The sequence below is a fragment of the Pogonomyrmex barbatus genome, unplaced genomic scaffold, assembly GCF_055798465.1.
Source record: "Pogonomyrmex barbatus isolate J1 unplaced genomic scaffold, ASM5579846v1 scaffold8, whole genome shotgun sequence".
In the NCBI taxonomy this organism is placed as follows: domain Eukaryota; kingdom Metazoa; phylum Arthropoda; class Insecta; order Hymenoptera; family Formicidae; genus Pogonomyrmex; species Pogonomyrmex barbatus.
Window position 1 is genome coordinate 4,651,012 of NW_028297182.1, and position 144,179 is coordinate 4,795,190.

General features: G+C 31.3%; 11 protein-coding genes across 27 annotated transcripts; 7 read left to right on the forward strand and 4 right to left on the reverse strand.

Annotated features, from left to right (window-relative positions):
* Positions 1-1,458: 1,458 nt before the first annotated feature.
* Taf3 (TBP-associated factor 3) lies at positions 1,459-11,232 on the forward strand. Of its 3 annotated transcripts, none has more exons than XM_089083704.1 (11): positions 1,459-1,844; positions 2,969-3,140; positions 3,400-3,642; positions 3,750-4,948; positions 5,149-5,742; positions 5,973-6,170; positions 6,240-6,340; positions 6,507-6,754; positions 9,028-9,122; positions 9,807-9,907; positions 10,141-11,232. In XM_089083704.1, exons 2-11 carry the CDS (start codon positions 2,975-2,977, stop codon positions 10,274-10,276), a joined length of 3,081 nt encoding a protein of 1,026 aa, XP_088939830.1. In that variant the 5' UTR covers positions 1,459-1,844; positions 2,969-2,974; the 3' UTR covers positions 10,277-11,232. The 3 variants fall into 3 exon arrangements, with proteins under 3 accessions (XP_088939830.1, XP_011637929.2, XP_011637928.2); XM_011639627.3 differs by having other exon boundaries at positions 6,507-6,619; XM_011639626.3 differs by lacking the exon at positions 9,028-9,122 and having other exon boundaries at positions 6,507-6,840.
* Positions 11,233-13,397: 2,165 nt separating this feature from the next.
* On the reverse strand, positions 13,398-15,932 carry Not11 (CCR4-NOT transcription complex subunit 11). Of its 2 annotated transcripts, XM_011639625.2 has the most exons (2): positions 14,429-15,932; positions 13,398-14,327 (listed from the first exon to the last, which is right to left on the reverse strand). In XM_011639625.2, the coding sequence occupies exons 1-2, from the start codon at positions 15,584-15,586 to the stop codon at positions 14,280-14,282; spliced, it is 1,206 nt and encodes a 401-aa protein (XP_011637927.2). In that variant the 5' UTR covers positions 15,587-15,932; the 3' UTR covers positions 13,398-14,279. The 2 variants fall into 2 exon arrangements, with proteins under 2 accessions (XP_011637927.2, XP_011637926.2); XM_011639624.2 differs by having other exon boundaries at positions 13,398-15,932.
* Positions 15,933-17,518: 1,586 nt separating this feature from the next.
* Positions 17,519-22,335, forward strand: LOC105427738 (uncharacterized). Of its 2 annotated transcripts, none has more exons than XM_011639620.3 (4): positions 17,519-17,745; positions 17,858-18,377; positions 18,675-19,273; positions 19,355-22,335. In XM_011639620.3, the coding sequence occupies exons 2-4, from the start codon at positions 17,867-17,869 to the stop codon at positions 21,458-21,460; spliced, it is 3,216 nt and encodes a 1,071-aa protein (XP_011637922.2). In that variant the 5' UTR covers positions 17,519-17,745; positions 17,858-17,866; the 3' UTR covers positions 21,461-22,335. The 2 variants fall into 2 exon arrangements, with proteins under 2 accessions (XP_011637922.2, XP_011637923.2); XM_011639621.3 differs by lacking the exon at positions 17,519-17,745 and adding an exon at positions 18,557-18,596 and having other exon boundaries at positions 18,275-18,377.
* Positions 22,336-22,649: 314 nt separating this feature from the next.
* LOC105427739 (cilia- and flagella-associated protein 91) lies at positions 22,650-26,303 on the forward strand. Its single transcript, XM_089083741.1, is given in 9 exon segments — positions 22,650-22,689; positions 22,772-22,872; positions 23,001-23,275; positions 23,471-23,679; positions 23,833-24,184; positions 24,253-24,614; positions 24,765-25,130; positions 25,200-25,477; positions 25,556-26,303. Coding segments are annotated over 7 exon segments (2,256 nt in total). The 5' UTR covers positions 22,650-22,689; positions 22,772-22,872; positions 23,001-23,004; the 3' UTR covers positions 25,974-26,303.
* Positions 26,304-26,376: 73 nt separating this feature from the next.
* pall (F-box protein pallbearer) lies at positions 26,377-28,845 on the reverse strand. Its single transcript, XM_011639619.3, has 3 exons — positions 28,490-28,845; positions 28,131-28,379; positions 26,377-27,835 (listed from the first exon to the last, which is right to left on the reverse strand). Exons 1-3 carry the CDS (start codon positions 28,664-28,666, stop codon positions 27,053-27,055), a joined length of 1,209 nt encoding a protein of 402 aa, XP_011637921.1. The 5' UTR covers positions 28,667-28,845; the 3' UTR covers positions 26,377-27,052.
* Positions 28,846-30,332: 1,487 nt separating this feature from the next.
* LOC105427736 (thioredoxin-related transmembrane protein 1) lies at positions 30,333-33,896 on the forward strand. Its single transcript, XM_011639618.3, has 5 exons — positions 30,333-30,628; positions 30,937-31,098; positions 31,231-31,405; positions 31,496-31,597; positions 31,677-33,896. The coding sequence occupies exons 1-5, from the start codon at positions 30,474-30,476 to the stop codon at positions 32,043-32,045; spliced, it is 963 nt and encodes a 320-aa protein (XP_011637920.1). The 5' UTR covers positions 30,333-30,473; the 3' UTR covers positions 32,046-33,896.
* An 830-nt stretch (positions 33,897-34,726) lies between these two features.
* Positions 34,727-37,680, forward strand: LOC105427735 (phosducin-like protein 3). 3 transcript variants are annotated; one of them, XM_089083738.1, is made up of 5 exons: positions 34,727-34,928; positions 35,102-35,282; positions 35,417-35,618; positions 35,697-35,992; positions 36,817-37,680. In XM_089083738.1, exons 2-4 carry the CDS (start codon positions 35,106-35,108, stop codon positions 35,960-35,962), a joined length of 645 nt encoding a protein of 214 aa, XP_088939864.1. In that variant the 5' UTR covers positions 34,727-34,928; positions 35,102-35,105; the 3' UTR covers positions 35,963-35,992; positions 36,817-37,680. The 3 variants fall into 3 exon arrangements, with proteins under 3 accessions (XP_088939864.1, XP_088939866.1, XP_011637919.2); XM_089083740.1 differs by having other exon boundaries at positions 35,697-35,982; XM_011639617.3 differs by lacking the exon at positions 36,817-37,680 and having other exon boundaries at positions 35,697-36,377.
* Positions 37,291-42,554, reverse strand: Scm (Polycomb protein Scm). The gene is made up of 8 exons (XM_011639616.3): positions 42,177-42,554; positions 41,716-42,009; positions 41,400-41,641; positions 40,091-40,658; positions 39,794-39,985; positions 39,129-39,695; positions 38,746-38,900; positions 37,291-38,668 (listed from the first exon to the last, which is right to left on the reverse strand). Exons 1-8 carry the CDS (start codon positions 42,199-42,201, stop codon positions 38,534-38,536), a joined length of 2,178 nt encoding a protein of 725 aa, XP_011637918.1. The 5' UTR covers positions 42,202-42,554; the 3' UTR covers positions 37,291-38,533.
* A 750-nt stretch (positions 42,555-43,304) lies between these two features.
* Positions 43,305-112,813, forward strand: LOC105427733 (sex-regulated protein janus-A). Of its 3 annotated transcripts, none has more exons than XM_011639612.2 (4): positions 43,305-43,442; positions 43,661-43,822; positions 108,405-108,532; positions 112,490-112,813. In XM_011639612.2, the coding sequence occupies exons 1-4, from the start codon at positions 43,382-43,384 to the stop codon at positions 112,580-112,582; spliced, it is 444 nt and encodes a 147-aa protein (XP_011637914.2). In that variant the 5' UTR covers positions 43,305-43,381; the 3' UTR covers positions 112,583-112,813. The 3 variants fall into 3 exon arrangements, with proteins under 3 accessions (XP_011637914.2, XP_011637917.2, XP_011637916.2); XM_011639615.2 differs by having other exon boundaries at positions 43,400-43,540; XM_011639614.2 differs by having other exon boundaries at positions 43,423-43,563.
* LOC105427731 (phosrestin-2) lies at positions 44,837-96,377 on the reverse strand. 9 transcript variants are annotated; one of them, XM_089083651.1, is made up of 11 exons: positions 96,014-96,377; positions 86,681-86,808; positions 85,685-85,848; positions 69,371-69,424; positions 65,247-65,385; positions 64,404-64,556; positions 55,946-56,093; positions 55,065-55,265; positions 54,509-54,672; positions 47,465-47,746; positions 44,837-47,009 (listed from the first exon to the last, which is right to left on the reverse strand). In XM_089083651.1, exons 2-11 carry the CDS (start codon positions 86,768-86,770, stop codon positions 46,731-46,733), a joined length of 1,674 nt encoding a protein of 557 aa, XP_088939777.1. In that variant the 5' UTR covers positions 86,771-86,808; positions 96,014-96,377; the 3' UTR covers positions 44,837-46,730. The 9 variants fall into 9 exon arrangements, with proteins under 9 accessions (XP_088939777.1, XP_088939776.1, XP_011637912.2 ...); XM_089083650.1 differs by having other exon boundaries at positions 95,993-96,377; XM_011639610.2 differs by having other exon boundaries at positions 86,681-87,026; positions 96,014-96,376.
* Positions 112,814-112,894: 81 nt separating the features above from the next.
* LOC148934725 (uncharacterized) lies at positions 112,895-117,836 on the forward strand. The gene is given in 6 exon segments (XM_089083652.1): positions 112,895-113,858; positions 113,992-114,033; positions 114,035-114,175; positions 114,289-114,381; positions 114,638-114,736; positions 116,121-117,836. Coding segments are annotated over 6 exon segments (2,100 nt in total). The 5' UTR covers positions 112,895-113,780; the 3' UTR covers positions 117,768-117,836.
* Positions 117,837-144,179: the final 26,343 nt, after the last annotated feature.

A 144,179-nucleotide genomic window follows, 5' to 3' on the forward strand; every position in this document is an offset into this window, starting at 1 on the left:
ATTGTAAAAAATTGAACATAGTCGATTATTCTTCTATAATTCGATTGTGATTGGTCAATTTTTTACGGTTACGGCATAAGGGTTCCTTTATTCACTCCAAGTGCTCATGCTATGACGTAATGGAAGTGTACTGTGGCTATTGTTCCGTTTTAGTTTCGAGCGCTTTCTAACTGCTTCAAGATTATAAAACGGAACGCAGTTACAATATGTTTTCAAGCTCCAACTGAAAATGGCTGGCATATGTAATATTAAAAAAAATATAATTTTATTATATATATTAAATATTATATGTATATTAAATATAATATATATATATATAAATAATTAATAATAATAAAAAAATTAATAATATTAATATTAATAATAATATTATAATAATTAAATATAATAATTAAATATAATATATATATATATAAATAATTAATAATAATAAAAAAATTAATAATATTAATATTAATAATAATAATAATTAATAATAATAAATAATTTTATAATATTATATAATATCATAATAATTTCATAATTTAAGCCAGTAGCACGATGCTTTTTTTTCTGCTGGTTTGCTAGCTGATTCGCGTGCTTGCTGAGCTCTTGTCTTTGATTGGTATATTCTTTTAAATCTGAAAAAATTTATTATATTATTTCATATTATATTTTTTTAATTTTCTTCAGCATCAATCAAGGTTATTTCAGTCTCCATGGAAGCAGCCATCTTTGTGCTCTAACTGCTTTACCTCGCTGGTTGCAGTAGCCGCAACAGGAAATGCGTCAAAATCAATGACGTCATAGAATTCAAGGCAGTACTTTCGGAGTGCACTATTCTCTATATCGGAACGCTATTCGTAGTACTGACAGTACTCGGCGTGGAACACACTTTAAGTTAATAGATTACGGTCCCCATAAATCAACCTTTATGCTTCGATCTTAGCCTGGATCTTAGCCTTCTCAGACACCATCGCTTTGACACAGATGTTGATTGGTGAAAAACGAATAGTAAAACAGCGAATGAATCTTTACTATTTATCCCCATTATCCGTTTTTTAACAATCAACGTTCGGTGTCAAAACACCGGTGTTTGAGGATCTAGGCTTAAGCCAGTGGCACACGATGCTTTTTTTTCTTGCTAGTTTGCTAGCTGGATTCGCGTGCTTGTTGAACTCTTGTCTTCGATTGATATATTTTTTTAGATCCAAAAGAATATACCAATCAGAGACAAGAGCTCAACGAGCAAATCCAGCTAGCAAATCAGCAGGAAAAAAAGCATCGTGTGCCGCTGGCTTTAGTGGCATATGGATGCGATTCGCTTGCTACTATAAATACTTCGAAATATTTGATTAACCAATCAGAACAAAAAATTTTCTGAATTGGCCAATCGAAAGTGCTTCAAAGCATTTGTAGCACCAAGTGGATCGCACCCGCTGTTGCTGGCGTCCACGCTGGCAAATATGCGCGGAAGTTGCAATACTGTTCGCTAGTACTAAATCAGTACGCTGGCGACGCTGTTAGTCTCAGGAAGTTCAAGGAAGACACGGAAATGAGGGAATGGCGACTGCGAGTGGTGTGGTGTACGACACAATTTTGCGTTGTGAGAAAAATGAGCTGCCCTTCATGACTCCGGTTGTCAAATGAAGTTTATAGTTAAGCATGTCGACTATATGACGATCAGGATTAGGAAAATAGCCCAAGGGATATTTTCTCGCCGTCCTGTTTACGACCAAGTGTGGAAACGTCACTTGTCCTCTGTCGTGGCTACTTCCTTGAACCTGTCACGAATTAAAACTACCTCGAAAATACTTGGTTATTATTAGCCCTTGAATTTGCATGAGAACGCGTATCTGTCGACGGTAAGATTTTCATATTTATGATATATGAATCTCTATAATATTGCGACTGTTCCAACTAGCACACTGTTCGTGAGAGATAGCAATAACGGTTAACGATCGTGTAACGGTACAGTTTCTGATGCACAATCATTATACACAATCTTTTTTCCAAGTAGTCACATTTTTATTCTTAAATATCATATATATTGCATTCTGATTGTATTCTGTTTCTGTTATGTTAATTATTACACGTGATTGAGTTATGTCATGTTAATACGTACAGTTTACAGAATACATTAAGCCTTTTTTTTTAGCTGCATTTCTTGTATGATTCATCTTTTCTCTTTTTCTTTTTATTTTGTTAAAAAAAAGAGGGAAGGTGAATTGTGCAAGAAGTTCTAAAGAGAATAGATTTATTGTTTCTAACCTCATTGCCTGATCTCTTTCATAATTGTTGTAACACAGTTTGCTAAATTATCAAAATAAATTATCAGAAAATTTTCTATTAATACATTTACTTTGCTTTTGATGATTATATGTTGAATGTAATATATATGTATATATAAGATGCTGCATAGAAATCGGTACTAAACAGTTATATTTCAAGCAAATGATCCAGATTTGTTTCTCAACATTTTAAACATTAGGAGTTTTAAATGAAGGAATCTCCTATTATAATAAAAACAAAGCATTCAAAATATAAATTTAATTATTTAAGATACCTGGGAATAAGTCTATCTATTTCTTGGAAGTTAAAAATTTTCAATCTATAAATGAATTTTATCTTACATACAAATTCAAGATATCATAAGTTAATTACAGAGTCATATTAGCATCTTAAAATGTTCTTGATAGTCTTAAAATAAGAACAGGTTATGAATACCAACCTGAAATTAAATTAGAAAATATTTCGAGACTAAATATTTGTTCTGAATCACTATAGAATAAATATATAGTAATAAATTTATTTATTGATTATATATTCATGTATATATTGGATGTTGACTCATATCACAAGTATAACTTATGATTGTTATACTTAAATATCTGATTTGATATATTATTGTAATATAACAGATTAAAAAAATGCTGTATTAAAATGAAATTAATTATATTAATTAGAAATATTTTTATAATTTATGCAGGCAAAAATGTCAGCCGAATACAGTCGAAGTGTTTTAAAAATAGTTGTTGCTCAGATCTGCCAGACCATAGGATGGCATTCTATTAATTCTACACCATTAGAATTCCTAGTAGATCTTATGCAGGAATATCTGTTTCGTGTTTCAAAACTCACTCATCAGTATGCAGAAGTTTGTAAGTACTATATTAATTTTGGTAGACATTGTCTTGTATATTATCAGAATGTTTTGTTTCTGATATACATTTTTGAATATAATGAATAAGATTTGAATATATTTTGGAATTATTATATTTTGAAAATTTCTTGCAAATGTTAAGAACTAAATGAATTATTTATTTGTTATATTTGTAGTTATAGTTATATTGACAAATAATAGATAATTCAAATATGTTTCTAGATATTTTGGATTTATGATATTATTATATTTTACAGTGGGAAGAACAGAAGCTAATCTTGATGATTTAGGATTAGCATTTCAATATATGAACATTGATATACAGGAATTAGCAGAATATGTGAAAAATGTAGATTCTATACCATGTGTTGTACAAGTGCCACAATATCCAATTCGACGTGAAAATCATTTAAATTTTTTAAAACCGGGTAGTCGTGAAGTTGTTACAAGATCAGTGCATATACATGAACATTTACCAGCTATGTATCCAGATACGGAAGGTAATGAATTATACTTCCTATATGAAAAAAAACTATAATAACGTAAATATTAATTTATATAAAATATCAATTTGTATTTTTATTTTATTGAGAATATATAATTATAGAGGAGTATGTACCAGATAAGAATGAAAGTTTAATGAATGGCACGACAGACCTGACATCCAATAGTGGGACATCATCAGGCAATTCGAATAATGCATCACCTCATAGAACATCACCACAGGTGGTTTTTAAACGGCCGGGTGATCCAGTATCTTTTGAAAGTCCTATAGTGAAACGGGCGAAAGTTTTGGAGGAAGGCAGACCGTTACGTGAAATAAGCAGTGTTATGATGACTACATCTGGTTTTTTATCACCCGCACGAGAGGGAAAATTACCTGAGGCAAGGACACCACATCAAGTCCGATCAGATTCGCCGCAACCGAGTTCTTATCCAATGGTACCACCTGAATTGAAATATGACAAGAAACCAAAGAAAGTTATAAAGAAAGGCCCAGAAGATCGTAAGCTTGATAAAGAAAACAAGAAGAAGAAAGGCGCGAAGGAATTATTCAAGCCAGACAAAGTTGACGAAAGCAAAGTAAAAAAATTAGTCGGCATGAAGGAACTGGCCAAATTGAAGCCGTTGAAACCAGGAGGTGGTAAAGCGCAGTCTACTACGTTACAAGAACTAACGAGTAGCAGACCATCAACACCGAAGATTGTGTCACCGAAGTCAACCGCCGGTAGTCCGAAGCTATCAAAGACAACACAACCGAAAGTGAAAACCGAAAAGACGATAGATTTGATAGACACTCCTCCTGCCACCGAGAAGAAAGAAGAAACCGTTGACAAGTTGCCATCGGAACCAGATAAACAGAAACTGAATATTTTTAAGAAGATATCGAAACCACGCGAAGAAAAAGATAAAGATAAAGAAACTACGGAGCCGCATAAGTACAAGGATGTCCTTGATTCACGTGAGAATTCGCCAGAGTTGATCATAGATGTCGAGAATGCAGAGAAGCATGTGCACCGTAATGATGCGGATCCGAAAGGAGGACGCGAGGAGAAAAAGACACCTCACACTCCAGATGTGCATATACCACCAGATGGTGATTTAGCGGATGTACAAAGCTCATCTTCGGACGTTTACATATTCGACGATGCTGACATTTCACCGCCAGGTACACCTAGTACACCGAAAACTCCGGAATTGAGTGTTCCCACGGTTCCAGAGCAGAAGCGGAAGAAGAAAGAAAAGAGTGGCAAAAAGAAAGAACCTAAATTGAAGAGTCCAAAACAATGTGTCAGCCCAAAGAAAGTAAGATACGTTACATATTTCAGGATGTTACTCATACATATACATTGTATACAAAAAATGTATGCGACATTTATGGTTTCTTTAATCGATCGCAGAATCAATTTTGTCCCAAATGATAATTTGATTACATGTTACATTCTTTTAATATTTAATTTTCTAATTTTCAATTAATACCTTGTTGATGATTGATTATCTTTCAGATAAAGGTCTCGAATGATACAGCAGAATTAGATTTACCAGATCGGCCCAAAACGCCACAGGCACCTGAACCGCCATTACACAGAGAGCCTACTACTCTTCCACTTCAACTTCCATTCCCCTTTTTCCCTACATTTCCTTCAGCACCTGGTTTAATTCCTCCGATGTTTCCGCGATTTCCGTTGCCGCTTCGAAGTGGTCCAGGTCCTCATCCGGCAATGCCCAATTTACCATTACCGCCGCGTTTTCTCAATCCACCTATAAAGCCCGAAGACTTTCCACTGCCTAAGATTAAACCTGTAGAACGTGAGAAGCCACTGATCCTAACATCGGCTGATTTAGCATCTTCATGGATTCCAAGTGAAAATGAAAAGGCAGACAAAGAGAAGGTGGATAATAAGCTTACGAAAATATCTAAGCAAAACAAAGAATTGCCTTTCATGAAAGTACCTGAGAAGGTACTGCCTGTAGGCGTTGCACCGCCTATAGTGTCTGCACCTGTTGCACCAATCACGCTTCCTACACCACCAGTACCCGTTGTGCAAATGCCACCATCGAAAAATCCTAAAGCTGAAAAAACACAGAAGAATGATATGGTAAATTCAGTAAGAAACCATATCTCATTAAATATCTCGATCATATTTTATTATAATTTTATTTTTTAACAAATATTCTGAAAATCTATCTGTATACCCATGCACGATAATATATTCATTTATATCCATCAATGATGTTACATATAACTACTATATTTTTATCTTAGTTGATTAATCTTACATTTTTATATAAATGCTGTTTTTACATGTATGATATGTAACATTTTTAGAAATCTAAAGAACATAAGAAAGAAAAGAAGGATAAATTGAAAAAAAAGAAGGATAAGAAGGAGAAACACAAAGATAAAGGTGAAAAACTGAAGGAGAAGAAGGAAAAAACTGAGAAACGAGAGAAATTAGAAAAGCTTAAAGAGAAGAAGGAGAAAAAAGAAAAGAAAAAGGAAAAGGATCAAAATAAGAAGAACCTGGTATTTATATAATCTTTTGCTAAAATAATTACATTAAATAACAAGAATAATTATTATGTATCATTTTAGAAGGAAGATAAGAATCCGGAAGCTGTTCCTAAAATAACATTAAAATTAGGTACAGCTTCTCCTAGACCAGCAACTCCAGACAATGCCCCTATGAAGAAAATGTAAGCCAATGAATTTTTGTTATTATCAAATTTTTATTATCGATTAAAAATAATATAAATTTTTATTTAATTTAATTGATTTATTGAAAAAAGAAATTTTTATGTCATATATCAAATCGATACAGATAAGCATAGTACGATTATTTTTTATTTTTTTTTTCTATAGAACTATTAAGCCACTTGTGAAAAAGCCTGATGAAGAAGTCAAGCGGGATCCTAGTCCAGAATTGGCGAAAATATCAGCATTAGTAACACGACCGCCAAAGCAAAAGTCAGCAAGTAAGAAAACAGAGGAGGGAATATTAGATGGAAGCCCTGCTGTTCCTACAGACTCTTTTTCTGCCAATCTTACTAGTGTATCACTTGCATCAGTTCCTCGAGCAAAGAAATCTAACTTCCAAAATCTATCTCAAAGTGAACCAATACTTACACCTCAATTTGACAATCCTCCTAAACTCCCAACCCTCCTAGTGCCGCCACAACAACCACCGTATTATTTTGTAAGTACATTTTTCATATTTGATATTTACATATTGGGGATTATTTGATTTTAGATCAAGATTCAAATTTTTCATGAAAATATTGCAATCTTATAACAAAGAATATCTTTAGTAAATTGACTTTTTGTGATCATCAAATGAAATTATTTATATAGAAAATAATATAATGCTCGGAAATTATTAAGCATATTTTCAAAGCGTAGAAATATTAAGCTATTGTCTAATTATTTTTACGTCTATATAATTTTTCCGAGGTAACATGGAATTGTAAATAATTTTTTATAAGTATAAATAAGTTAATAATATAAATAAACTTTGCAAACAAGTTTTGAAAAATAGATTTATTAAATTTTTGTAGTAAAATGTTTTAACTGTATATAAGTTCGGGAGGATTTATTTTATCACGGTATATCTTTATTGATAACTTATTCTCTGATGATGAACCCAACCCATTCTCAATATTATTTCAAATATAAACCTATCCAAAAATTCCAATTTTCTATTCATGCTATTTATGCATTTACGTCTTGTGGTGACGGTATTATGTTCCCTTTTTTCCTTGAACTACGCTCTCTTTTTTAATATTGTTATGTTGTCCAAATAATGAATGTAGTATATATTCTCTCTTATAGCTATATTTAGACTTACTGTGTGTTTTATGTTGCAATTATTACTTTACTTACTTCCTTTATGTAATGCTCATATTTCTATTTTTTATATTGAGTTTCAAATACTTTTTTATTCTTTTCATAAATTAAATTTTCAATGCTTATTTCGCCATTCTATTTTTACCAATCTATCTTGCAAAACTTATTTTGTACAGAGCTTTTCAGAAAAGATATTTATATTTTTTATAATTAACGAAAGTAAGTAATATCATGCTATACGAAATACATTTAATACATATTGTACGAAAATACAGAAATAAATTTTAGAGAAAGGAAATAATATTTTCTTAAAAGAAAATATTAGTACAATTAATGAATTTAATAATTTGTTAAAACAATTTGTTATTTTTTGCAACATTTTAAATAATAGTAGCTTTCTGAGTAGCTGCAACTTGAGTTTGTCATTTATAGAATTATCATTTATGCAAATATGAATATAATTCTTTATAAAAAAATAAGTAATGTTAACTTAGAAAATTAATTTAATCATGCATTTTAAGAATACGAAAGCATTTATCGTCATCATTTTATCATCCATACATTCAACATAGATCAGCTATAATTCATATATATATATATATATATATATATATATATATATATATATATATATATATATATATATACGCATATAGGTGTACTTGTCTCTTCTTATTATTACAAATTTGAATGATTATATAATATAAATAATTCTAATAGATTTAATGAACAAATACCTGTTTATAATATAAACGCAATGTTGCAAATTCTATTGGCATTGGCAAATATATCATAATTGAAATTAATCGAAATGTTTTTAAAATACAGGATACTATTTTTTTGCTTTTAATATTAATATATGTTTAATGTTTAATTAAAATATTAGTATCAATCTGATGGTATTTACTTTAATTATCAAACTTATATACAAACTTAGAAGTTTGAGTAGTACCAATTACTAATACACAACTTATTTTTAATATTTCTGTACACGCTAAAGAAAGTAATTTCTTTTACAATATATCTATCTTATGTTAATTAATAATAGCTCATGCTTTTTATTAATTTCTCTTCTCTATTTAGCAAAGCAGTCACACTAGTGCATACTTGTATATTCTTTACGTACAAATAGTTACAAGTATAATTAAGACTTGTGCGTTACTTCTAAATTTGCCGCTTGATTGTTGACTAAGTAGCATTAGAGAGCATGCATTTTTTAAGTTAAGTTACTAATGTGTAACTATTGTCATATTTTCTATTTTTAAACTTTATGAGAATTTATCAGATTTAAGATTAACATTAAGATATAATGATAAAAGAATAGTTTTTCTTGTTCATTTCTTTTTATTTAAAACGATACATTTGCACGGCAATCATATATATAGTTTTATTAATAAAATATTAATCAGCAAAGAGAATATTAAAAAGATAATGTAACAGAATATAAAATCAAATCGTTGCATGAAATTTGCACGTTGCGTAAAAAGAAATTAGCATGAAAGACCCGTTAGGAATATAACCGACGGTTTTAACGGTACAGAGGTGAAAGCAGATCCAGTTCCTAAAAAGGACGATGCTAAAGAAGACAAAGAGAATGGCAGGAACATGTTGCCTACAACACCAACCACTACTGTGGTGAGTACGCTTTACACCTCTTTTAAAGAACATTGCAAAGCATTTTTCTGTGCGCCGGTGCTATGGATAAATTGATTTTTATATTTCATGACACACTAGTTATGACACGATGTGTTGTCACATTATAAAAATATAAATACAGAAATAATGCATTCGCAAACTACTATTTTACTAGGACCGATTTAGATAAAATGTTAGGATGTAATATTAATAATTTTAAAATATGTGTGTTAATTGGATAATAAAAAGAAGAGACAAGTTTAGAGTTCTCCGATCCATACTATCATAAATCATTGTTTCATTGAAATATATATATATATATATCATGCATTATTTAAAGTTTTTATAACTTTTACAGCAATTTATAAGAAAAAACACTATGATATGGTATTACATCTTGTTATTCTTAAAATATTTTTTTCTTAATAAGAGAGAATATATATGTTCATGGACAGCATGACAAAATATCTTGACACGCATTGAAAATATCTTCACTGGCTAATTCTTGCAGAGTTAGTACGTTGTTGAGAAACTTCAATATATTCTATCAAAATAAACAATTGAATGAATTCATTCTTGGTAAATAGTCGAATAATTTTCCAAAACTTCAGAGCGAATTCGTCAGAGATGGGTTGGGTTAGAAAAATTTCTAGAATTCTGTTTATCCTGAGATGAGTGTTACAGGATCGTGGAGGTCGTCAGGTTTGGATATGTCCTGCATGTGGCAATCAGGATGACGGTTCTCCAATGATCGGTTGCGATGATTGCGACGCGTGGTATCACTGGTAAATAACTTGTTATATTTAATAGTATAAGTGTTAGAATTAGATTAAATCAAAACTTGTACTTGAAAACTTTAGTCTCTTTAAGAAAAAGAAATGAAGAGAGAAATAGTTAAAAATAAAACTGCAATTGAGAGAGAAAGTGCATTTTAATAGGAAAATATAAGTGTACATTTACCTGCAAAAAGCTATAATAATTAAATAGCATTAAATTAATAATATTTCTTATATTTTAGGGTGTGTGTTGGTATGCAGGTTCCACCGGCTGAAGACGAAGATTGGTATTGTCGCTTCTGTATAGCGAAAAAGCAGGAATTACTCCATGATAAGAAGAAGAAAAAACGAAAAAAGAAAGTGAAAGTAACGGCCTAGTATAAGTCAACCGGGTCTAATTGTATGAGACCCGGTGTTATTATACCAAGTATTACCAAAGTCAAAGCGAAAGAAAACAAAAGTGGTGTTAAAAGCATGAAAATGAAAAAAGTGCCTAAAGGCGATGTTAAGATGCAAATGAAAGGAAAATCGATAATGGCTAAAGCAACAAAAGCTACAAAGAATGTAGTGAAAATGAAGACTGTAAAAAAGAAATAGAAAATTCTTATAACATACAATGTAATTTAGATAGCAGAAATTGTATTTTGTAAATTATGAGATAAATGTAAATAATTGTTCTATACCAGCCATCTGTTTTGGTATTCCATGCTTGGTATTAACAATGTTTATCGTTATATTTGGCGTTTAGTTATCAAAAAATGTATGTATATATGTGTATATGTGCGCATGATGCGTGCATATGTGTATATGTATATGTGCATGTATGCATGTATTTTTTATATATATAGAATAAGAGAAGGGAGAGAAAAAGAGAGAAAGGAAAAACATGCATACACATATTTTCTTAATAATTAAACGTTGATAAACATCGTTAATATATATATTAGTGATATTTATATGTACATATATAATATATATATTAGTGATATCAAATATTGTTAATGGAATATCTCTGCTGGTTCTGAACAAATCTTTGGTTTTCTACTTTATACATGTTTATATATTGTAGCATGTGCATTGTGTAGTTTTTTGCACAGTGTATAACAAATTTGTAGTATATTTTCTTAGCTCTATTCAAATCACATTTTTCTCTTATGCTATATTGGCAGATTTAATATAGAGGATTTCACAAAATATAAAATAATATCCGTTTTTTTATATATATTACATGAATTAATTATATATAAGATGATCCCAATGAGTCGAGTTCTAATTATCAATCAAATTTACAAAATTAAATGTTTTACAGATATACACTAATAAAATTATGGAAATTTTTTGCATTCTTTATTTTTTTTATAATTGTAATATAAAATTGCTTTCTTAATCATTGCTAATATTTAACAAAAAAAGCGAAATGTTACCTTTTTTAATAATTTCTTGAAATTATGAGTGCGGTCCACTTGGTGCTACAAATACTTCAAAGTGTTTGATTGACCAATCAGAATAAAGAATTTTATGAATTGTTCAATCAAAAAATGCTTCAAAACATTTGTAACGCCAAATGGATCGCACCTTATGATACTCTTTGTAAATTGTATTTAGTACATTATTATATTATATAAGGTAAAAATGTAATTAATATTAATATTAATATTAATATTAATAAACAATCAATGTAAAAACCGAGAATGTGTTCAACGAACACAATATAATAGATGGCATTAATCGACAAACAGGATTTTAGACGAGATCTAAGATTCCATCTGCCGAATATGCTAATTTTTATATTATTGATATAAAAGTAATTTTACATTAAAAAAATTTTATATTAGAGAAAATAAAAAATACATATTCAATAAAAACTATCATTTAAATAATTATTTTAAGTAAAAAATAATTATAATTAAGACAAAACTTAAACCTGCAACTTAATTGTGAATCACATAGTTCATAAATATTGGAATTGACAGAGTGACAAAAATATTATCTCAGTGAGCGTCTCTTTTCAAATATTTAGGAAAATTTTATAGATACGTAAATATCATTTTTCAATAATGTTTAAATAAAATTTTCAATATTGACATATAGATATTTTCATAAATATTTTAATAAAATCTAATAATTTTCTTTCGATTATTAACCTTAATTTTTTTTAATTTTTACGATTATATAATCAAGACAATTGCTAAATTGATTAAATATTTATATTTATTTATAAGTAAATATTAATATTTATTTATAAGTAAGTTTTTATAAGTAATAAATAATTTAAAAACTATTTCAAAATAAAAAGAAGTAAATATAATTCGGCTAATATAAAGAAATGCTTTGATAGTGTGTAAAGCATGTCGCGCTTACACGTACGCGCGCGCGCGCGCGCACACACACACACACACACACAGAGAGAGAGAGAGTCATAATTGAATAAAAAATCAGCAACGATTTCATATGTAGATGAAGAATAGAAACTTATAATGGTGAAATTTTATTTTTGAGTACTCGAAGATTTCTATTAATATGTTATATTAAATAGTACTCAAAAACTTGTAACAGATTTAAAAAAGATACACCTTTTACAAGTAATTGGTTCTTATTAAATAATGTATCTATATATATATATATGTGTGTGTGTGTGTGTGTGTGTGTGTGTGTGTGTGTGTGTGTGTATATATATTTATATATTTATATTTATATATATTTACAATATTAATTTTCTTTAAATATAATATTTATAAATATTTTTATTTTTATTTTTCAAAAATTTACAATCGATTAATAATATAATAATTTAATAATATAATAATTTTTCTTTAAACTTATAATATTTATTGCTTACATTGTTGACATTAATCTTTTTAAATAATTGATTATTTTCATACGTATTAATAAAAATCATTTTAACTTCAAATCATTTACATAATTGAGATCGTTACTTTAATAACGCGGTAATAATTATTACTAGCTATACTATATACTTGATTTTTTTATTGATGTGCATGTGTGTGTGTGTGTGTGTGTGTGTGTGTAAAAATAATTGTAACTGGACATACACATCAATTTGAAAATAAAATCAACAATCTACTTTGATAGCGATTTTAATGTTATGCTAGCAGTCACTTCATTATAATTTATGTATTAATAATTTATAATATTATAATTGTGTTGCATATAAAATGTAAAATATTATGTAATTTTGTAAGGTGTTTGTAGTATAAATCGTAAGCTTATAAGGATAATTTGAAAATAAAATTGTCTTTTGAATCAATAACAGCAATAAGGTACGCCAATTCTTAGTAAGAATTTTATCAATGATATACACTGATTGAAGTATTATAAATTATTTAATTTTATCTATAAAAATGATTAAAAAAACATTGTTCCAATGGATTTGGGGATCATTTGGGGATGGGATTATATATTGATTACCCCGTTTATGCAACATATTAGATCATAACAGATCACAATGGGCATTTCTCATGTCGATATTTGTAATAGATTGTGAAATTTATATATATTACTTTATTGTACCTATATTTGATTATACAATATAACAGATTTTCACATATTCTTCTTTTATAAACATAATTTTATGAATATTAAAGTTTATCGATTACAAATCAATCAATATTGCAAAATGTACATACATATTAATAAACAAGATATTTATGTAGAAAACGCGTGTGAAATTGCATACAACAGCTATATGTACTGTATAATTCAATTTCTTTGTACTTGAAGTCTGAAGTATGATAGGTATAAATGTATATAAAAATTTTACAATTAAAAATTTATTATTTATATAAGTAAGGCATTTATTTATTACAAGATAGATACTATTTTATATTGAACATGTTCAATATAGAAAACCATTAAAAATTTGAAATTAGAAATATTCTATGCGAATATATTATTCTGAATCCTTCATATATATATATATATATATATATATATATATATATATATATGTATATATAACAAATTTGAATAATTTATATTTACGTACAACATCATATAAATCAAAATCATTTAAATTTTCCTACGATTTTTTCCTTCAAACACATTTTTTGATGTGTCTTGTTGAGTAATTTTTTTTACATATAATTAATTTGCGAAATTATCATCTACTTATAATAAAACTTAACTTATAATCCTACAAAATATTGATTTCCAATACAGAGGATACGATATTTAAAACATGTATTCTTAAATAATCACATTTCATACCAAATTTAATTATCTAAACAATGATAATCTTTCAATTAATAAATATTTTTTCGATGTGAATGTCTTAAACATCTACAAGTCATATAGCATATTTTAACAAATATCTGTTTTATTTTTTGTGGGTGGAGCATTAAGTCCACCAGTATCACCAGACTCAAGTTGTTTTAGAAGCCGAAATAATGCAGCAGCTTCCCTGATACGACTGAATTCAACACAAAATGCTTGAATCTCGATAAATAATTCTTGCACATTTATGATCTTGTTTCTTATTAAGGATTGTAGAAACACACAAACAAGTCTTACCAATCGATTCTGCATGTAACGATCTTTGATAGTTTCGCAAGTGGATATACAATTGCTGATATATAAATGTACAAATTCCGTAGGTAAGTCCACTGTGGTAGTTAATCTATTCACAACCTCCATGGAGTGAAGGGACATTTCCATGTTTACTAAGACGCTAAAATATTCTGTAATCTGGCTAGATTGCATCAACTTCAGTAGAACTTCAATAGCGATTAGAGGATTATTCTCAACCAGATCTGGTAGTTTGGGAGGTGTGAGTCCAATATGATAAACAAGCTTAGGATCCTTGTCCAGCTCATTGATTAGATGTTGCTGTTGCGCCAGTGTTAGAACGTTCTTAAAAGCTTTGCCCATGAGTTTACGTGCTTCCGCACTAGCACAATTTGATACACACATACTGGTGTCATATTCAATGGTAAATTGAGCCGGTTCCGTGACGTGGAGCCAAGCTATTTCATTCATGGAATGATAAATCGGTGGTGCGAGTCTCAGAAATTCGGGACGGTAGCTTTGCCTGTATAAAGGCGGATCGCCAGTGGTGAGGGTTTCTAGCACGTTTCTCGCAGTAGTTTTGTCATGCTCCACCACTTTGGAATGATCCATATCGGGTAATATTATAGGATTCCCGCATCTGCTAACCGACGGCAGTTCGGACTGATGTTCTGCTAGCTGCAATTGCAGACTGGTCAGGTCGATAGATGGTACAGTGGCGAATGAGAATTCGTCCACGATCTGCCGCGGTGTCTTCTTCATAACATCTTTCTGATTGTATCCCAGCAAGTTGACAAGCAAATTCTTTTCGCAATTAGATAGGAACGGTATGTGACCTGTATGACTAGACGGTCTTGCATTTCCGTTATTGGTGTCTTCCTGTGGCTTCAATACCTGTACAAATACAGAGGCAAAAGGCGTGGAAGCTAATGATTCGCCACGGTACAGATCATACAACAATGTCAATGCTACGACTCGCTGAGTATGTTTGGGCAGCAGATCGACGTGCTGCAAGTGCAGCAATAGTGCCATGCCCACCTTGAAGCGATCCTCTTTAGAAAAGCTCTGATGCAATTGACTGCAAAGACTTTCCAAACTGATTTCCAGGTTCTCCTCGTCGAGGAGTTCCATCAGTTTTAAGAGATCTTTTGGAGCGAGTGCCATCTTCGCTATCTTAAGAATTAAATATCTGTGATCTACGCCCCTCCTCTGACGAGATCCTTTATTCTATCATCATGTTATCATATATTTTAACAAAACTGTCTTTCACGTAGATATGTCACATACATTTACGGCGAGAAAATCTGCAGACGGATGTTGAGGTTAACTCTTCTATCAGAGTTATGGTGAAACCAGGTGAAACAATCTACAGAAATCGTGGACCAGTTGGTCCAGCTGTAGGTTGTAAACAATATAGACTGAAGTTTTTCATCTATTCTCTCTCGTTATCGTGTACTCGTTTACTTGCACTTCTCAATACTTTTGTATCTCATGCAAGATGGATATACATATAAAGTCTGTTCCTTCATTGGACTGTATTAAAATTTTTTTCTCACTTTCACTAAATTTCAAACATAGGGCAGTATTTATAGACAGTTCTTATATTTAAGATCGTCTTAAGATTACATTTCAGCCAATAAAATATAACGATAATAAACGATAATAAAAAATAATACAATTTTGTATAAAAATTTTATTTAATTTTATTTATTTAATTTTATTTATTTATATCAATTAATTACATAGTGTAAGAATAATGAATTGAAATTATTTGGCTGACTATCAAATAATTAAACTTTTAAATTCGACAATTTTTAAATAAAATTCGACAATTTTTAAATAAATGATTTCAAAAAAGGAAATTACTTAAAAAATCGTAAATTATAACTTTATAAAGCCGTTCTCGCCATCTCTTAATTGGCCAATTATTCCATTGAAATTGATCAATCACATTAGTCAAATGGTTAATTTCGCAATGTGATTGGTCAATTCTAGAGACTCTATAATCAAAGACTGGCCACGAAAAGGCAACTTTTGATTGGTCCGTCATCTTTTGACTATTCCCACTTATTTTCAAATACATTAACTACATTAATCTTAAATTGTAATATTATAATTTAAAAACATAAGCATTTTAAAGGTAATAAAATGTGTATATTTATAAAACTTTATTTTACATAATTATATTACTAATTTATTAATATATATCCTTTAATTTTAACAATTTTAAATTTATTTATTTTTTTTTTCGCTATTTATCTTTTTCAATACAAGAACAAAAATTAATATAATACTATTATACTACTGTTACACTATAATATTTTTAACTTTTTGATACACAATTATCAAAACGATCCTTTGTGAAATCAGTACATTGATAGAGTATATTTATAAAGTTAGCGTAACGAAAGAATCCATCGCGGAAAAGTGTCAACAATAAACTTCGAATTTCGAAAGATGCAAGTATTGATATCATACCTTTTTTTAGAAAGGATTATTATACATATTTATTATTATTATAAACAAACTTTATTACAATATAAAATAAAATTTAAGTAAAAAAATGAATATCCATTCATTTTTTATATTGATTTATCACAATTAATTAATTTATGACTATATTTTGTAATTTTAGTATCTCTATTATTTAATAATATATTATCACGCTTTCCACGTGTTTAATACACATGCACAATACACTTAAATCAATGCACATGCAAAGTAAAAAATATTGCTATGGATTAGAGTGAGATTGTGTATATTTCTTTCACTCTAATCAAAACACATTATTAATTAGAGTGAGATGGTGTATTTTTCTTTCTTTCTCGTAGGATTTAGCCAAAACATGGCGGATCAGAGTCTCTGATTGGCGGATCAGAGTTGTGGCCAGTCTTTGATTATAATATCTCTATTCAATTCCAATGGAATAATCGGCCGATTAATTTATCTGAGATAATGAGATTGATCTATATGAATCTATTTTTTCTTGATATTTATTGCCGGAAAATATATAGTCTGTCGTATGTACAAATTATAGATTTTCTGAACCGACCTCCCTAGAAATATAGTGACCTAGTTATTTCGTGTCATTATATCTAGAAAATTACAGTGACACACTGGATAAACACTTGAGTAAATATTGTGTTAATACGCTTGGTATTTTATTTGTATACATTTTTTAATCGACAGAAACTGCAGTATGATATTTCCTTGAAAATCGGTAAGAATATATGCGTGAGAATTGAAGTCATATTTGAAAAAGCATATATCTGAGCGTATATTCTGCATATTCTGAGTGTATTTAAAAAGTTAGACATTTCCAGGTATACATATATGTTTTTAATTTTGCAAGATTTCTGCTAATACTTCAGCCCGGTTAACATTATTCGGTTTGTAGTCTGTGAATTGTTTTCTTTTGACTTTCAAATTCTGTAGGTGTAAAGAATGGCAGCGGTATATCCGACTCTGCCAAAACTGGCGGTCAGAGACAATTTGGATGACGATGATCTCACTGACATTGATGACGAAGTGTTCATAAGGGATGGCAGAAACGGTGGATTGAAATTAGACGACGATGGCGGAGTAAAACGGCCTCTGATGGCACCTCGCAGAAAATGCAAAAAATCCTGCAGCTTTCAGAACCACAAGGTTCCATATAAGGCATTTCTTGTGCCATTGTGCTATGGAATTACAGCGCTGATTATAGTATTAGGCTTAATTATACTCTGTATATTTACTGCGAATATATTTCCAATGCCGTTAACTATATTAAAAAATTGGCTATCGCATGAGTCAACAAAAACTACAAATGAATCCAAGATAATTTCCTGTACTTCTCTCTCATCCAAAGTTTTGTGGGCCAGATCATTGCCAAAGTTAACATCTGAGGCACCACTAAGAAGTAACGATGTTAACTCTGATGGAATTGAAGATATTATTGTGGGATTTAGCACAGGTAGAGAATGAATGTAGACTTGTACAAATGTTTTCTTTTTTTTGTGATTGGTTATTTCAATATTTTCCTGGTTTTTTTTGTATAATGTTTATAATTTGCAATTTGTTTTCTACATGCCATTATACTATGTTGCATTGTGATTTTCAAGTAACTATTTTTATTTTGTTTGCCTCTTACAGACTTTTGGTTTCACAGTTACATGTTTCTTAACAATCTAAGGTGAATAATAAATGTTATTTTATGATTAGATTGTTAATTTAATCAACCATTGTAACAGTTATTAATTTACAAATTTAGATGTGGATATAATGGATGATCCAGAATATGCCTGTGTTATATATTTCGGGAATCAAACACCATGTCTAGGTGGTGTACTAGCATTGAACGGAAAAACGGGTGATCTCATCTGGACACATTGGACTGCCCATAAAATATTTTCTGTTCACTGTGATGCAGATTTGACGAGCGACAACATCAAAGATTGTATCATATCTGGACGTGGTGGGATATTGCAAGCCATTCATGGTCACGATGGTTCTAAGATATGGGAGATACCAATTCAAGATCCAGCAATGTCTTCGGAGCAACAGAGAATTTTGGATGTTTATGATGCAAGATTTATACCTGATATGGATGGTGATAGTGTTGCTGACATAACAGCATCGCATGTTGTGCAATCAGACAATATCCAAACGAGCAACATACTTATGATATCGGGAAGAAGTGGAGATGTCATACGCAGTATTAATTTACCAGATACAGAACAGCTATTTATAGCACCGCAAATCATGGTACATCCCGATGGAGAAAACATATTTGTTCTGACTACAACCAGTCAGCAAGATGCTGGTGGACTGTACATAGTGTCTCAAGCTAATGTATTTTATGGTGATTTGGTATGTAATCGTGTAACGCAGAAAATTTATATTAAGTTTCAATATTATCATTAATTATTTCTTTGGATATTTTTATTACAGCAATTACGAAAGCTCAGTTACAATACCGATAAAGGTGCATTATTGCCACCGATCCTAATCGATATTACGTCAGATGGAATCGTAGATATTGTCGCCGCTATGTTCAATTCTACAATTATAGCGTACAATGGATCCTCATTTGAACCTATTTGGAATTATACAGTCCCCGACTCTGAAGTAATTAGCATCCCCATTCCCGGTTATTATAATGATGACGATATACCAGACTTTATGGTGAAGCATCAGATAGGCGCTGGTTTGTCCACGTACTATTATACTGTGGCTACAGTCGTAGACGGTCGTAATGGACAACCTTTGCTCGAAAAACCGATGGAGGACAGCTTGAGTGGACAAATGTCTGGATTGTCAATCACCGTCGATGGATTCGGTAACGATTGGTTTTTACATTGGTCCACTGACTGTTTAAACTATGAAGGTGTCAAGGAGAAATATCAATTTTTAAAAGGCCAGAGTCCTATATCACAAACGCGCATCGATCTCTGTCGTTTGAGGTTCAATTCGACGCTCACCATGAGATTGTTAGCCCTGAGTCAACACGTTGGTCCACCCGGACAATCATTATATTATTCAGAGGAATGGAAGTCAGTAGAATTCAATAATTCAAACGAGTTACGTAACATACCGCTTGTTTCCGAAAGGTCACCGAGAATCCATAAGAATCACCGGAAAAATAGTATTTTTAAGCACAAAAATAATTTACTCGAAGAGATTGGTAAATATGAACCGGCTGCGGTATACGAAAATTTTGATGAATTTAAGAGCCATAAGAAACACAATCCTGAAGATAATATCGAGGAGAATTTAGATGTAGATCGAGAGTGGAAGTCGGATAATAACAAATGGACAGAAGATGATATACAGTCGGATAAAGAGTACGATGGTCTATACGGAAGTGATAATGGTAATAACGAAGATGGACAAGAGAGCGATTATCCGCAAACTGAAATGCGAGAGCAGAGGAGTATCATCAGTGTAGATAAAGATTCGATGAATACTTCTCGTGAAGGACCCATTTCCAAAGAAATTAACAATTACTCGACACCTGTATCGATCCAACGTAATTTGCGATTGAACACTGAGAATATTAATCTAGGAAAAAAGAGAAAAATTAAAGAAATTAATGATAAAAAAAATGTCTCGGTGAACAAAGTTGATACAATGAATGTATCTATGACGTCAACTTCAAGTTTTGAAGATGAATTGTCATCAACTATGACGAACAATGATTCAAATATCGAAAGGACAACACAGAGTGCATTAAATACATCAGTTCTCACAAGCGAATTAGAAATCGAGAATATAAATACTGAATTGCCAGAAGACACACGTACTGAAACATTAAATGTTACAAAAATAATCATCAATCATCAAAATACAACTTCTGCTATTAAGAAAATCGATGTGGCAAAGCGAAGACAGATTTATAAACCTATTTTCTCCAACATTGTCCAAGACGCGGACGATGACGCTAGTATAGAAAAGGTGTTTAAACGAGAATCATTGAAAAATCAAAATAAAGGCAAGATTAGAAAAAAGCCATCGATAACCGACAAAGATTTTAAAATACGGCAAAGGCGAAGAACTAAACGAAACTCCGAAACTGATGATCGGTCAAGCGGTATTAATGGTATTCAGATGCAGCCGCCAACCGGTATTCTCTTACCATCTATCGCTGAATCCACAGAAAAAACTTCAGTGGACTTAGTATTCTCTACATTCTGGCTGCCGTCATCCGAGACGCCTGTGATCTTATCTCAAGCTGATCAGGAGTGCATTCGTAGAAAGAAAACATTATTAGGGAATAAATTACGGTATATGAAGGAAAGTGAAATCATAAGTGACTGCTTATCCGAACGAGATGTTGATTATAGATTGTATCAAGAATCAATGGATAGAGAAAATATCAAAATAAGATTTGCGTTTGGTCAAATGACAATATACAGAATGAAGCTGGAATGCGTATGCCCAGAAGATATGTTACCTAATCAAACATGCAAAAATATTTCGCTACATCAGAGCTGGCCTGAGCATCTAGGTTCTTTTGGAAATGGTTATTTTAAACCATTACGCAGATTAAATGTCTAAAGAAACTACGAGATCCTATTGAATGAATTATTAAGAAAACTTTTTTATTGCAATATTCTCTAATAGAATCGTTAATGATTAATGGAATTAAAAAATTCTCAAAAAGCGCACTGTTTGTAAAAGCATACAGTAATGATCGTAATTTTAATCAATTGTTATATAAAAGTAATTTATATTAACATATGCGATTTTTTTTATGAAAGGAAACATATACGTATTTGTATATATAAGAATTATTGTTGCAATTGCAATTAAAACTTTTATTGTCTACTTTAAAAAAAAATCACTATGTAACTATAATTTCTATTAATTATTTACTGATAATTAAACATTTTTATAGAATGTAGTTGCGAATTAAAAGATAATTGTACGTGCCAAAGCTAATTTCAGTTTTGTTTATAAATATATATTTTGAATTTTATCACAATTTACAATTGTATAGAAATTGTTATTCTAATTAATGTTGAAAATATATGTTATATTAATAATAATTTAAATATAATGTCTATGAGGTATCCATATGAATTAAAATATTAATCATATATATACATATATAATATGTTATTACATATTGATAATCAAAGTTTATGTAACTATATAGAGTCTAATACCAATGTATGTTAATTGTATCCGCGGATACAAATTATCTATATGAAGCTAAGATAAAAGATATGTTCCTGATGTTATTGATTTATATGAATTCTTATACGTATTTCCCATAGAAAATGAGAATAATTCATTACATAAAGTTTATGAATAATATTGCTATTTCTAAAGATTCATTATGTTTGCAGGATATAACATATGTAAACATTTGATCACTGTTAAGTGTAACACAAGTATCCGAAAAATATAAAATATACATTAATCAATTATTAATGTTGACATTTATTCTTCCCGTATATTTTTGCTGCTATGGAATACTGTTTGATCGATATTGGATTATCAAGACGGTTACTCGGACGTGACAGACATTTTATTCCTATGACTTTCGAAAGAATAAGATAAACCAGATATTTTAAATAAAATAATAAGTCGCAATTAAGTACATTGCAAATTATGGCGAAAGGAGGCGTGAAATGTCGTAAGATATATATGTCATATAAGTTTAACAGTTAACTGTTAAGTAACAATTTTTTGATGATGCGTTAGCAGACCACACTTACACTGTATGCAGTAGCAACAATCGTCCTTTCAGATCCTCCAATGCTCAAAAAACCAGTTTATTTGTAAGTATTTGTTAATATGATCTTGAATGAATATATTGCAGCTTCTCCTCAATTAATAAATTTGCCAACATTCATATTTCAGAAGACAAATAAGTGTTCTGAAGATCTAGATAGAAAGTTTCAAGATTACAGGAATGATTGCTCAAGACGATACAAGTTATGCAGTTATTCTTTAAATCTTGGGTAAGCCTTCATTTATCATTTTTATTTTAAAAATAGTTTTTTTCTGTTTCGACTCCTCGTTGAGTTTCATAAATTTTAGATATCATTCTTTTATATAGAGATTAATCGAAAAACTTCAATTCTTACAGAAGAATGGCTGTACGAGGTAAAACAATCGGAATCATTGGCGGAGATACATGTAAGCATTTTCGAAAACCTTTGGTTATATCGAAAATACAAACTGCGGACACTCCACGTTGTTTGAAACACAAGGCTCTAAGTGAAATTCTACAAACTGTACAGAGACGATATTACACCGCATCCCCTAAATCGGAGCCATACAAAAATGCAGAAACGCAAACGGATTACAGAGAGAGCGAGGCGCAAACCGAACCTTGGGAGCCACCATGCAAAATTATTTCAGGTAACAAAAATCACATTGTGAATTACATTAATATAACAACAATTGTAATTATATGTTATATTTTGATTGAATAAATCAATTAAAAAATTAAAATCTTGAAAGAAAATCACGAGGAAGAGATAAAGTTGATGAAGATGCCAATGTTCTTCAAATCAAGAGAGAACTTTAATAAAGATATTTTAATTTTTCATTCAGGTCACAATCCGGAAATATTGACGCTGGCTCATCTTACTTGGAAGCATGGATTACCCGCGGGTATCCATGAGGTGCATGTGATCAATAGAATGAGAATGAAAAGAGCTTGGGAGGCTGTTCTACCACCGATGGATACAGCGGCCAACATAAAAATGAGAAATTCGATAATAACGGCTTTAGAGATAGACGAATGGGCATTTCGGGAGTCGGTAAGTACTTCAAGACATAAAGAAGAATTTTCTGTAACGTAATAATTGTACTTTATCTTCCTTTAACTAATGTAGCTTACATAATCAAAATCTCCTACTTAATACATCCATGTTTTTTTTTTTTTTTTTTTTTTTAATTATATCTTACTTTAGGAGATTCAGTTCATAATGGATTTACGTCTGAATCTGATGAGGGATCTTCTACAAAGTCGTGAGTCGGAGTATAAAGAGAAAGTGCAGGGTCGTTTCAGTAGACTCGAGAAAAAGTTGAGGAAACGTCGGGACAACCAAGTTAGGACCATTAGACATAATCTTACGCGAGATCTGCGAAAATTACGCAAAAAGCATCACGATAGGCAGAAGCCTCATAAACCTGATATAATCGAACGACACATTGATCCCAGATCTGATTTGTATGCGTTGCAAATGCGTTTTGGTGAATATCCTCAGAGACGACATGAAATTCTTTCGCAAGAGCGATTCTTAAGCGAATGCCATATCGAGCGTGAGTACATTCGATTATAATTAATACTACTAATTGCTATTACTTATCTCCTTGCAATTTTTATTTAGAGAAAGAAAAGGAAGAAGATACAACGCTCAGTTGGTTGCCGGCCATTGAAGAATCGAAAGCGACTAAACGCGGGCCTAAACCGAGAGATATTTGCATACGAGAAACCAGGTGGACGGAGGAAAAATTGAAGCAGCTTCATTCTGATCTGAAAGCCATTCGGATGAATGTTAAATCCGTAGATGTAGGTCTAACATTAACGAAACGTAATCACAAACAGCCGGATTTACCTATTACACCACACAGGTCGGATGTATGGAATAATAAGCAGACACAACAGGAGAAGCCTGCTATATTTATTCAGAAATTGATTAAAGGCAGAGCGATACAACACATGGTAAAATATAAATCAAATTATTCATGTGTATTTCGAAGAAACATAATAAAAATCCTAATGAGCTACGTTTTTATCGTACAATAAACGATAGAAAGCACAATAAAACTGCATATTTTACCGATATATAAAGAACGCAATAGATACAAAGAATTGCAATTGTCTCAGGCGCTCGAACAGCAGGAAAACCATGATGATCAACTGGAAAACCATGATGATCAACTGGAAAACCATGATGATCAACTGGAAAACCATGATGAACATGCATATATGATCAATTTGCAGCGATTACAGGATGATCAATCAATACAAGAAAATCAATCAATACAGGAAGATCAAACTATACAGGAAGATCAAACGATACAGGAAGATCAAACGATACAGGAAGATCAAGCGATACAGGAAGATCAAGTGATACAGGAAGATCAAACAGAAGAAGGTCTATTAATACAGGAAGATCAATTAATACATGAAGACCGTTTACGTGAGATTCTTAATTCTTTAGAAGGGAAGATAGTCCGTGGGATGTTAGATTTCCTCAACAAAGTAAGTTTTGTAATTTTTATCGGAATAGTTCATTCGAATATAAATAATAAATATTTCTCTCATCCACAGGAGTTGGTGAAATTGGAGGACGAACGTAAAGCTCACGCTTTTGCCTTGCTTGCCGAAAGAGAAAGATATATGAAAGAAGCCGCTGAGGACAAACGTCAGCTGGAACATAATCGACAACAAGAATTTGATGAAATGTTCAAACAAATTGTAAAAATAAATCAGGACTCGGTAGAAGCTTATTTGGAGGATATTATAAGGGAAGGAATTGATTGGATATCCGAAAAAGCAACCAAAGAACACATCCCAGAACTTTGCAACAAAATGGATGCCATAGAAAAGTAAGATATGTATTAATAATTAATAAGTATAAAAATTATTTCATTGAAATGACATGTAAAATGGTAATATTTTTGTAGCGCCGATAATTTGGCAGACGAGGACTTGATAGCGGACATGATTTATAATCTTGTTTTACCTGTAGTGGAAAAATATAACACGAGAAGAAAAATTCGCGACCAACTACAAAGTTATATAAAAAATGCATATTTACCAATTTATAAGAAAATTTTGGATTTGCCATCTGTCGAACCATCACAAGTCACGGATCAAGAAGCTTGCGTAAAAAATGTAGATATGCAAATTATTGATAAAGATTGACGATCTATCAACCTATGTCATTCATTTTTCACACGCATTTAAAAAAAATGTTTATTTTTCCAGGAACAAGATATTGAGGCAGAAGAAATAGAACTCCCGATCCGCGAAACAGAAGATGAAACGAGAGTAGATTCAGAAATCGACTCACAAAGCGATTCTTCTACGAAAGCTCAGTAATTTGAAATATTACTTTGATTTTTTATAAAAATTTTTATATTTTTTTAATAATTAATTCGAATAATGAAAGTAAATTATTAATTGTAGTAATGTATTGCAAAAAATGACATAAAATTTGTCTATGAAACTTGGTGAACGTATTCATACCTAATTATGTGAATACAAATTCATAAATATATTAATCTTCTAATTTATTATAAAATGTTTCCATCATACATCTTGAAATTCTACATTAAATTATTATCCATTAATTAAATTATTATCCCATATTATCTTTCCAATAATAATTGATTATATCTATGCAAATAAATTCAGTCTATATATATACTGTATTTCGACAAGTATTTTTTTTTCTTTTAGATCTATAGAATTATGAAATGGTGATAAAATAATACAAGCTAAATTATTATATATTGATCAATATTTAATATGAATTACAGTCTTTCATATGTCAGGGATTATACATAATTTTATATTTAATTATAACAAAATTAGTTATATTCTTTACAGAATTTTTGTATAACATTATAAATAAGATCAATGTCTTTCAATGTTTCAAGTTATCATTTCATTAAAATGATATTAACATATTATTTTAATGAATACATCACATATTAATATACATTTTATTAAAATGTTTAAAAATAATGTTTATTAAAACATTTTAATAAAATATATTTTATTATGTTATTGCAACATAGTTTATTGTCTTTATTCTTCAGTTCACCAATAAATGCACAATAAAATATTTTGGATAAGATTTACATAGCATTTATCAAAGTCTATTTTGTTAATCTTTTTAAGTAAAGCGCTATAAACTCAACTCATTCGTTTATGTATGATGTTGTTCTTAGAATAAAAAGCAATTTAATTAAATAAAAATATTAATTTTCATTTGAATTTTTTTAATCAGTGCTTAAAAATAAAAATGTTTTTATAATACATTAAGATTTAGATATACAAGATGTACATTTTGGTTACTTCTATTTTGTTATAACAGTTGAAAAATGTATTATATAAAGAGTATAATAATTCTGCAAAAACCTTCATACTAGAAGTGTTGATGTAAAAAAGTCGAGTCAACGTGGACATGAGGGATCAACGAAGTAACCATCTAACATATTCTTTCCCAGTAATTCTGACATGAACTTTTTAAACTTCATATCTTGCGCATCACTTGATACTTTTCTTTCTACTATAAGTTTACGCTTCCTGGCCTGCAACTCGTTTGTTTGTTGAAGTGTCTCGGCATCAGTGTTGATAATGTCTATGTGTGCTTTCCGCTTGCGACTTTCTAACGAATCAGGATTCTGAGTTCCCTCTCGCGCTCGACTCACTTCAGTAGTTAAATCGACCATCTTTTGTTCCCATTCTTCAAGATGCTTTCGCAACTCAGCTAATTGCACATCTTGATCATGTATCTTTTTTGCCTGCTTATGTAACCTCAGATTTTGCTTCCGTATCTGATATTCTTGTCTTTGCATTCTAAATTTCATTTTACCCATTTGGTTTCTTACAGATAGGAAGAATATCTTATTCCTTTTTGTACGATCATTAATTTTCTTAAAAGTCTGATTAAGCTTCTCAAAGCAGTTCACATTATGATTGTTGCAATGTGGCAGTGCAGAATTATTTATGTTTCTACCATGAGAAATCATAACACCACCAGGTAGATCATATGAGTTCACAGTACCAACCATAGATGTGCAAATATTATGCTTCAGATCTGGCAAAATTTTTTCATCAAAATGCTCCATGGCCATGCTGCTTATATCCCGTAACTCCTGAAGTATTTCATGTGCCCTAGGTGGTGTTTTTGTCTCTCGAATTAATCGAAGAACACGGAAAATTTCATCAATTACCTAATACATAATTGTAACATATTTATTACTTAATTATACTATAATTTATAATAAGTTTCTTTAGAAGATATACAAGAAATGTATTTTGAATATATTGAATATAGGATATTTTGTAACAATTGAATATTCTATATTCAGTTCACTATGCTTATATAAACTTTTTCATTTACATTAATGAATTCTACATAGCTAAATCACCTTTTTAAAAACACCCTGTATATACTATATGTATTCAGAAGATACTTGTATATCATTTCAATGTTTACAGCTTTTTCAAGAGGCAAAAGTTCAATACCTTTCCAGGAATAAAGCAGCAAACATTCAGGTCAACATATTTGATGAAAGTCATTGATAGCATAGAGATTCTCGTTTCTATCGCTGTCAAAATATCGCAATGACGGGCAAGAGGATGACTCCGTCGTTCTGACTCTCTCCTCGGTAACTTGCTTTTGACAGTGCGGAGGCATTGCGCATGATATTTCTCCATGAGATTGAAACCACGATTGAGCAGTTTCTTGCAGATCCGGTCAAATTGTCTACAAACCTGTGCCGAGGGAGAGATAATATCAATGACATGTACAGAATACGGCCTAATAAAAGGACAGGCAAGGAAGAATATCCATCCCCCGCGAATGCTAAAGGGCGAGCTCTTACAATCCTATATTTAGAAATCTCATCGTAGGTGAGATTTGATAAAATTGCTTCCAAGCAAACATCAGGGAGATTTATCAGCTGCAGCTGCGAATCATCGTTCGTCTGTCGCACGATGGAATCGTACAAGCGTTTCCGTTGCTCGCCAACCATGTCAACTGGTGTTCTTTTCCATTCCATGTGTAACGCAAGATGTTCACTACCACTTAACACTGAATACCGTATTACAACTGACGCGAACCGATGATACTACAAGGTGCTCGTGCTCATGGACATAGGCTTCGATAAAGATGACCTATAATCAATGAATGCATTCAGTATTGCAACTTCTCACCATTAACTGGGAGGGAGCATGTTTTCATGTTCAATTGCACACGTCCCATCCACTCATATCGTTTACTGCTTAGGAATTTTCTAGTGGACTATCAGAAGGGGATCAATTATATATTTTGAAATAAGGTGAAATTATAAAAGTGGAAATTTACCAGAATATCTGCAACTTCATATATTAAAAGCGAGTAAATTTATTCACTTTTATGATTTTCACCTCGTTTCAAAATACATAATGACCCCTTCGCGAGAGGAAGGGGAGGCATTTATAAATCTGTTCCTTTTAGTTAAATTTTTTTCATGGTTTATTTTTTCTCTTTCTCTCTACATTAGAAAAAAAGAAACAAAATAAAGATCCATATTTCGAATCCTTTTTTATCACTAAAAGTAATTGGCTGCGTTCAGCAGAGAAAGCAGATCAGTGAGCACTCAGTGATTTTTCAATATGATTGGTCCTTACCTTTAGATCTTCGTTGAATGTAAGTATAGAAACCAATCATAATAAAGAATCACTGAACGTTCACTGATCAGCCTTCTCTGCTGAACGCAACCATTCTCAGTTAAGCAAAAGGCTTATAAATCATTTTTAGAGATATTCTTATAAAAGAGGATAAAAGAGGATTCCGAATACGAGCCTTTATGACAATGATTTGTAACATCATTGATTGCACTCTTCATTGTAGTATAATCAAATTATATATATATATATATATATATAATCAGATTTAGGTAAAAAAATTTATTTAATACAAAATGAAAAAAATTTCTAAAGCAGAATTTGAAGAATGGAAATATTTAATCTTTAATAAAAATGTCTATGCTTGTAATGCATCAGCCATATTACATTAGCGTGACCACGTGATCACGTTCACGTGACATCATTTGTCTCCCTTACGTCACATTATGTAATACATAAGTTTTGGGGTCAACTTTCAAATTCAGTAAATAGAGGAGTTAGCGGTCTAGTGTATAGTATAAATGTCTATGGTAAACAAAGAAGTTAGCGGTCTAGTGTATAGTATAAATGTTTATTGTAAGTATAGTCCTAGTCTACAATAGATGATTTAAGACCTAAGCCATAAGAAATGAACGAATCATAGTCGAAGAATAAAAAAATAGTCGACTATGATTGGTCAATTTTTTATGACTTAAGGTTTAAATCAAACTGGGACTTACAAAACATATTCCAAAACTCACTAAAAACATTGCTTATGCCTTGTGTCCACGATGGGTGACACCCGTTTGACCACGTCCCAATTGACCACTAGCCCCTCACAGGGGCCGGTGCCTAGAATTTTTCCACTGTTCAAGAGCTGTGAATGGCTAGTGGTCAAATAGGTGTCACTCGTTCACGATGCTAGAAATCGATCCGGATGGAAAGAGAATTGACCAATTGCGTTTGAATAATTCGGCCAATTAACCAATGCGATTGGTCAATTCTCTTTGCATCCGGAGATCTCGGGCCGATTTCTAGCATCGTGGACACAAGGCATTACTCGAGTGTATTCTATTCGTATTTTGTCATCCGCGGTGGTTGCCGGCTTGCCGGTCGGGATTACGTTCGTGTCCACTCGGAGGTTGGCATCGTGTACAAAGCGCATTTTGATGCCGGTGTGTGTTGGTTAAAGTCATCGAGAGTGAGACGTTGCACGCCAAGATGCGTCCCGTATTTTGTATCGTTTACATCACGTTATTATTCGCGTACGCGAACGCGAACACTGACGCACAACGGCAAACTAAAGGCAGTCAGGTGGAGCAGTTAAACGAGGATAACTGGGATCTTATGCTTACGGGAGAGTGGATGGTTGAGTTGTAAGTGTGACTGTGCATGCCGACATCGTGGTTGATGGCGTGTCAAAAACTGTCCAAATTTTACGTGTGTCACTGATGAATATTAGATTTTTCCAGAAACCGTGGAATACCGAGTCACGCAGTTAAATTCGCTTAACGAGATATTTATATTTCTTAAAGTCAATACTGAGAGCTTGTATACCTAAATCAAATTTATTATATTTTATACATTATTTTATGTTATTACATTTTTAACTATTAATATGTACTTATATTTAAATCTGTGACATGATATATATAATAATGTTTTGTAATGTATCATTTATTAGTTATGCACCATGGTGTCCTGCCTGTAAAGCACTTGAACCAATCTGGGAGAATCTTGCCTTGTCGAAGAAAGATCTGAATATCAACGTTGGTAAAATAGATGTAACAGATTCTCCAGGTCTTAGTGGAAGATTTATGGTTACAGCTTTACCTACGATATATCAGTAGGTTTACTATTCATATTATTTTGATGTTATGTATATAATTATTTTCTGATATTTTAGAAATTAAAGAAATTATACTTAACTTTAATTATAATTTTTATATATTTTAGAATTTATGTTTTTATTTTTTAGTGTACATAATGGTATATTCAGACAATATAAAAGTCCAAGGGAGAAATCTGCATTGATTGAATTTGTGTCCAAGAAGACATGGACAAAAGTAGATCCGATACCTAGCTGGAAAAGTCCAACTTCATACCACATGTCAATTTTAAGTCAATTTTTCAAATTATCTCAAATATTACGAGTAAGTATAAATGTATAGCATGTAAAAAGTATATTTTTTACACGCTATGAAGTTATCGCACAAATTTTAATGCAACATTGTTTTTATCAGAATATTCACAATAAGCTTTTGGAAGATGTTGGATTACCTTTATGGGGTAGTTATGCAATTTTTGCTCTTGCAACCATTGTTTTGGGCACAATATTAGGACTGGTAAACAATAGATTTCATACAATATATAAAATTCATATTATTGGTAAATAGGAGATATTAATTACATTTGTAATTATAGTTTATTGTGTGTTTGATCGACTTCATCTATCCACCAAAATCTATTCAGCAACATAGCAAAAAGAAACAAACTGGCACAACAGATGGCACTACTCAGGAGAAAAGTTCAGATGAAGATGAAATTGCAGAAAATATTGGAGATGATTTAGTGGATGAAGAAGAATCTGAAGTAGAGGAATCTGAGGCAAAGGAATCCGAGGCAAAGGAATCCGAGGCAAAGGAATCCGAGGCAAAGGAATCCGAGGCAAAGGAATCTGAGACAAAGGAATCTGAGGCAAAGGAAGTTGAAGCAAGTGAGAAAGATAAAGATACTAAAGCTGACACCAGTAGTCCTAATGTTCGCAAGCGTAAGCCACGCAAGGCTGATTAGAGGATATTAATTTGTTTGTAAATATTCCACAAATATGAAATTAATTGCGACTAACTCTTAGTGGTATACTCCCAAAGTCATTCCTGTGCCGATGCGATATGATATTATCTTGCATCTAAAAATATGAATAAGTAGTAAGGATCAACAGAGGAAGTGATCAAAAAGAAATGTCTGGTGTCTGTCGTCTCTTGTACATGTTTAAAAGTTTCAGTGAAAGAAAATTTTAGATTATCTGTAAACATTTTCTTATTCACAAATACATATTGAAAATCTGAGAATGGATACCTCAGGCATTATTTAATAAAAGCTTAGGATCTTGTGCGGGTGTTTCTGCTGTCGGATATTCTCAGGGCTTAATCCTCTCGTTGAAGCAATGAGAAAATATAAGCATGTTAGAAGGATTTTCTGTTTAAGATCATGAGTTACATTTAATAAATTAGCAAGTTTATTGGATGGTAGCTGCATGCATTCTGGAACAATTCTTAAAGGATTCTTTTGAATACAAAGCGTCTACTTTTTGCATGTGTTTATTTACCAAACATTTGAGACTGCAACAAAGGCTTATAAATCGAAGTATTTGTATGAATTTTTTTTATTAAAGGAAAAGTTAATAATATTTGATATTATATTTTAAATAATTTATGTTTCATATAATAAAAGAAGAAAATGTTAAAGTATTTAATTTTTAACAATTAGAAAAAAATAGCATTTATCTTCTTTAAGATTTTAAGACAATTTAACATTATAAGACTATTCATACATGTATTTATTATATATGAAAATATTACAGATTTTTATTTGCAATTTTTTTTTTATTATCTTTTCAAATGAAATATTTTTTAAATAATAGTGAATTGAGAACTACTTAAAAAATAACAATTGCTTTTATAAAACTTATATATGCACATATATTTTCAAGTTTAAATATATACAGTTATAATAATTCAGTTAAGTATAGTCATTCATATAAGATATATAATCACACATTTATTTATATAAAAAAAAAATCATGAAATCTTTATAAAAATTAATAACTTTTAACAAATATATATTATAGTATTAATATAATATATCAATAGCTGATGTATTTATTGTTATCAGTAATTAGAAAAGTTATCAGTGATTATTGCATATTTCTGGCAGCTTTTATAGGTTTTTTTTTTTTTACCACATAATTAACATAAATATGAAATATTTTATATGTTGATTTTTCTATGAATCTCCTGTTTTTCTCTTCTTTTCCCTGCTCTTTTAATAAAAATTTTTAATTCATGAAATTGATTAAAAGTAGAAAATGCTGCAGTGAACAATCGTGAATATTATCGTTTTATTATTATATTAATAGTAAAATTTAAATTTTTATCAAGGCCTACATTAATTGTGCTTTATTTAAATTTATTTTTGCTAATATTTTGATTTATAAATATATAAAAAGAATTTTTAGAAAAGATCATATTTTCGTTCTTTTTATATACATTTGAATTTGACTTTCAGTGAATTTTTATTTTTACTGTAATGTCTTTCGCATATTATTTTACAACATATTGGATTAAAATTTCTAAGATGATAATGATGTCTATGTAATACAAAATTTCTATTAATTAATATACTATCATAAATATTGATATAAATATGATATTTTAATTTCTTTGCCATTTTGTATTTAAAATTTTTATAGATGTTTTGTTTTTCTGATGCACAGCTTGTATTTTTTAATTCTATATTTTTTAATAAATGGAATGTTATCATTTGCGTAATATTGAGAAAGAATCAACGTGAACTTATAAAATAATGAAATCTCTGTAAAATTTACTGCCTGATGAAGTTTTAATAAACTATTTAAATCAATAATTTAATTTTTATTAATCTCTTAAATATTCATTGATCTTATTAATATTAAATCCTGATGATAATTATAATAATTTAAGTTAATATGTATTTTAATTATAAATTAATTACAATTATGTATTGTAATACATAAAGTTTTAAAAATGAAAAAACAGTCCAATGAAACAAATATTTCACAAATTTAGAACACAATGTGTTATTAAAAATTGAACATATTTCATAAAAATTTATAATTTATTTGAAAGAAATTGTTCAAAAAATTGAAATATTGAGTTTTCTTATTCATTCATATATTTATATATTTATCAATATCATATCCATGTATATATATTTTTCTTCACGAAATGAAAATCTAGAATTATTTTTTATAAATAATAAATTTATTCTAATAGTAAATATTAAATATTCACGGGTGTGTATATCAAGATGTTCCAAAAACAAATAGATATTATCGAAACAAAAGTTATTCTGCAAGTATATCTGGAAGGATTCAGTCATAGTTAGGAATTTTCCAATGGAGAATCAGAACTTACCAATCAGAACTACCAATCAGAAGATCTAATACTTAATTGACCAATTGATGGACAATCGGGGATGCTATCTTAAACCAGCGGCACACGATGCTTTTTTTCTGCTGGTTTGCTAGCTGAATTTGCGTGTTTGCTGAATTCTTATCTTTGATTGGTATATTTTTTTAGATCCAAAAGAATATACCAATCAGAGACAAGAACTCACGAGCACGCAAATCCAGCTAGCAAATCAGCAGGAAAGAAAGCATCGTTTGTCGCTGGCTTTATGCTGTAGGTTTTACTTACTTTGCGCATGCGCGATTCATTTTGATCGACAAACTTAAGAGAATTACACTATGAGTTGTGTCATGCTGTCATCCATTCTTTTAGCGAAGATATTTCTATATATGGTTAAAAAGTCCTTTTGAAGTGTGAATTAAAACAAGCTTAAAAATCAAGTTATCTGACCAAGTATTAAATTAAGAAGCAAAATTTTCATTTAAACTGAACTCACTGAGTTTTAAAAGTATGAATTATAATGTTAACAAATTTGTTGACATTCTGTTATATTTATTTTGTATTAATGTGTTAATATTTTTGCGAGAGGCTTATTTTATATTATATTTTGTTTATATTATACATTGAAAAAATAAATGATCTGTTTATAATATATTTACTAATATCTCTTTACTCTTTTAGCATAATGGAGACTGTACTTCAACAAAAAGTTATAGAGGTTGCTAATCATGTGGAGCAACAGTTAGATGCAGAATTAGAAAAACTAGATAATTTGGATATCAATGATTACGAAAAAATACGTGCACACAGATTGAATGAGCTCAAGCGGATGCAAAAACAAAAGCAGGATTGGCTGGTTTTGGTAATATCTTGCAGCATATTTATTTAATTATTCAATCACAAAATTCTAAATGTTGTGTTATAGAAATGTATATATAAATTTCTGTCTTAAAGTATAATATGTATATAACAATTATATATTGTTATCTATATTAGGGTCATGGAGAATATTCAGAGATATATGATGAGAAAGAGTTCTTTGAAATATCTAAAAAATCAGAAAATATAGTTTGCTTATTTTACAAAGATGATTCTCCACGATGTAAAATTGTGGATCATCATTTCAAGATTCTTGCAAAAAAACACATTGAGGCAAGATTCTGCAAATTAAATGTCGAAAGATGTCCCTTTTTAACTGGTATTACCAATATATACCTTTTTAAAATATATTATGGTAATGATATATGTGTTAATAATATGTATTTATATATTATAGAACGATTACGGATCAGAATTATACCTACAATTGCGCTAATTGTGAACAGCAAAACCAAGGATTATATTGTAGGCTTTACTGACTTAGGAAACTGTGATGATTTCTCCACAGAAACATTACAACGTCGTCTTGCGCAATCTGGCGTGATTAATTATGATGATGATGATTTACAGTCTTCAGAAATTGGCAAAAAGCCATTTATATTTAAACCTTCGAAACCAAAGACCATCAAAGGGCGCAACTCAGATGACTCTGATGATGATTGAGATTTTATCTGGATATAAAAGTGCATATTGGTATTTTTCTTGTTTATTAAATTGGAATACCATATTGTATATTCTCATTTGTTAGAATATTTTTTTAAAAATAAAGTTAGGTTTTATATTTTGATATTTTCATATAATTTTATATAATTATTATATTCTTTAAGCATAATATAGTCATCATCTATTATTGAAACATTCTAAATTATTTTAATATTAAAATATCTTATTAATAATATTGAACTAGAAGATCATAGGCAATTGGAGGACAATGTTCGTATGATATTTATGTAATTTGAAATAAAGTACATACTTTTAACAAAAAATTATATGTCTAATATTAAAATATATAAATTATTTTATTGAATAATACATGTATTAGTGTACTCTAAAAAGAAAAAGGGATTGTTACACAGAATGTCTACTTTGATTTTGAACAAACTCCTTGTAAAATTTTTCAATTTTTGTTCAAAATTCCAAAAATTAAGAAACTTTTAAAAGCAGCTTTGAGATATATTTTTTTTATTGTACGCATTTTTTAATATTTTTTTTAATCACCAAGAAAAATTGTTTAATGTTTAGATATTAATGTTCTAGTTTAATTTACATTAGTGTAGGTTAACTCAACATGAGAGTATACAATTTTCAGAAATTTTATAGAAAGCATATGTATAATAGTTTACATAAAAACAAAAAGCACAAATCAAAAATTTGTTGATAGATCAAATTTTTCTAAGAGAAGTAAAATTTAAATTAAAAAATTTTTTTTAATTTAAAAAAATTCTGATTTAAAATTTTATGAAATTCTTTGATTTTCAAGAAAAAAAGAAATTCTCTGAAAATTTCAAATTTTTCAGGTTTATCAAAGGAGTAGATACTTTGTTATACACATAGGATATAAAAAAGAAGAAAGAAAAATGATTTTACATTAAAATAAATTTGTATGTTTGGAACACTATAAAATAATCTAAATCATATAAATGTTTAATCTTGTTATATATTCACAAGAACAATTTTATACAAGTCAAAAACAATATGACACTTTGAATTTTATAATAGAAAGCAAAATAATAATAAATTTATAGAATTAATGAACAAAGTGAAAAGATAGAAATTCCATGTATTATGTACAAATTGTCATATTTATATATCTATATATTGCAAAATGAGAAATTGCTTTACAAGTTATTGAAAATATCACAGTAATGCAATAAGAATCAAAAACTAAATTAATTTTATATTTTCAAGATGTTCCGAAATATTTGTATTTTACATAACATTCTTACATAACAAAGAAAGAAAATTTTGGTATTATAATAAAAAAAGAACCATATATTACAAAAGCATTTAATATAAAACATATTGTAATTATCAACTTTTTTGAATGTAGATCATACAATTATATCTAAATAACATTAAATTCGTTTATAACAAAAATTTCTATAATTTATAATTATATTTTATGGAAAGGATTAATCTAATTCTATGAACTTTTCAAATTATTAAGTTGTTAGAACATCATATACAAAAAAATATATTTATAGTAATGTTATCAGATTAACGAAAATAGTATATTCCATAGAAATATTACAAAAAGATATTTTAATCTATGTGATATCATGAATAATTATTCGAAAATATCACAAAACAAATATCTCGTTTACAATATATGTATTTCATGATTTTGATACCGCAAAATAAAGTATACCATTACATATGTACAGATATGAAATGTCATTATTTTTTGTGAGCATATATATAAGAACTATATTAGATTTAATATACTTATTACTCCTTATTTAATATATTGAGTTAGGCTAATGTAATACTTATAGGGCAATGGTAAATTTATTAACAAAAATAATTGCGTTACAACTAATTAATGCAAATTTATACTTTTCTACAATAAAACAATGTCTTGATAAATTCAAAGAGCTTAACTTTGATTTTACTTTATCTAAGAAATATGCAAAATTGAGAAAACTTTGTAGTACAAAACAATCATCAGGAAATTTTGTAGTACAAAACAATCATCAGGAAATTTGACAGACATAATATGAGATAAAATATGAAGAAACCTAATCAAAATCGAATGGCTAAATGAGTGAAATTCTGATCAAAAATCAAAAAATAAGTCCGGTGGACCATGTGGCAATGCCCATTTGTCATTCATACAATCTCACTTTGGTAAAAGAACGTTGTTTGTGAGTGGCCCAAATGATTTTCTGGTTTTTGATCAAGATCTACTCATTTAACCATCCAATTTTGGCTAAATTTCTTTATATTTTACTTCATACTATTTGTCAAGTTCATGACGATTGATTTGTCATTGACTGATTGAATTTTCCCAATTTTATACACTCCTTTAAAATTATGAATATATGAATATAATTCAGAGAATAGAATCAATTGTAAATAGGTATTCACATTAGTTTATAACAACCTATATATATATTAATTTGTTTTGAATGTTCATTGAAAACAGAAATTTGAATTTTTCTTCCATCGGTCAAAATGCACAAAATGCATATGGTCAAATTACTATACAAGTTATGTTATCTATATCTGGGAAAATCACATAAGGAAATGTCTTCTACCTTTAATACGATTTACTAAATTGCAAATTTTAAGTGCTGGCCCGAGTTTTAATCCCATATACTTCATCATCATGTCACTATTGAGAAGAAGTAGAGCCTTGCCGTCAATTTCCTACAAAAATTATTAATTTTATGATAAAATATAATAAATACATATATATAATAAAATGCTTATTTTATTAAACTCACATGTTTCCTAAACAAGTCCGCATATCGTCCTAATGCTGGATCTGTAATGGCAATATAATGTATCACATCTTCAATGGTCCATTCTCCAGGCTCGGTGGAAGGGACCCGATTTGCAGAAGTTTCAGATTGAGTAGTAGATGTCGCTGCTTCTAATTCTATATGTAAATATGTTTTTAATTAGCTATATTATTTTTTTACGAGAATATTTAGTACAAATTAATTAGTATATATTCAAACTCTTGAAATAGCGCAAAATTCTTTTATATATTATTTTTAACAAAGTTTTCGAACAAAGAGATAATTATTTGTAATGATAAATATTTTTATAGTTCGCAATTTATTATCGCGTACAATAAAATTTTATAGAAAAACAAGATATTTACCAGGGACAGACTTGCGAGGTTGCTTTGAAGGTGTAACAGAAGATTCTGTTACAGAATTATTTGTACTTTGCACAGTAGTCTGCTGTACTTGTTGTTGTTGGGTAGATGTTAAATTTTGTTGATTTTCCGATGACCATCTTCGTTTATCTCCAATACTTGCATTATTCGTTTCTTCATTATTAGTGGATTGTGCTTGCTGCAGAGTTGGTGTATTAGGACATTTGTTGCAAGGTTCTTTTCTTCTAGTTAACATGTATTCACATGCACGGAGGTCTTCGAGTTGTTGTTTAATATATGTATAAAAGTCTTCCTCTTCTAGAAAAACGGGTAATCTAACGGCAGCAGGTTTTTTCAGAGTACCCATACTTAGATTTATAGTTTCTCCTTCGCCATTTCTCAATAAACTTAACATTTGTCTAGGATTCATGGCAGCCATTAGAAATGCTTGAAAGATATCTCTTGCAACATTTATCATAGGACCCATACCAAACTGTGCTGGCATAGCTTTCACTTTTCGAAGATCAAAATATGGCCCACAGTAACATTTGTGATTGACATAAAGTGTAACTGTAATATATATCCGAATTATAAAGTTTATTATGTCTTATAAAAAAGTATAGCATATCAAACATGATTGATATATTATAGATTTATAATTTACTAACCATTTTCAAGCGTATGCGGCTTTGTATTAGCTGTGCTAGTATCAGGTTCTGTAGCTGGTTGTGGTGGTGCATTAGAGCCCGCAGGACTCACTAATGCAACTGCTGGTTCTCTGCTAGTATTGCTTCCTGAGACTGCCATTACTAATAGAACATTACTAGTAGCTCTAGATTTAAACTTGTTAGGACCAGTCGCTACATGTAAACAAAAATTTCAAAAATTATTAAAATAAAAACTATACATACATAAATTTGTTTTTTTATATTATTTTAGAAATTTATAAAATATTATTCACGTACATTTTTGTCTTGGTGGCTGCAATGGATGTCCACTTTTAAAGCACCATCCAGCAGGGAAAATATCTCGAGAGTCATAACGACACCAATAGTCGAAAGCACCTCGCCAGCCATCAAATGTAATATGTATCATATCATCCTTAACTGCGCCAACGGTTGCAGTGCATATAAGTTGAGGATTCTTCTTATCAATTGCTTCTAACTTATGCCCGACTTCAAATAAATTAGAGCGTGGCGTCTTTGGTTCGCGCTTGAATACTTTTGCTGGTGCCATTTCGGCACCATTTAAAGTTTTTAGAAGGAACATTGGCCAACTGGATGCATTCATTCGGAAACCTAATGGCGGCTGAAGCATCCCACCGGATTTCTCACAATGGCCTATAGGATGTATCTCATTACTATCAACCAACCGCCAAAAATCATTTTTGTTATCAGAGCCGTCTAATCTTAATCTCAATCGTGGTCCAAGAACACCTACTACTGTAGCAATACAAGTTGACGTCAAGTTTCTTGGATCTAGTGCTTCTAATTTCATATTGATTTTAAATTCATTTATTGGTGGATTTTCATGCTGAAATGTAAATATGTAATGTACAATATAAGTTTGGCTTCTTGCTATAAGTATTGATATGCTAAAATAAAATTAAACGAGTAGATTAAAGTGATCAGTAAAAAATCACTTTTTAAAAATTTTATTTGTAAATTTAACTATTAAAGAATATATCTTTAGTATTTTTTGTTAAAAAAATATTTAAACTTAAAACTTTAAATGTTTTTATTGAAATTATTTCCTTTGATCTTAATTGACTTTTAGTTGACTTTTAGTTGATGATTTTTCACTATTGAATCAATTGTCTTCAAATTTTAACAACACATTTTAAAATATATTGATTATCATGACTTTTATCAATATTTTAAACCGTTTTTATATGATCAAAAAAAGGACAAAAATTTTTGTTAAAAAATCGTAATCTCAATTTTAGATATCTGCCATTTTGTTAAATATTATTATTTAAAAAAAGCCATAATGGAGCGAGTAAAATTATTATAGTAATATTATTTAAGATTGAAATAATGTCAAAATCATTTGTTTCAAATGTCTACAAATAAAGTGTTAATCATAAAATTAAGTTTTTATAATATTAATATTTTAATATTTTTATTATATATTAAAGATTAAAATTTTTTAAATTAAAATTAAAATGTATAATTTTTATTTCTTTATACTAATTCAAATTAAAGTAAATTATACTTAAAATTAATAATCATGCAACTATATACTAAAGCAATTTTATTTTTTGTCAAGCTATACCTGTTTAAAGCATTCGACTGGCGCTGCTGTACTATTTGTTTCCTTTAAATAAAGATCCCAGTCAAAAGTTTGATAAGTTTCATACTGAAATGGTCCAGTAGATGTTGATGGTGAATGAGATACAGTTGTATGGTTATTTGTATTTATATAAGATTGTGTTGTAGATGGGACATTATTATTGCTTGGTAATCCAGATGGAGCAGGAGACGGGGCAGGAGACGGTGACGACGGATCCCTGTTGTCTATAAATTTCATATATATTTAAATTGTTATGAAACTTATGTATATACAAACTTACACAATACACAATGATTACTTTTTTTTGTGTCTGATTGCGTCTCTTTTTTCTGATATGCATTCAGACAGAATGAAGAACAGAAATCCTTTGTTGGACCATCCTTTTGTTCCAACCTATAAGGTGTACCTCTGATAACATTTTCACATTGTATACAAGCACCTCGTACGTAAGTTTTGCGAGATTCAGATAGACACGTCTCTGAGCAGAATTCTTTCTTGCCGTTCTGTGTGGGAAGAACATACTTCAACGGTTGTTTTGTCTCTCCACACCACGTACAAGCAGTATTCTTTGATTTTGGCGGGCGCCCTGGACCTGCAACGATGAATATATTTGAAACATTCGTTCACTTAAAAACGATAGTATTTGTTGTGAATGAACGATAGCAACACAAGGCGACGATAAAAGCGCGTCGGAACACGAAATACGAACCGATCAACATTTAAATCTCTAAGATTATTTTCACAAACATTTTCGTATACCTCGCACTTTATTCGGTGTAGACATCTTCCGTTGCGAAATTAAAAGCAGCGATCGGCACTAGAATCGCCACGGAGGTCAATTAACGCGATCGGACGATTGGGATCATATTCGTAGCCTGTACAGGCATAAATTTCGGTGTCGCGGGCCGCCACCACAACCAAGGCCAAGCAGTCTAAACTTGACGGAACTAAAGTTATCACTGATCAACACTCGTGCCAGACAAGATATATGCCAGCGAGTTTCTCTGATGCTGGACGCTTAATACAATCTGTCATCTGAATAAATGTGCCTTGGCAATTAAAACAATCTACATATCGCGCATTAAAAATTGTTGTGTCAGTCCGCCATATTGCTTCAATTTGGCCGCGCAATCCGCGCACGACGTTGGCGAATGAGAAGCAAGATGAGCCTCATCGCTTGGCGGGAAACAGGTTTGTTCTTTTCAGCTGCGCAACGAGATGCAACATGTCCGCTCTCAGGCTTCTCTGCTTTTTTTATCATTTGTTATTTTAATATGGCATTTAGAATTGTGTCATCTCGTGCCAACTTGTGTCAATATTTGTTTTATAAAATATATATTATTATATAAAAATTTATATAAAAATTTTGCAACCTAATATAATATATCTTAAAATAAGATGAAAATTATAAAAGTAAGGAAATTAAGAAATTAAGGAAAGGACTGCAGATAACTCTCCTGATTAAATATCGCAATTATTTTGCAAATTTTTCAATATTTTAGTCGTTTATGAGTGAACAAGAATTCATCTAAGAGGTCTCTACGATCTCTTTTGCCAATCCTTAAGCCTGGATCCTCATGCAGACATTGGCTTTGACACCGAGCGCTGATTGATGAAAAACGGATAAATGGGGGTAAATAGTAAAGATTCATTCGCCGTTTTATCTCCACTACTCATTTTTCACCAATTAGCATCTGTGTAAAAGCGCTGGTGTCTGCATGCATGTCGGTCCACAATAAGTATTTAATCTTTAACCGTAAGAAATTGATCAATCATAGTCGATTATTCTTTTCAATCATATTCGATTATAATTGATCAATTTCTTACTTCTTAAAGCTTAAATCAGCTATTGTGGACCGACACTGAGGATCCAGGCTAAGGTTTATTCAAAAAAATTTATGAATGGCGCAACGTATGAACGGGAAGTTAACCAATCACGCGTTTGATAAACAGAATGCGTGCTCATGGCTGCAATTTTAAAGTTCGGTTTAGCGATAGTGAGCAGCCGGCAAGTTGCTCCGAAAGGTATTTAATAGTGATTATAACGAGCGACATGTGAAATCACGAAATTAAAGTAGAAGCAACTTGAGATACGTTGTTTCTCATTATTTTAATTAATAATGGCAAGAATGTTATTATCAATATGGTGTGGTATACAGATATAAATAGAGACGGTTCACAGACGGGTTACAGGTTATGTTGCATGCAATTTTGTTTATTATTGCTTTCATATCTTGTTACAGGTATACGTCGATTTGCCACAATGTCCCAGTTATTGGATAAAATACAGGATGTGGACATCGATGGTCACGGAAGATTCAAATACATCTTGATCAACGTGCAGGACGATGTCAGCAAAGCTAGCAAGAAAATTGTCAGAGGATATGCGAGAGCTCAATGGCATGGTGAGTTTGTAATATGTGCATTCGCATTATATTTATCTCTATCTTATATAAGATATTATATGTAATAAATAGATATTAAATGCCAGCAATATTGAAAAAGTAAATCGACATCCAAATAATTGATTTAAAAAGATATCTTGAAACTATGGATGATAATCGATTCATTTTTTCTTTTACAGATACTTAACAGCTATAGAATTTAGCTATAAATTTTTAAACTAACAAAGTTCAAGGGTGAAGTACAACTAAAAGTTAATTAACTTAAATAGCTAATTAATTAAATTAATTTGACTTGCAACATGTCTAATTATAATAATTTGGCATTTTTAATCTATTTTTTTATATATTAATCTCTAAAAAATTTATACTTTTATGTTAATAAAATATTATGGATATTTCTTTAATTATTAAACAAGTTTAATCAAAATTTTCCTAAAAGTTCAAAATAAATAAAAGTAAGGAATTAAATATGCAGAATTAGCAATATAGAATTAAGTTTGATATATAGGAATTGAAGTTGTTTTTCATAATAAAAGAATAAGTTTTTTTATAAGCTTGTTATATCTTTAATGAAATCCAATAATAAAATCTAATAACATAAAACAAAAATTTAGGGATATATGTTATTAATTAAATCTGAAAACGTCATGAAATTAATCGATTTTTTTTTAAATAAAGCAACGTTATATCTATTGAACATCTATCAATTGATTGATTTTTTCTTATTTCTATTGAATGTTATGTTGAAATTTTTAATATTTAATGCTGCATATTGATGATATCGCGTTTTAAAATTATTTAAGGATTGCCCGTGTATGTCTCTAATTTGTGTTAAAATAAAAAATATATTTATGAAAATCATAATATTATTTAAATTATAAAATATAGATTTTTACTTACGTTTTTATACTTTTAAAAATATTTTATCATAGATAAGATGTGGTAGATAAGTTTAAATACTATTAAAAAGAAAGGGAGAGAGAATATGTGTGTATGTTGATGTGTTTATATTCATTATATAAATCCATATATATATTTATTATTTACAATGCTAAAGATACAATCTGTACATCTTTACATATTTTGTGGATAGAGAAGCGATTGAAATATTATTTGACATAAATGTTGACCATTTTGGAAATGATTATGATGATTTACTTTTGTTGTTAATCACGTAGGCTTATAATTCTTTTTATATGATTGGTCATTTGATATGATGCTTAAACAAAAGAATATAATTGTGCAAAAAGTTTTACTATTATTATTAAATGAGATTATTAAATGTGATTTGAAGTTTGTATCAAAATTAAAATGTTTTTTGTAAAAATAAAGCTACAAATATATATATATATATATAGACAGTTAAGTCTTTCAGTTGAATATACTTTAAATATACTTTCATTTTGTCAATACGCGTATTATCCAGTATATATTTTCATTTTTATATTTTATTTGAGGCTTAATTGCTAAAATATTTAAAATATTTAACGTTGGTCACGATTATAAGATCGAAATTACAATTTCATTAAAATTCTTGCTTAAGGTTTTAGGGATCTTAAGAGATAATTCAATTCATAATTATTAAGAGATATATAATTCAAATTTTATCTAGTGATAGTGTGATAATTTGTTGATCGTGTTTTGTTACATAATAAAAAATAGATATTTATCTCTTTGAAAAAATATCTTTGATATTATTTTTAATTCGATATATTACTTTGCGTAATTGATATAAGATAAGTTCATATAGAGATAAATTCGTATAGAGATAAGTTCATATTTTGTATATAAGAATAAAAAAATGTATCTATTCTTTTGTCCGTTTCCGAAATTAATGAACGCAGAATCTGATTACAAGCGATTAAAATGGCAGTAGGAAATTTTTTTTATATATATAAATGAGTAGGAAGATGTAAACACAAATAATTTCAAGCGACTTACATTTACGAGGCTTCAGATAATAGGCAATATAATTTTCGTAGCTTATAAGAATATATTACATGTATATCATCTTACTATTATTCAACGGTATGTATGTAAATATACAGGAATATATATCTCTTAGGAGATTTTTCTCTTTTACACAATAAAAGTTTTAGATGGAAAATCTGCGATAATAAATCATAATTTTTCAATCGAACTTCTTTCACGCTGAGAAAATTCTATATAACTATAACTTATACATATGATACATACATTAATACTTGCATACATTAATAGCTTGCAACTTCACACACTTGATTACAACGATAACACTCATTTGATTCCTCCTCTATAACGATCAAAAATCTGCTATGAATTGTACGACAATACGATACAAATGCACAATTTTTGAACTTGCACGAAGATACAATCGCTTGAGAATTAAATCGCTCTTCTGTAAAATTTTCCCTGCGAAATATAAAGCGCAATAAGTTTTGCTCCTTCAAGATATCGCATATAATTTGATAACTTTCGAATTTTCTTCACTTTTTCCAAACTTTATTTCTTCCAAAAGAAAGAAAAAGAATACAGGATTCACATTTACACGTACATTCAACGATTCTAACAAGAATTGACAAGATTCACTATACATATTATTTATTCATTTATTCACTATACATTTTATTTTATCTGCTTTTCTTTTATTCATTACGGATACGAAACATCCATATTTCTGTCTTCCGAGAAAATAGGAAGAGTCACAACGACAGTGTAAATAAAACTGCTTTCAGTCGATCATTATCGATGCACCGAGCAAAATTTCCATTCGTTTGGACTACGAGGCTCTTCTGAAGCAGCACCAGGCTCGTTGGATGCTGACGCTGATTCTGCAGGTTTTGTGATTCGTATTTTTGATGGTCTTCGTACCGTCACTGTTCTTCCTGACAGGCGGTCGCGACATCGCGTCGCCTTGTTGCGCCCGGTCTCAGGTACTGTCACTCTCCTCGCAATGCTCTATCAGATCCACGTCGGTCACCTTTGATTCCCTCTGCTCCTTAATGGCCTCCAATTTATTCTCCTTATTTCGATGAGCACTGCTATCGGATTTCTCCGTGATTTCGTTCGTGCTCTTTCCAAATTCCTTCGGCGCCTCTCGAATGGGGGACGGAAATCCCACAAGATCCGTATCTACGTTACTGTGCATCAGTGTGAACGGCAGCTTCAAAGATACTTCGCCGCCCATGGCTGAGATCAGCAGCTTGACCTTGAAAGAAAATTACACTTGGAAATTCTCATAAAATATAAAATACTTTTTTATATTGTAGTCTCATATTATAATTGGATTACAGTACACGAGTCAGTTTTCTTAAATTAAATGCATAAATTAAATGAAAAAGATGTTTTATTTTTCCTTAAAATAGTATTATTTTATTGCGTTAAATATGAATATCTGCTATCAAGAATCAAGATATATAAATTATGTTTTATCTATCTTCTTTGTTTTTATCTGAAATTAAATATTCGATATATATATATATATATATATATATATATATATATATATATATCATGCTTCAACATTTTCTCTAAAACTTGTTTTAGAGAATATAAGATTTTTTTATCCCTTTTCTACATTTAGATAACAATTATTTTATTTTCTTCGATGAATACATTTAACGAGCTTTATTACGTTTTCTATTTTCTCATATTTAAAATTACCTTCACATAATAAGATACGTAAATTGTATAAACGTTCCTATCGTCAGGTCCATTCCTGGGATTAGCGACCGTTGATGCCAGGCTCGCTCCAGTTTTCGTATAACTGTCCTCTAAAGCGATCCAATTCTTAGTCGTGCCCTTAACAAGCTTGAGAGAATAAGTTTTCCTCAAATTCCCACCTGGACCCAAGGGACAGTCCTCTTGCGAGGACATAAGAGCCACAACGTTTTTGAATTTGCCATTGCTGAACATACAAACATCCACATGTTGTACGACAAATACCTGAAAGGACAACATTTTATTGCATACTCAAAAAACTAATTTTTGAGCTAATATAGTTGTAAATATAGTTTATTTGATTTAAAGAGTAATATTTAATATTTTATTTAGTTATCTTACTATATATAAATTCATAAATGCAAACGATTTATTAGCAAAATAAGATTTTATAAAAATATTTATTTTTTTTTCCATATCAAAGTAAAGTAGCGAAATATATATTTAAATATATATTTTAAACATATATTTAAAAAAGTATCTCTTGAAGAAATCCATTTTCCTCCGTACGTGATATCAAAAGTATCTTTAAAAAGCGCGATTAATTTTACTTAAAATCACGCTCATGTATACATGAGCTGGATTCGATGAGGGGCTCGATGAAGTCGGTGATCAGAATATTTTAAAGCGATATATCAGAAGGGTCATTCCTGTTTTAGCGATTCTCTTTCCGACAGTTTTCGTCGAATGAATTTATATGTATATACAATCTGAATTATCACTTCCATTAAAATTAATTGTTGTATAAAGTCTGTTGTATCTGTATATTATCCACAACAAGCTGAAATTTGATTACGAAATGTAACTCGCATAACTTATAGGCGGCCAAGGAGTGTCGGTTTGTTTGCTTAACTGTTGAAACAGAGTTAACATGAGATTGCGCCCATCCTTTCTGGACTGGCGGACAGAATATGGGCACGGTATACTACGTTCCTATTTTCAAACAACGTTTCTCCATTGCTATTAATGAAGTGGAGTGAAGTGAAGCTCAAAAGCTCCGATGCGAACGCAATTTCCTGTCATGACGTGTAACGCCCTTGGCATCTCCCTCGGCTCGCTACTTCTCGGGAAAGATTTCTATTCGTATCGCGTTTCTTTCGCAAGGAGAGAATATTAGACAGATCAACGTGGATTATCGCATGCAGATTCAATTCAATGTCGTCTCACTCTTTGTCTCCTGCTTCTCGCATGTGTGCGAAACAAATTGAATTATAGCTTCGTCACGGCGTGACGTTCCTCCTCGTGGTTTTGCAGATAGCTTTGAATAGAAATGGCTCCTGTCGATTTCTGTCCGCCGTTGAGAAAATCGTCGATATCGCGTGTACGTTATTGTCTTTTCTTCATAAGGAGACAAGATACATTAAAGGATCGATGGAATATTGTTACTTGTTTGTCGATACAACGATTCATTCTTAATGAATATTTCGACTCAATGAAATTTTTATGTGACTTTTATCTTACTTTTATTTTTTTTTTTGTCTCCTTAACGTTTTTTGAATGAAAGAAAATTTATCTACTTCTAAAATTTTTTCAAAAAGCTTAGCTTCTAATTTTGTCCTTTGTTTTCGTAAGTTATTTTATCTTACAATTAGTTGAATTACGACGACGCTTATTGGCTTACTCACTCATGTATAGAATATTTAATTAGACATAGGATACCATGAATTTCTGAGTGAGCAGCACAGAATGCGTGCGATTATCTTATTATGACGTGCTCCCAAATTTGTTTTTACGGTTGTAGCATTAGTCTTCGTATAAAGAACGATTAATCTTACGAGAGTCTAAATTGGAAATATGGAAGTTGGAGAAGCTTGACTGATATCGATGATTATCATAATTTTAAATTAATGTTTCAGAGCTTTAGCGTATAATTCAAAATGTCGGTTTTTAATGTTTTAGTTTGTCTATATGCTCGTCATATTATTTCTTGCTAAATTTCTTATTCTTGCACATATTACAATATACATTACAATATACGTTTTGTCTTTTGTTTTGTCTATTGTTGCGTCCGTTTAATATATATATATATATATATATATATATATATATATATATATATTATTGTAAGGTAGTAGTTCTCCTTGAATTTCTCCTTCGAAATTGACGATTTGAATTAATCAATATTCTGCAAACCAACGATCGCTACGTACTTGAGTTTCCGTTTTCATGACAGGCTTCTCTCTTAAACCTCGATTAGCGGTAAGCGGTTTGTCAACTGTGTATATAAAATCTATTCAAATAATTCGTTATATATATGTACTAGATCTATGAATTTTCATGATTGGCGATTTTCTTATTAGTAGTGAGATATAAAGGAAAAAAAATTTTTTTAAATAGAGTAAAATTGAACATTGAAAATGAACTAACCCATGTCAAAATTGGAATTATCTACTTTTTATGCTTTGTATATATAAATAATAATTGTCTTCTAGAGAATATAAATAAATTCAGCATCTTGCTATATTTATTGTAAATAGTAAAACCTAACAAATCTATATATAAGTAATAAAACAAGTATTTTTTTAAATATTGAAAAATTATTTTATTTCTTAGGATCAAATTATCTGAAACATCCAGGTCTTTCTAGAGATCCTACATTTTCTTTCTTCCGAACAGATTAATGTATCAAGATGATGGCGGAGCATAAAGTGGAAGCACTTCATTCTGTGCGTTTTTATTTCTCTCTAATATCTGTGCTTTTATTACGCAAGTTACATAGTCGTATTCGTACACTGAGAGAGTTGAATTAAGTTCGCTAATTTCGCTAAGCTGCGAATCACAGACACCTATTAGATCACAAGGGAATCATAAAAGTAGCATGAAAGTGAAATACTGAAATTGGAAATAGGAATTTATGGAATAATCAACATTCTCTTAAGATAGATCCCGCTTAAATCTTATTAAATACTTCTAAATTTAATACTTTTTTTTGTTAGTCTTAAGTAATCAAAATTCAAGTTCATATGTGCATTGTGTGTAAAAAGTTTATTAAACTTTATGGCAGAGAAATCTTTCTTTATTTTGAAATATGTTAGTGTAAAAAGTTAAAAGCAGGTTTTGCTTTCAGCAGCTGAAATTTTATGTGACTTTATGCGACAGTTTATTTTATTTTTTCGTCATTTTTTGATACTATAACATCCTTCAGAGCAAAATTTTTGGAATAAAAACAATGGAAAATTGATCGTTACATTGTTTATGGCTCACACAAACTCAAGTCTCATATTTTCAAAATATTGTTATTATTTTGAATCGAATGAAATTTATATAAAAACATAAACATGTTTATTTGTACAATTTTTAATACTTTCTCCTTGCGTAATTATCAACGATATATGTAAATGTTATGCTAAAACCCGACTGCTATGCAAATAGTTACTTCCCTCAGAAATTAGATCGGTTATAAAGTTTCGCTTTGCGGTACACCATCGCCAGTTAGTAGTTTACCGTAAGTGCAAATGCTACGGAACATAGAAGGCCAAGTAGCCAAGTAGTCATGACGTAAGAATATTAGATATAGCAATAAGACTTCTCATGTACTTGCAACAATACAGTTTATTTATATAATATGCTGGTATATTCGCAGGCATAGAAATAGTAGTGTGAAAATTTTTATTAATTTCGCTTCCTACTTAAATTTCTTATTAACTTCTTTACTCATTTGTTACGATAAAAATAAAAATATATTTATAAATACTGATTCTTTAATAAAAACTTTATATTTATAAATACTGATTCTTTAATAAAAACCTTTTTTAGAACATCTGAAAAATGAATAATGGATAAAAGCATTGAAAATAATATTGTAAGATTTTTTAAACAAAACTAAATGTTTATATCTGATACTTGAAACAAATTGTTATTTATCACTTTTTGAAATAAAATACCATTGAATTCGCTGTATATTTGCCTCTGTTGCTATTTTAATTTATTTGGTTTCTCTTTATTTTCATCGAGTGAGAAATTTGTTTTTGATTAAAAATATGTATGAAGTTTGAGATATCACGTTGTTTATAAAAACGATGCCTTATTTCTCCGGTCAATAATTCGTCCTCTTGCACTTTTTGCGTCGTGGCAAGGATATAACTGCACTATATTATCGTATAACATTTAACTCTTGACGTTTAACTCTCCGGAGACGATTATTCGCGCTATTGTAACAGCTACTACAGGAGGTACAGAAAATGAAAAGCCGAACAGAGAGGAAAAAAATATACGGGTTTAGTAATGTTTATTATTATTAAATTTAATCTTGTTTGGTGCATTTAAATTTCTTAATAAATTAGTATTGCTAAATTTTCTTAATAAATTAGTATTGCAGAATTAAATAGTTCAAAAGATCGCGCAATAATAAAATATTATTATATTTATTTATATTCTTCGATCTTTGATTTTACGTCTATATTAATATGTATAAAGAAAGAAAATTAATTTTTCCATATTTAACACGTGATTTGTTGCTCGTAAATAAAGACACTGAGAATTAATTTATTGCTTGTTGAGAAAGATTGCTCTTTTAGATGTCCATTTGAAAAGCATTAATAAAAAGGCGTTTATTAATATTAAATATATTTTAAGCAAATAACAAAGTTCTTGTTAAAGCACTAAAGCAGTTTTATTGAGATTAACCATATCTATGTGATGTGAATATTCTAAGCTTATTAAATTTACAGAAGTCCAACGAAACGATAGTTAAGTTGAAAGCTGGGAGTGGCACTATCATATATCTTGAATAATTAATAAATGAGACCGAATACAACAAAGCCAAAAATATCTATCTTATTAACTTTATTTAATTAATTAAAAGTATTTGTTTACGAATTAATGTTGTAATTGGCGCGGAAAGTTTGGAATTAAATGATATAGACTTATAACTTTTATGAGAAAAAAGAATGGTACAAAATCGAACAAAAAAATATTAATCAATTAGAGATTTTTGCAAAAGTGTTTATTTAAAATATTTTAAAATATTATTTATTACTTTTCAAGAAATATTTTAATCAAAAGTTGCGGCGCGATGTGTCACTTACACGCATAGATTAATTAACAAGTCTTTAATTTAAGATGTCTCGGCGGATTATTCTCGTTCTAATTTTCTTGGGACTTTATGTTTTAGAATAAATTTTAGATTAGATAAGGGGACGCTAGAACAATTTTCTAATTTCGTAAATTGCCGCTAAAAATAATTTCTTAGGAAATTCTATCGATTGATCCTTCTACGAATTTTAGTCTATTTTCCTATAGTTTCATCACGTGGAAGATCATGATAAGTTTTACGAGCGATCTTTTTTGCATTTTAGCATTAGACTTCGTATGCACGAGAAGTTGCGGGGAAAAAAAAAAACAAATGGGAAGAATGAATGGATGGGAAACGCGTGTGTCTGATAGGGGGAGAGACTGGCGAGATGCACCGAGTCATGAATAACCAAGTATTTGGATCAAGGAATGTCGGAAAAAGAACAATTGGTGTGGGATTTTCGTCTGTTGGCCTTTGAAATATCGATTGCCATGCGGTGGCTGATGAATCGCGAACGAATCGCTGAGTTTCCATCTATTTTTACAAAAGGTCGTGTAAGAGATTTAATTGTTACCGTTTTTCCGCGTTGCTGATTAATTTTCTCGTTTCGCTCACTTCTCGTATTGTGGAAATAGCTATCAACACGAAGATCGTACATTTTTATGTATGATCTTTAGACAGCTTGTAATCTCTTATATACATAATTGTCATGGATAAAAAGATTACAAGTTATATAAAAATATTTTATTTCGTACTTTCTTCAAATATAGAATATCTTGTTAATAATTAAATGTTGAAGATTATGATTGTAATTGGAGAAGATTATGAAGATTTAATTTTTTTCGTATCACACACGATAGTTGTTTATAGTACGAGATGTAGATGTAGACGTGTACGTACATAGTTGCGATACAAATTGATAAAATCGAGCTGAATTTTATATTTAATTAAAAAAATGTGTAATGCCAGAAAGCAAATAATGCGCGCGTAATATGCGTCTGTAGCGTCTCTAGTCATGAATAAAAAATACAATTTTCTACCTACTCGAGTACGCTCGCGATTGATCGCTTTGGGAAAAAAAAGAGAATAAAATACTGTACATTGATTGTACAGTGTTTTATTTTCTTTTTTTTCCCAATTTTGTACGGTTGTTGGGAAATGAGGTGAGATCGTCAGAGACTGCTAGCAAGTAGTCTCTCACATTGTGGAGTGGCAAACGCTTTTTAATTAAATCCTGACTGACTTAATTAAGAGTCGAAGATTGATATACAGTATTGTCTATCAGTTCACGATTATTTGCAAAAAATTAAATTTTCAATAAAAAAATATGTGAACCAATTCCTCGTGCAAATAATCTTTTTTTCAGGCACATCAATATTGTTTTGATTGAAAAAGTTGCTTTTTCTATTTTTTAGCTATACAATTAAAGTGTAAAGTGAAATAGTGCATGTTTTGAAAACAGTGAAAGACAAAATTTATTTTCTGTCTTTTTGTTTCCACTGCAAGAATAGAATACCAAATTTGTACACACATTGTTTAATTCGGAAGTGCATCATATATTTATTAAAATTGTTTTTATGACGCATAATCTCATGAAACGATAATGATACAAATTATTTTACAATAAAAAGCGAATAATAATGGAGTTTCCCTGTCCTGTTCCTTTTTGTTAATAAAGAATTTTCATTTATCATTTTATATGGTACGGTTATCAAATGAATATTTAATATACTGTGGTTGTGTCTATGTATGTGTTATATAAAAGAAACTTTTTTTACGTTTCTATATTTGATAACTGAAATATTTGTATGTATATTTTGTGTGATATATCCTATATTTAATTTTTGTTATTTAAAGTAATTTTAATTGAATTCTGAGACATAATAAACATGATTGATACAATGTTTAATAAATATTTAATAAATATGGATCTTTAATATATTTTAAATGATATATACGTGTGTGAATTATACCTTTATTCTTCTTACTGATTTGCTGCTATTGTTGCTAACATGGACGTGGACATTGATTGAATCCCCGTGTTCGTAGATCGCATGATCTAGCTTTGCTTCCAATCTGACACGACCGTCACTTAATAAAAATGGCTTTTCTACTGCGGCATGTGGTCCCACGTTTTCTGCGAAAATAAAATCGGAATGCTAGATATCATCTCTTCTAATTTGTGCTTCGCCTTGTGATAAACTAATACGACGAGATCGGTTTACTAAAATGAAATAGGAGTATCTCAGTGTATCTCGCATTAAACCCGAGATACATGCTGTTCGAGAACCTTCGAAGTCAAGTTCTATTTTGTTTGGAAAATTTCAATTTCCAGGCCACTATAATTGCACAAATTGTTACAAATTCACGCCGTAGTAAAAATTAGAAATAGAGACTTATGGCGAATCAAGATTATAAAGAAGCAGAAAATAATACATAGGTACAGGTAACAATGGCAATAACTAGAGCTTGAAATTTAATGCTAAATAAATCTACGTTATCATGCGCATCATGCTGATCGCGACCAACCATCGTCCTCCATGATCTCATTTTCCGCTAGCGCCATTCTTGTCCTGGATCCTTGAATTCTCGAGGTAGTCGATGGCACTTGAGAGGGAGGCACGCTGTACATAGTCATCGAGGGTAAGGGTGGTTTCGTGGCACGCTGGATCACCCGAATGCCCATCCTGACGGTGGTTTTACGATGCAATCGTTCGTCCGCCCGTTCCGCTAAAATCCGTCGAACGAAATGTTAACGATGCGATGAAAACTGATGCTAAAGTTTATTCACGAATTTATTGAGTAATTGAACACGTCTTTCGAGAAGATCTCCCTATCGAATTTATATTATAGATAGAAATCTGATCTTCTTAAATTTAATAATCATTTTCTTTTTTTTTTCTTTTTTTTGAAATGAATTATATTGGTGTGATTTATAATAAATCTGATATTGACAAAAATAACTTTCTTATCTATTTTAAAAAAGAAATTAGCAAATATAAATTTGAAGTATTTTGTGACAAGATAAGATAAAAACTATTTAAGTTAAATAACTTTGTATAATTTTTGGAACAAGAATAAAAATGTTTTAAATCTTATGAAAAATTTGTTCAAATATACTTACTTTTTTCACGTTTCAAATTTTACAATTGTAAAAGTAGAAAGTACTTTGTTATTCGATCCTTTGAATTCTTATTTCTATGCAATTGCGTGTTGGGAGATGGAAAATACATTTCCTTCGCTTTCGTAAATACGTTCATTCCTATTTCGTTCGCGAACGTTTGTAATTACACTTTCGTTCCAAATTGCAATGTGCTATTGTCTTTCTTATTTCGTTCGCCCGAAGTGCATACGCTTGTTGGTACAGAGAAAATGAAGCCCAAGAAAATAGGCAAGCTTTTTCCACTCACCAACGTAAACTCTGATGTCGTAGCTGTTACCTATAGGGGGACCGTTGTATTCCTTAGCTGGAACCAGTTGTACGGATGGTGGGGCGATTGAGGGAATTTCTATGGTGAATGCATGTGCATTGGGTCCTAATCTTTTGATAAGTGCTTCCTGTAAAAAGGATTTCAAATCTTTGTTTGCGTATATTACGTATTTATATTAAGCATAGTTAAAGAGGTTTATCGATAATCTGAAATTTCAAGTATTTAGAATATAGATTATTATATATATATTATTCCGTTGTATATATTCCATAATGTATGTTATATTATGTTCCATAATGTGCATTATATAGAGAAAACTTGAGAGAGAATGATATGTTATACGTTATAGTCGTTTAAAGATAAAAAAATTTTTACATAAAATAAAATGTTAAAAAGTTTTTAGCGAAATGTATATTTGAAGTAACACGCATATGAGAAAATAAATATTGATATTTGTGTACTGGATTGCCGCGCACTGATATTCATCGATATAAATTTCATTAAATTTATACGAAATATCACGTATACAATTTTCACAAAAGTATTGTCGCTCTCATCGGTTTTTGATGAATGAGAAACTGATTTTATATCCGAAATAAGCGCGAATAAACATTAATTTGTTATTTATTATTTTACAAAATTATTATTAGATTTAAATATTAATTAAGTATTCACGATGCAATCATATATTCAATAGAAATGCATGAATAATAATACTAAAAACTAAAACATTGCGGATACAAATGTATGACCGTAATGGGAAGCTATTTATATTTTAACATTTACGGAATTATAAAATGAAATATGGAAATTGAATTTTGAAAATTTTTGTGTTAAAAAATTTTTGTATACTTTAAATTTTTGCAAATCGTTATACAAAATGGTAAAAATTAAAACAATATTTGAAAAATTTTATTCTTTACTAGTGTATATGATATTTCGTATTTGCATTTGCATTTAATTTTATCTCAAATACGTAAACAATTTTTTTCTAGAGAAAATGTATAATACAAATAAAAAGAAAAATATAGTGTAAAATATGTAATGAAATATATATTTCGTTATTATACTTCTAAATAATCTAGATATTCTGTAAAATTGGATATATATATATATATATATATATATAAAATGATAAATTTTATCGTATAAAAATTGGATGCATTTGCTGGCAAATTGGATATGCCATAATTTTTGAAAATAAATTATTTTTATTTTAACGCTTTGTTGGAAGTATCATATGGTAATGTTGAATATACCTAAAAAAAAAATATTTGCTATATAATATTACCATTCTTTACTCTGACAATTTTGAAGTTATCAAATTGAATCGAGAGATTCGTACAATTTCATGAACATGTTTTTTTTTAGATTTAAATAACAAAGGAATCCTTGACAGTTTCAAACGCTACGCGACAATTCCATTTTCTTATCGCCCTGAGCGAGGAATCTTACCCTTTGTTCTTTTAATCCTTGAGGCACAATCATTAGCGCGAATAGTTACACAGTTCATAAATATAGCGATCATCAATGTAATTATCTTTTTTTTTTTTAAAGCGGTGTGTATCTTGTAGTTTTACCGCTTGGGATGCTTAAAAAGATTTAAAGGAGAGACGTTTTATCTCATGCTTAAATCGCATGCAATAGCGATATATATTTAAACAATTTTAAAATTGATTTTTTCTTAGCAGAAATCTCAAAGCTATATTATAACTCAAAACTATATTATAGTTATAGAGTTGTAGTTATAGAGCACAAATAAATATAAATACGACCAAAAATAAATACTTTTCATAAATAAATAAATAATAAGGTTTTAGTAGTAATTATTTTATCTCAGACTTTTTATCTCACTTTTATTTTAACGAAGTCACGTTAATCCAGTGGCCAGCCATATTAAAAAAATATCTCAAAGTGTTAATGACACTCGCCGGACTTAGGACGAATGATGATTTCCCTCGACCATTTTACAACGGCTCTAAATTTGTCGAGGAGTATCTCATTAACGCGATAATGATGAGCTACTATACATCTCGTTCTCGCGTGTAATTCCTCGAATTACACGGCTTGTGAAAATATATGTCGCGCACGTGTACATTTGTTTTCGCTTTAAACTCTTGGCTCTCTCTCTCTCTCTCTCTCTCTCTCTCTCTCTCTCTCTCTCTCTCTCTCTCTCTCTCCGTGTCCTTCGGCGTGGCGTGCGTTATGTCTCAGGAACACCTGTGTCCGCAAGGATAATTCCGAGTCGTCGACGAAAATAGGAGATGGTGCATGGTCGTCGGCGGTCACCTGTTCTGCCGGCTCAAGGATTCATAACGGCGGATTGGCCGTAGTATGTGCGCAAACGCATATACGAAAATAAACTGGAAAATACTGCTCTTCGCGAGGGGAGGATACGGGCCATGGTCAGTTCCTTTCGGCAAGGTCGAATCGAGTTACGTCATTTCCTCTGATTTCGCGTCGGATAGAGTTTAGCTTCTCTCTCGCCTCTTCGCAACGCTGCCATTTCAAGATGAGATGTAGAAGACTATGCTATCGCGAAGAAAGTGCAGAAATGGATGGTAAAAGTACGTGTATCTGTCGAGTGTTTAGAATCCTTGAACAGAAAAGTAGATACGAATATGAGATACGGATTTGATCGAGATGGATTTGAAGACCGAGATACGATTCTAACTTTCTTCGGAGGAATATAAAAGTTTTCAACATGTTTGTGTTCATATTATGAAAATAACACCCTTTTCTATGGACGTTTGATTGAATTATTTGTAAAACAATTTAGATGGAAAATAGAAAAGTATGATTTTGTAAATAATTATATCAGTAGTAGTGGATTATATGAAGAATCATTCATTGTTCATCGAAGTTAATGTTTTGTTATCAAATATATATAGAATTCTTTATAATTTAAAATAAGAATTACATTTTCTTAGAAAGTATATCCATTTTTAATTCCGGTTTTTTTAATTCCAGTTTTTATAAAATATAAAAATATACAATTTTTCTGCATACATTGTGACAAAATAATATGACTTCAGAAAATGTTCACATAATAAATAAACATGAAGTGCAATGGTACATATACAGTACGAATTATTCTAAAATTATTTTAAATTATTACTCAAGAAAATAACAAATATGTGGAGTGAAATGTCCAGAAATGTTGATGTTATTCATTCTGGCGTATGTTATGTATTCTATTAACACAATTATGTCGGACTTAGATAAATTATAGTATAGAACGATGTTGTTATACACGACGATACACGTATTATGCTTCTCGTAAATGCTGCTATTGAAATATTCGAGTCATGTACTAATGAGTATTGTACTTGGTCATGTATTTTACGTGATATTCGAAATTTGAGCGATCCTCTTACATCATGACCTATTTCAATCAAATTCCTCTCATAAAATATACATACATATATACGTACATATAAAATACGTACAACGCATATTGATTTGATGTATCTTTCTTTGACGAAGAGGTCTGATTTTATTACATAGAAATATCCACAAATTTCTTTCCTACAGATCTCGATCTTTTGTCATTAAAATCATAGTTTTATCAACACACTAATAAAATCATATATTAATATCAATAATTATTGATATTTCTGGACAGTGTAGCATCTTTATTGTTTTATTTATAATTTAAAACATAAATAAAAAATAATGATAATTACTTAACGTTTAAAAACCGAAAATGTTTTAACATAGGAAAAGATAGGCATTATTCGGTCATGGTTAAGTCTCAGTATTTAATTACTTTTTCTTTATGATAACGATATTTATGAAATATAAAGATAGAATATTATTCATATTTTATATGTCCATCATTTAACTGTTATTATATCTAGCTGCAAAAATATATTTATCAGTTTTTATCATTTTTCCGTGTTAAATTATACTTTCTTCTGTTGCGTTTCGCGGATTGTCCAACAACGAAGAGTATTCAATGATGAAAACAAAATTAAAAAAAGACCATTGCCATATGACCATATTTTTGGAAATATTTTTTCCTGTCGCAGAGTGCGGATAACTGCAATTTATTCCTTTGGCTGGTCGACTGTCTGTCGTGCAGAAGGGAATATAGCGACATTCAGTGAAACTTGTGGCACTTTGACGTTCAGCGTGATCCGAAATGTCTAGTTTTTTTTTTTTTTTTTTTTTCCCGTTAAAATTTCTATAACGGGAAATGCGATTTATATGTATATCAGCACAATTTTACGCGTTTTTCGATGCCGCGAAACATCTGGTCCTCGGCAATCCTAACGTTAATCTGAGTTCTTAAAATTCCATCACATTGATTATCTCATATAGGTATAACGTATATTCGCGCTTTTCATTAACTACTGAATACGCTCGTACGTATTCCCGATACATTGCTCGATACATTGCTCCGAAGCCGACGGCATTTTCCACGTGTGTCGCATTTATCTTTGAATCGGTCCCGGAATCAAGATCACGCTCATTGTCAAATGCTCACGTAGGAAAAGACGAGGACGCGATAAATAATTTCCGCGGAAGCTCACAAGATCTCTCGTTCTGTCGTTAGGTCGAGGTCAAGGCCGCGCTCTCGCGAGAGTGATTTTGTAGCGTACTCGAGGCTTTACTAAAGATTTCAGATTTTTCTTGGTCACAGCGACGAGCGCGTTTTCCACTCTGCTTTGAGAGCTCTTTAACGAAAATCCAATCGGAGCATTCTTTTGGCATTATCGATCGCCACCGATAATATGCAATTTTGTCACAAATTGCTTTTGATGAAATCTTTTTAAAGAATTATATCGCGGAATATAGTATATGTAATATACAGGCTAATTTAGAGTCGATATTTTCTCGATGGAAATATTGAGAGAGATCATCAATATCATCATTTATTGCACTTTTTCAATTTTTGGCATCGTTGTATCTTTGCAACTATATTTCTAAATAAATTCTTTTAAAATAAACTTCATTTGAAATGAATGATAAAATAGATATCGGTAAGAATGTAATATAATCAAATATATTATTATCATATATTCAAAAAAATTTGTTTAACTAAATGACATATATTATTGCATTGTAGAAATTGGAAATAAATTTGGATCATTATTTGTTCCGATTTCTACTTTTTACTAACCCCCAAAAATAAAACGTCGATTTTAATTGTGATAAGATGATCTTTTTGAAATGCATATGGTTGATATTACATACATATAAACAAATCTGATGATATTAATATTTTTTTCAAAGTAAAATGTAACTTGAAATTTTCTCTTTGCCATTTATGGAAATACTTTTTTCAATATTTTGCACAGTAATTTATGCAATTATATATATCTTGTTTCAGCTTTTTACACGTTTCTTCGTTTTTCATTTACCGGATAATGGTAGCTTTTAAATGAATTTATTTTGCATCAATGTACCTTCATATGTACATTTCAAATAATTTTATCGTGTAAATGTGCATCGTGTTATATCACGAACATCGTGATTATGATTAATGCGATCCGTTGAGCCAAACCTTTGTTAAATTTCACAATGTATCGAAAATTAATATGAAAATTAATATGGAAATTATACAAAAAAAAATATTTAGAAAAGAGATTTAACGGTTGACAATTTTATAATTTATAAATTGCAAGATTTTCTGATTGTATATTTATAAACACATATTTATAATATGTGTAAACTTTTTATGAGGAGTATTTTTATGAGGAGTATTTTTATGAGGAATATTTTATTTATGTGTACGAATCTTGCTTTGAAACTTTTGAACTTGTTAATTGCATGTTGTAATAAAGGAGCTTGCTAGTAATTATTTTAGGATGAAACAAGATCAGCTTAGATCTTTTAAGAGGCATTTTAATTATGTTGACGTAATATTAATATATATTACTGATAGAATATCACATTGTATTTATTAAAGTTATACTAACAGAAATTTATTTTGACATCAATATTAATATTTGTGTATATTAATTAATATTTCTAATAAATTATTGTTTATATTTAATACATACTCATTTCAGTTGATCGCATCGGCTTTTCTCCTTGATGTTTTTGAGTTAATATAATGATCGAAATGAATTAAATTTAATAAAAAATTTACTTTGCAAAAAAATGTTTCTTAACGACAGAATATGTGAAAAGATTTTCAGTTAGTCTTTTACAGTTTCGTTCGTATTTGAAAAGAATTTCTTACATGTCTGATATCGATTGTATTACAGTGATGGGTCTTACAGTTTCATAAAAGAATTTCGGTTTTCTTCAACATCTATTTTTGTCAAAATCCTTAAATATCTTTATCCCTATCGACACATTGCGATAAGATGTGATATGTTTTTATTGATAAAGGGCAATCGAACAATTTATTTTGTCATATATATTGTACTATTTTCATGTGCCTGTACTATTGAGAAAAAAAAGGCCTTATTGTTTCTGCCTTATTCATATTAATTATTTGCAGAAACAATGCACCGATTAGTTGTAATGGATTATTATAGTAGTTCGATTGAGAAATGTAGTTTATATGTAAAGCATCTAGCTATCTAATCATGAATTTCATAGTTTATTATATTTAAATGCTTGTTGATATTAGTGCGTTGCAATAAATCATATTATTGAAAATTAATTATGAAAATATTTCTATTAAAATCTCAATTATAATTTACTATAATTTATTATATAAAAACATGTATATATTTCAATCTTACAATATGCAAGTAGTTTAATATTAATAGTATTAATTTATTAATAGCACTAATTTCAACAGGTTCAATATGTTTCAAGTTTAATATTTTTTATTGTTTATTTGAAAATTACAACTATTAGAAGAATTATTAACATTAAAACAAAATAAGATAGAAGATAGTTAGATTATCTATTTCTATTTTTTTATGATTTTGAATTTTGATATTATTGATTTTGATATTTTTTTTTAATAAGAGTTATTTAATGAAATTTGAAATAAATTCTATTTCCACGAATAATGTTAGTGTCTTTTAAAAACTTTTAAAACAATTTTGTTTCACATAGTTGCACATTTCTTTCTGTTGAATTTTATAATATTTGTTAGTTCAGACGTGTACCGCGTTAGTTTAAGTAAGTATAAAAATATTTTCCTGTGCGTTTCACCGGAATATATTGTAGGATGACAATCAGCGATGTCTTTGTACTCGAATTCAAAGTTTTTATGATCGCTGAATCTCGCTCGGGGCCAGTTACGCATTACGATTTGTGTGCCATAAAAACCAGACGTGGCGAGGAAACAAGTGAGACAGCTTTTGAAGTTGCAGAGTTTAATTGAAGGTTTGCAAAAATAGTTTTGCATGCGCTCGACACGGAAATGTGATTTACATGGTGGAACGTTCCCAATATACCGTGATATATTCGATACTGCATGAGTGTTTTAAAATTGTTTGTAGTGATCGACATTTTTTAGATACTAACTGATGTGATTTTTGATGAATTCAATTTTTCACATGATACATGGATATGTACATTTTATGCAGTTATTTGTTGCCACGAATAGATATAAGAATCCTGCCAGGATTTCGAAGTTCGGACATATCAAAATTAAATCAGGTCGCTTTTAGGATATCGAGATAATTATAAAGTAGTTTTCATTCACACGATAAAATATGGTGTAGATATAATGGGATTTGTATAGTCGGAAATCCATTTATCATTTTACCGTCTTCATCTTTCTTGCGAGGTACTTAGGGATTATCAATATCTACTAATTCCGAGACACATCTCTTGATTACATCCAATGTCCGTTCGAAATGCATTGCTTTGAAATTGCATCGTGATACGTCTCGAAATGTGAGACACTTGAAATTCTGTAGTGGTTGAACATTTCTGTAGCGGGTTGAACATTCATTGCTTATTTCTCTATTAGGTACGCAGTTGACAGTATCATTATATAATTATCTTGATCATTATATCATTGGATAGAACGATCGAATTAATTACGGAGTTTCACAAATCACAACTTCTGTATGCCGCAATAGGTACAGTTTAATCAAGGAAAGCATAAATTCCACTTATACCACTGTAACCTAAATCCTTGAAGAATATTGGACTATATTTCACCTCGTGCAGTTAAGACACGCTATGAATACATCTGTGCTCTCGTAACGATGATGCGAATTTCAACATTTGTGTATATGAATAGCGTGCACTAATATCGCATCGAAAAGCGTCGCAATTCCCCACCCAACAGCGAATTTATCTTCTTTAATTGAAATCTCCTAGTTAAAATTTACTCGATCGGATCTTTAAGCGCAAGAATTGCAATATGATAAATTAAAAAGAAAAGAGAAATTTTGGAAATAATATTTAAGTAAAACGAAAAAGCCTTTCAAAGTCTTTCGGGAAATTTATAATTGTAATATTATAATTGTAATATTATAACTGTTGAAATTTATTCATTGTATCGACATTCTACCTGCAACGGACTCTTGGTTTCCAGATGATGAGCCCCCACGTAGGCTGGATACAGTTGGGCCAAACACATCATCGCCTCGTTGCAAAATTTCAAACCCATTACTTCTTCATCTTCTCTTCCGTAACGAAAAGTTAGAGTCACTTGACCATATACCTATAAAAACAATAATTTATCTTATTTTTAGAATAATATGTATATATTCATATACGAAAAAAAATCTACAAAGAATAAATAATTTGCTAGTAACTTAAAAATAAGTTTTCTATTCCTAGTGTAAAAATTCTTTTTTATATTATTGTTAAATATTTTTGTATAATATAAAATATTTGTATATGTTATACTAGATATATTCAAAATATTTCATCGAAAATGAATAAAGAAATCTGGCAAGATTTTGAAAACAAATACAATATAGTTAATATTTCATGTTTTTCTTTCTTTATATTTAGAAAAGAGATATTGAGATATTGGGAATTAGAACTATTTCTACCAACTTCAATTATCTCCGATCGAATGGTACGTCATGTGAAGAAGATTTCCAGTAGCTTTAATACTATTCCGAAGGGAACTAAGCAGGATTCTTTACAAGCTCGAAGAGCTTATTTCGACCATTAAACCTGACATTTCGATATTATGTTCGAGCAATGTGTTCGATATGTGTTTCGAGCAATGTCTTTTTATAGATATTGATTATATTCTTGTGAATGTTATACAGTTTTGAAACCAATTTGAAGAAGATATACATTCTATACTGTATCTCTCTGATAAACATCTTCATAAATACGCAAGAAAACTTGCTTTTTCCTAAAAATAAATATTGTGATTCGTCTTGCTTCGTTTTACCTTTTTTTCGCGCACATAGTCGGGATCGACCAAGAGGACTCCTAGGAGCTTGTTGTCGTTCTTAGCTTCACTGACAATAATATCTCTGCTGGCTAGGTAAAGCGTCAACTTGTTATTCGGCGAGGATTTCTTGTATACTCTGCAGAGCACAAAATATTTTTTGTTAAGAAAAGATAAATTTGAACGATAAATGTTGCATTTGGATGATATTTCGTAGAATATTATATAATTTTTGTTCTGTTTTATTTTTATAAAAAATTAGAGAAGGCTTAGCGTTGCCATGGCACGTAGCGTTAATAAATGCAAATTTATTCATTGGACGCTTGGACGTTTAAGAATAATAGTGAAGGCATCGTATCTTTTTTCGTATCTCAATATGTTTGATGAAAGTTAAACAATTTATACACGCTACATGTACATTCTTGTAAAGTACAAAGAAAGTTGATGTGTATTAGGAATGACGAAGACTAATCCTTCACAGAGGTATTACAATCGCATAATCTACTGAAGCTTTTGGCAAAGATTCATTATATCCTGTCTGTTGTCTCCGACGATCAAGTCTTTACACCTGTCCGGAACAATTTATCAGTTAATTTATCTTACGACAAAGTCGCTTCTGGCTCAGAGCAGTTACTAGTTACTAGCAATTACAATACAACAGATTGATGTAGATTCAATCCGGTTTATTCCATTTATCAATTATATTTAACAAATGAGCTATCAATTTCACTGGGATTTTGCGAGCCTGTCTATCACTCGATATCAACTGCATTCATTTGTTATAATGGCACATCGTCAAATATGCAATGCGTTCGCGCACACTTATAGCAAACATGTTATTTAAATATGATCGATTCTATTACTATAGCAAAATATATTTTATGTATATTTTAATATATGTAATTAAATAATGTATCTTTTTCATGAAATAATGTAATAAAAGCTACACATACGCGTTATTATTATTGCGTCTTTATTATTTAATGTGTGACAGCAAGTTGTGACATAGCTTTGTTGATAATCGCCAATTTATTCGAATAATCGTTCAAAAGCAACAAGTAATTAAAATAAATGATTCGTGTTCGAGAAATTATTCGCGTATATTTGCTCTGCTTAATTAGGGTCGCCCATTACAATATTTAATGACTTTTGCGCTAATTAACGACGATGAATTGAATAACGATTATTTAGCGTTTCGAGTTGGTAATAGTTAGCTAAAACCCTTATCTCAAACGCCCTGATGATTTCACATTCATGCCAATACACATTTGAGAGCGGCAACTCAGGCGTAATCTCTCTAAGCTTAATGAATTTCAATTGCATTGGTATTATCACACACACACACACACACACACACACACATATATATATATATATGATACCTTGTGTGTGTGTGTGTGTGTGTGTGTGTGTGTGTGTGTGTGTGTGTGTGTGTGTGTGTGTGTGTGTGTGTGTGCTGTGCTATGCTGTGCTGTGCTATGCTATGCTATGCTATGCTATGCTATGCTATGCTATGTTATGCTATGCTATGCTATGCTATGCTGTAATACATATGTAACTACTATGATACTAGTTGGTCAAAGTAACTAGGTTACTCATATAGTTACTCTATACAGTTTTTAGTTTTTATCAATTGTCAATTTTCTTTTATATACAGAAAAGAAGTGTTAAAAGTCATTAATTAAAAGTATCCGTTTTATTGCAACCTAGAATAAAAGTTTATGTTTTTTATTGAAAAAAGAAATTATATTGACAGGATTGGAAAAGTAAAACTGCGATTGATACGTAATAACGATTAAATATGCGATTAATATCTTGCGTCTATCGTTAAATGTTAATGATTTTTTCTTTTTAACGAAGCGGAGTGTTAATTACTGCAAGTACACTTTAGAATACATGCCATGGTATCGGTAACGCTTTTTAATTAAATTACAACGGAATCCACTATGTACTATGGTTGATTCCGTTACTTCGATAGAAACCTTGTTTTTAAATTAAATGCGAGGTCTAAAGCCACCATGCGTATTAATCAAACTTTACCCAGTATGATTGTATACATATTTATCGGAGAAGTGTTTGAATGATGTTTGCTGTTTTGACGCGTTAAAACAGCAAACAGATTTTATGATCAATTAACTGCATTTCATGGAAATTTAATTTGATATTTTCAGTCGGAATTTTCTTTTTGATCTCTTTCCTTTCGCATCAACGAATTCTTTGAACAAAATTGTTTTTGCTGGCATTATTTATTCTTAAAAAGACAGATAAGAAATTTAATTTCGTAGTCTTTTTTTCGCAATGCTGATTAGCTTTTTTTTATTGTTACATCTTTATCTTATGTATGAAAATAACTATACACTAAATAAATATATATAATATGAGTGTTATGGATGTGTTTTCAAACAGGTTAATAATTGTGTAAATAGAAGTATTTCAGTATAATGATGCACACATATATATATATATATGTGTATGTGTAAAATATTCAGAAATATTTTTAATTTTTGAATTATCTTAACATTTAATTTTTATTTTAAGATTTTTTTAAACAATTTTTTGTTAAAATTTCTTTATATATATTTAAAATTATATATAAAATTATATATAAAATTTGTATTTACATATATATTTAGTTTGTAGAATTGTTACAATTTTATCATTCGATAAGATCGAACATATATACATATCGGGTAACTCCGAATGAGAAAAAGATCATTTTTATTTATATTAAGCTCTGAGATTGTTTTTCTGTTTGTATTTTGATAATATTTTGATAATGATGTACAGCTTAAAAAAAAAAAAGCTTTAAAGCACAATAAAATTTGATCAAGCAAATTATATGACTGAATAATTAAATAACAGAAACAGCGTGATAAAATATAATATACGCTCAAAATATATTTAATAAAAAAATATTTAAACTATAAAGTTTAACGAGAAAAATAGTGGGTTTTTTACTTCAAATAGAAGCTTTCCACTATTACCGAAAATAAAATTTTTACTTGAAACAGAGCTGGAAGTTTATTTTAAATTAAACTAAATATTTTTCTTCTATTTTATTTAGAATGAAAACGTATTTGTTTTGTTCGGTTTACTTTTTGTATTATGAACGTTTTGTGCTAATTATATCTAACAATTTTTTTTAATCTGTGAAAGATTTTAAAGACGAATTAGATATAATATATCGTGATATTAGAATGCAACATATCGATATTTAATGCATTTTAATAAATATTCTTAGACATGTTATTTATTTATTATATTATTATTATTATTATTAATATTCATTTATGTTCTATCGATAAAATATTTATATTCGACGTGATCCCAATGGTAAATTACATCCCTGAAAATCCCTGATATAAATATGCATTTATCCATGTGACCTGATATGGATACTTTTTCGTATTTATGCTATCTTATGCTTTCGTTGGCAAAAGGTAACATTACTTCGAGAAAATTCCCCGCTTTTTCGTTGTATAAATTTGAGATATTATCCCTTCAGATTTTATTAAACGAATTATTTCGACCCTGAAGATCCAATAATATTTTTCCTTTTCTCATTGAGCATAGCTGCAAATACGCCCAGAATAATTGGGTCAAGGATTTCTCATTACTTTAATTATTTAATTTTCTATCTTCTACACGTCAAATAAACGCGATACATAAGTGGTTTACATTCTGATTTATATTAAATTTTTATTAGAATTGTATATTAATGATATTAAAATCATAAATTATAAACTGTCAACCATTGTTGACTATTATTATCATAATAAATGTTTTAATGAATATTATATAAATTTAGATAGTTTACATTTTTTGCTATTATATTTGAGGAATTTTTATTATTTGCTAAATTTAAATTATGTCAGTTAAAGACGAAAAAAAGTCATTTAGCTTTGTTTTTTTTATTGTATTTAAATATAAAGAAAAATTTATAGGAAGGGTAAATGTATTGCAAATTGCAAATATGATATAATATTTGTATAAATTTGATAATTCCGTTTTAGGGGCATAAAAATGAGATATAATGATAACAATAAAAAGAATTATAAACATATATTTACATACGATTGCAATTTATATTTCGATAATTGTTTATAATCGACATTCTAAATTACCTTTGACTGCTGAATGCAGAATCCGATATGTGGTCCGGACTTGTATCAATTTTTCTGAAACACAGAGGAAACGAGCGGTGTTACTTATCGGAAGACCGCTTTTATTTTCAGCGCGAAGAAATATATATGATTACGAGAATTATATGTGATTACAAAGATGTCTGGCAATTAGGTATTATGGAAAGGATTACGGATGTAAATATTTAATAGACGCGACGTGATTTATTTACCATTGCAAAATCATTGCCATTGGTATTGGGATTATGGAAAAGCAATCTCAATTGTTGACATTTCACTTGCCAATAGTACTCGTGTTGGTTTGTTTATTTCTCTCACGTTTCTCAGTTGTTGGAAAAGTGTGACACGTGCCATGGCAATCTACTACTACGTCATGCTTTTCATATGATGATATTTATATTTATATTTGGATTTGTATTCGCCATTATCATAAAGGGAAAACTATTTTAAATATTTTAAATTCATTATTCCTCTCCCCTTTTGCTTTTTGTATTTGGAAGAATTTTTTTGTTCGCTATCTTTCTTCAGTTTGACATTTATATCATTTCCTACATACTTTTTACTTCTGCAATACAACTTCTTATATTCTTACTATTTCTCTAAAAAGTTCTAAACGTATTTTATATAGTTTCGATTAAGTTGATTTCTTAATTGATTTTCACAAAAAGTCTGTATAAAACTCATCCTTCAACCATAAAATTGTTTGAAACGAGGTAATGTATGCATTTCATTAATAAGCATTCATTAACACGAACGGCTTATATCGTAAATAAATTATGCGGGTTAGCAACGTTCGTTTTAATTGCGAGTTGCCTTGACAGTTTTGCAAGGTAGCCAGTTTTTGCGTTGTTTTGCGGAAAACGGAATAAAATATGCACAATTTATGCGTCACATGGTGTCGAGGATTTTATTCTCAGCGAAGCTTTATTTCTAGTTTAATTCCTCACGTGACACTGCCAAAAAATATTTTCCAAGCATGGTAAAAACGTCCATCAATTTGAAATTATCTCAATAATATCAATTTCTTATTAAATTCTGATTAACTACAATTTGAAAAGATCTAATTATGCGAAAATATTTAGCGTTGGAAATCAAAGTATATTTAATATTATATAATTATTCAATTAATACTTAATAGTTTAAAATAAAATACATTGTTTGCAATTAATTATATTTTTGTATTAATTTGATTGTTGAAATATTTAAAATAAAAAATTATATTAAACATAAAAAAGGAATTTGCAATAGATTAGTAATAAAATGTTTTATTAAAATATTGTTCATTAATGACAAAACTGTTTTTTCTCAAAATGTTATAAGCAATTTATAAAAGATATAGTAGATATAGTATCATCTGTTAATAGCCTTAGACGTTTTTAGACGACTTTCGATCGCATCGCAATTAAGTAGATCGTGGGGCGTGACAGTGATACTTCTACTTCGTGATTGTAATTTATCGTACCGGTAATTGCATTACAGGAAATTGTGCACAATGCACTGTACACCGACCTTGAGAATGATAGATTGCTAGTCTGTTGTATTTGTAACGTTTTTCATTGCATCACTGCTTATACTAATTTGCATCGTGTACTATGTCTTGCTATCTTTAATAGGCATGTGCTAAAATTAGTGCCATAATAATTGGACCAGGATATTGCACGAATTTTCTTTTTTTAACATATATACGAAATTAAATAAGGTTTTTTTCCCTTTATTAGCAAATGCAATTTATGAAGATTAATTGTTAAAATCGAATAAATGCAATTATTTTAATATTATTTTTTTATTTTAGCTAATTAAAACATTATGCATATTTGGGTACATTTCGGGAAGACAGGTGGAAAAAGTTAATTATTAATATTAGAAATTATTTTTATGTCATCCCGTCATTTAATAAGTCTGACTGTGTATATATGACCCTGTGTATATATATATATATATATATATATGTTCACGTGTATAGTTTTCCATTAACCCAATTAGATTACCTGTGTTTAAAAATTTTTTTTCATCCGATAAAACATAAATCTCTTGCATTCATATTGCTAATATTAGCATATCAACTTATTCTCTCTGTAATCTCTCATGCTTCAAAATGTCAAAGTTAGAACAGTTCACGAAATCGCATTCGATTTTAATATTTCCGATCTTGTTAATATTATGCAAATATTCGATCGGCCCCAAATAGCATAGCAGCGTATAAAATAGTGCAGTGTGCAATGGGGAACACTGATTGAAATGCGCATATTGGGCATAATAAACAGAAAAGCCGTAATCTGACATTAAGATCGCATAAATCACTGGCATGTAAACATTTTAAATGACATACGTTGCAATTGGCATGACTGCTGCAAAAATGCCTTTTTAATTATGTTTCACGGCAAATGCTGTGGATTTATTGCACGTATAAAACTCAATAATACCCGATCTTTATTCGTAAAATGACAAATGTAAAGATTTTATTGGACGTTTTGGTTTCTTAAATCTGATTTAATAGATGTTCTTGCTATTGACATAAAACACATATAAACTATATGTACGTTTTCATCAGATTTAATAATTTTTAAAGAAAGAAAAAATAATTTCTTGATCTCTTGTTTATTTCAAGTTGGGCATAGGATTTTTATTATAATTCATATAATTATGTATAATTGATATAACTTATAGCTTTCATTAGACTTTTTTGTATTGCTACACGAAAAAAACAATTTTGCCTTTGGCAAAATCTAAAAATTCGATCAAATATAGATCTGAAAATAATTTTATCGGATCATTAAAATTATTATGTAGAACGTTTAAGCATAATAATAATGCAAACATTTTTGTATCTTCTAGTAATCAGTAATTTGAACGTCGTATATAATAATTTTAAAGGCTCAACAAAATTGTTTTCAGATTTGCATTTTAAATTTCTAGATTTGCCAGTGAGCGTTCTCACTGCATACGGATATTTGGTATTGTAGAGAATCACATATTTAAATATATTTATATCGTGGCGCACGTAATCATTAGAATGTGTACTATCGCCACGTCGATGCGCGAATGATGTTTCTTTTAGATTAATACATACCGGTTCGCGGTATTTAGTGAAATATATACAGCTGACCGTACGCTGAGCGCGCACCGCACATGCGTAATCAAGTTACCGCAGTTTCAACTTTATCAATCGTGGTTTCCGTATTGAATGCGACCGCGACAATCGCGGGTGATGCGATCGCTCGCCTTTCTCCACGCGCTCGAATTTCAGGGTGCATCGAGACATTAATGGGTCGATCGTTTCGCACCGACGCCTATTTATGAGCGCTGCGTACTCGGCTCGATGCAGCGATACAGTTCTCGCGGCCAGGTGCGGCCAACGGAAACGAATGTCGCGCCGTATGCTATTGCATATAGGTTTGAAAGCTCAAAGCGGAGCGGACGGAATAAAATTTTTTCATTGTCGACGAAAGTGTGCGCGACGTGCTTTTGAAAGCCCGGCGCAGCCATGCCAAGAGAGAACCGAAAATACGAATGACGTGAACACTTGATGAAGAGAACACGTCTTTATACGTATGTGTACGTGTACAAAATGAAACAGGACACTTATAATCGCATTTGGGTATTTAAGAAAATACAATACAAAATATTGTCAAATAGAATTAAAAGATTAATTAATAAATTTAAAGTGTTATTAATCAACTATTAATAATCTGGTCTGTCAAATTTATGAAAAATTTATCAGAATCTATCAGAATCTATCTATCTGCTACAAATTTTATCTGCAAGAGGACTATAGAGAAGAATTTGATATATATCATTGACAAAATGCTGGCAGAGAATAGCAAAGTTTATTAACAAGATATGATGGTCGATTGATGGGCAGACTTTGATATATGTACTCGCTATAGTTTCGACAGAGATTGGCAGCAGAAATCGAGCAGAATCTGTCGAATGCAAGCCCTGTGCGATTTCTGCCGACAATCTGCTGTCAGATCATGTTAGCAAATTCTGTCGGCAAAACACGAGCTTAATACGGTGATTAATTGATGATGCCACTTTGCTAGAAATTTCTGTCCGCATTTGCTGCTGGCATACTGCGGCTAGTTTGCTTATTGGAAATTTTCACGAAGCATTTTTGTAATGACAATAATTTTATCCGATATCTCACATTCTTATTCTCTCTTTTACATCGCACAAAATAGAATATACGTTCGATGCATTCAACGTCAAAGACAAACTTTAAAACTTTATCGATGCGATTATCTGTGTCAATGTCAATTTTATTGGATTATGCTTTGAAATTGTCACGTTTCGAGGAATCACTATTCTTCATGCATATCTGCGAATATATCAAGTATAAAATGGTAGTTTCGAAGGATCAGGAGTTCAATGTTTTTGCGGTGAAGTTACGATCTGATCCGCGGTTGGCATATGCCGGGAAAATGGGAAATAAATCCCATGAGCCAAAGCCACTCCTACGTCTCCCTGCTGATAAAATGCTCGATATTCTTATCGCGTTCACGTGACTGTTTCGATATTTTGTTGATGCTCGGTTAGTGCCTCGGTGGATTATGGTTTATTCAAGCGGGGACATGTAACGCGATGAGACTAGCTAAGCTACCATATGCAGCTCTGGCACCGACAAACTTCTCGGTTAAAGTGTTGGTTGTGATCGGTAGCGAGATCGTCGCGGATGCGAGGCCCCAGACGGTCGTCTATTTTGTTGCTATAATGAAACGGCTCTTGTTTATCGCACCGAGAAAATAATTTTCTTCAACCGAGGAAATAATTTTCCTCGACGCTTTGTCGCAAACTTTCATCTCGACTGACTTTTTTATTAAACGTGCTGTGAAATTTTGTAAATTACTTACGGATAGGAAGTGATTAGAAAATATCGTTGATGCGCGCGGTCAATACTTTTACTAAAATAATTATTTTTACAAAACATTTTGGTTTATTAACGATCGTTTTTCGAAGAATCTTGATGGAGAATTGATCCTATCTTTTCTCGAAAACAGTTCCGTAATACGTTTACGTACGGAAAAAGCTCTGATGAGCAATACGAAATAACAAAAAAGGAATAAAAAATTTTTCTAATTTTCTACATTACATTAATATCTCTTTTATAGATCTGATGTAAGTTCTCGACAGCGTTTCTGGAGTCGATAAGTGTATCATGACTTGATTCTATCTCGATTAAAACAAAAAGAAAGAAAAAGTTATTATCAACTTTTATCACTTCGTATCCTCTCCGGTACCTTTTCTTTTCTACATTTAATCAACAAAACTTTCTGGATCATATCAGGAATCCTAAAAAATCGTTTGTGGAAGTGCGATAATTCTCGCTATTCAGAACCCTGCTGATTGCATCAGAATTTTGAAAATTTTGGATTGATGACTTCATAGAGGCCAATGTTCATGTGCTGTCACTCGAAATTCACTGTTTCACGTTTAAATGACCTGCAATCGTCAATGCGAATCGATGAACGCATTACGTTGAACTGTGGCGCATGGGACAATCTTCCTAGTAAATGGATCGGGCAGCGATGCATGTTACGATTCAATATCATTGAGAGGCTCATCTTGATATGCATTACGTGCAAGCTTTATTGCGATATTATTTGCTCAGTTAGTATAATCGCAATCCTTGCGAATGCATTTTATGCAATCATGTATGACAATCTCGATATTGAATTTCTCTCAATGGCTTGATCATATTCAATAAAAAGTGTGATCTATTCTATTATCAATAAATTCGATGTAAATACCGACATTTAAATAAGTTATAGGGTAGCAGAGATGCAATAGAAAATGTTCGATAAATTTAAATATTATAATGTTTATGTTATAGGGAATATAATGGATAAAAAGCGCAATATATTTATATTATTGTTATATGAAGGCATTATTGTTATATTGCTTGTTAAGAATATTAATGGGATATATTAACTGAATACTAATCTGAATGAAATTGATATGGTCGCGTCGTGTGAATGCAAGTTGTGAATCATCCACTTTAATTTGCGTTTATCATTTTTCAATATATAGTTATAGTAAAATTAACCTATCGCGAAATCGCCTTAAACTAATTAATATGCAATCGTGATGTAAATCTTTGAGGCATTATACGCGTATGTGATTTTGATTGTAAGCCATGCGTCATCATTTTCAATCGGATTTGGTCCTAATTTAAATCTCCTCAACCCTATTAAAGCCCTTTTCTCCTTAATGTTAAGTTTCTTTTTAGAAATAATTAGGAGATATTAGTCTTTATTCTTTTTGAAATATGCGCGATCATTAAACCGCCTTTATATCATGTTCAAAGTAGCTTATCAAAGTAGCCTCGATAAGAATAATATTAAAAAAATTAATAATATTAAAAAATAATATTAAAAAATTCGATTATAAGATTTGATGATAACGCAACACTGAATTCTTTTATATAAATTAACATTTTTATTTTATTTTAATATTTTACAACAATTTCGCAGTTTAGCGAAGAATAAATCCTAATGATAAAAGAGAGACTGTGAATTTTTAGTCTACAAATTAGCTCCTTTGAATGTTGATGAAGTATCGATTATTGAAATATTACCAGTAGATGAAAAAAATTATAATAGCTAATGGAATTTCAGGATATTGCAAATGTGCCAATCATGGTAGCACTTTCTCTGTCCTTTAAAAGATAACGACGTAGCCTTTTAACGACTCCCCTTCCTATATTATGTTATTTAGGTTAATGAGTAGCAGACTACTGAAAATTAATTAGCTCGATAGCAGCTTTCAGCGTTTGAAAGCTACAAGTTTTGACAAGTTGTCAGATTTATATCATTCTTTGTACTTTGTTAAAAAAAAACGGTCTAAATTTTAAATGATAATGATAAATAAAGCTTTAAGCGCCATTTTATTATGTATAAATAATCGGATTTAAGAATATTTGTTATTTCTAGAATATTTAATTTCTTTTTAGCGTTAATTATTAATGCTGCTGATTTTATACGCGTATGAACCGTAATACTTTATAAAAAAATTCATTTTTTAAAATATTTTTTAAATATTATTAGTGTACACAATGTTATAAACATATTTATAAATGCGTAAATTAATAACCTATAAATATAAATATAATTATTCATGCGTTAGCACACACATATATAGTCGACGTTGACTGTACTTGAATATTATCAAAATTAATTTATTTTGAATCTAAGCGTTAATTGTAATTGAAGCGGACTTTTTGATACATAAAGTTTTTCAAAGGCATATAAATGTTCTAAATTGCAGATAATAAGCTGAAATCTGTTTTGAATGAATCTTTCACAGTGTGTTATCTGAAACACGTATCGATCTGATATGCGATGTATGTTATTTCATGTCTCTTCCCCTCTCTCTCTCTCTCTCTCTCTCTCTCTCTCTCTCTCTCTCTCTCTCTCTCTCCCCTCTCCCCCCTCTCTCTCTCCCTCCTCTCTCTTTGTTTCCCTGTCTTCTCTCTCTCCCTCCTCTCTCTTTGTTTCCCTGTCCTCTCTCTCTCTCTCTCTGTCTTTAATTATCTGTTTGTTTCTACTTATCAGTAGTATGATATCATTTATTGCCTATCAATGTTATTTATTTTTAATTTGTAATTAATTTGTAATTAATTTGTAGTAAAAAATAAAATTTGTAATAAAAATTGACATATGCTCACGGGTAAATATCAAAGAAAAGTAAAAAAACTAACCATGAAAGAATATCTGATAAAATTGAGTAAAAACGATGACACTGTCGAAGCAATTTTCTTTTGTGAACGCGATGGGAAGGCCGTCTTTTCTTCGTCGCAACGACTAAAGTGCTCGTAGCTCAGAAGTACTTTCGCCGAGCTTCGAATTTATTATGTATCTTTCTATAGTTCAGTCACTGATATAATTAAGATTTACAAGATTTTCGATTATATACTCGCTTTCTACAATACTTGAAGTACGTTTTGATGCTAGAAATACCTTCCTTTCCTTTATGAGTTCTCTTAAATAATAAATATTTTAAAAAATACAAATGAAATATAAAAGTGAAAAAAATGATATTTTTTTGTAAAAATATTAAAATAGTGATTTCTCTGTCGAAGTTTTATAAATCGTACATTTTTTATTTCTTTTTTATGTCTTTGACTTTTATAAAATCAATTAATATTAAATTTTACTATTACTTACTTGCTCAGGCTCCGCCTGAGTGCTGTTAAAAAATGCATTTCTCCCTCCATTTTGCATTGGATAAAAAAACACCCTGTTTTGTATTAGCTCTTGCGATCTTATAGAACGTGAAATGCATAATTCTGACTAGTTGTTCTTTTTTTTTAGAAAAAAAAAGAAAAGGTTTTATCTCATCTGCTGCATCTATTTTGCATACATATAGAGATATAGATGCGTTTATGTCTGTGTTCGTACTAAAAAAAGCCATAAAAAAGATTATATATATATATTAACACTTTGTTGGCGATATACCAAGACAACAAGCGTCTGTAGTCATCAACTTTTTTTATTTTAAAACACGTAAAACAATTTTATTCCTCGTCTTCTATTTAAAAGTAAAAGAAGATAACACTATTTGTTGAGACAATTTTAAACTTTATATGTTTCTGGAAATCTCCTAATTTATCATTCATACTGCATTTAAGTAAAATTCCAAGAATATATTAGATCATGTTAAACTTTTGAAAACAGTTGATCGCTCGACGATTACACGTGGGTGCGTATTTATCCATATTATTTACTTGTAAATTTATATAGAACCATAGAAAAAGAATATTGTTACGTTGAACACGCGATTTTGTTTAGATTTAGCTGTTCATTATGGAAACTTGTTTAGTGGTATAAGATGGTTTCATTAACTGGTATTAATAAAGTTTTGTGCTCCCTACATTTAATTATGTCTGGTATTAACAGTAAATTTCATTAAGAATATTGCATATATATATATATATATATATATATATATATATATATATATACATAGGTATATGATGTAAACAAAAACAGAAATGGAACTCGTCTTTATATTTAACACATGTTTTAAATAGATATCAGGAGATTGATTCTTATTCATCTCGAGAGATATTATTTAGTTAAATCCACTGTTATATATATAATATCATAAAAAAATATATTGATGTAAAAAGTTGCTTTATTTATTACACGGTTAATAATTTCGTTCCGACATTGAATGTATCAAAATCGTTTTTCTTTCTTACCTTACTATTTTTATCGATAACGACCATCAACCAGCTGTATCGATCAATGTCACTCACTGTCAATTCAGAATTTAAGCATAGAGAAAAAATATAACTTGCAATATTTTACACGTGGGTGATTATTTCCTTGAGAAATTGTACGGCAGAAATGTCCGAGATACACGCGCACTGTTTTACTCAATTTGTCATCTCTTGTCTCTTTTTTTTTTCTTCAAATTGATGACGAGTAAAATATTGCAAACAACAATATAAGATATATATGTTAAAATAGTTATAAAAATAAAATTAATTAATAATAGCCGCTGTCAGATATTGTTTTAAAACAGTTTATCTTTCTTTGTTGAATTTATATGTGAATTTATTTTATTAATTCTATTAATTTTAACCAATTGCGCGTCGAATTTCCATTATTGTATACTGTTATATTATTACATACTACGATTGTATGTAATAATATAATACAAAAAAATGTGCCATAGTAATGCGTTTGGATACATAGATATAACAGTCTATTTATTGTTAATTTGCCCAATTATTCGTTTGATTATAAAATAAATTTGTAATAAGTATATATGTGTATATATATATATATATATATATATATATATATATATATATATATATATACATATCGCAGAATGTTTATTCGTGATATACTTTAATACATGACTAATCAATTATATTTTTTGATCTATTATTTATGGAATAATATATCTTAGAAAAATAACAATTTATAAATTTAATTTATTAATTTAATTTTATTATTAATTATTTTTGTTTTTGTTGACATAACTTTTTCTATAGAAATAATTTAATACTCAAGCTAGCTATCAAATTATTTTCATCATTTTGAAACGCAATCTTCATGATAAAAAAAAAAGAGAAAGGAGAAATGAGGGTGAGAAGAAAACGTCGGAAAAGATTGCGATACAAACGATCGATGTAGACGCTTCTATTCACGAAGTGAGATTTTATGTTATATACTTCTCTGGATATTATCGAACGTAATGCGTTCTATCGCGAATATATCCATGATGAAGCGTATATAATGTTGAAAATACTACGACATTTGATAGCTTTTAAGTCTTGTGCGATTATTTTCACCTTTTAACATGTCCACTTTATCTCTTTTGTGCAACCGTGTGATTTGTTCTCTAAAAAAATTATATCGTACTTTTCATATTGTATGATGATATGATTATATACGATACGTTTAAAAAAAGTTTTTTTTCTCGATAAGTTTATAAAGGAAAGGTACTTGTTAAGGATGTTGTTATTATTAAAGAGTGTTTGAAAGGGATATTCTCGCGTAATTAACAAATAGTATCCAGTAACTGCGAATGGTAGAATATCTTATTTCAGACGCACGCTGATGAAATTTTTCGTGAAAATAAAACGGTCTTATTCTTGACCGCGTGCTATTTCTTTTGCAGCGCACACAATTCCGCGCTACTCAACATTTTCTATTGCCTGCGGCCTTTTTGCTGCCGAACCGTTGAAATTAAATATGCCAAATAATTGGTTTTATTATCATTTATTATCAAACGGAACTATGCCATTTAACGTCCATGAATGTATAAATTCTAAGAAAATAAGAATTCTCTGAAAATCTTAATGATTCTTATGGGAACGGCGGACATTTCTTTGTCTCAAGGCAAATATTTTGTAATTAAAATAGCGCGACGTTGAAATGTCAGGCAAACAATAACTTCGTATATTACGTAATTAATTAATTAATACATTAAAATTGAGAAAGTCCGTGTGAGTTATGATTTTATTATTACTGCGCGATTACGTAATTTCGTTACCAGTTACTTATTGTAACCAGTTGTAATGTGAGTGTTTCGATTTGGAAAGAGAATGGAAAACGGCAATCGAAGAGACGTGCAAAGACTTTTTAAAGATAAAGGGAACTTTGAAGTTATGATCCATCGGAAAATAAAAAATGGATCGAGCCCCTTGTGGATTGCTTTGCTCTAGTGTTACATGCGGGGGTGTGTCAAACTCAACATATTGTCATAGTATAAGTGTTCCAGATATTTTCCTATGGTACGCATGCATTGCGTGTATGTCACGCCACATCGTAAATATTGGCCTGGAGTCGAGCGATATAAATACGTAAAGGAGGAAGAGAAAAAAGGGGGAGAAAGTATACGGATAAAAGAACATCTCAAGGAGAATTTCGCTGTTCATATTTTACCAATGCAATAAGAAATTTGCATACATTATAATACTCTTACGATGTTTTTGCCTTCTCGGGCAGTGTTGATCTTGCAGATTTCAAATTTCACAAGCAAGCACAAATTTGATATTCTCCTTGGACCGTTAATTATACACAACCGCAAAGAGTAATTACTTTTACACACACACACACACACACACACACACACACACACACACACACACACACACACACACACACACACACACACACACGTATAGTGCTGTAATTACTCTTTGCTTTGTTATATTTTTATTTAGCAATTATATCTGTATATCACAATTTTTTTTACATTATATAATGATTGCATATGTCTTCAGTTACGAAGAAAAAAGTGGGATGCACATAAAACGTGTTTCGTAATGTCTCATATTTTTGCGTTTATGCAATATAACTGTTTATGCAATATAAAGATACATCTTGTCGAGAAAATACGTCCAGTGTATCGCTTGTATATTTAAATACAGAGAGAAATAAAAAATTTTTATCAATAATACATGCGAAACACATCAACATTACATGTTTCGTGAATTTTTGAAAAGAGCATATTAAATATTTATTAAATTTTTTTGTAACTCGAAATGCAACATTATAGTAATAATAAAATACAGGGAAAAACGGATGTATAAGGAATATGTAACGAAAGTATGAGATAATAATAGATATAAACAAACTATAAAATTATGAAGAATTTCCGTACTGTGAGTAATTGTTGTTTATATTTTTCACATAATCACATGTGTGTATTTCTCCTTTTGAAAACCTTGCCTTCTATTCGATTGCTCTTTCCACTATCAGATCTCCTGGCGGCAATACTCGAGGTTTCATGTGTACCACTTGTGTGGTTTCTCATTTCAACCGATCTTTTAGATACATGCACGCTCGAATTGTTGCAAGCATTCTAGATATTTTCCTTCCACTTCTATAATATATAAAAAGTGGTTTTCTTGTTATATATAAATTTATCTGAATCTGTTACATGACGATATAAAAGATAAAAAAATTATTAGTCTGATTCGAAAGCATTGAGTATCTTAATATTTATAATGACTACTAAAAAAATTTGTATCATGCAAATTTAGAAATAAAAAATGAGAAAGAGTTGTACAATATTTTTAATGGGAGGGAAGGGATTTAATTTTCGAATTATATTTTCGAAATAATCGTAATCAATTTGATTAAATACACTTTTTTCAGTGAAATCGCTTTCGGAGTTACAAGCGTTTAAGCACGATTTATTTATTTTGAAAGATGTGCTGTGTTATATTTTTCTTTTTCTAATTTTATTAAATACTCAAAAATAGAATGTTTGTTTTTATTATAGCGTAACGAGTTTACTGTTTCAGACCCAATGTTTTCCTCTCTATTAGCGGTACTGCTGTACTTGTTGTTGATATTGGACATGAATTACGCGTATTGTATAAATCTGCATACATTTTGACGTTTGTTGCTTTTGCTTTATTGCAAGCTTATAATGCGTAAGACTAATGAAACTGGTGGGACTTCATTAAATATGTATTGAAATTAACGAGGCGATAATGAACAAATATCGCATTATTAGCAATAACGATGTTGAGAATATTATGCAACTAACTTGCATATTTTGTTAATAATTATTTCGCGCTTATCAATGCTGGCATTAGCGATTGAATGTGAACTTTCTGTGTACTTTCAATAAAGGATGTGACTTTATACTATTCCAAATTTATAATTATTAACCAAGTGAGAATATGTCACATTTTAACAGGGTATAAATTATAGGCTTATTTCCAGCATCAAATTCGAAATCACAACGATATAGAGAAAATTTCGAGAGAAAAATTATTTCATATTCTCTTTTCCGCTGTTTCGCTTTCAATCGCATCTTATCGATGTTTTTTTTCTTAACATCTACACGATATACTTTAATCTTGAGATTTTCATTCGCGGCGGATTTATTAATATCCCACCAGACGTGATAAATTCCATTTGACGTGACATTATGGCGACGACGTCGCTGCATTTATCGCATACCAAGTTGAATTCCGTTTTATTGATTTGCGTAAGCAATATCCATCTCTTCGAATCCGGAAATTTTGCAAATCCATAAATCGTTCCGATTGCATCCAATTTATATGCATATTTTACTAGTTCCCGCATTTATTACACCGATTCTGCAGGATGCGCAGATATTGTTGGCCCTTTCGATGTGAACGCGAATGACCGACGAACGCGCGAAGTCAATGCTTGTTCAGTGGTACATTTAAATATTAATTTACGCTCAGTCGTCGTGGAGTTTCACAGCCGCACATAAATTAATTAATTTGTTATAATTAACTAACAGTTTATTTTATATTTCAGTGAAAACGCATTAGTAAATTCGCATTAGTAAAGGCATTATAACTTGCATATTAATATAACTTGTTCTGTTGGAAAAGTAATTTCGCTGGAGAAATATTTCTGTAGATGGTTTTACTAATACCAGAAAATTTCTATTTGTATTTCTACAAATTTGTAATCTGAATAATAATTAAAAAAATAACGCCTTTAATTTTCTTCCTCCTTAGTTGATGTAACAGAAGGTACTTGTAATTTTTCGAATTAGTATTTTGCAGAAAATATTGTTTTCAATTTAAACTCTTTTTGATTCATTTCAGTCATCTTGTAATGTCGAAAGCGAAAAAACACATAATAAAAATTATAGCAAAATACATTAAATGAGAAATATTTTTTTAATAAAGAATTTTAACAATCCATAGACTTATAAAATATATTGAAAACTTGTCTTTTGCTTTGTTTATGCTTATAAAATATGCCTCAATCAAGAATAAATTTCAATTTTTGAATGTATGATTATTTATTAATTACTGAAGTAAAAAGAAAGTTCTCAATATATTTTACACGTTTCGTTCGATTGCAAAAGTTCTTTCATTAAAAAATATTGTAATTTATTGTGCAAAAATTTTCATCGTGTGTTTTTACCTCTGACGTCATCAATTCAAATGGCCAGCAAAAGCCTCAATTATATCAGTATTTCATCATTTCATCATTTCATTTTAAATAAATTTTATCATTTTAATAAATTTTAGATAAATGAAAAAAGGTTTATGTAAACGATATATTATACGATATATTATATCCAATATCATTCTCAAAAATAAATTTTGTTTTTATGAATATTGTAATACAATGATTTTTTTATAACATTAAATATCTCTCGTTTACTCTTTAATTAATTATTGTCAATTATATTAGAATATTTAACAGGAAATTAAACGGCGATTATCTTTTTAACTTAAGACTTAATGTCAAGATATATTTATATGAATAATTTAAATATTCGTTTTCAATACTCTCTTCTCATCGCTATTAAATAATTTAACTTGTAGCTGACTGAATGAAAACGGCAGATTGTTTTGTACTCCTCATTTCTTTGTTTTTTTTCCTCTCTTTTGTATTTTTATTTAATATTTGATAATTTTTATATATATTTTTTATAAATATAGAAAAGAGTAGATGCTATTGATAGAATATTGATAGAATAAAAAGTTTGTAAAATGTGAAGCTGTTGAAAAAAGCATATTAAAAATCAGAAAAGAAATTAAATCAATAATTTATCTATTAATTCCTTGATTTCTTTTATATAAAAATCGAATTACGAAAATTTGAATTTATTAATACGTTCCTCCTCCCAATGTGATAGAAATGTGATATTGTCATATGTAAGAGTCTGTTTGTTTATTTCAATCATCGAATTATATTCGATGCTTCGTGATTGTAAATTCCACGACTAAGACCATTAAGCGGAATTAATTAAAGTGATAACATGCAAGTACATAGGTACGTGAATGTAGTAAGGCTTTCCAGACCCTGTGGACCTCACACTATTATCTTCGAACCTCTCGAATTTCCCAAGATAACTATTACGATACAAAATCATATAAAATCGCTTGTAGACTCTTGCAATAAAGATTGCGTTATCGAGACATGACATTATACAATAAAAATCTTATTTTTCTTTGAAGAATTTTGTACTTTAGGTAGGTATTAAATTCTAATACCTTAAGTAATAATAGAGTACTTGATTCCTTTAAGATGTAAATGTTAATTTAACTATTGTAAATTATTAATACATAATTATTATATATCGTAATATTAATATAACATTGAACTTCTTAATGGTACAACACTTAAATGTTTTTTAATGTTTTATAAATTATTTTTATATACATATATATATATATACATATATAAAATTTAAATGGATGTTAATGACATTTTCATACAATTTCAATTGTATTATGATTTTCATTTATGACATGTCAAATAAATTATTATTTAATGTAATTTATAGATAATTAATGTCTTTGTTATACTTAATATGAGCTACCTTATAGATAGACTTAATCTATCCTGAATTTACGTGTAATTTGATTCTATCTAATTAATCATATTGACATATCGCCAAGTTGTGTCAGTCCCATATTTGTACTATCGTATAACACGCTGTATCTTGAGAAGATTGACTGCTGTAATTTCCCAAAGTTTCGTCGTAAAAATATCACTGTGGAAAAAGTTTGCGAAAGCGTCCGTCTTCTCTTAGAAGCTTTTTTTAGTCTCCCACTTATCGTAACGTTCTAATCAATCTAATGTCGTATTCTCACATAAGAAATACCATGTTATCAAATAAATTACTGTCGTTAAATTATCACGATTCTTCAATTTTGGAAGAAACTTTCGTTGTTTTAATATTTGAAAATTAAAACATCCAAATGCACTCATTTTTATCAATTGTATATCATTGGATTGTCAACAATGCGATTAAAATTCTCAAGAGACATTGACACATCTCCGGCATAATCTGTTGATTTATTTAACTAAAAGATTGCACGCTTACCTGTCAAATCGCGTGTCAACCTGCTGCATTTGCGGTTGCACTTGTAAATCCTGCTCTCGAGCCGATTTTGCTTCCTCTCGATGGCTTTCCTCTTCTTCTTTCTGATTTGTCGTCCTCTCATCTTTCGTATCGCAATTCTCTACTGTAATGTTCCTGTGTTCCACCTATGCAAGAAAATCGTTGGTACATGAATTATTTCCCAATTAATTTCCTGACGCGAATAGAAAATGTAGAGAAGATTAATTGAATTCGTGATGATTCTTAATTTTAGATTTACGTCAAGTTAGTAATTATAATATAAGTTTTATCTGAATACTTGGTATATGGAAAATATTTTTGAATAAATTTTCATTTTTTTTTTATATTTATAATGACGCAAGAAATTCTTATCATATTTTCATATTTCTTTCAATAATTTTTAAACATTTTTAAGCACTAAAAATTTCTCATGTTTCAATTTTAATGATGCATATTATAAAAAATCAATAGAAAAGAAAACGGAAATACTCATTACATTTTTTTAATATTAAATTTTTTTAAATTTTCTAAATTTTCTATATTCTGTAAATTACTAAATTATTAAAATTTTTTAATTTAATTTTTGTATACAGAGTGTCCGAATTGTTACCTCTGCGAACAAACAGAGCAGATTATACTGAATAGAAAAATCCTTTACCATTTTGCGATTTTCGAATAATTAATGAATTATTAATTTATTTGAAGATCGCGTATGCATCTGTGCGAAGATCCAGGACATTATGGTTGCTAGGCAAAGATATTTGGAAGTGTGATCTTGTACAATTGACATATCATCTGTTTATAGTGCATATCTCCAAATTTTGCCTAGTACGCTTAACAACCGTGAGCGTGCATAAAACTGGGCTGTTTGTTTATGCGGACGCACGCGCATTCACAGATTTATATAAATTAATATCTTATTAATTATTAAAAAAAGTCGTAAAAAATGTCATAGAATTTTTCTATCGTAATATTTACCGTGTTGGGATATAGCTCCTTTCCCTGCTCCTCATCGTCGGATTGAATCACGGTGGTTTCCGGTGTGACATGGCTGCCGTTTGTCGCCATCTCTTCGTCCTTTATCGTTTCAGCGTGGCCACAGAGGCCTAACAAGCAATACACGATCACGCACACAACTCTTGTTATTTCGTTCACATGCACATGCACTACGGCTTTGATCGAAGTCTTTCTGTTTGTGTTTCGCTCAGTTGGTGTAATACCGCATTTTTTATCAGAATTGCCCTTTGCTGCTTTCACGGGACATGATTTTGTCCTAGTTCATTTCGTTTGTTTTGTTGAATTTTCTTCATGGCATTCGTTAAATCTAGGAGAATATCAGCGATCTTCGCGTGGCAGGAAATAGGAATATCCTGAATATTCAAATTGATGAAAGGGCACGTGTCAAGGTCATTAGAATTGATCGTTATGTATACACGTTCTGTTACGTAAATTCTTTCGTTAAAGAGAGAGTATTGGATTTGTAGTGAGCGAGAGAGAGAGAGAGAGAGAGAGAGAGAGAGAGAGAGAGAGAGAGAGAGAGAGAGAGAGAGAGAGAGAGAGTTCTAAAAATCTATGCTACTTTCTCAGGTGTCGCGAATTCGTACAACATTTTAAAGAGTAATAAATGAATGTTTCGAAAGAGTGAGAAAAGAAATTAAAATCTCCATTTTTCGTTAATTAATTTATTCGTTAATTAATTTATCCAATATTTTAATTAATTTTATTTAAACATGTCAATAGCGACAATTTCCTTTATCTTTAATTGTCTAATTAGATTTTAATCTAATTTGCAAAATTTTAGTTACCATTTTGTTAATTTTGATGAAAATTATGATTGCGTAAATATATGTACTTTTGCTCAGCGAATCACATTTATGCTATGTTAGATAATAAAGTAAAAGAAAGAGAGAAAGGAAGAAGGAAAAAAATTAATAAAAAAACAAATTAAAATTTTATTTGAGAAGTTATACTATACAATTCAATATATCTTGAAAATCGAATATGATATTTTTTCTCATTTATTTTTTTTTCCATACGATTATTTCATAATCATCCGAAAAGCTTATATTTAGTTCTTCATTTACATAGAATTTCTATACGCGTCATTTTTAAAATGAATTTAATTTTGACATTTAATAAAAGTTAAGAACTAATGCATACCGTAAAGTCTCTATAAAATGAGCCCATAGTATTCGAAACTCAGTTTAAAAAAGTTCAGCGGAGAAAATTTCTTGACTTTTAGTGACCGTTAATGGGGAACTTCCTTTCTTGTTCGAACAGTGTTGGTAATGAAACTCTACAATTCTTTGCGCCCGATAATTCTTTCCGTTCAGAAATCAAGTGTCAATAAAAGAAATTGAATATTTATATTATACGTTTTTAGATGTCATTATATTAGTTAATAATAATATTATATTAGTTAATCAAAATTTTTTTGTAAGAAAATATTCGAAAGTATGATTTTTTTCTAATTTCTCTTTTTAGATTTATTTATTTTTTTTCCTTTTAAATTTAATTTCTATTTAATTGAAGAAATAAATATAATTTTTCAGGATTATTTTAATTTATATTCACTTTAATAATAATAATAATAATAATAATAATAATAATAATAATAATTATGAAACTGCATAATGTTAATTAATTATTGTCGTATATAGATGCCATTAAGTTAATTAAAATAAATATTGTATTGAAACCGAAAGACTCGTCGATGAATTATGTTACTATTCATTGGTTAAAGATTTTTATGTAATATTTGATATCATTATTGGATTTCATGGAGATCGAAAAAATTCATTCAGCATCAATATTCGAAGAAGTCTGCCAATGATAACCACAAATTAAAATAAAAGATTTTCAGCGAATTATTACGAAGCATGTTGTTGATCAGATAAGGTTTCTAAATTTATCCAACTGTTTTTAGTTATCATGCTAATATGTATATTGATAGCAATTGAAGACACATGTTGTGCTTAATAAGATCGATAATAATGTAAGATAACGATTGCAATATGTCATGATTTTGCTTAATCATGGAAAACCATGAAAGGCGTAATAATGTTGATAATATTCCGTGACTAGAATAATATTATAATGTTATTAAAATAATATATCTAGCTATGAAATACAGCTGTTGTGTGCAGTGTATATTAAAATATTAAAATATCCTTGTTTATAATGAAATAGAGGAGTAGATGAAAAGAGAACATAAATTATTTAGATAAAAGCTGTTTTAGTAGCTATATTTTATAAATATATCTATTATATAAATTAAAAACCAGTTGAAAGTTAGTAGAATATTATAAATAATATGGAAAAATGTGAGAAAAATAATTTAATGTATTATCTGTTGAATCGCTTTAAATATAGCATTCATAGAAAATGTACTAGAAAACTGAATTACCGACGTGAAATTATTCAAACTGTTTCAAGAGCAGAGTTAATTTTAATTCAGTCCAATTTGCAAAAGTAATATATAGAAATTATGTGATATATATAAATTATACAACGAACAGCACAAATTCAACGCGTCGTGTAAATGATGTTATTCGCAATGAAAAAATATTTTTTATTACGTTATTTATTTCTGATTATTATTTTATTCGTCCATCTTAATAAAGTGATTAAAAAAAACATCAAAAATAATTTTTACTTAATTTTTTTAGTAGCAAATAAATTTTTCTCATTTTCTTTCCATCGTGCGTTCTGTATGAGATTTCTTTCCCTTTATATGATTCATATCAGCGTCTGTGAGAAGTCGAAAAGAAAATTTACACGGTCGGCATAATGCCGAAATCTGTGAAAATTACTGTGGAAATAAATTTGATGCCTAGTACGGCACGCTACGACGAGTTTCAGCAGGTATGAAATTGTGCCTTTGTGCATATCTCCCTTTACGTTAGAAAGTCTTTCTGATCCAAGTATGTCTCGAAGTATTTCATACTTAATATTTGAGTATTTGAGCTTCGATAATAATTAGATTGTTTCAATCTTGTTCATCCTTTTGGGAATTTACTTATGTTTATAAGCGAATTCACGAAGAAATAAGGCAAATCCATGCGTAGAAAACACATTTATAAAGATATATTTTTATGATGATAAATTGCACGATTACAATGGTCGAAATTTATGAAAATTATCAAGTTATATCAAATGAAACTTGCTCAAGTAACATTATGCAATATTTCCGATAGATGAGGATTAAATATTAATAACAGGAAGATTGATCGGATTTCTCGAATCATTTTTAGCATTATTCTTCTAACATTTTGATAATAATAAATTAATAAATTGATAGAATAATAAATCGATGGTAAGAGAATTAAATTAAAAGAATTAATATTAAAAGAAAGTAGCACACACATACACATTTCAGTTATACGATGAATAAATATCATGTTTCTATATGTGCTTTTCATTACTGTGCTTTTGGAAATAGGATGATATCCGAAAGAAGTATCGATAGAAGGTACGCTCGACATATATTCGAAGAAGTTAGAAATGACTTGGCGACTATCGGAGAGGCAATTGATTGAGGAAGAAATAACCCAACTCAACGTTCGAAATCGCATAAATAAAAGGGACGCCGGAGGGCGCTCGCGGAAAAGCTTGTTAGAGCTTGTGTTCGGAACTCTTTAATCCCACCGCTATTCTCCCCGCGGGGAATGCGCCGACCTTAATTACTAGTTTATTCATTAGTGACAGTTGTCGAGTTTCGACATGCGGATATCGTAGTCGCACGTAGATCTCGAAGCGCTCGCGTCGCCGCGAATATCATTACGGTCGCGCCGCCGTTCGAGAGTTTCGAACTCGTTTAAACAAACTTTTTCATTGTCGTTCACACACCACCGACTACGCGACCGAGCGCGGAGAATATTTTTACGTGGATTATGGGTAGCTCGCACACGGAGAGACGCAACTGTCACTCAATATGATTGGAAGCTTGCGCGACTAGCAGCAACTTCTGAAAACGATCGTACGAATTGATTATACTCGGGTCGATATTCGTAGCCAACTTGGCAAAATGATGAATTGAAAGTGGATGATAATGTTTTTTTCGGTAAGGAAATTGCGAGCCAGAGGATGTCGCAATGTCTTTCGGGATAAGCCCGATCGTCATGTGGAGATTGACGATCGAATTAGAGTTTCGAGAACGAGGGAGGCTCTACGAGCAAGTTCTGGGGGCAGGTTCTCAAGTCTTTTAAGAGTGCATTTCAATTTTTTGCGATCAATTTTTTTATGTCATCAGAAAGGAGGTTAATTAAATTTTTGATCAGTGAAAATTGCCCGGATATTCAAATTAAAAAACATCCGCTCTCGAAATACGAAGAAAGAGAGAGAAAGAGAGAGAGAGAGAGAGAGAGAGAGAGAGAGAGAGAGAGAGAGAGAGAAAATTCTGTTGCTCATTCGCGTGAAACTTATTTGCTTCGAAACTCCGCGCATTGCATTATTGTGGCTACGCAATTGGACTCTATGAAATCCATGAAATCCATCTTCATCGTACCGTGCCGTAGACGCATTATGGAGCGCCATTGACTTCGAAATAGCAGCGGTAAAAATAACGCGGCGTTACTCGAGAACATGCGAGTATTGTACTTTTCGAAAAGACAAAGCGCTTTCAATTTCAATACCGAAAGACATCCATTAGAGCTTGATTATCTTGATCGATCACGGTTTACGAGGGCTATTCGAGTCATTAATAAAAATGTATCTTTACGAAATCTTATATAAATGAAAAATAATTATGAAACTTCCAAGGTCTTCTCTTTGTGAGCTTTTTTTATTTCTTTTCATTCGCAACCGTTCGATTTGATCGATTTGACACTTAAGTGCGTAGTAAAATGCCGTCGTACAAGGGCTAAGGCAAATATTATGAATATATGTTTCGACAATACAATGATCTAGATAATTCGACGCATGACGTATGGGAAGTACTTCTTTAAGTTTCAAAGAGGTTTACCAATGTCGCGGACGTATTACGAGAAGCTTGCCACGAACGATGATTTATGAGTGCAATAACGTGGAAGAGAATGGGCCGAGGTTACAGGAGGTGCATTGTTGAATTCGCTACGTTGATCAAGCTTAAAAGATTACATCGCAGAACGGTCGTATTTCTGCTCCGATTCTAGATCGAATTTATTTTTATCATTTTACGCGCGGAAATTATGTTTTTCCGCGCGTAAAATGAGGTAACTTTAATCTCAAACGTAAACGTTCGATTCGCGCCGATTTCAAAATTCTGCAAAATTTATATGGGCACTTCATTATGTATTATGTTAAATTATCGTGTATAAAATTTGTGACATGAAATTGGTTGTTCAACAATGTATTAAGAATTTAACGTCGCCTCGTTAACTTTTCAATTACAATCGCGCAAATTTCCACAACATTAATATTCATATCATATTCTTCTTATGCAGTTGGTGCGCAGTTTGTCCGTTTTATTTCAACTCAGGTATGTTAAATACGAAAAAAAATTCTCTACAAGTGCATATATATATTTACATGACAAGTGTAAATATGAAGTCGACGATGGTTTGGATAGGACAATTACGGATCGTAAAAATAGTGATTACTCATCATTTATGTAACAGGGTCAGTTTGGACATGATTAGCAAAGCTTCGTTTTACATTCGTTTTGTATGTAAAAATAGTGGTAGGAGCGGTGTATAAAACCGAACGCAATGCGTAACAGTGATTCGATCGATATTCTCTCGTAATAACGTAACAGCAATCGCGATGTTACGCATATAAATTATTGTAGTGGAGTAATTTGCTTAACGTACCAATTCGTATCCATATCACTATTTACGTTGCATAAACTAGTTGCTGTAGAAGCAACGCTGGAAATAATGCAACGACGAGAGTAATAAAATGAAGACGATAGAAAAAAAAATGAGACACCATAACAGTTTTGATGACATAATGCCGATAACATAGCTAACGTCTTCTGCGTATATGTCGCAATAAGGGTGTTAAATATCTAATCCTAACATCACGAAGTATACCCGATCCTATCGATCTCAGTTAATTGCCGTTCCATCTACCTATCCCGACAAGCACTGTTTAATCGAGCAGAAGATTTATTTACCCTTTAGCAGTTTCTACGAATGGAAATAAAAAAAAAAATATCCACCGAAATTTTCCGTTGTTCGATAAACTAATTCTTTTCTTTCTTGAAATAACTTTCAAAGGGGGATCGCAAGGCCACAGTACAAAAGTTTACTGGCGAAGGTTGTTATTCGTGCAGCACAGCACAAACGATGTTTCAGGGTTGGCATTTGGCAGCAATGCGGAAAAGAACAATAAATCGGACTTTGAAGATCAGACAAAGGGCATGAGACTATCGCTCGTCGTCGAGGCACCATATGGCACGTTTCACACATCTCTCTCTCTCTCTCTCTCTCTCTCTCTCTCTCTCTCTCTCTCTCACACACACACACACACACACACACACACGCACGCACGCACGCACGCACGCACGCACGCACGCACGCACGCACGCGCGCGCGCGCACACACACACACACACACACACACACACACACAGAGAGAGAGAGAGAGAGTATAATTCCAGACGAGTAATCTGCTTCGTTCGATCGTATTATCCTTTCGCAGACTATCAACTTTAAGATAACAGATCCTCCTGAACGAGTCAGCAATTGCCATGATAATTTTTCCTGCGTCAACTCCGATCCATTTTTATATTATGTATTCTTATTCGAATTTCGCGTTGAATAGTTACTAGCGCCAAAGTTTAAATAATAATACGTTATATCTAAAAAATAATTGTTAGAATTTTTAATAAAATTACTCAAATATACTTGAATATACTATTTTATGATTAACAAGATTTATACTACTAACAGATCACCTTTAACCCAAATTGAGAGAGACTTTAGTATTACTTAATTTAAAACTCACTTGAAATCCAATGAAAGAAAATTTCGTTTAAAACATTTGTTAAAACATTTGTAGTATAAAGTGCGACAGTTTTCCAACGTTTTACAAAACGTTTAAAAAAGACGAGATAAACTTTTGTTGATCTTGAATTCGTTATGTTTTTTTTTTTTTTTCATATATTATGTATTTACACACCGCAGTTAAATCATAACGGATATGGATTGTCCTGTCCAGAACATTGTAAATTTTTTAAGTGCACTTTCCAATCTTTTCCTGTATCTAAAAAACAGAAAGCGCTTTATCTCGGAGTACTTTAAAGCTTTAAAGCTTTAAAGCTTTTTGTTTACACCTATACATCTAGTCAGATTACGATGTTCCGCAATGTAAACTATGCAGGTAAACTATACGCACAATGTCTCGCGTTGTTGATCTAGAATTGATTTTATGATCTTTACGTTATCGCGTAATTATAGAATTATGTTCAGCAGTGAGTTTAGCCAGACGAGCAGTGCCAAGAATCGAACATGCTTGAACGTGATCGGAATGGTAGAGGAATATTAATGATGCAACACGCATTTCCTACAGTTACCGCTACTATGAAAATTTTTCTTTTTTCAATTATTTATGGTAAAGTCGCGAGATTTCTGATAAAATTGATTCCGACCAGCAACGAAAACGTGATGGACGCGCATTTGGAATTGCGACAGCGTTTTTCATCGTGGCATACAAAATTCACTGAGAAAGTTCACCGAGTTAAATTAGACTGGAATTAGATAAACCCCGCTTTGGGAATTATCGAGAAATGACAAATACAGATGACGTGAAAGCTAACTTGGACTGTGTATTTGATTCGGTAAATAACGGCATCAGATTGCACAAACGAGATGCAAAGCGCGCACATCGTCCGGTCAATCATCAAAGTGCACTTGCTCCAACGACGATCATAAATTACGGAACCATTACGCGTCCATTATCGCTGATCGACTGGTTATCCTTTAGTGACTGCAATATTAAAGAGGACTGTCTTACTCTGAAATATCCTCTTTTCGAAATATCACGGATAGGTCAGACAGGTTCGGTTATTTTTAATGTAACTTCGCTAAATCTATTTTGACATTCATTAAGTTATCCGCGTTATTCTTGAGAAAAAAAAAAAAGAATCGATGGATTAAATTTGCAAGAATTTGCAGGATAAAGATCGCGAATTCTCTTGTTGAAGTTCATAGGTTTAGGTATTACGCAGAATCAAATGTAAGATTCTTCTTTGCGTATTAGACCTTTTCATTTTGCTTTCTAATTTAAATATTACCTTTAATTTTAATAAATCCAAAGATCATTATTAACATCAACGAAAAGTTTAAATTTACAAAGTTGGATAGGTAAAGATATCGATAGTACATTGTTTAATGCCGAACGCGCGTTCTCGATTTGAAATACTGTTTACTATTGTACAGAGTTTACCGTTTTCTGTTCCACAGTTGCCGATCGCTTCCAAAAGCTTTTGCAACGTTAAGTATTAAATAAATCTTCATTAAATGTCAATGTTAAAATAATTCGATATTTTGTTCGTGTGTGAAACGGATTGATGTTTATATAATTCATGATTAAAAATTAATTATAAATTAATAATCGCCTTTCGCGCGGAAAGCGCCGGCCGACTATTACACACGCTTAATGGCCATTCCATTTGAATATTCTATTCTTTCTCTATATGCCGACAATGCGATTGGGCAAAAATGGCGGCTTAATGAGAAAATGTGCGCCGTGGTGTAGCTAGGCAAATCAATCCCGGCCGATTATTCGGCTCCGATAATAACAACGTTATATTACGTTATTTGCGCCTAAATTGTCTCACTCACAAACACCACCTACGATGTGAGTATTAAAAGGTATCGCCTACTAAGACCGTCAACTCAGCACTGTGTGCTAAGGACGGGCCATAAACGCGAAAACACCGTTTACGATCGCATCGATCTTTCTCTAAGCTAAGAGGAATTGGGAACGCTTTTCCCTTTTGTTCTTTTACCAGCGGTATCACAATTCGACGAATAGTTCTCAAAGCGCTCTTTAAGAATTCAAATGCGTCACATGCTCACGCTTCAAATCACGTACCGACAGTTCGTCGTTATTAGACAGACGATATCCTCCTCGATATACCATACATCACGAAACGCGTTTCTGTGCTGTTTAAATAAGGATACCGTCACAACTCGCCTCCAGCGAGCTTAGACTTCGGACGTTATATTCTCCCCTCCCCCCCTCCCCCCTTCTCCCCTCTCGCCGCGCGAGAAGCTGATCTGTATATATTTATTTGGGACAAAGGGAAGGTGGAGGATTAGCGATGAGGTTCCTTCCTCGCGGCTGTACTTGAAGTGTGGATTCTCACCCAGATTATACCGGTACCCACCCCGGCTCTCTCCTTGGTTTTTGAACTTTCCGCGACGAACTTTCGCGTTTCTCTTCCCTCGGGACGACAGTCGTGGAAAAGAGCGGATCCTAATGTACGACGGTACTCCCGCGCGCGCGCGATTATCGGCGGTTCCCTTCCGTTTTTCACTCGGCAGGACGTTTAACGCCGAGCGAGCCGAGCGAGCCGAGGCTCGTCGCGTTCGCAATATCGCTCGGGCCGCCGACCGATAGAAGTAGTAGAGCTCGACGTTGCGTCCGACGTCCGTCGTGCAGCACGGCTCGCCGTCTACTGGCGCGCTCGACGCCAGGCGTCGCGACGCGTAGGACGCAACGATAATCGGCGCCGCGTCTCCCCGCGACGAGACGTGACGATTGACAGCGGCGGATGCGTAGAAAGGCAAATCTTTTTACACCTCGCACCTCGACACTTCGCGGAGGTTTACCGCGGTGAAGTGTCCGCCAGGAGCGGTGTCCGCGTGCGTGCGTACCGTCGTCTCGTTAGACAAATGATTCTCGTAAACCCTCGACATCCACGTCACACCGGGAATGATCACATTAGCGAGGTGAGCCTGTTTGTCATGGCAGATGATTAATTGTATATTACTTTTGTCAATCCGCCTCTTCCGCGATTTCCATGTGATTTCATCGAGTCCTCATTATTTATCCATTATTACAATAATCTCTGTCGGAGAAATTCCATCGCGTTTTAATTAATAATCCTTACCTTTATTTCTGCACTGTGTTGCTATTATTGAAATATTAAATTTAGTAATTATGTAATTTCTCTATATTTATTTAACACGCGAGGATGTTAGTTCGCGTATACTTAATGTTTGATGAAGGAATATTAATTATTTCCGTTAGAAATCATGTTTTGTTATAAATCCTGTTTGCGTACCTCGTGTTAACTAAATTTAGTTACGCATGGATAATACGATCATAAATAATATATTGTTAATTGATGTATTATTGATGCAATATATTACAATAAAAAAAAAAACTAATTTTCATTGTAAAGATGTTTCAATACGTATGTGCGATTTGAAATTAATATTAATAAATAATTTTATTTCAAGAAGTTTGTATTATTTAAATTAAAAATTTTATTGGTTGCTGACAAATATTATGTAGATACATGTGTATGTAAAATTTAAATCTTTGTAATTTTTGTTATAGAAATTTTTTTTTTTAATATTTTGAATGAGTCTTGTGTATTTATTTTAATAGTAAAAATTTAATCCAATTATTTCTATCCAAATGTCTCTATTAAGATTTTTTCTCTTATATATTTTATATATTTTTTTATAAGAGGGAAAATCGTAAGCTCCGTGACAAAAATTGAAAAATAGAGAGAGTTGCTTTATTGACAAGCTCTGAAATTTTTGGTTTCTGAGTTATAAGCACGTGCAAAGTTCGAGGTCACTCATGGCAGATCGCGTGCCGAACAATAATATCACTGTTACACTCGGAGAATATCACGTGTTACCGGCAAATCGGATTTTCGAGGTTTTTCGAACTCTTTTCTGTATCAAAGAGTTATTCTGGATACGTGTATTTATTGATCTATGAAAGTATTAAGCACAGAGTTTGTAATCCTTCCACAAATTAGCTAATGTTAAAAAACTATTATCTTTATAATATTTATTTTTTAAAAATTAAAAATTCTTTAATTTGGAACTGATATTTCTTTCTGTCAAAAATTTGATTGGAGTGTTAATAGTGATTTCATTTAATTTTTAGCATACAATACGCCGATAATTTAATGAATTAATTGGTTCAATGTCACAATTAAATTTTGGATTGATTAAATATTTTTGATTATGGATTTTATTAAATAAATTAAATAAAATTTTAATTTATTTAATTTATTTAATAAAACCTATTAATAATGAATTAAAAAAATTCTTTTATGAATTAAAAAAAAATTTTACTTGGTACTCAAGTTATATATATTTTATGAAAATGTTTTTATATTGAATATTAAATATTTAAACTTTGCAATTTTGATAGTCTATGCAATTTTTCCATTAATATTTTTTCTAGCATTACTTTTTTTATAAAATAAAAATGTTCGATTCCTCAAAAGAGTTTTAAAATGTTAGATAATATATTGTGTTTTTTTTTTATTAATGATGTAAATATGTAATTATTTTTATCACTGCTTATTATAATTAAAAATTGTCAAATAAAATTTAATAAAATTAAAAAATTATATTATTTGATGGTCGAAAAGTTAACGATGTTGTTGTTCAACTTGCAAAAATTGTTTTTTGTTGCGTGAACACGATAGCATTATTCCAATGGACTATTTTATGCTAGCTATATTGAATACGGAAAATATAAAAGAGGAAATAAAATACTATACATGTGCGATGTGCATGGGCAAAGGTCATCGATAAAAGAAGTCGTGCGTTTATACATTCACTGTAAATAACAAAAGTAAGTGAGACATAAAGCTCGGACATCGTACCGATAAGGAACAAGAATTTGATTCGTATACGATTTGCATGTATGCATAAAACGCTTAAGAGCTTCTCGTGCTTTTATTCATATATCGATATCTTTGATAATGGATGGAGATTCATGAATATAAATATAGAAACTCAGTATTATGGAAAAATCAAAGGTTACTGGTTTCGGGAATTAGCATAAAAGTCAAAACTCGACATTTCTCCCTAAATCGATGGCAAATGCCTAAATTTGGCACGTCATATACACGCCTGTATAATGCATACGCAACACCGCTCTCAGAATTGTGACGTTGACATGAACGACGATGGACAATGTATTGGTGTTTCGCAAGCATATGTCAAGCTATTAATCGATTATTGAGATACACAAGGCACGATGTCAATTACAAAGCAAGATGCAATTTCAGCTATCAATTAGACGAAAAAAAATATCTGAAATAAAAATTGTCTTGGTAAAATTGAAAGCTGAATAATCCTTTCGGAATTTCTTTATTTTATCAACCGAAACGATTTAAAAGATAATACAATTAAAACTGTTTGATACAATACCTGATTATAATATAAATCGGCATTATATTTTCTCTACATGAAAATTCAATTTTTTCCTGATATATAATTTTAATTTTTCATAATTACTCTTAATTAAGTCTTCACTGTCGCTTTTTGTGGATTCACAGAATTACTCCGCGAAATTCTTCTATTGAATTCAGTTTTTCATTTTGTCTTGAATATCGGAATACAGCTTTAAAGTAGATAAGCCAATTTAGTAAAAGTTTCTAACAACTCGTTAGAACAGTCCTTTGAAACTTCAACGCTCCTTTATGGTGAATTATAGCTGCCAGGTCGAGCGCTTATCATTTCCCTTAATATGATTACTCTGCCATTTACATAAAGTTTATTAAAAATATTATGATATAATACGAAAAATGAGCGTAAACATCAAGGTGTCAGGTTTGGATGCCTGGAATCTCTATCCTTGTCAAAGTTCTATTCAAGATGATATTATAGACGAGCATTCGGAAAGTCGGCTATGTTTGACGATCGTTGCAAGTAACTTGCGGAAGGACAAAGGTGATGACTATCGAACGTCAATCTTCGGTCGAGTTTTCACCCCAGTCTAGTTCTAGTTCACTATCTCCCCTCAACTTAGGATTCGTTTCGTAGCTTTCCTTCGAGAGGGACGTTTCACCGTGACCGTCTTTATGTATTGGAAATCTCGAAACTTGCTGAATCGAAAGACGCGAGCAGACGTTTTTGCTCACTGTAGACTATCGAATACTTTGGAATCTTCTTTTCTTTTTCAACTTTTTCATAGTTAGGGCACATTTACATGCTTCAAACTTTTTTTTTTTAAGATTTTTAATACAACTAAATTAAGTAACAATTTAAATTGGTGTATTTTTAATATTGAGCTCAATTTTTGTAAATGTCGGCAAGATTAAAGCAATCCTTAAGTGAAGGATATTAGGATTGCTCTAAATAAAATTATATCTTTCGTATCTCAGGCAAATATTCAATTATTACTGTATCTTTATTTAGCAACGGATAATTATAACTAATACGATTTAGTAAAGCCTTGAGTGAACATTCGAGATTCTTGGAAAGAGCTTAACGAAAGCTAAAAGCTTCCACTTGATGTTTCCTTCGTGTAGTTACTGATTAGTGTCGTATATTTGCCTGTTCTGAGATTCCGTGTTTCTTCGTTTCTACTTTCTAGTGCATTAGGAAATTGAAATTGGTATCTGTCGTTGACCCGTATTCTTTGCAACTGCTATTATGATAAGGTCAATCGCTATATTTAGTCTTAATTTCTACGTGCAGTCAATTGAATATCAATGTTTTATAATCGAAAAATTATCAACTAATTACAGACTGCTTTTGATATTTTTTTATACGAATGCGAAAATTCATATGAAATTTTAGTTACTTATATCAAGTAAATATGTTTTTTCTACATTAAAATAACTATGAATATAAATAATTAAAATTTTGCGGAATTATAATACACGAATGTAAATTATTTAATTTAAATAATTTTTAAATAATATATACTATTTATTACATGTTTTTAAATTTTTTAAATATATTTTAAATTTTATATTTTTCATTCGGTGTTTAGTAAAAATTATTTTAAAAGAAAATTTTAAAAGAAAATAGTATTTTAACTACAAACTGTTTTATCATAAAGTTTTTCGATATCGAATTAATGAAAGAATAACCTGCGTATATATATATATATATATTTTTTTTTTTCTTTATTTATTTGATTTCGTTACAGTGGAATTATCTCCGCCTGTATAATCTTGTATTAGCCAGTATTTCTCGTTTCAATAATATTGATTATCAATAAATGACAAACGAAATCTAGATGACGAAAGAAATTTTCTTTAAATGATCATTATTCGTTCTTTCATTCTGTAACTATCTATGTCGTCTCAGTAATCATAAACTATTATTTAATATGTTAAATATGTATTATCAACTACATTATTATAATTTCTTTATTTTATTAATAGAATTTAATAAATATTACAATTTACATTATTGTGAAGAAATATTAATAAAAATATTCTTCTTACAAAATGTGATAAATAATGTTTCTGATAATGCTTTAATTCTTCTTGAAAGTCAATTGATGGATGTAAATGGTCTTAAAATATAATATGATATGTATTTCTCACGGTGAAAATGAGTGGCATTATATAGAAGATGAGAGAGACGAGTTTCTGTTTCATTTTCCATTGTATTACGAAATCATTATCGAAAAGAGTTTTATTATACTTTGAGGAACACTTTTGTCATTCCCATTTTAAGCTCTGACAATCACGATAATTACTTTGCGAGATATTTGCATTGCAAATAACTGCCAAATATTGCGTGTCGCGAAATAAATGGAAGTTTATTGAATTTTCCGCGACGTGCTTGAAATCATTTTCAATGATGTAGATGTAGATGAGAAAGATCTGTGATTATCGTAAGTTAGACTGCACGTGATAGGATTTTGCACCGCGGTTAATTAACTTTTCCCCCGCTATCTATGAGACGTAATATACCCACATTGCTTTTGCCATTTTAATCGCTCGCTTTTTGTATTTTCATGTCTCCGCAGGAGAACCAACGAACGAGCGTCTCACAGATGTATGAGCAAATCATGTGGAATATCGGGAATTTATTCTCGAGATTAATTGAGTTCCGTCAGCGCAATCAACGTCTTGAAATCGCTTTTCGGTGATGAAGCGTGTCCTCTCTCCGAGTATAGTAGCGTGTGAAATAATTTTTTGTTCAAAATGTATAAATTTTGACAATCCAGAAGAACAGAAATCCAATTAGACTAGCGTTTCATATATTTCTCAAGTGTTACTCTCAAATTTTCATCATTGATTGATCTCTTTATCAATATCGGATTAATGTAAAATGAATTCACGTAATAACGGCACATGGAAAAAAAAATCGCATGAGATATAAATTTCTAATATTTATTTTAGAGATTTCCGAAAGCAGTCAACGCAGTACACCACAATGAATATACAATATCGGATTCGTAAATATTTTACAGATTATGAGTATTAATGAAAAATAATATATAAAATTCCATTGTGCGGACTTCGCGCGCGTTCCATTGCGTTTTTATCCCATGCGCTTTCTTTCTTAATTGATATTATCCCATTTTATATCATCCCTGACGTAACGGGAGACACTAATTGCGACGTGTCGTTACTTGCCTTTCGTTAGGCATGATTTACGATCGCAATTCACATTTTGCAGGAAGAGTATGCATCATCGATGACGATACATCTTAATTTCTCTAACGACGCGGCCGTTAGAATAGATCTGGCACGAAGCCATTTGTTCGGCTTATGTAGAGTGGCTGGAAGTCGTTGTTATCTCAAATAATCCGTTGTTTCAACGTTGTTTCAACAAAACGCTTTTCTTTGCAAAAACTAATTCTTTCGAGATAAATATTGATGAGCGGATTACAAGAACGTTTAAAATTTCAAGCACTGTTGATTTTCGACCTCATACGGTTTTCATCGAAGTAAAGATCGTTTTTTGTGTGTGCCACAAAAGAATTGATATTTTTTTTTTTACATCAATCCAAATATGGTAATTACAAATGTAAGCTCATATGTAGATAAACTTACCTATTTTTCTCAGCTTTCTTGTTTTTACAATCCCAATCGTCAGTTTACGGAACTTACTTGTTAGCTGTTAGCCGTCTGTTGCCAGTTCCAGCAGCGTAATTTCTGAACTTAAAAGAGATTGAATCTGCTGAAATTCTAAATTTTTGTTTTGCAGCCTTTGAAACCATTTACGAGTTTTAATATGCAATTTATAATTACTGCTGATAATTGCTCGTATGAAATATGAATTTTAATCGCACAGACCATTGCTTCCAGATGACTTTTTCTAGAAATAAATCTTGTCTTTTTACACTTACGTCACGGTAACACTACATTAATCATGTTTCCTCTCATTTGTTTTTATTGCAAGCTGTTACGTATAAACATGCAGTCACGTGTCTCGCGCGGATCACTCGTTGAAATAACGAGCGCAAATCGGTGTAAATCTGGAAAGGCGAGACGTTAAAATTCGAAGACTGAAACTACTTCATCCGGCCTCTGTGAATCAACTCGTTCTCGATAATCGTTTTCTTAATGTCTGATTTACATCTCAATAAATTCGTGAGCGTCCTTTTTTTCGTAATACTTTCAGAATTGATTAAGTTTTCTTTTATCTTTAGAAAGTTATTTAGATTCTTTTAAGTTAATGCATAGTCGATAATACATAGTCTGATTCAATATTCCAGTTTAAAGAATTCTCCATGCAAATTTAATATTAAAAATTTTAATGTTATTCTTTTAATTCTCTTTAATTGGAATTTTGCAACGATTTTGCAATTACTTTTATCATTAGGCGATCGATCTGAGTTAATCTCAAACGTTGCAATAACGTGACTCATCTGTCTTAGATGTTATGAATTCAATAATCGCGTTTGTCTATTAATAAGCATCAAAAATGTTCCCATCGTATATATCATATTATATCGATTTTTTATTTTCAAAGCACATTACATTGTTGGAGGAACCAAATCGCATTGCAGAGAGAGAGAGAGAGAGAGAGAGAGAGAGAGAGAGAGGGGGGGGGAAGGGCAGAGAAAAAGAGTAATTAATTTGAGCTTGCTTTCCAGGAAAAGCTACGTACGAGAAAAAATGCCTTCAAATATTTACGCATGTTATATGTGCGATGTGCCGGAGATATTTCTGCCAATCGCTCCACGCGTCGCTCTGCAGTCATAATCAGTGTAAACTTGCTTTCTGTGGCTCCACTGAGAACTTTCTACCGACAGAAACTCACTGCAAGCTGATTAACTCTATGCTGTACCGGAAGTCTATACATTTCCTACGCATTTCTCTCTCTCTCTCTTCTCTCCTCTCTCTCTTTCTCTGTTTCTCTGGATCTCTTCAGTACATATGTCGTATCAATCATATCCAGTGGTATTTACTCAATGTTATACCGTATTTTGCACTTAGTGCGTTACCGGTCTGTGCTTTTAGTGCCCACTGAGGGGTACGTCTCGTCATCGATTTCTATTAATTTCTAACCTGTATTCCATCGTTGCCGATAAGCAGATTGAAGTATAAGAGAAAGTCCGTGAGGGACGTTCGAAGTTAGGTGAGAGGCCGCTTAAACACGTGGCATATATTTTTTTTTGTCCAAAAAGTATGTATAAAGTGAAACTTTTGTAATATACATTTTAATATACATTAAACTTTCTACATAAATTACGCATTTTATGAATAATGTATTTATATATTTTTTTAATCTTGCATCGCCAATGTCAAGAAAGAAATTATTAAAAGTAAGATCTCAGAGTATTTTCTTCGTCGTTTTATTTATTTTTGTTACACATAGTTATTTTTTTTTCTTATAATGTAATATAATCTTTTAATTATTAAAATTACACTATTATTATTGTTGATCTATAGAAAAATAGTCGAGAAAGACGTTGGGCAAAACAACATTTTGTTTTCGCTTAATTTAAAATTTATTATCTCTTGTTGATCTGTCATTATGAAAATGACAGATTAATGAAAAATGAAATTATTCGAACGTCGGTTACCGCAGAATCAGTTTTGTCAATTTGCAGCTGTATTTCTTCTGACAGGTCCCGTACAAACTTATCAAGCTTCTCGATAATGCCAATAAAATCAGACATTGAATGACGATAAGAGATTTTGAGACACGATGCAATTTGCTAAACTAACTTGAAGTATTTGTTCGATTTGCTAAAACGATTAATTTAATTTCTACAAGTACGACGAGCGAAAGTTGACCATGCTTTTAATTTATTACGTTTTCTATTAAAAATAGATTTGGATAAATTAATAGGAATGGATTTACTTTAAATCTTTCTACCTTATATGAAGGGAGATATATTACAATATTTTTGTAAATATAGTAAATTTAAGTTTTTCCCAAGTTTGTTTTATAGCAAATAAGTATATCGAATTCTTGTTTAATTACTTATTATATATATAATGAAAACTATTTTCTAAAACGTATATGTCATATTTCAAATTCAATTTATCAAATTTTTAAATCGCTGTGTTTATAGTGTTATCATTTATGAGATAAATCGTTATTTCGTTCACTTTATCGTTTCCGTAATATTTATAGAAATAATATTCTTTAATATGCAGATAATAATTTAGACTTAGCAATACTTAGACCCGTTTTTATTTAATCATTCTTCTTGGACGAAATAATCGTATTTTGTTCCGAGCTTAGTGTCACGAGAATTAATTTGGCGACATGTCCGAATTATCGTAAAGCAGTACTACTTTTTGTCTACCTTCAAAGATATTTCTCCATTTGGGCTGATTTCCGCACGTTGGTCTCTGACTATTTCTCCCATTATCTCTCGTTACCTTTCCGCACGCCTCCGAGCAAACTCCCTGCGTACGCCTCTTTACCTTCACCTTTCGTCCTTGATTTTCTAGAGGGGAAGACATTAATGGGCAACGCATAGACCCGGAAGGACAAGATATATGTACTTTTCCATGGAAGTTAAAGGCTCATGAACACTGAAATGGGGATGAAACTGTCTGCTCCGATTCTCCCTCGACGGCCTTTTTTCTTTCATCTTTTTTTTTTGTTCATGGAGGACACGTCCTCATCAGCTTTATTTCCATAAAGACACGTTACGGAAACCCGCTAATGATTTACAACGCCTTTATGAATATTTAACAATAGAAGGATATGTTGTTATAATTTACTAATGACGTATTGTAATTTACTAATAACGTGTTGTAATTTACTAATGACTTTTTAATTTTTACTTAGTGCAGCTGATATTAATAATAAATATGTGTAGACATTCATAGGATGGAAAGAGAAATTCTCGTCTCTTTTATTTTATTACGCAATAAATTTTTATTTTTTATATATAGATTATAAATATTTGTGATGTTATTTTGATGTTATTTATATGATATTAGCTGTTATTTATGATTGCTTTAACGAATACAGATTTCAATGAATAATTTATTTGTTTAGGAAGCAAACATTATCAAAATGTTTTAAGTAAATTTAATTAATGCAACTGTTTAATAATTAATTAATAATAATTATGAAAATTATAAAATCATAATTACTAATTACGAAACGAGAGTAAATATAACTCTTTCATTATATCATTTATTTTATATATATATATATATATCATTTATTTTATTTTGTCAATTATTAATAGATCTTCTTGTAGACTTCTCTGATTTATCTTGTCTTATTTGGAAGTCGGTTTTTTGACTTTTTTTTGTCATGGAAACAAGAGAATTTTTATAGATTTTGTATAGAATATCTTATTCTCGGAATACGGTTTGTCTCCGGAGGCAACAACGTGATTCAATCAATAGGTGCTTTGCTTGTTGCGAAACATGCTCATTCAAGTAACGAGGAAACACGGAGATTCTCCATTTATCAAAGTAAACGAATAAAAGAGAGAATATTCATGGAACGAAGAAAATATAAAAAGTTATGTATACTGTATAGTCTCGCTACATGCTTGCATCAAGCAATATAATATTGAATCTGAATTAATACTGACTTCGAAAGAATTAAGTTTTCTAAGGAAAATATAAAAAAAAAGAAAATTTTAAAGTTATTTCTAAAAAGTTTTAAATTTCTCGAATTTTTTCAACTTTTGAATTTCATTTAGCATATTTTTGCCATATTTTTACGATTTCGTTACTTTTGTTTTTTACAATATACGAATACATTTCTCGAAGCACATTTGTGATGAAAATACGATATATATATATATATATATATATATATATATATAAATTTCATATTACTTCCAAAAGTAAATACAAATCTTAATTAATGGGCATGTATATATATATATATATATATATATATATATATATGTATATTGTATATATGTATATATGTATAATATATGTATATATATATTTATATCATTGTATTGTTGACGTATTCTAAACACGTTATTGCGATAAATATCATCACATGCCTTTGTGATCGAAAGGAGAAGTTACCTGCCCGGTAAGCACGAGATCCAGGTTCGATTCCTGAGATGATATTTTTCGCAAAATAATTACGAATTTTCATGATTGGTTCGTGGTTGGGCCGTGATGCACATCCTCCCTTTTTATTCGCGGGTATTTTTAAATTATCCTGAAGCAGACGGAGCGGGGATGTATCCTAACGGAGAGCGGCCGGGATTCGAATCCGCCTGTCTTTTGCATGGCAAGTCTTAGACATTGCCACTCTACTAATGTCAATATATATATATATATATATATTCAAATAACATTCTATATTATATATTTGTTAATTTTATATAATTGTAATATTAAATTCTATTTATTTATATAGCTTTATATCACATTAATAATATTTAGTAAAATTTAGAAATATAATAGACATTTATTTTCCGAAGCGAAAGACAACAACCTACAAAAATGAAGACCTCGAAACAGGGATAGAAACAACGAGCATCAATAAATATAACAGGAATTTTTGTTACGCGTGCAGGTGGACTTTTTTTTATTTACGTTTTGCGTTTTGCGATGCATCTCTGTTTTCGGTGTTCTTTCGCAAAAACATCCTCCCTTTGTTGCCTATCTCACTCCATAGCCACCGGATGGTGGCGCGTTAACGTGCTATATAAAGCGATGCTTTCAAAAAATGATTCTTATGTACGTGGCACGCGTATGTTCACGCACACGCGGCTCCTCTCGAATTTTCCGCGATTCGATATTAAGTCTTCTCTCTCAATTTTTCCGTACACGTTTGAACGGACGTACCGGTGGCGCACAATGGCGCCTGATTGGCCACCCGATACTTACACGCACGTGTGGATTTTTGTCGCGAATCTGTATCGCGTTTCAGACAAGAAGCGCTCGTACATCGTTCGTCAAGGGACATGCAATTTGCGATAATATCGGTCGTGTAAAAACCTTCCGGATGGGATGGGAGTTGCGATTAGCGTTCGCTCCCATAGCTATTTATACGCAATCGGTATTTTGTACTAACACGACAAGTCTCTGTAAAGCCTTTGACAAAGAGAAACGGCGGAAAAAGTGAATATCGTTGTAATTATCTACTTTTCTTTGAAAGCAGCAATAACAACGTACTGATGTAGAGACGATCTCTCTCTCTCTCTCTCTCTCTCTCTCTCTCTCTCTCTCTCTTTCTCTCTGTTTATTTCTGTGTAACTCACTATACGTTCGTAGGTTTTCCTCTTTAATAGCTTTGCTGGCATTTGAATAGGAAGAACTTAACTATGAATCAATAAAATAGGTCTAATACATGTTAATGTGTTAGCAAATTAATTGTGTAAACCTTAAAATAAACTTTATTATTATACGTATTATTTTATTTATGTTTTAGCTGATATCTTCGACGAAGTGGACGAGCAAATCAAGAAACACGCTGGTTTGCAAGCAAATTGCGTAGGTGGTGGAAGAATTGAACACGACCCCGACGAGAAGACCATCAAAGTTTATGGATATTCGCAAGTAAGCCCAATATTCAAATTAATTCCTTGCTTAAGGAATTAATTGAGATATTTATTATTTAATCAATTTCGTGCGTCGTTGATTAATTTAACAGACTTAAAAATATTCTTTTTATATAGTTTTCTATTTTTGCGAAAGAGAAACTAAAGATGACCGATTTTTTTCCTGATTATTATTTCCTATATATTTCTATTCATTTCCTAACTTTAATTATTATTTATTATACGAATGTCTCGTTTACATTCTACGTTGAGCGCGCATTCTCATTAATCAGAATTATATTTGCATCTGTCGAAATAAGATTGACAACTGGTCAACATGAATGTCCAGCATGAACTGTATTATTGCCTAATGTCAAGTGATGCTTGAAACGTGGAGTACGTGTTGTAATACGTATGATTAACGGCGCATAAACATTTTCATCCCGTACTGTTGCTCGTCATAGATTTCACACCCCACGCAGCACATTATATGTCAAACTTTAATAGATTAAATTTGTCCATGCGAGAGAATTCCTGTCTAACGCAAACATAATTGAATAGAAAGTTACGTTTTATCAGTTACGCATTTTATCAGTTAGAATTGTACTTGTAAAATAAAGGTTCCTCTCACTAGTTTCTACTTTAAGTGATTTCTCATTATTATATTAATTGGCGTAAACATATAAATGATGGAAGATGTAGTACAGTTGAAATAACAGGAAAAGAATAAAAACAAGGCATTAACGTCTGTATCGGTTTTTAAATTTAACCCCGCAAGGGATATTCACGAAGTGTCCACAAAAGATGTATATATCTTCAGAAAATACTAGCTCAGAGAAGTTTAACGACATATAGGATGTCTTTTTTTTAATCCATCACTATTTTTGTTTAAATAAAAGTTTTTATAAAAAATTAGTTTTTATAAAGGATCTGATTATTCTTTATAAAGATTTTATAAAGAATAATGAGATGAATTGATTTCAGAAAAACACATAGTTTTTTTTTTTTAAATATTGCATATTATGAATTATATAATTTTTATAATTTTTTAAACGTAATTATGTGTCTTTTACACTAACTTATTTATGTGATTATTTTGTGTATAAAAGTATAAAAGTACAATTATAAAAAAGAGTAATTTATTTTATACATATATTTTATATTTCATGTCAAAATGTGCCAAATATACTCGTAAGCTACTGATTTTTTTATAATTTTGCCTTAATACTGTTATATTCAGAATAACTAGGAAAATTATATTAAAAATTATATGATTCCATTGAAGAAAGACGATGACCTTCATCGATGATCTTGAAAGCTGCTCAATGTCAAATCAATCATAAAACCATCCCTCTTAAAACCATAAAGCTTTTGTCTACGACATATTTTTTATTCGACTTTATACTGCAAAAATAAGAGGAGAGATAGATTAAAACGGAACACACTCTATATAACATTGCCGTTTTAAATGAAGAGAAAAATCGGAGATTGAATTTTGAGCGAAATATGGGTCTGTGGAAAATCATGCCATATGTTCCTATAGTGATTTCAGCTACTAGCTTCATTTGTTGTACTTGATACAGCGATATTCCTTGATTCTTTGTCATTTTTTTGAGAAATTATATTATTAAAAAAAACTTGATGGATGCTGAGAGTCCCGTCTGGGATAATCCATATCGGATTAATAAAAATACAAGTACAGTATAACGAAAAAAATTCAGTACGGTTTTAAAAAAATAGAAAAAGACTCGACGTTCAGCGGTAAAATCGTAGTACGTACATTTTCATGTTATGTGTCATATTTTTTATAGACCCGTATTTCAAGAAGATTTTTTTTTCTCATTTGGAACGGCAATATTATATATCGTTGTACTTGTTGGTTATTTATGATTAAATATTTTTCAAAAAATTATATGTCTTTTGAAAGACGTAACATGTTCGAGAATGCCTCTTGTTCGAATGTTTTTAAAAAAAAACTGTGTTTTTCCTAACAATCAATCAATCGGTCTTAAAACACATATTTTGCATTTATTAACAGGAAATGCAAAAAACTGTATTATTTTATACCATCCGCTGGGAAATATTTCGAAGCACATAAACGCCATAAACCTTGAAGCTGGTCGATCGACCTCCAAGCGTAAAATTGCAATTGCATTTACGTAAACTCGGAAATGTTCATCAAACTTCCGTAACACCGCTGGATTTTATCGGGCCATATTGCCACATTTACGATAATATCTCGCGTAAATAGTATAAAGTCAATTATTATGGGCATGTTGCAAAACTTGGGCGGATCCATAAGTTTTTATTTTTATACAGCATCATTTAATTTTACGATGTGCTAGGCGCGATGCATTAGATCAAGGATTATGTTTTTCATTTAATTCGAATTCTTTTGTGCAATATTCTTTTAAGTAATATTTTTTGCATTTTTTCTGTCCTATAAATTTTATAGAAACTCCGTACTTATTATATTAATATAATTATATCGCACGAATATTTTGTATCTGTGTGAGTTTCATATTGTTAAAATATTTATTCGATAACGATAAGAATAAAGAGTTTATTTTATTTAAAATGATATTGTTTTAATTTTATGGTTTTTTTGACAAAAGCTTTAACGTTAGAGTTATATTAATTGGGTTTAGTGCAAATTTTAATATCGCATTGAGTTTATTATTAAAGAGTTGTATGATTTTAATTTGGTATCAAGTCATAATTTTGCGAAAGTAAGAAGGCTACCGTTATCTCGAGTAAATAAACTTAAGTTGTGCAAGGAGTACGATAGATAATAACGCAAAGTTGCGCGTGTTTCATAAAATATGAACGCTCCAACATGATACTACATATTCATCCTACTCCAGAGGTAATATTTTAGTAGTCATATGGATATCGTTGTAAGAAACGAATGTATTTTAAAACGACGCGAGTGTTTTATATTATTCATTTAAGAATTTAAATTGGAATTCGCAATCCGCCTTGAGAGACGATTAATTCAAATTACGAGAGCGCGTAAGATTGACAAGAAGATATTTTTAAAATGGAAGGTTTAAGGAAGGAATTCGAAGGCATATATTAAAAAACTGAGCCCGGATAGCCGTGCGAGGGATCATTGTAAGTTAAAAAAGAGCCATCCTAAATCCAATGACGCCCGAGGGAGAGCAATTTAACATCACCTTGAGTGAGTGTTCTTGTATCGTTAGTCACAACGGGCGCGTATTTTATTTAGCCAACTTCTTGAAGTTTATTCTCGATCTATTGGAAGACGGCGATTAAAGAGTAAAACTTGCGCGAAAAAATATTATATTTAGAAAATTGAAAAGTATCCAACGTTATTTTATTAGTGGCTATCAATCGTCGATACTTCGATATTTCATCCTTCTGCAAATCAAAAATTAAGTAAGATAAAATTAAGTAAGAATTAAGTAATTTTATTATATAATCGTGACTTTTGTCATACAAAATCTTATATATCAGAAATATGTAACGTTTCAAAACGTAGTTTACTAAATGAATTGTGTAATCATTATGAATGAAAAGTCTAGTACATTTATTTTAGGTTTAGTGTTTTTTTTTGTATTTTTCTTTTAACGTCAGAAGTCTGTTCACCACTTGCATTTAACTTCCTTTAAAATGCTGCACATTTTATTCGCCAGACTTTTATATAAAAGTCTATGTCCAGCTAAATTCTCATTTTTTTTTTTTACTTTCTTTTTCTTTCTTTTCTTTTCGCGCATTGCCACAGTCAACTCGACAATGTTACGAAAATGTCAAGCATACCTCATACTGAAAATAACGTAATAGTGAAAATAATACGAAGTCTATTCTCGTAATAATCACTAGGCGATAGTTTATTATATTGACAGATATATTAACTAAGCATGATAAAATTTTATTGCATAATGACATAACAATATTTCATATTGATTTTGAGAGAACATAACGTGGTTAATTATCTTCGAATATTAATTTACAGGGTTTTGGCAAAGCTGATCATGACGTGTCGGTCGAACTATTAAAGAAAAAATATCCTACCTACAACATCACGTGCTCAAATGAAGGTTACTAACCAGGAATTAAATAATGACGCGATGATGATAATAATTTTTTGACAATTTTTAACTCAATAAATATATACGGGATTGTGCTTTGTATTTATTATTAATAAAATATATGTGTCGAAATGAAATGAAATTAATTAACTAATTGTGTACTAATTATTAAACATCCTATGCGTATGTTTTATGGAATACTATATTATATAACAATGTAAATTAATAAATAAATAAAGATAAGATAAGATGGAAGTCAGTCATTTACATCCTTCTTCCCTGGAGGCATGCCTTGATTAATAATTCATGTAAAATATTTTTATCTCCATTATATCTTTTGAATTAAAATGTATAAATGTCTTCATTTGCTTGAAAGAGTATTTAAAAGTGTCTTATTATTTATTAATCAATAATTTCATATTTTCGATAGATAAAAATGATAAGAAAGAAAATTTCATTTTAGACCACAGTTAAAGATGGGATAAATCAAAGATATTATGAATCATTCAACGGTATAAGTCAATTGTTCTGTATGCAGTTGTCGGTATTTCAGTAGACTAGTAGAACAGTAATCGGTAACAGGAATGATTGTATTCAATAGTCTAGTCTAGGTTACCGTTGGTCTCATTTTATTAAATTTTTGTTTTCTTGCTGCAACACTAGATGACTGCACCGTGCAGTACAAAATACGAATGCAATATTAATTGTATGGATATTATATGATTAATAATAAATTAAATACAACCAAAAAATATATATGAAAATTTTTGTTTTTACATTATGTTAAAGAAATAATTATTTAATTATATTTCCATATAAAGCCATTGGGATTTAATTTATATATAATATTTATTTCAATTTTAATTTTAATTTTTATTGTAGTAAGGATTTTGTATAATAATTACATTTATGATATTCTATTTTTAGAAAATATAAAAATTTATATTTTAAAAAAGCAAATTATTGTAATTTTTAATAGATAAAATATTAAATGTTGTTAATTTATTGAATTCAAATTACATTCATTTATATATATATGCAGAGAATATTAAACATACGATACTTTAATTTTTGCTACATTCGAACAGTTGAAATTGAAAGAACCGATGTTTATTTTGTAACAAACGCCGTGTGCTTAGTCGTTTTGGACATGTCGGACGCCCAATGAAGGCGTTAAAAAATTTCTAAGTTATTCCTGTATATATACACTTAACCATGTTTTCTCGAACGGCAAAATCAGTTGTGAAATCCTTTGGATCACGCCGAATCCACATCGGCGAAAAAAATTTCACGGTATACTTAAATGACTTCTGTCATACTGAAAAATCTTAATTTGATAGATTTATATGGTTACTTTATCCGGTTGACATATTTTTATTTCTATTTTATTTGTGTATTTACATAATTTTTTTTAAATGTACATTAGATTGTTGTAATTAGCGGGGTTGGAGAAATCAGTCAAACTTTACTCGCAGTTGTTAAAAAATAGTATGAAATCGAATGCTCTTGCATTATATAATGTGACAGCTGTTAATAGATTTTTATCAAATTATAATTTCTATGATGAGCAATTTGAGCCTGTCGTAAGCTTATTAATTTGTTTAAAAAATGTTTGACATAAATTGAGCAGGTTATAATTAAAAGTTTTAATAAAAAATAGATGTTTTAAGAATAAAAATATGTATTAATTATATAGCCATCAAGATTACGAATGACAGAAAAGAATTCCTTTTTGGGCGAAAGCATTTGTTCAAATGCAGCGATTAATAATACAAAGCAAACAGTAAATAATAATCATCAAGGAGATACTAGAAAGGTAAAATATAAATACATTTATTGCTATATTAATTATAATTTATTAAATTTATAAAGATTTCCTTGATATTATATTGAACAACAAAATGAATTTTTACGAAATTATTAAAGCATTTTTTATGATTTTGATTTTTTAGTCAACAAATTTCTTATTTTATAGATTTTTTCAGAATTTTATAATTTAGAACTATTATTATTTATTGTTTAATAAATAAAATATATAATTAGATTAAAATAATATATAAAATTTTATGCAGAATCAGACGGAAAAACTTGTGGAAGCTCTTTGCCCTTTGCCAATAGCTGAAGGAGTTTCAGTTAACAATTTAATACCCATTGAAGCTTTAATGCTAAAGGTAAAAAAATAAATTTAATATTTTTAGTTTTAAATTAATAATTATAATATTATGAAATTATTTCAGCCATACCTGTATAATTTATCTCAAAGATAAAATTATGTATTTTTCATATACAAAAATATTTGACAGAATTATTCATAATTTTAAAGAGAAAAGTTGAAATAGAGTGATATTTAAGGGCTATCAGTATATAAATTAATATAAGTATATAAATATAAATTAACTTAGTGATGTCCTAAAAAAATAATAATTTACAGCATATTGAACATATATAATTCCATATATGCATAATATGCAGTATATCTTACACAAAATTAATTAGAGACAAAGATTATTTTTTTTAGAGAATATTTCCTTTAAATAAAATAATTTTATTTTTTATGTATACATATATAAAAAATAAAAATTATTATGTTTCATAAAATTAGGAGAAAAGCAAGGTCAATCTATCCGTTTATCTGAGTTATTTATTATATTTTTAAATTTATTATTATTATTAATTAATTAACAATATAAATTATTATTAAATTAAGAATTTAAATTAAGAATAATATATTCGTGAGAATAATGAAAAAAATTTTTTTTTATCATTTGTAGACAAGTAAATAAAGATACTGTCTTGTGTGTTTTCAATGAAAAATATATATATTTCAATAATTATTGCTATATGAATTTGCGAATTCTTGTGTGATAATAAGAACTGCAGTATCCGCTTATTTACATTTGTATGATGTAGAACTGGTATCAACTTCCGTTATTTTCGGAAAATACTATATGTCATTAAAAAAGTTACAGTTTTATATGTGTTCGTCATTTCAAGTCCTTATAAGACATTATATCATTTGACAAGAACTTTTTGGACATTTGAAATTATTAAGATTTTTTTCTTAAATGAATATTGGTGCCTTGAATGAATATTGATGAATATGGATATTAAAATTTACTAGAATACATAGCCATTATATTATAGAAGTCTGAAGATGCATATACTGAAGATGTATGAGGCAACTCTGAGATTTAAAAAAAATTACAAAATTAGATCAAATAATATATAAAGGAAGTTTTATGAAGAATAATATTAAAATAATGTCTCACACACACACACATATTATGAAGTTTATGAATTCGTTATAAAAATTAGATAGAACATAGTTTCTTCATTTCTAGTCACTTCATTTCTTAATTTCTTTATCTCTGATCAGATGAATGTTGGGATTGACATTTTCTTCTTCTAAATTGTGATATGAGAATGTGAGAAAGAGAGAGATAAGGTTAACTATGAATAAAAATTAGTCAATGCTGAAGACCAGCGACCATACATAAATCTATGAAGGATCTACGGAAGAACTGATGTTGAAATCGTGTCTCCGTCTGTCCTCAGGCGGGCAATACGTGCAGCAGGATGCGCCCTTACGCGAGAGTCCTGGGTGAAAGAGATTCCAGCAACATGAAAATCTGGCAAAGAGATTACGCTACCGTTGCGATTTGCAAGTGGTTCCCTGACTTGATATATCCGTCGTTTCAAAAATACGACGACCCAGGCTTCATTCCAGAAGCAAAAATCTTGAAGAAGCATCAATTGATTAAGAAAACGAGAGATATAAGGCATTCATCCTGCGGTGCACCTGTTACGGAAGAAAATAATCATCAATCGTTGCCAGCGTCTTTGTTGAACCATGACGAAAAGTCGATGAAGAAATTTAAAAATATTACGACATTTTCAAATACAGAGGCATGCTGTAGAACAGCAAAAGAACTGACCAATTTGATATCAATAGCATTGAATAATCAATCGAAATTATTACGCGAGATCTACGGCCGTATCAGATTTTGTTCGTCTTTGTTAAATTTTATAAATCATACGTGTGCAAATAACCGTGAAATAGTTGCACTCAATCACAATAACAAAACATTGATCGACGATACGTTAAATGTCGTTGAACAGAAAAATTGGATTCAGCGAACATGCTCCAAAATCAAATCCATACTCCCAGACCTACAGGCTAAAATCCGATTGCGTTCGGCAACCACATCGGACTCGTATTGTTTGGAAAATATTTTTGCGGTGAACCAAGAGATTCCGCTTTCCGATATAATTTCCAACAGTGCGATTCTCTTCTCGGAGGATCGCAAAGATCAGAAACCGAAGGCTCAAAAAATCGGGATTCGTCAAAAGATACAGGAGTTTTGCATGCGGAACAAAGTTTCGAACAAGAAGGGAAATAGAGATGATTTTTGTAAGAACAGAGAGAGAAAACGATCGTGTAAAACGAAGAAGATGGTGGAAGAAATAGATCAAACGAGGGAAGAGATTTGCAAGAAAAAAAGAATTGATTGCTCCAAATCGAAGAAACGGACAAAATGTAAGAAACAAGATGTAATTTCTGATAAAAGAGTAAAGGATTCCTACGATAAAGAAAGTGTCCGCAATTGCCGTAAAACTCGTGAGCAAAAGGTCCAAGAAGAATTAAGTAAACAGAAAAAAGATGATATTTGTAAAACTAAAAAAGATCTGGAGCAAACTTATTACAAATTACACGATGCAAGTCCATGTAGGCAGGAGGAAAAGGATGAAATTTGTAAAACTAAAGAAGATTTTCGCAGTGAACAGAGTCTTTTGAAGCAAGAACAAACTTGTTATAAATTACACGATGCAAGTCCATGTAGGCAGGAGGAAAAGGAACAGAAAAAGGATAAAATTTGTAAAACTAAAGAAGATTTTCGCAATAAACAAAGTGTTTTGAAGCAAGAACAAACTTGTTATAAATTACACGATGCAGATCCATGTAGGCAGGAGAAAAAGGAAGAAATCAAAAAGCAAGAACAAACTTTTTATGAATTGTACGACACTACTCGATGTAAGGCAAAAAAGAAAGAAGAAATCAAGAAAAAAGAAGAAATAAAACAGAAAGAAATCAAGAAGCTTGATTGCACAGAGATTAAGAAAGTTAAGTCATGTGATAAAAAACCACCTGTAGAAAAAGCTCCAGATTGTTCTAAAGACGATAGAAAGAAAAAGGGCCGATGAAAATATTTTACTTATGTATTTTTGTATGTACGAAATGTTTGCCGAAAAAATAGTCTCTTTTTATGTAGATTAATTATAACAGCAGCTTTTAAAAATTGTTATGTAAATATTAATCATTAAAGTCTACATTAATTTCAAAGTGAATTATTTGAAAAAAAAATTGGAATTTCTCTTTATCAAATCTGTAAAGTACATAATGTCAAATTCATTTGTAACCTTGCGAGTAATAAAAAAATTATTTTACATAATGGTATGCGTTTTAATTTAATTTTTTGATTATGAAGACTTTTCATGTGTGTAAATATTTTTATTTAACAACTGTATGATGTTGTATTATTCTTTATTACAGTTACAACCGAAAGAAGATTTTGCTAGCAGATTTCGAGATTTTGGAATAATAAATAAAGTAAGCTTTTGAAATATATATATGATTTTATTTTTCTAAAGATATTTAATTTTTTTTCTTTCACACTATCATTCTGTGAATAGAAATGATATTTTACGTATTTTTAATATTTTAATTTATATTATTAATTTATATTATTTTTGATTGACAATTGCACGCAATTAAATTAAAAAAATTATTATTTACATAATTATTATTTAAATAAACTGAAAAATAATAAAACTGTTTTCAAAAATTGATCGCTGTGGCTCCACCTCCCTTCTGCCTCTTTTCTCGTCAAATTGACTAAGCTGTTAAAAATTCTACAGCGAGTATGCGAGAAAGGATTTCTTATTAAAAAAAATAAAATAAATAACAAGTTATCATAAATTCAACTTTTGATCAACTTTGGTCGTCCTCTCTCTGCAGAAAAGAGAGATATCAAGTTCATCGATGAAATCTGCGATAAAAATAGAAGGTGGAAATTCGATCGAATCGAATCAGATGAAATTCAAGAGAAGTTCTTTATCAATCGTCAATTCATCTCAACAGTTTATGGGAATCAATTTTATTAAAAATTTCCAGCAAGACACCAATTCGGCAATTAATCATAAAAATTATCTTGATTTTTCATTTCTGGATCAGTATTTTGCTACCAATCTTCGTTGTGATGAATCTGAATTTGAGAAAATACAATTACCATATAGTAACGATGATTACTTCCCCCAAGGTGAGGAATATGAAGAGGAGATCGGTAGAGAAGATTATCAATTGGGTAGAAAGATTCCTAGTAAAAAACCGTCGCATGATGATGAATACGACAATTTCAAGCCAGTGATATTGATGTTTGAAAATAATAAATGTGTCTATGAAAGCCCATTAACAAAGTTTATCACTCGCGTATATTTTTCAAATATTGAAGGACTGATAGAAGCTGATCGAACAATATCGATGTCACAGAGAGTTTCTAATAAAGACGCTATCGAAAAATTGCAAACTCTGATCGAGAAAGTAACAGAATTCAAGCGCAGAATTTTCCCTCCCAAATACGATGCAGCGAAGAATGAAGCTTTAAAGGATGAAAGAAAGGAAAAAAAGATCAACGAAAAGACCAATGAAAAGAAGCACATTGAATCGATTCAATCAAATCGGATCAATTCAATTTGATAAATCAGAGAATCTCTACGCCAACTTATTCTGGATTATAGCTTCATCTGATTATATTGTGTGAATTTTATTTACATTATCATTTTTACTCACAAAAGAATACAAAGGCGCTTTGCTTTTGGCTTTTTAAATTCTTTAAAGGAGGGAGGTGGGCCGAGATCGCTGGTTCGAGATTATCGCGAGATTATGAAGAAATACAGCAAAATTCTCCACGATTTAATACATAAAAACCAGCAGGCAATTAGTGGCAGAGACTTGCGGCTAGGTGAGTCAGACTGTGGCCAGGACTTGCCTGACGAACCAAAAAGGAATCCGTGCGATCCACCTCCGGGTCCTTGTCAGCCCGCCGAGCCACCAGGCTATCCCTCAAAACCGAAACCCAAGAGAAAGCCATTCTGCGTAAAGTGCCCACCTAAGAAGCCATGCAAAGAAGAAAAATGCTGAATCGCGTCAGTGAGAGACAGAAGGTACGTGGAGACATTGGCAGCCATCATAATTATTATCTGATGGAAACAGATTTATATTATTTCTAGAAAAAGTATATGCGTATGTTTCTGTCCTTTCATCTCTTTTTCTGGACTCCGCAGGCTCTTAACAAGCTAAAGTTTGAAAACGTGGAACTTTCCTTTAAAAATCTATCGAGAACTTCTATTGGGATATTGGAAAAATATTCCGTTTCGAGAACCAGATATAATTTGAGATCTATTTTTGGAACAGAAAGATCAGGACTCAATCGATGGAATCATAAATTATTGACGAATATATCCAACCCAAATGAAATTTGTGCACGAGATTTTAGTTCTTTCAAGAGAAAACCTAAAAACATCTCTTTAGCCTATAAATCATTTGATCAGACTCACAAACAATTAAGATATTATTTTTCGAAACATTCATTTATGACGAAATGTAAATCCCTACATTCAGATAAGCCAGTAATAGCAATACCATTGTGCTCGATGATATCAAGCTCGCCTTGTCTATCATCGTATTTGTTAATTAAAAAATGTTTTCTATCATCGCTACTTTATCATAATAGATCAATCAGTTTGAAATATCAGAATACATCATCCTCTGCACGTTCACTTCTGCAATATTCACAAGATGTTTCCAGAAATACCCAAGAATTATCCAAGAAAAAAATATCCAAGAGACTTCGAAAATCACAGAGGAACAAAACATCTAGCCATCGTGGTCCCTGTTATCCTATTTCTTTGCGTGGGATTTACTGGCGAGGATTTCACAGCTCTTTGTTCCTCGGCAAATCAGAGTCCAATAAGCCTTTCGCTTGCAAAGAGAGTAAAATCTATAAATCGACCGAGGTGAAGAAGGTCGATGAGCATGGCCGTAAGGAAAAGAGCGACGGTTGTCACTCTCAAAAAAAGGCCAAGTGTAACAAGGAGCAAAACAAGGGAAAAGCAGAGGTTAGACAAAAACCGAAGACGGAGAAGATCGCGGATGATCCTGTGTGCAAGAAATGTCTGCCAAGAGGCAAGTGCGAATTACCTCAGACTATTCCACCATCGAAGATGGAGTACGCGAAGGTCACGTGTCCCCCGCCGAAATTGATGAAGCCTAAGCCGTGTCCATCGAAGCTGGAATACATTCAGAAGCATGATAAACCTCACATAGAGACTAGACAGACTAACGCTCAAAAGAAGAAGCAAATTTGTGTTCCGCCATCAATGCCGAAGCCACCGTATGCAGCTATCGTACTTTGTCCCTGTCCACCGCCGCGCAAAATACATCCCGGCCCATGTCCATACTACAAGAAGAAGGAGGTTGTTAAGCGAGCATTGATGCAGCCGTGTCGGTTAAAGAAGAAATATCCCTGCCCTACTGGCGTGTACTATTGTTCTCCTCAGACGAAACCGTGTAGTGTAAATCAGAAAACTGACTGCGACCGTAGAAAAAGAAAAGAGGCACCGGCTCGAAGCAAGTAATATGTATATATATATATATATATATATATATATATATATATATATATATATACATATATTGATCGTTATTTCCTAGATATAAATAAAAAGTCAAACTTTTATCATAAAATAGGATTTATATTATAACCGAATTTCAGATAATTTTTTCGATCATGCATAGTAGAAGTAAATGTCATTTTGAACCGAAAATAATTATTTCATATATGAAATACTGACTTATTTGTTTTTGTTAAAAATTTCGGCATTTCTACGAAATAATGACTCATATTTGGTGATATATATATATGTTGTGCGAGTTTTTATATTTATCATGGATGCAGAATAAAAAAGATGTAATGTAGAAGTCTTATAAAAAAATTGTAAAATGAAGAGAATTAGAAGAAATGCGTGCAGCAATAATTTCTGCGAGATCTATTAGAGACTCGGTCTCCCGGATCGATAATTGTCAACAATTTAAAGCCGACTCGTTCATCTTCTGTCAGTTCTGCGATTAATGGTGTATTTATTTTTCTGTTTAACAGTTTCGTTTTATCTTATCACACTTTTTTTAAAGGGAAGCACCATTGATCGCAGGAATTTAGTGCAAGGTGAACAAACCGGTTGTTGATGCATATTACTTGTCGCGTGACTGACGAGTTATCTATTTTAAAATTAATAATAATATGCCAGTACGTATGCGTTTCAGCAGAACATGGAAAGATTTCTATAAATATTAGCTAAAGTTAAATAAACTTGTTTAATATTTATCACGAAGCACGTTAATTTAAAATCATACAAATACATGACACATATTCACTTTATTTACTAACAATATGTTATAAAATGAATTTATTATGAGCAATTTGGATGTTATTATAAAAATTTAATTTATATCATTTTGTTTATTATATTGCACCAATATAGAAAAAGTGATTGATTTATTAATTTAATTAAAAGAATCTAAAAAAAGCAATAATTCTTTTGTTATATTAAATAGATTTCATTGGTCATGCGACATTCGATGTGCATTTTATTAATTTTTTTAAAAAAAGTTCAAGTCTAAATTCGAATAGATCTCGCAAAATATTGTACAGGAAAAATATATTGTTCCCTCTTTGCGCGTATTTATATTTAACATCTTAATACTCTCACAAAAAAGCGAATGAATATAATCGACAAATCGATAAAGATGAATATTTTTAAACATTTTCGTCTAATGTACAACATAATAATAAATTCTTGAGAGAAATTAAAAAATGTATTTGTCAAATTTGTTAACAAAATTGAAATAATTTTCTTGTATATGAAAAGCTTTCAATTTATATATCTATTATATATCATATATCTAATATATAGAAACTTTTTAGCTACATTTATCAATCGAGCATATATTTCCATCGACACACAGTTTGTAAATAAAATTTTATTTATTTGATTTTGATGTTTTTTTTGAGTGTAAAAATATGACTTAAATATAGTTAAATATATTTTAGGAAGTGAATACATTTGGAAGTTTTGTTTCGCGATTCATCTTCTCTCAGCGATGGGTCATAGCCATCGCTGCGTTCTAATAGGAAGAACATGGAGCGAAAGGGATGAATAGCGGATTGCTGTAAATAGAAAATTGATTTCTGTCGTTAGTGATCGGTTTGAGGGTCCCGTCACATGCGGCGTAACTTACGTAAGCGTAATCTGCGTATTCTAGTATTTTACTAAAACACGTTACGCCATTCTGAAAGCTTTCTTTCACATAGAGCGTATTTCGCGGAATTTCGAAAAATGCGTAATTAATACAACCAATTGCTGATTAAGGTTTCTGTTGTACTCTCTAACAGAAATGCTAAACTAATTTGTGATTGGTTTTTGTAATCTGCGTATCTGAAAATATGCTTCATAAGAGAACCGAGACTTTATGTACGAGTATGTGTATAATAAGTCAAGTAGATGTGAATAAGTCAAATAGATGTGAATCTAATCTGTGAGAATATATTCAGAAGTCGTTATGGACCCTGACCTGTTGTTATTAATAATATGGATGGCAAAAGTGGAAGAAGATGAAACAATCTCAACAACAGAAAATTAGACGATTATAATATTTTAAAATTGTTTGGAATATGGAAACTGATGGTATACCAACAGGAAAAAGCTCGTCATAGAATATGGGTGCGTCCAATATTTGCAGAAAGATTATTACAGGGTGACAGTGATAATCTGATCAAAGAAATGGAATTTAAAGATTACGAAATGTTCTACAATTATTGTAGAATGTTCATAGAAATGTTTAATCAGTTGTTAGATATTGTTGGGCCATGCATTGAAAAACATTATAAATTAATTAATATATATATATATATATATATATATATATATATATATATATTATTATTAGTTAATTTGATATGATGATTTAATTAATTATTATTATATTAATTAATTAACTTATTCTGATTATTCACTGTGTGTGTGTTTCTTCCGCAAAAAAATTAGATTCAGCGTAACAGCGTAATAATAGCGTAAACAATAGCATAAACAGCATAAAGTAACTAGGAATCTGATGTTCAAGTGAAACGATATGATTGGTCGGCGCAAATTACGCTTACGCAAGTTACGCCGCATGTGACGGCACCCTTATTCGATCCCGCGTCTACCGTCTGTATACGCGATAATAATCGTGGCTGTACGTGCGACGCCACTTCTCCGCCAGTCTCGACATGTATCACGGGAGTGTGTGCGTGTCGGGCGAGCGCACGATACGAAATCGGCATCAAAAACGCCTCGTTACAATAATATCGACATTTATATACGACGGAGTTGCGGCAGGGAGGAAGTTTGGCCGGGCGGCGGAAAGACGAAGGTCCTTATCATTTTATTATTGGAATGGGTGGGCAACCCTCGCCCTTTTCGGAACGACGCTTTACTTTTACCTCCTATTGTCTGTCCCCCGAGTCGAGCCTCGCCGCCCTCTTAAAGGCTTAAGCGCCGTTTCCAAGCGCCCAATAGGATAATCTAGCCTCTCCACCATACTTCCTGTTTATTAAAATGGAAGTGGTGCCGTGGTTTGGTTCACGTGTGCATTTGATTTTATTAAAGTCAACGTTTCAAAAGTTTCTAATATAAATTATACGTAATACGATATTTATTAATCATTTTATTTTTGCAAATTTTTTTTATTTTATTAATCGAACAAAAAGTTATTAATAACAACAAATATCATAATTTGAAAGAAAAATTATTTTAATATGTTGATTATGAATTTCGGAAGAATATTTAAAAAAATATTTATGCATACGTTTTAATTTACAATGTTTTAATACATATTTTTTATTTCTTTAATATTATTTTTACATTAATAACAGATTTAAACGTATATTGTTTAAACTTATATACGATATAATAGTATATTTATTTAATACAATCATATATACATATATTAATTTTATAAGTATGATTCACACACATGCATGTACACAGACATAAAATTATACATATACAAGACACGACCCATAATTACGATAATCATTCAACAAAATTACATATACACAGAACTAATATTTTTCATTTTCAATGCGAGAAGGGGGGATTATTTTTGGGTGACTTGATAATATGTATATGAACTTTCTACAAATTTAAAAAATATTTTGATGACATATCGCTTAATTATAATAAAAAAAGTTACGGTTATTTTTATCAAGCGTAACGTAGATTTGACGAAAAACAGATTTGGTGTATATTTCGGTATAGTATTATATCAATTGCCGGAAATCTAAGAGAGAGGTCTTGGCCGAAATCGTTTTCGATGAGAGAGTTATCTCACGCTCGTGGAAATTTCTCCCACGGCGTTCTCCTCGCGCCCGGTTTCACCGGTGCAAGATATCGCGAGCATTATCACGAACGTTCACCGTGATTGGTCGGATTCGAGGGTATCGTCTCTTTTTCCACCCTCTCGCTCGACCAATAAGTGACGTTTCCAGCCGAGAAAGGGTGCGGAGGGTAGGGAGCCCGAAAGGGGGTGGCAATTCGGCGAGAGAGACGAGACGTGCGATGTTCCGAGGGGGTTGCGAAAGAGGGAAAGGAGGAGGAAGTGAAGCAAGAGGGGAAGAGGAGGAGAAGGAGGTGGAAGAGGAGGAGGAGGAGGAGGAGGACGACGAGACGGGAAGGGGAGAAAACTCTCCGCGTGGAAGAGAGCCGAGCGTGTCGAGCTTCTCGGTGGAAACAAGCGGGATGGATAAACTTCGGAGCGACTGTCCCCCTGAGGCTGATGCATAATTCAGGAATCGTCACCGGCGAGGATATTGCCAATTTGGCGTCGATGAAAATACGATCGGATTTGTGTCGGCTACCGCCCAGAATGGGGGCTCGCTCGTTCGCTCGCTCGTCCCGACAGGATACACATCCAGTGAATTTAACACCTTCGCCCGACCGACCGACCGCCCACCCTGCCGTGCGTAATTGCATCGCGACCAATCCGTGGATGGTGTACACACGATCGCCTCTCTAATAGCCTTCGCCGTTTTCACGCCGTTTCCGATATGGACGGAGTTAAGAGTTCTGTGACATCGCCGGACAAATTACGATAGCCGGTAGCTTCGTGCGTCGCTTTATCGCCGCGCGGCGTCGTTTGTGCGGTGGCCATAACGAACAGCGAGGAACGCGATGAGATAGTGTACAGAAACGAAGCTCCACCGAGTACAAAAATTTTTGCCTCGGACAATTCGATGTATGACTTTGTTTCGAATTTCAAATATTAAATAACTTTATGTGCAGAGAACTCATTTATAAAATAACTTTTTATATTAAAATTAAAATTAAAAATTATGGAGCGTACACACACACACACACACACACACACACACACACACACACACACAATTCTTTGATAATTTTCTTGTAACGTACATTTTTCGATATAAAAATAATTTAAAATATCGCAAAAGATCGATTATCTCAATACAAATATTAATATCGGATACATCTATTCTTTCACGAGGAATGGTAAATGTTATGCTGGATCTTAAATAAATTGATGCCTATTGTGAAATATTTTAACGTACAGATCAATCCCAAGTACAATTTTTTTCTTTCAAATTCATAGGCTTATATAGAATATAAGTATTCTTGTTTCTTTTTAAAACGGCAACGGTGCGATTCTGATACTGATTGATGGAAGATTATCGGTTTTCCATGGTTTTCGTCGTAAGAATTTTCGAGGGTGGTAACCGAACAGACCGTATAAAGAAGGATCGTCTGACGTTCGACGATTTTCCATGGATGTGGGGACAACGCGTGGCATGAAATATTTATAGGAAGGGGAAAAGCCGAGATATCGGGGTACGATGAAAAGAATACATTCCGGATCGATTCAATTTGTCAACGCGCCGCTAATTGCGTTATTATGCCACTCTTTTGTGCGCCGAAACGCTTCGATCATCAATAATCTATAAAAACTTGGCGTTGATAGCGATGAATTGGCGAGCGGAGAGAGGATTCATGGAGATTATGAGAGGATTATGATTTCCTCGCCTGTAGCTTAGATTAATGAATGGAATGATAGTTTTTTTGGTAGGGATAATTGAATTGTTAGACGGAATAGCACAAATTATATTTTCTACATTTTGCGAAACAAGAAGATTTATAGAAACGTAATATTGGTCATTAATCTATAAATTTTTTTTAGAAAAGAAGAAACTTTCGACAAAAAATAATCATAAAAATAATAATGAGTATGAACGATATTTCAGAATTCTAGTATTATTTTTTTTTTTTGTGAAGAAATTATTCGATTACTAAAATTCATTCATTTCATAATTTATTGATAAGTATTTAGAATATTTAGAGATTTTACTTATATTAAATTTTATAGAATTTTTTTATTGAAGAAATAATAAGGTAAGAAGAGAAACCAAGTTATAAAAAGTATGGCAGTCTTCTTATAAATTTATTCCTCGGACGGACGAAGGGCTCGGTGACTTGGCCACCGGGTACCAGAAGGCGGGAAGAGTCGAAGATTTATGATACCGGATGCGCAAATACGGTGAAACTTCCCCGTATCCGGAATGACGAAAACTTTTGTCGGTGTATGCCTGGCGCCTTCCCTTTTTTTTCTCCGATCCGCGATTCCTAAGAACGCGACACATATTTAAAAAGTATGTAGATTAAAGTAATAATAAAGTTTCATTAATGATATAATTTTTTGAAATTAAACTAGAATTAGTTATTGTATACAGTACAGAGATCTATTTCTATAAATTAAATTAAATTAAATTCTATAAACTAAATCAAGTTAAATTCTTTAAATTTAAAATGCGTTTACTCATTTGTGTCTTTTAATGTTAAATATAGGAATATTATTGAAGATTTTTTTTTCGAACATTCTTCAGATGGTTTATTGCAAAAATGTTTACTTTTTTATCGCGTTAATTTAGAAAACCTGCCAAGATTGAACTTGCACTTTTCTGATAATGATCTCGACCAGTCTGTCCTAAATGACTCTGAAAATTCGAGTTGTTCAAGTTGTCAAAGTTTTTGCATCGCGTCGGTCCGATTTACGTGGGAAGATCTACAGGAGGGAATTTCAAGCGAACAAGGAGTCGCGCTATCGGACCGGAGGTTAAATTAGATTTCGTACTTCTGGGACGTTGCAAGAACCTTAAAAGAGAAGGTAAGCGCGGGCAAACGTCCTCCTTTTCTGTGCCTCTCCACAGTCTCGTTCGTTTGTTTCTTATTTGTTTCCCGCGGTTCTGTAGTCGAATCGGCTAACTTGTTTGTTCGAAGGCTTTATGCAATATTTTCTCTACGACTTTGCAGATTTATGGCTGTGACGGAGAAAACGGTAGTCTTCGCGTCTGAAATCGAGGAAATATATTGCTATTTTATTTTCCGTATCTTTTAACATTATTATATAATTATCTACATCGTTAAATACTACTATTATTTCATATTATGTTTCGATGTTACTTTTAAAAATTCTTTTTCAAAATTTTATATTAGAGATTTTATTAAATTCTGTACATTTTGTTTTCTGTGCGTTTTTAAAAAAATTATATTATTAAACTTTTAATGGCGATAACGAAAATATACATACGCGACGATGGATCTCTCTTTGAAACAATATGTGTAGTTTGCACTTTCGATGAACACAATTCTAAAGTGTACTTCTCCAGAAATGACGACTAGAGAGGGTTTAGTACTCTCGAAACGTAGCTAGAAGAGTGTCGATATCACGTGGTTCGTGGGACCGGGCTTTCGGGGACTTTGTTACGTGTCTGGAACGAAGAAAGGGTGCGCTCGCGAAGAAAATTTTAAGGACTCGATTCGCGTTATACTCTCGACTCGAAGTGAAGGCGAGATTACCGAAAAGAGCTGTATAGATGTTGATAACAATGGACAACATTCTTGATAATAAACCAGCGAGTACATGCGCTGCAATAAGATTATGTGTTATTGCAACATATATTGTGTTTCAAACAATAATAATAATTTATAGAGCATTATTACAATATTATTATATTGCAATATACATAAAAATAAAAATAAAAATTATATTTGGTATCGTAATTGTTTAATTGTCTAACATCCATTTTTATCAATATAGATTAACTTTAATCTTAATTTTTTATTTTTTTTTGTTCTAAAGATCAGACAAAAATAAATTAAATCGACATTTAATTTACATTGATAAAAGTAAATCTTGTTTTGCTCGATTATTTTTTTTATTTAATATTATAAAAATATATTGTGGCGTGTTAAAATATAAATAATATATTTCTTTAAGAAATAATATATTTGTGTATTTTGGAACACACACACACACACACACACACACACACACACACACACACAAATTAAAAGAAATGGACAAGAAAAGAATCGATGATGATCCGTTATATTTTCTATACAAGCTCATCCGTCTTTTGGGATTATTGATGATGGTTTAACTTGCAGTAACACGTATGTTAGATCATATAACACATCGATCGCGTTCGCCGCTTCATTGGCTTGCTATTAACCCCTTGATATTTAACCTCGTAATTACTGCAACGTCGCCCTCACGGTGATTCCTAGTGATCCCATGTGTAAACGCGTGATGTACATTTAATACGCGTAAAAAAACAAGAAAGAAAGATATGATTTTTTTCGTGTATTACATTATTATTATCGCGCTTTAAATTATTTAGTTTATTAAATGTAAATAAATTTAATATATTATTGTTTATTGATTTATTTATTCTGTTATTTGTGGAAATTGAGAAAGATGGTCTTCGTTTAAATAATTATAAAATATATACTTTAATACGCTATCTTTATACGATATCTGTAATAACAAAACAGTCTATAAAATTTATTAGTTTCAAAACTATAATTATTGTATCTTTCGTATATCTAACTTATGCAATAATGCATCACTTGTATAACACAGTTACACATGTATAATATTTTATTATATATGTGTAATTGTTTTTATTACACACACACACACACACACACACACACACACACACACACACACACACACACACGCTGATTGTGAGAAAAAAATGCTGTTGAATCAACAGCATTAGTTTAATTGGAAATAATTTTGTTAATTCAATGACATTATTAATGAAACGAAGATCTTGATTATCAAAACAAGAGTATGCTATACCGTTTCATTAATAATGTCATTAAATTAACAAAATTACTTTCAATTAGACTATGTTATTGATTCAACAGCATTTTTTTCTCAGTGTATATGTATAGAATTGAAATAAATTGTCAATATGTATTCCCGTAAGTTATCAATAAATATTCGAGTACTTTTATCAATTCGACTTTCGCTAATCTCTCAATTTCAAATTTATTTCCTTTTAGTTCCAATGATTTATTTTTGAACATTGCACTCTTAATCCAAACAAAGTTTACATCGTTCGACAAAACGGACGACATGTGAAAAGATTGGAGATGGTGGATACGTGTTATGACATCAGTCCAACCTGGCAAACTCGCCCGCAACCCCTCCGCTGGGGATTATCTCGCGCTGTGATTTCTTGATTAGCAGTGGGTCGACTGGTTGCGGTTAACCGTTGTTAGGTTGTCACTCGATTGGTATGCATGGGCTGGGATTCGTGCCCACGGTACCAACCCTCGAGCTCACCTAATCTTCTCCTACTCCATCGATGGGACCGCGAAGCCAATGGAGGAGAAACGAGGAGCACACCTAAATTTACGACCTTAACTTTAGGAAACTCAAGTTTCTGTCAATGAAAATTTAAGTTATTTTCACGTAATTATCGACTATGAAATTTCTCCTCAACTCGAAATCGAGCTCCGTAGTGCGAGCATTTTAGTGTGAGTCTGTAAAACGTGTCAGCGTGAAGACCAAAACCGCTTTGGCTCTCCTTGGATTTTTGAAGGGTTGATCACCTCAACATAGGACTACCGTAGAGCCTCGAATTCTCCACGACAAGTGATGGCCATTTTTCAGCGGTTGACTCCACTCTGACAACGTGCCACTCGTCGACCCCTTCGTCGTAACTCGTGTTACACGATGGGCGCACGGAGGTGAGGAGGTTTACATAATGACTACCCTAAATCACCCTCTGCCACGCAGCAGCGCGAATGGGACGTTGAACAAGAAGGACAAAGAGAAGAGGTATATCGAGAGTGGTAGTCTACCCGAATATACATATCCTCCCCTCTTCGAGAACGGGAGACAGAGTAAGAGAGATTGGGGGGTTACAATTTCCCATGGATAATAGCACTTTGATTACCCCGTGACGCCGTGCGTCCTGTCAAGTGGCACGTCGGGCCATAAATGGCTGATGTGGTATAAAAAAAAGGCAATAGTCTCACTGCGCGTTACAGGGTGGTCAAAATGCATTTCAAGGACACTAATGTCGCAAAAGGATAGAAAAATAAAAGTTTTATAAATTTCGTATTGCAGCGGTTTGTCATTCGTTGTATCGCATGCGTGAAAAAAATATTTGCGTATACATATATAGATAATAATGACAAATATTAATGACCAAATAGAATATCGGCTTTCTTCCGCAACTTTTTTTTTTCAAAATTGAAATTAATACAATTATTAAAATAGCATAAATTGTTGAGGCATTCCTTCTCATTTGTTCATATAAATATAAAAAAAATAAAACAATTTTTTTCAAATAAATATTTATAAAAATAATAAATTATAACAAATCTACTTGAGTGATCTTCATAAATCTTCATAAATTTTTGTTGATTGCTACATTGAATTTTATTTATAAACTTCAATTTTCTTTCTATCACCGATAGTACATAGAACGCTCTCTCGAACCGTCACATACTTGACCGTTAAATACACTATCGAGAGGTTTTTTTATTCGTGTATTTCGAGCGCGTGCACTCGACTTTCTTGATGGTGCTCTAACATCGCAACTGGTAGCAACCGATTTGTCGACTTCAGTGTTTCGTCCGGTCGAGGGTTCGTCGCGGGACCATAAAGGACCCGAAGTGGAAACAACAATGCTGCAACTCCCATCCCGTGAATTCGATACGTCTGAAACGCATTTGGCTGAACGTTAACAGCGTGTTGTGTTGCTGATTTGCTAAACTGTATAATGTAACGAACGGATTAAATTTTATTACTAATATATAATTATATATATATATATATATATAATTTATATTAATATTATAGAGTAAAAAAATTATAAGTAGACGTATAAGATATGAATAAAAGGATCAAGATGTAAGTTTGATATTATTTTCAGAAAATTTTTATGTATAATAATAATTGTACAAAAATAAATGTAAAGTTAATTGTGAAATCAAAATGACAAACAATATATGCTCTTCTTATATAATATTTTTATATGTACCAGAGATATAAAAAACAAAAATTGATGAAATGTAAAAAGAAAAGTAACGGTAGTTTATAACATGGTTTAGCAATTGGCAATTCAGGCTGAAAGCAGTTCTGCAATTTGGGGAAAAGAAAAAAAGACGATGCCATCAACGAGAAATAGCAAAGCTGTTTTTGCACAATAATACATTACCTGCTAATGTAATGTAATATTTATGGAAAATATTCGCTGCCTATCACCGCAAGACTATCGCTTGTGACCCACTAACGACGAAAAGTCTAAGAAACTTCGTGCGTATGTTCACAAAGTCTGTTTCGTGTTTCATCATAAAGTTCGTCGCTTCTCGTTTAACAGCATTAATTTGAATAAAGATTATTTATATAATATTTAATTTATATATTAATATATATATATATAATATTTAATTTATTTCATTATGCTTATTAATGACAAAATAATTACTATTTAGTTTTGATAATTTCCTAATTGTCATTCTAAAAGTATGTTATATTTTATTTGTACAAAGTTCTCGTGTGCGAAAAAGATTACAAAGACCGAACGTTACGACGCAACAGTTCTTTCAAAATTTTTACAACTCTAATATCCGTTTATCCATTTCGTGCACGGATTTTTTGACGTTTCCAGCCGCAATAAACACGTCGCTGTAGCGAACGACACGGCACGTGTTGTCACGTGTCGTTGATTACGGTCAAACCTCGATTTACTCCGACAAGTCCACGTGTCTAAGTGAGCAACACTTTGAATAATATTCACGTTGTATTACGCGGGTCGAAATCGAATCCCTGCGCGGTGTCTCTATATTCTGTAATGCATAAATCAAGAACCAGGGGAATGGCATCCCTCTCCCGGTCGTGTATTACTATAACACCTCACTAGCTCGGTTTCTATCGAATATTGGATACGTGTTGAATCGTGTCGATCGTCGCGCGATAATGACGGCGTTGAAACCGACAGCATAGCGATACCGAGAGATACCGTTAACAAATTGAACAGAGATATGCGAGAAGAGCGGACAAAATGCTAGATTTTTCGCGTTATTTTCGCGTTATTTTACACCCTTTATTATTCATATCGTCATACAAAATTTGCGAGCAAAAATTTGCTTTTTTTATTTTACTGTTTTTATATTTATTATTTTTTTATTTATTTCGTTTTTATATTTCTTGAATATCAAAGTAATTAGCCTTTCTCCAGCTGAAACTTTTTAAAAAGTTCTTTATATCATTTTGATGCTTTTATAAAAATATTTATATTCAAATTTTATTATTATATTATTTGATTTACCCTTTTCATTCTATTTAACTGATTCTCTGATTTCCATGTTCTGGTAGAATTTAAAAATAATACGATGACGACATTTCCGCGCTTTTCATGACTCGAGCCTGTCGCCTGTTAGCAAAGAGAGCCTTCGCGGCGCCAGACGATGAAATAACGATGGTGGCTTGAAAGGGGGGATGCTTCGAGAATTCAGGATGAACTCTTTCGTCCTGGTCGTTCGTCTATCCGTGCTAACTATCCGACATATATGGTGCGCCATGTTCATTGCATGGTGAAGTCTCACCTCGAGGTCAGACTTTTTACCGTCTACGCTTTTACGAACGCCGTACGACAAATACTGTCGAGTTGAATGCGAAATTCCGTGGTGCTTTTTATTCACGAGAAACTATAATCAGGGAATAGAGAAATGGCGGTCGCGATGACGACCATGAGTGCTACAAGAATGTGGTAACGCGACAATGATTTCTTGAATATAGCTATTGACGTCGTTATATACTTGTAACTCTTTCATTGGCAGTGATAATTAAAAGTATTAAAACGAGCACATTCAGATCATCGTGTTATTCTTGCGAGACGAAATATACTTCATATTTCATAAACAGAGAAATAATAAGTATTAAAATTGTACTTTAAATTTCTTTTTTCTTGTATAAAGTTTTTGAGCCCGATTTAAGAATACATTATTGCGAAGATATATATTTTTTAATTTCTTTTAAAATTTCCTGCCATATCTCATTTATCTATTTGACCCGTGAACTACTTGAAAGATTGCAATTTGTTTCAGACGATATTTTAACCGCACATTGCAATCGGAGAGTCACTGCAATCGGAGATCAATGAGGAATCATAGATCAACGCGACGCAACGATTCGTGCAATATCGAAGGGAGAACGCGCGTAAACCGCGCCGACAAAAAGAGAGAGAGAGAGACAGTTTGCGCCGATGGGGGAAAGAGAGACAGATAGAGAGATACAGTAGTTCAAGTAGCGAACTACTGTATTCAAATGTCGAGTAGTTAACTGCCGGACGGTTTACGATGTGGCTCTTTCTCTTTTTCTCTTTCTCTCTTCCTTCCTCTCATCCGACCATGCGATTGTGAAAAACGACCATCGCGCGGCTATCGACATCGTATACTCGCCTGCCATCGACGTCGACGATGTCGTCGTCGTAGTCGTCGTCGTCGTCGCCGAAGGGGCGTGAAACCGCACCCGCGCGAATGCGGGGTGTTCATTTTAAAAACGCACTAAAACCGCTGCTAAATCGCTGCAGACAGAAAATGAAAAATCGCTCGTACGTCGACCACTGTAAAAACTTCCCCCTAATCTTCTCGGGAAAAAAAGCAGGGATACGACGATGACATCTTCGCGTTCCATTGGGGACAAGAGTAAGTCAATTTTGGATAGATTGTGAAGTGAATTGTCATGATTTATTTTTTATGACATTGATCTATTGGTTTAAACACGTGAAAAATGGAGATTTATCTGCGAAAGAATTTACTTCCATGAGGTCCTTGAAATTAGTAGTTATTAATTATAATCCAAAATTATGTAAGAAAAGTAAGGATAAAAATAAGATTTTATCAATATTTTATTTACATTTATTAATATTAATAATTTATTTATATTTTATATATACATTTATTAATATTTTAATTCTAAAGATTTACTTAAAGTTAAAATTTTATTTTTAACGTTATAAATATCTAGAAATGTCTTAAAAAACATCTCTATTTTTCATATTTTATTTTTAAAACCATTCATAGAAATTTTAAATACTTTAGTATATTTATATTTGCATAACAAATATTTGAATTCAAAATTGAATACAACAATTTCGGAAGTGGATATAAAATTGATCGCATTTGTGTTGTGCGTTTAAGCGTTATTTCCTTGACGTTGTTGACATCTTGACGACTCGTCCATGAATTGTCAAAGTGAAAAATGAGATGCAAAAAGCTGTTATATTTTCTTTTGACATATTATCGAGCATTTCCACGCGTATGTCGCGTAAACGCGTTATGCTCGTGACTAATCGTTTGTCTTTACCGTTAATTCCGTGCGTTGCGTATGCGAGAGAAAGAAAGGAAGAATGATAATTCGAATAAATAGTTTTCCACCTTGGCATTTGTGCGTTTGCGATATTTTGCATAAACTGCGTTATCTATGTCAGGCTGATGGCGTTGCCATTGGTGTATGAGGCCAAACGAAATCAATCATTTTATCGGACAGTGAGATACCGCCGCTATATATTGTTTTGCAACGATTCATCAAGGCGTTGTTGCAAAAACTTTTTAAGGAAACGAAGTTCTTACCAACATGTCAAAATCGTAAGACGTTTTGGCTTCCTAATTTTATAATAATAATAATAATAATGCTAGATTATCGTTAGAATTTTCAGTCAAGTCATCTGCGGTCACGAGGTCAGTATACACAGTATACATTAAAAATGAAGAAAGTTTTGATGACTCAAAATATATATAATCAAGATTAATCTACGTGTATTCCTTCTCACGAGTGAGAAAAAAATTCTTTCTCTTCTCAGAAGTTAATAAATATTATTAATCGAAAAATAAACGGTCACTTAACCGGCATCTGTATTAACAATGTGAATGTTGTGCCAGTGGAAACTTGGCGCCTCTTCGCAGGAGAGACAGTCGCAATCGGGGAATTCGATACTCTGATCTCCGGAAACCGATTCCGGCCGCACCTTACGAGAATCGTCAGAACGTGACTGCTGTGAGAGCCGAGTTCGGTCAGTCATGATATTCATGGCCTGAGACCTCTCCTTGGGGCCGGCACGGCGATCCGATACCCCGCGAGTTATTCGATCTGAGAACGGGAGATTTGAATATTTCGGAAAAAGAGCTTCATGTATATTTTATTCCCGTTTGTCCGCGCGCGCGGAAGGACCGCGAGACGCGAGCGTCGCGAGGGAAAAAAGACCGGTCGCCGATTTTTGATTCTCGATGGGACACACCCATCGGATCTCTACAATTCCTTTGCGAGAAGTAAAGGGATAAATTTATGCATTTATGCATTTCTTCACGTCGACATTGCGCTACTGCGGTCACGGCAATACGCGAGTTTGTAATGTCGCGCGCGTGTGTGTGTGTGTGTGTGTGTGTGTGTGTATTTATTGGTATTCATAAATTACTGAGTATAATATTGTAAAAAAAAAGAAGTTTCTTGATGATATATTATATAATTTCTTATAATTTTTCCATTTGTACATTTTCTATTCAAATGACAAATTAATAAATTTATTAAGGATAATTACGAAATTAAATAAGAAATTAAACTGATTTTATAAACTTTTGATATAAATGATTTATTCTGTATGTTATGTATTGCATGTTTCAATATTATTAAAAATTATCGATTAATAATGACACATTCGACATTTAATATACATATTATATATAACCGTTAGATTTAATTATTAAATATCTATCACTTTAAATCCTATAAGATTATGTTTATTTCTTTCAAATATATTTACTTTTCCGGATACCTTTTACCTCCAAAGAGGTGATCTTTTCGGAGAGCCGACAGCGAGAGGGACGTTTATTCTTATGCGACGACCGCATGCTACGTTCAAATTATTCGCCGTGCTTCCCCTAGCTCTCAAACCCGGCGCGGCTGCTAATCTCATGTAAAATTGCGAAACCACGAATACGTTCGCGCTGCGTGACAGACGAAACGCGGCTGATTGAATCAAACCGAGGATCTGCACGCTCCGAAGATCACCGGCGCAACGTCCATATGGCGCAACACGCATTGTCGATGGGTGCACACGCGTGCACTATTTCGCACGGGTGTTCGGACGGCGAGAGGCGGCCGGGGAGGGGGGGAGGGGCGAGGCGAGGATCTCGTGATCTCGGTTACACCGTTCGGCAGGTGCATAATGCCCGTTGCGGTTCTCAGCCTCCATTGACAAGCCGATCCGGCGATTTTCGCTCGAGTAACAGATTTCTTCGCGGTGCGCGCTGGCGGCGAGGCGGCGGCGATTAGGCATATGTTCGCTACGTGAGCTCCTTTTCCGCAAAAAAGAATACAATGGCGGCGCGACGGCGGGAGCAAGAGTTCTCTACGGCAACGAGAAGCACCGGCGCGCTCTTCCGATGTGCCGAAACACATGACGGCAAAACCGCAGATCGATTCCGGTCGCAACTGCCGCTAATTCGCGCCGGTTTTGTTCACCCCTTTTTGCACTGGTAGCACGCGATCGCCATCACAGATCCTGCTGTCTGTGCGTTGTCTGCGCGTGTGTAAAAATTCATCGCGCAGGATTTGTAAGTAAATTTAGAGAGAGAGAGAGAGAGAGAGAGAGAGAGAGAGAGAGAGAGAGAGAGAGAGAGAGAGAGAGAGAGAGACGGCATTTATCTCTCGCTTGGATCGTAGGAAAATTAATAATTAACATTCATACAAAAATGTTAATTTCCACTCGCAATTTATTGCAATTGAGAACCGTAGTCTGAAGTAACGATAAATAATACTACCGGATTCATCGCAATGAAATCTTGTTTATCTTCGCTACCAATTAGTGGATTTCTGGAGAAGTGTCTAATTTGCCTAGATATGTAAATTAAGTTTTATTATGGAGTGAGTGGTAACGACGAAACTAGCGGGGCTCTAGGTGAAACGTGCGAACGTAGCAGCCTCCAACGTTTTAGCGCGAGAACGAATAGAAGGTCTCTCGCCTCCTTCTCTTTGGCGAACGTCAATGTCACGCGATTCCGCCGAGAGCATCCGTGCCGTGCGCCCTTTACACAGCCATTTAGGCTTTCTTCGCCTGTTTCCTCACGTGCACGTTGTCGACTAACAATTTTATGCTTTCGCATGGATGTAGCATCCGCTTCTTTCTCTTCTTCGCTTGTTTCTCGTTAGGTGATGCCGTCACGAACGCGGTGATACTTGATGGCGCGATGAAAGACCGAATATTCGTTAGACAACTGCGTTCGCCGCCATTGTTGTTGGTTTTCTACAGAGTCGGTTTCCTAGATGCCATTCACGCCCTAAATATCGACGTCACGCGAGAGACACATTGCACATCCACGACGACAAGGGAATTTAGTTGCTAACGATTTGCTCCTGTTCTCATCCCGCGTCTGCAACCAAAACTGTTATCTGGGTTTCTCATCTGCCGTTTTCGGATTTCATATTCTTACATCTGTACCGCGATGCATAATACTGAAAAAAAAAGATTTCCTTGTACTGTTTGATTTTCTGCTTGAGTGATAACAACATTGAATAACTTTTAAAAATTATTGTTTTTAATGATTTAACATTAAATAAGTTTATAGATATAATTTTGTCTTTATTATATGCATGCGGAAGTATTATTTCGTTTCAAGTAAATAACATAAATTGTGATTTATATTTTAAATAATTTAAATAAAATATAATAAAAAATAAATAGATTTTAAACAAAATAAAATTATTTATAGCAAGATATAAAAATATTTTCTTTGGATATTGTATTATAATGGACATTAAAATGCAAATAAATGAAAATAATAAAGTAATAAACATGACAAAAAATTTTGTGTAAAATTGTGTTATATTTGAATTGCCAAGAATTGTCAATAACAAATATGATTTTCAGTTTCATATAATAATATATGTTACACGTTTGCATGTTAGTATTTTTAAATAATTTTTTGTCTACAGCTCGAAATTCTTGATTAACGTCGTCATTTGTTTAATCGCACAGGAACTCTGTAAAACTTTGCGATCCTTTTTGATAAGTTCAACTTATGACCCATAACCATCATCTTCGTGCCTTGCACGTCATACAAGTGTCGCCAATTTTAATATTAAAGCCTCCTACATCAAACGATATGCGCTTGTTTCGCAATACGCGTCGTGATCTACATTCGAAATCGTCTCCTAGAGTAGATGTAACGATGCTCAAGCGATAGATTTAAGTTACTCGCGTAAAAAAGTATAATTATTATACAAGTGTGTGTGTGTGTGTATATATATATATATATATATATATATATATATATATGTTATATATATTTATACATATGTGTAAATTATCAAAAGTTGTAAGAGCTATTAAAATTTTTTAGATATATCATGCAAGTTTCAAATAAATCTGATCTTCGAACTAAATAAATAGACAATTGTAAAAATACAAAAATATACAGAAAAAAAACGAAGAATTCATTATTTTCTAAAAAAATTGCAATTATTTAATAATATAAGTATGTAACGTTTATATCAGTTGCTTATCAGAATTTTTCACCATCCGTTATAAAAAAAAAAAGGAAAAATGAATTAGGAAGGACATCAATTTATTTAAGAACAACATTACTTCAGAGTTATTCGATATTGTTTCGCCTTTCTAAAAAGGCTTTTACGTAGTTCGAGTCAATCGCTGTCACTATAGATGCTGTGAGCACCGCTGATGATCGTAAGATCTTCGTGTCGGAAAGTTTCTAGCAAACGAAGAACGATGCTTTGGTCTTTCATCCTTTTCGCGTATTTACGAAATTGCGAGGAGTAAGACGAACGGTGTTCTACTTTGCGTGTAGCGCGTTTTTGTATATGTGTGGTGTATATATATATATATATATATATATATATGTGTGTGTGTGTGTGTGGGGGGGGTGGGGGGTGTGGGTGTGTGTGGGTGTGTGTGGGTGTGTGTAGGTGTGTGTGTGTGTGTATGTGTGTGTGTGTGTGTGTGGGGGGGGGGGTGGATGGTGGGTGTGCGCGCGCGCGCGCAGAGGAAAGGGTGGACTTTATTTGAAATTCATACGGCGTATGGCGAGCTCCGCTCGCTCAAAGTGAGCCGATATCAACAGCCTTGACTGGCTCAAAGGCACCAAAGCACACTCGCGACGATTGTTTCCACTCGGTACGCGATTTCGGGTCACTTAGTACTCGAGGCACGGACTCGCGTCTAATTCGATACCAGGTGTGTACGTAGTTCTCGATTTCTACGGTTAATGTATTCCTGAAAATACGAATGCAAATCTCGAAAACCACACAGAAAAAACGATGGTGCCAATGTCGAGATCTTATAAATTACGTCTATCTTATTGAGAGGGAGAAAAGAGAAAAATTAAAATTTTTATGTATATGTGTAATTTTGCTTTGTAATTATAATTTTTTGTGTGATAAAAAATAAGAATTATAAAAATTAATCGTTTATAAAACGATAAAGTAAGTGGGATTGAAATATTAATATATTTATTATACTTTTGATCGTTGAGTTAAATTTTATTTTATTTTATTTTGTAAAATTATTTGAAAATAATAAGGAAGAGAGAAGGATTCTTCTACAGTCTTTATCATGTTTTTGCGCATCTAATATAAACATCATGTGTATGACATTTTAAATTAATATGCCTGTCGGAAATTAACTTGGTAACGTCTGCGAAGGAAGTATATAATGTTCGCCTAATGGAAGAGGTATCTTTCCCACACAGACGAACTTGGAATCTGGAACCAGTCGGCATTTATATTCCATTTCAGCTCAATTACATACCGCGGCGGTTCGATTATGTCGACAGTAATGGAATGATTGTAGGAAACGATTTTATGATGAAAGAGTGACGAGTTGCGTTTCGTGGAAACGCATTACACGTTGAGGACAACGATTACGGAGGCAGGATCATACCAGGATTTTCATCGTGCGATAATCGCACGTCCTTGGACTCACGCGCAGCCCGTTTTGCTGATTTTTATAATTTGATTTATCGCTAATCGTCCAAGAGAACGCGGAAATTCTTTTTCTTTTAATTATTTTTTTCTTATAACGTCTGCAACCGTTTCGCTTCTAAATTTTGACGATACTAGACGACGAAGCTATTCGCTCGAGTACGCGAATTTTTTATAATCCATCTTTACGTAACTATCACGCTTTTCACACGCTCGCAAGGATCACGTTAGCAATTAAGCGAGGAAGTGCAATATAAGCCGGATCTCTTGCGCGTTAGAATCAACTTGCGTTTACACGCATACGTGTTTACGGACGTGTATTTTCCGTGGGTGCAGTCGAGCATCGAGCATCCAATATCGGGTCACGCGAAATCAAACCACCGTAACTACTAAAGCACACACCACACGCAACGGCACCTGCCCGGTAATAACAACGATAACGCACGGCTGAAATGTTATTAATTTTAATATTACGCTCGAATGACTGATCCGGAACCGGCCACGCCAGGATCATCATCGACGAGACTTCGATAAGTCTTCTCCCCCCCTCCCCCCTCTCCCTCCCCCTTCCCTCCCTTTTTCTACTCCTATCTCTTTCACCTTGCCTCCGTCGCTCTTTTTCTTCGCTCTTTTCCCTTTGCTTAAGTATATACGTACGTGTCTTTTCATCTTCCACCATCGTTTTATCCGCCTCTTCTTTTTCTCTCCCCGTCCCCCCTCCCCCTCCGTCTTCCCGAGCGACGCATCGCTACGCTAATAACGACTCGCCGCGATGCAATCGGTGCGATCGGTGCAATCATGATTTTGTTCATCGACTGCAACTTGCTAGGCTGTGCCTTCCTCGCTGCCTTATTCACCCGCGTGAGTTATACCTCGATCGAAATGATAGGGCAATCGGTCGCTGTGGTTAAGGCAGGGACTCGCTTATACCGTGGCACGCCGATGCAGAAAGATGGATATGAAGATGAAGACCAGCTCGAAGAGTGGCCATTAAGTTTTATCGGCCGTAACTGTGGATGAAATGATGACGAAATCGCAATCGATCTTGATATATCTCGAATGCGTTATCAAGATACCGTTAATGTTTATAGGAAACAAATTGAAATTGCGCGAGGGATAAAATAAAATTTGATCAATTAATAATATGTAATTCTAACAATTTTCCTTGCGATTCTTGAGCTTTTCATTAAACAAAAGGGCAGAAACAATTTATGGAAAAAAATTAATAATTGTCGCATCCGATGGAATTTGTTCTTCAAATATAAACATACGAATAGAAGAGAATTTAAAGTTAAATAATTTAAAAGTATGATAACTATATTCGTGATTCGATTTTATTATTTGGCACTTGTAAACGATCAATTTTGTACAGTTAGTTATTACTTTACTTATCATCACGTTGCGTTTCGAAGGTGCAAAAAATTATCGTTCTATTATCTCTTTCGGAAAAGATTAATGTGCACGCGAAGAAACAGATCGATAACGGAGATCGACGCGGAAAGACTAAGCATCATTAATTCTCGTTATCAGAAATATTATTTAATGTCGCATATCACTAATCAGATAAAAGTTGGGCATTTATTACAGATAGAGCAATGCTCGTATTTTTACAATGTGAAAATCAGAAATTATGCTCAGCCTTCCCGGATGACGGTCAAGGAGATATACGAGGAACAGCGAAGGATGATATGAGTAATTGGCCTCCTCGTAACGATCATGAGGTATCAGTGGTGACGTTAATGGGGACTATATAGGACTTCGGAAAGGCAGCGGGAGCGTTGCAATTTCCGCGGGATTGATAGCCGACGAGAGCATCATTTTTCTAACTGCGTCAACTACAAAATTATTAATCAGCTGTCTAATGAATCAGGATCTATCGAACGTTACGACGGATACATCAAGTGAAATGATAGAGAGATCAGTGATAGCGAAGGTTCGAGCGGAAATTATCGTCAATGCTATTGCAATACTATTTGATGAAATTCAAAAAGAACGTTTTCAGTATGATATAATTCGAATAATTATAAAATGATAAACATGTAATAAATAAATAATATTTCATCATATATAACGTATAACTTTGTATAACGATAAGATGTGAAGCTATTAATATGTTGAGAGGAATCGTGATAATTTTTATGAGACAATCGTTAATGATTTTATTCTTAATGATATGATTATTAAGTGTGCGAGGATATTATGCCAAATATTTATTTATAATTTATAATTATTATGAAATATTCTTGATATTTCTTATAGTAATATTAAGGAGATATTTATTTTTAATTTTACTGTTTTATTAAATTTTTCTTGAATTTATTTAGATAAATAATGATGATATCTTGCCAAATATTAGTTTGAAATATCAAAGTATCTCTGAATTTATTTCTTGTGCTACAGTGAAATATAATTTTTTTGTATATCTTAAATATCGTTCAACAAAGTTTGATTACGTTATCCTCTGGAGAACCACTGTCTCTTACAAATACACTGTAAAGGAAAGCTGCTTGAAGATGTCAGGAAGGCGTTCGGCTACAAATTTCGGTCGATTAAAGAGCCATAAACCAGACGCGACCGAAATCAACACGGTTATCCTCTTAAAGAAAGTCTCCGGTCTCGCGTGGATCTAAATAGAGCCATGATTAGCCAAGATTAAGGCGAGAGATTCTCGTACGAACGAATACCTGTACCCTGTTAAGATAAGAAGAGCGCCACATATTAACTACGCTCCGGAAGACAGAACGATTTAAGCCTTCTGCCTTGGGTTGTTTGTTCGTCGTAAAATAAAAAGAAATGTGTTTACGAGGTACGAAAAATCGAGTTGATGTACAAATATTACAAGTTACTAGAAACTGTAATATGTTCATAGATTAGCCAAGATATTTTTTTTTAATTAATTAATTGTGAATATTACATTTTTATTTTTCTTCATAATAAAAATTTTATATGTAAAATAAAATAAATATTTACTCTTTTGTAATAAAGAAAAGAGAAAATCCTTTCATTCATTAAATTTAAAAACTGCGAGAGATATTTTTTTAAGAATTCAAAGTAAAAATATCAATTTAATAGTGTTTAAGCAGGCGTATGCTTCATATTCATTTTAATCCCTATTTCTCTAAATTCTAAAAAAAAATTATTAAAAA

Excerpts from the sequence above, each read along its gene's own strand:
- Taf3 (XM_089083704.1), top strand. The coding sequence starts at position 2,975 with ATGTCAGCCGAATACAGTCGAAGTGTTTTAAAAATAGTTGTTGCTCAG. Across the intron at positions 6,341-6,506 it reads AATGCCCCTATGAAGAAAAT|AACTATTAAGCCACTTGTGA; the intron begins GTAAGCCAATGA and ends TTTTTTCTATAG. Across the intron at positions 9,123-9,806 it reads CAACACCAACCACTACTGTG|GATCGTGGAGGTCGTCAGGT; the intron begins GTGAGTACGCTT and ends TGAGTGTTACAG.
- Not11 (XM_011639624.2), bottom strand. The coding sequence starts at position 15,586 with ATGGCACTCGCTCCAAAAGATCTCTTAAAACTGATGGAACTCCTCGAC.
- LOC105427738 (XM_011639620.3), top strand. The coding sequence starts at position 17,867 with ATGGCAGCGGTATATCCGACTCTGCCAAAACTGGCGGTCAGAGACAAT. Across the intron at positions 18,378-18,674 it reads TATTGTGGGATTTAGCACAG|ATGTGGATATAATGGATGAT; the intron begins GTAGAGAATGAA and ends TTACAAATTTAG. Across the intron at positions 19,274-19,354 it reads ATGTATTTTATGGTGATTTG|CAATTACGAAAGCTCAGTTA; the intron begins GTATGTAATCGT and ends TTTTTATTACAG.
- pall (XM_011639619.3), bottom strand. The coding sequence starts at position 28,666 with ATGGAATGGAAAAGAACACCAGTTGACATGGTTGGCGAGCAACGGAAA. Across the intron at positions 28,380-28,489 it reads AGATTTCTAAATATAGGATT|GTTTGTAGACAATTTGACCG; the intron begins GTAAGAGCTCGC and ends CCCTCGGCACAG. Across the intron at positions 27,836-28,130 it reads GCTGCTTTATTCCTGGAAAG|GTAATTGATGAAATTTTCCG; the intron begins GTATTGAACTTT and ends ATTATGTATTAG.
- LOC105427736 (XM_011639618.3), top strand. The coding sequence starts at position 30,474 with ATGCGTCCCGTATTTTGTATCGTTTACATCACGTTATTATTCGCGTAC. Across the intron at positions 30,629-30,936 it reads GGAGAGTGGATGGTTGAGTT|TTATGCACCATGGTGTCCTG; the intron begins GTAAGTGTGACT and ends ATCATTTATTAG. Across the intron at positions 31,598-31,676 it reads TGGGCACAATATTAGGACTG|TTTATTGTGTGTTTGATCGA; the intron begins GTAAACAATAGA and ends TTGTAATTATAG.
- LOC105427735 (XM_089083738.1), top strand. The coding sequence starts at position 35,106 with ATGGAGACTGTACTTCAACAAAAAGTTATAGAGGTTGCTAATCATGTG. Across the intron at positions 35,283-35,416 it reads AGCAGGATTGGCTGGTTTTG|GGTCATGGAGAATATTCAGA; the intron begins GTAATATCTTGC and ends TATCTATATTAG. Across the intron at positions 35,619-35,696 it reads AAGATGTCCCTTTTTAACTG|AACGATTACGGATCAGAATT; the intron begins GTATTACCAATA and ends TATATATTATAG.
- Scm (XM_011639616.3), bottom strand. The coding sequence starts at position 42,201 with ATGTCTACACCGAATAAAGTGCGAG. Across the intron at positions 42,010-42,176 it reads TACACCGAATAAAGTGCGAG|GTCCAGGGCGCCCGCCAAAA; the intron begins GTATACGAAAAT and ends TCATCGTTGCAG. Across the intron at positions 38,669-38,745 it reads CGGACTTGTTTAGGAAACAT|GAAATTGACGGCAAGGCTCT; the intron begins GTGAGTTTAATA and ends TAATTTTTGTAG.
- LOC105427733 (XM_011639612.2), top strand. The coding sequence starts at position 43,382 with ATGGCTGCAATTTTAAAGTTCGGTTTAGCGATAGTGAGCAGCCGGCAA. Across the intron at positions 43,443-43,660 it reads CCGGCAAGTTGCTCCGAAAG|GTATACGTCGATTTGCCACA; the intron begins GTATTTAATAGT and ends ATCTTGTTACAG. Across the intron at positions 108,533-112,489 it reads AAGTTTATGGATATTCGCAA|GGTTTTGGCAAAGCTGATCA; the intron begins GTAAGCCCAATA and ends ATTAATTTACAG.
- LOC105427731 (XM_089083651.1), bottom strand. The coding sequence starts at position 86,770 with ATGGCGACAAACGGCAGCCATGTCACACCGGAAACCACCGTGATTCAA. Across the intron at positions 56,094-64,403 it reads AAACCAAGAGTCCGTTGCAG|GAAGCACTTATCAAAAGATT; the intron begins GTAGAATGTCGA and ends TCCTTTTTACAG. Across the intron at positions 55,266-55,945 it reads CGACATCAGAGTTTACGTTG|CGGAACGGGCGGACGAACGA; the intron begins GTGAGTGGAAAA and ends GACGGATTTTAG.